At 39.6% G+C, this 144179-nt stretch overlaps 4 protein-coding genes, 3 long non-coding RNA genes, 1 other non-coding gene and 1 pseudogene across 14 annotated transcripts; 4 read left to right on the top strand and 5 right to left on the bottom strand.

Annotated features, from left to right (window-relative positions):
• The first annotated feature begins 11794 nt into the window (after positions 1 to 11794).
• LOC147380116 (cell division cycle-associated protein 7 pseudogene) lies at positions 11795 to 12229 on the top strand (annotated as a pseudogene).
• Positions 12230 to 27581: 15352 nt separating this feature from the next.
• On the top strand, positions 27582 to 28785 carry LOC147380115 (olfactory receptor 5K1). The gene has a single exon (XM_086414337.1). The coding sequence runs from the start codon at positions 27613 to 27615 to the stop codon at positions 28579 to 28581; it is 969 nt and encodes a 322-aa protein (XP_086270463.1). The 5' UTR covers positions 27582 to 27612; the 3' UTR covers positions 28582 to 28785.
• A 27646-nt stretch (positions 28786 to 56431) lies between these two features.
• Positions 56432 to 63776, bottom strand: CLDND1 (claudin domain containing 1). Of its 5 annotated transcripts, none has more exons than XM_086410736.1 (6): positions 63638 to 63714; positions 62464 to 62514; positions 61927 to 62236; positions 59469 to 59579; positions 57949 to 58086; positions 56432 to 57828 (listed from the first exon to the last, which is right to left on the bottom strand). In XM_086410736.1, the coding sequence occupies exons 3-6, from the start codon at positions 62216 to 62218 to the stop codon at positions 57608 to 57610; spliced, it is 762 nt and encodes a 253-aa protein (XP_086266862.1). In that variant the 5' UTR covers positions 62219 to 62236; positions 62464 to 62514; positions 63638 to 63714; the 3' UTR covers positions 56432 to 57607. The 5 variants fall into 5 exon arrangements, with proteins under 5 accessions (XP_086266862.1, XP_086266881.1, XP_086266895.1 ...); XM_086410755.1 differs by having other exon boundaries at positions 62464 to 62507; XM_086410769.1 differs by lacking the exon at positions 62464 to 62514 and having other exon boundaries at positions 61927 to 62231; positions 63638 to 63776.
• A 2105-nt stretch (positions 63777 to 65881) lies between these two features.
• LOC147380113 (uncharacterized) lies at positions 65882 to 66952 on the top strand. The gene is made up of 2 exons (XR_015167168.1): positions 65882 to 66083; positions 66473 to 66952. It is a non-coding gene; the product is annotated as an uncharacterized LOC147380113 (long non-coding RNA).
• Positions 66573 to 76743, bottom strand: LOC147380111 (uncharacterized). The gene is made up of 2 exons (XR_015167183.1): positions 76647 to 76743; positions 66573 to 66713 (listed from the first exon to the last, which is right to left on the bottom strand). It is a non-coding gene; the product is annotated as an uncharacterized LOC147380111 (long non-coding RNA).
• On the top strand, positions 72919 to 74367 carry GPR15 (G protein-coupled receptor 15). Its single transcript, XM_086410729.1, has one exon. The coding sequence runs from the start codon at positions 72998 to 73000 to the stop codon at positions 74084 to 74086; it is 1089 nt and encodes a 362-aa protein (XP_086266855.1). The 5' UTR covers positions 72919 to 72997; the 3' UTR covers positions 74087 to 74367.
• Positions 76744 to 86549: 9806 nt separating the features above from the next.
• LOC147380110 (U1 spliceosomal RNA) lies at positions 86550 to 86712 on the bottom strand. The gene has a single exon (XR_015135475.1). It is a non-coding gene; the product is annotated as a U1 spliceosomal RNA (small nuclear RNA).
• A 12212-nt stretch (positions 86713 to 98924) lies between these two features.
• LOC147380109 (uncharacterized) lies at positions 98925 to 109427 on the bottom strand. 2 transcript variants are annotated; one of them, XR_015134604.1, is made up of 3 exons: positions 109009 to 109427; positions 101671 to 102238; positions 98925 to 101013 (listed from the first exon to the last, which is right to left on the bottom strand). It is a non-coding gene; the product is annotated as an uncharacterized LOC147380109 (long non-coding RNA). The 2 variants fall into 2 exon arrangements; XR_015134600.1 differs by having other exon boundaries at positions 102012 to 102238.
• Positions 109428 to 120230: 10803 nt separating this feature from the next.
• On the bottom strand, positions 120231 to 134843 carry CPOX (coproporphyrinogen oxidase). Of its 2 annotated transcripts, none has more exons than XM_086410718.1 (7): positions 134119 to 134843; positions 131680 to 131823; positions 130478 to 130588; positions 129727 to 129868; positions 127122 to 127340; positions 123187 to 123291; positions 120231 to 122262 (listed from the first exon to the last, which is right to left on the bottom strand). In XM_086410718.1, the coding sequence occupies exons 1-7, from the start codon at positions 134657 to 134659 to the stop codon at positions 122175 to 122177; spliced, it is 1350 nt and encodes a 449-aa protein (XP_086266844.1). In that variant the 5' UTR covers positions 134660 to 134843; the 3' UTR covers positions 120231 to 122174. The 2 variants fall into 2 exon arrangements, with proteins under 2 accessions (XP_086266844.1, XP_086266853.1); XM_086410727.1 differs by lacking the exon at positions 134119 to 134843 and adding an exon at positions 132052 to 132072.
• Positions 134844 to 144179: the final 9336 nt, after the last annotated feature.

Below are 144179 nucleotides of genomic sequence, written 5' to 3'. Positions count from 1 at the left end.
CGACTGCGGGCAGGAATCCCTCAGAAGAAATGGAGTGGCCATCATGGTCAACAAAAGGGTCCGAAATGCAGTACTTGGATGCAATCTCAAAAATGACAGAATGATCTCTGTTTGTTTCCAAGGCAAACCATTCAATATCACAGTAATCCAAGTCTACGCCCCAACCAGTAACGCTGAAGAAGCTGAAGTTGAACGGTTCTATGAAGACCTACAAACCTTTTAGAACTAACACCCAAAAGAAGATGTCCTTTTCATTATAGGGGACTGGAATGCAAAAGTAGGAAGTCAAGAAACACCTGAAGTAACAGGCAAATTTGGCCTTGGAATATGGAATGAAGCAGGGCAAAGACTAATAGAGTTTTGCCAAGAAAATGCACTGGTCATAACAAACACCCTCTTCCAACAACACAAGAGAAGACTCTACACATGGACATCACCAGATGGTCAACACCGAAATCAGATTGATTATATTCTTTGCAGCCAAAGATGGAGAAACTCTATACAGTCAGCAAAAACAAGACCAGGAGCTGACTGTGGCTCAGATCATGAACTCCTTATTGCCAAATTCAGACTTAAATTGAAGAAAGTAGGGAAAACCACTAGACCATTCAGGTATGACCTAAATCAAATCCCTTATGATTATACAGTGGAAGTGAGAAATAGATTTAAGGCCCTAGATCTGATAGATAGAGTGCCTGATGAGCTATGGAATAAGGTTCATGACATTGTACAGGAGACAGGGATCAAGACCATCCCCATGGAAAAGAAATGCAAAAAAGCAAAATGGCTGTCTGGGGAGCCATTTGCCTTACAAATAGCTGTGAAAAGAAGAGAAGCGAAAAGCAAAGGAGAAAAGGTAAGATATAAGCATCTGAATGCAGAGTTCCAAAGAATAGCAAGAAGAGATAAGAAAGCCTTCTTCAGCGATCAATGCAAAGAAATAGAGGAAAACAACAGAATGGGAAAGACTAGAGATCTCTTCAAGAAAATTAGAGATACCAAGGGAATATTTCATGCAAAGATGGGCTCGATAAAGGACAGAAATGGTATGGATCTAACAGAAGCAGAAGATATTAGGAAGAGGTGGCAAGAATACCCAGAAGAACTGTACAAAAAAGATCTTCATGATCCAGATAATCACGATAATATGATCACTCATCTAGAGTCAGACATCCTGGAATGTGAAGTCAAGTGGGCCTTAGAAAGCATCACTACTAACAAAGCTAGTGGAGGTGATGGAATTCCAGCGGCGCTATTTAAATTCCTGAAAGATGATGCTGTGAAAGTGCTGCACTCAATATGCCAGCAAATTTGGAAAACTCAGCAGTGGCCACAGGACTGGAAAAGGTCAGTTTTCATTCCAATCCTGAAGAAAGGCAATGCCAAAGAATGCTCAAACTACCACACAACTGCACTCATCTCACATGCTAGTAAAGTAATGCTCAAAATTCTCCAAGCCAGGCTTCAGCAATACGTGAACCGTAAACTTCCTGATGTTGGAGCTGGTGTTAGAAAAGGCAGAGGAACCAAAGATCAAATTGCCAACATCTGCTGGATCATGGAAAAAGCAAGAGAGTTCCAGAAAAACACCTATTTCTGCTGTATTGACTATGCCAAAGCCTTTGACTGTGTGGATCACAATAAACTGTGGGAAATTCTGAAACAGATGGGAATACCAGACCACCTGACCTGCCTCGAGAAATCTGTATGCAGGTCAGGAAGCAACAGTTAGAACTGGACATGGAACAACAGACTGGTTCCAAATAGGAAAAGAAGTACGTCAAGGCTGTATATTGTCACCCTGTTTATTTAACTTATATGCAGAGTACATCATGAGAAACGCTGGACTAGAAGAAACACAAGCTGGAATCAAGATTGCCAGGAGAAATATCAATCACCTCAGATATGCAGATGACACCACGCTTATGGCAGAAAGTGAAGAGGAACTCAAAATCCTCTTGATGAAAGTGAAAGTGGAGAGTGAAAAAGTTGGCTTAAAGCTCAACATTCAGAAAACGAAGATCATGTCATCCAGTCCCATCACTTCATGGGTAATAGATGGGGAAACAGTGGAAACAGTGTCAGATTTTATTTTGGGGGGCTCCAAAATCACTGCAGATGGTGACTGCAGCCATGAAAATAAAAGACGCTTACTCCTTGGAAGGAAAGTTATGACTAACCTAGATAGCATATTCAAAAGCAGAGACATTACTTTGGCCCAATTAGTCAAGGCTATGGTTTTTCCTGTGGTCATGTATGGATGTGAGAGTTGGACTGTGAAGAAGGCTGAGCACCGAAGAATTGATGCTTTTGAACTGTGGTGTTGGAGAAGACTCTTGAGAGTCCCTTGGCCTGCAAGGAGATCCAACCAGTCCATTCTGAAGGAGATCAGCCCTGGGACTTCTTTGGAAGGAATGATGCTGAAGCTGAAACTCCAGTACTTCGGCCACTCATGAGAAGAGTTGACTCATTGAAAAAGACTCTGATGCTGGGAGGGATTGGGTGCAGGAGGAGAAGGGGATGACAGAAGATGAGATGGCTGGATGGCATCACTGACTCAATGGACATGAGTCTGAGTGAACTCCGGGAGTTGGTGATGGACAGGGAGGCCTGCCGTGCTGCGATTCATGGGGTCCTGAAGAGTCAGACACGACTGAGCGACTGAACTGAACTGAAGTGAACTGAACTGATGTTTGATAGAATTGTCCTGTGAAGACATCTGGCCCTGGGCTTTTGTTTTTTGGGAGATTTTTTGATCACAGCTTCAATTTCAGTGCTTATAACTGGGTTGTTCATAATTTCTATTTCTTCCTGGTTCAGTCTTAGAAGATTGAACTTTTCTAAGAATCTGTCCGTTTCTTCCAGGTTATCGATTTTACTGCCATATAGTTGTTCATAATAGTCTCTTATAATGCTTTGTATTTCTTCATTATGTGTTGTAACATCACCTTTTTCATTTCTAATTTTGTTGATTTGATTCTTCTGTCTTTTTTTCTTGATGAGTCTGGCTAAAAGTCTGTCAATTCTGTTTTATCTTCTCAAAGAACCAGCTTTTAGTTTTGTTAATCTTTATTATTGTTTCTTTCATTTCTTATTCATTTATTTCTGCTCGGATCTTTATGATTTCTTTCCTTCGCCTAATTTTGGTTTTTTGTTGTTGTTGTTCTTCTTCTTCTTCTTCTTCTTTTTCTTTTTCCAGTTGTTTTAGGTGTAAAGTTAGGCTGTCCATTTGATGTTTTTGTTTCTTGAGGTAAAATTGTATTGCTATAAACGTCCCTCTTGGAACTACTTTTGCTGCATCCCATAGGCTTTGAGTTGTTGTGTTTTCGTTGTCATTTGTTTCTAGAAATTCTTTGATTTCCCTTTTGATTTCTTCAGTAACCCATTGGTTATTTAGAAACGTGGTGTTTAATTTCCATGTATTTGTGTTTTTTTCCTTGTAATTGATATCTGGTCTCATAGCATTGTGGTTGAAGAAGATTCTTGATATGACTTCAGTTTTCTTTGATTTGTGACCTAAGATGTTGTCTATCCTGGAGAATGTTCCATATGCACTTGAAGGTGTATTCTTCTGCATTTGGATGGAATGTCCTGAAGATAGCAATGAGATCCATCTCATCTAATGTATCATTTAAGACTTGTGTTTCCTTATTAATTTTCTGTTTTGATGATCTGTCGAAAATCCCATGGACGGAGGAGCCTGGTGGGCTGCAGTTCATGGGGTTGCTAAGAGTCGGACACGACTGAGAGACTTCACTTTCACTTTTCACTTTCATGCATTGGAGAAGGAAATGGCAACCCACTCCAATGTTCTTGCCTGGAGAATCCCAAGGAAGGGGGAGCCTGGTGGGCTGCCGTCTGTGGGGTCGCACAGAGTCGGACACGACTGAAGCGACTTAGCAGCAGCAGCCATTGATGTGAGTGGGGTGTTAAAGTCTCCTACTATTATTGTGTTATTGTCAATTTCTCCTTTTATATCTGTTAGTGTTTGTCTTATGTATTGGCGTGCTCCTATGTTGGGTGCATAGATATTACAATTGTTATGTCTTTCTCCTGGATTGATCCCTTGATCATTATGTAGTGTCCTTCCTTATCTCTTGTAATCTTCTTTATTTTAAGGTCTATTTTGTCTTATATGAGGATTGCTACTCCAGCTTTCTTTTGCTTTCCATTTGCATGGAATATATTTTTCCATCCTCTCACTTTCAGTCTATATGTGTCTTGAGATCTGAAGTGGGTTTCTTGTAGACAGCATATATATGTTGTTTTTGTATCCATTCAGCCAGTCTGTGTCTTTTGGTTGGAGCATTTAACCCATTTACATTTAAAGTAATTATTGATATATATGTTCCTATTGCCATTTTTTTGGAGAAGGCAATGGCGCCCCACTCCAGTACTCTTGCCTGGAAAATCCCATGGATGGAGGAGTCTGGTTGGCTGTAGTCCATGGGGTCGCTAAGATTCAGACACGACTGAAAGACTTCCCTTTCACTTTTCACTTTCATGCATTGGAGGAGGAAATGGCAACCCACTCCAGTGTTCTTGCCTGGAGAATCCCAGGGACGGCGGGGCCTGGTGGGCTGCCGTCTATGGGGTCGCACAGAGTCGGACACGACTGAAGCGACTTAGCAGCAGCAGCAGCAATTGCCATTTTTTAACTGTTTGGGGTTGATTTTGTAAATCTTTTTTTCTTCTCTTGTATTTCTTGACTATATAAGTCCATTTAACATTTGTTGTAAAGCTGGTTTGGTGGTACTGAATTCTCTTAACTTTTTCTTGTTTGAAAGCTTTTGATTTCTCCATCAATTTTGAATGAGTTTCTTGCCAAGTACAGTAATCTTGTTGTAGATTTTTCCCTTTCAGTACTTTAAATATATCCTTCCATTCCCTTCTGGCCTGCAGAGTTTCTGCTGAAGGATCAACTATTAAGCATATGGGGTTTCTCTTGTATGTTACTTGTTGCTCTCCCTTGCTGCTTTTAATATTCTTTCTTTGTGTTTAGTCTCTGTTAGTTTGATTAGTATGCGTTTTGGTGTGTTTCTCCTTGGGTTTATCCTGTATGGGACTCTTTGTGCCTCTTGGACATGAATGACTTGGACTTAAATGACTGTTTCCATTTCCATGTTGGGAAAATTTTCAACTTATAATCTCTTCAAAAATTTTCTCATACCCTTTCTTTATCTCTTCTTCTCTGGGACCTCTATTATTCAAATGTTGGTATGTTTGATATTGTCCCAGAGGTCTCTAAGACTATCCTCAGTTCTTTTCATTATTTTTACTTTATTCTGCTCTTCAGAAGTTATTTCCACCATTTTATCTTCCAGCTTAGTGATTCATTCTTCTGCTTCAGATATTCTGCTATTAATTCCCTCCAGAATATTTTTAATTTCAGTAATTGTGTTGTTTGTCTCTGCATGTTTATTCTTTAATTCTTCTAGGTCTTTGTTGGAGAAGGGAATGGCAACCCACTCCAGTGTACTTGCCTGGAGAATCCCAGGGATGGGGGAGCCTGGTGGGCTGCCATCTATAGGGTCACACAGAGTCGGACACAACTGAAGCGACTTTGCAGCAGCAGTTCTTTCTTAATTGATTCTTGCCTTTTCTCCATTTTGCTTTCAAGGTTTTTGATCATCTTTACTATCATTATTCTGAATTCTTTTTCAGGCAGTTTGCCTATTTCCTTTTCATTTATTTGGACTTCTGTGTTTCTAGTTTGTTTCTTCATTTGTGTAGTATTTCTCTACCTTTTCATTATTTTTTTTTAAATTACTGTGTTTGAGGTCTCCTTTTCCCAGGCTTCAAAGTTTAATTCTTTCTTCCTTTTGGTTTCTGCCCTCTAATTTTGGTCCAGTGGTTTGTGTAAGCTTCTTATAGGGTAAGACTCATGCTGAGTTTCTGTTTGTTGGTTGGTTTATTTTTCCTCTGATGCACAAGGCTGAGTGAGGTGGTAATCCTGTCTGCTGATGATTGGGTTTGTATTTTTGTTTTGTTTGTTGTTTAGATGAGGCATCCTGCACAGGGTGCTATTGGTGGTTTGCTGATACAAGATCTTGTATTACAGTGGTTTCGTTTGTATGAGTTCTCTCTATTTGATACCCCTAGGGTTAGTTCTCTGGTAGTCTAGGGTCTTGGATTCAGTGCTCCCACTCCAAGAGCTCAGAGCTTAATCCTGAGTTTTGCGTGGGTCTATACATTCTTTTCTGCTGGTCAGGTACTCCTGTCCACTCTCCAGTGCTGTTCTGCACACACTTCCGTGTCTGACTGTGTATTCCTGATGTATCCATGGAGAGAGATGTATTCCACATTCACCTACTCCTCCACCATCTTGTTCTCCATGTTTCTATTTTGAAAGAACTCTTAACTGGTTTTATCAAGCCCTCTTACATATTCATGAGACAAAATTTCCAAATTTTTCTATGGAACTAGCTCAAGTGTTATGGTACACTTTTGACCGCCTATTTGCTGCAAGTAACAACCTTCTCTGCACTTCTCAAGACCCACTCAATAAATACTCCATTTGGCAAAGAGTATCTCAGTATAGAGTATCTCAGTATATGTGGTCAGTTTTAGGAAAAAAGTAAATTTTAAATATTAATCAAGATTTGGAAAATAGTTTGATCAAAATTGATCTTATTGATCTCAAGTTTATGGTTCACTTGTGCAGAGCCTGAAGCATATGAGCTGAGAATCCTAGGATACAGTCCTGAGGCACTGTAGTAGAAGGAAATGACATAAGAGATGTTATAAAGGAAGAACCCATGGGACTCGATGGCAACTTAATCACAAGTTGAATATGGGCAGTGAGAGAAATCTGTATACGGGTCAGGAAGCAACAGTTAGAACTGGACATGGAACAACAGACTGGTTACAAATTGGGAAAGGAGTACATCAAAGTTGTTTATTGTCACCCTGCTTATTTAACTTATATGCAGAGTACATCATGAGAAACACTGGGCTGGATGAAGCACAAGCTGGAATCAAGATTGCTGGGAGAAATATCAATAACTTCAGATATACAAATGACACCACCCTTAAGGAAGAAAACAAAGAACTAAAGAGCCTCTTGATGAAAGTGAAAGAGGAGAGTGAAAAAGTTGGCTTAAAGCTCAACATTTATAAAATTAAGATCATGGCATCTGTTCCCATCACTTCATGGCAAATAGATGGGGAAACAATGGAAACAGTGAGAGACTTTGTTTTGGGGGCCTCCAAAATCACTGCAGATGGAGAATGCAGCCACGAAATTAAAAGACGCTTGCTCCTTGGAAGGAAAGTTATGACCAACCTAGACAGCATATTAAAAAGCAGTGATATTATCTTATCAGCAAAGGTCCATCTAGTCAAAGCTACGGTTTTTCCAGTAGTCATGTATGGATGTGAGAGTTGGACTATAAAGAAATCTGAGCGCTGAGAAATTGATGCTTTTGAACTGTGGTGTTCGAAGACTCTTGAGAGTCCCTTGGACTGCAAGGAGATCCAACCAGTCCATCCTAAAGGAAATCAGTCCTGAATGTTCATTGTAAGGACTGATGTTGAAGCTGAAATTCCAACACTTTGGCCACCTGATACAAAGAACTAACTCATTTGAAAAGACCCTGATACTGGGAAAGATTGAAGGTGGGAAGAGAAGGGGACAACAGAAGATGAGATAGTTGATGGTATCACCAACTCAATGGACATGAGTTTTAGTAAACTCTGGGAGTTGGTGATGGACAGAGTGGCCTGGTGTGCTGCAGTCCATGGTGTCATAAAGAGTCAGACACAACTGAGTGACTGAACTGAATTGAACTGAACTGAACTGAGGAGAATAGCAGTGACTTAGAGAATCCTGACGGTTTGAACCTGGGGGTGTATGATGTCTTACTGTTTCTCTTAGGATACACTTGAGAGTCTTGACCCTGGACCACAAGGACCTATGATATCTGACTCCTGATTCCCATTCTAGCTTCACTTACTATCACTATTCCTCTAATTTACTGTGGTACAAATGCTCTAGTTGCTCAGTTTTTGAAACCCACTAGGCTACCTCCCATCTCAAAGCTTCTAAATGCTGTCTATGGAATAAATGTCATTTGTCTCACTTCTTCCCCAATTATCTGGTTAATTCATATAATCTCAAGGCTTCAGCTTATGTGCTGTTTTCTCAGGGAATTTTTTCCCACTCCCATCCACAGATGAGGGTAAGAAGGTTGTTATATTCACTGATAGTTTTCTGTATTTGCTTAATGTGTCTCTCTACTACTGGATGATTAAGCTCTATGAGGCTCAGGACCATGTTTAACTTGCTCACTGCCTATTCCAAAGGACTAGCACAGTGAGTAGCATTAATAGATGACACTACTGATAAAGGCATGAAAAGATATTTGAGTGAACAAATGGAATCTACAACCCACAATATTGTTTCCCTCTCTTCTTCTTTGTTGTCTGGTTAACTCATACATTTCTAGTCTTCAGCTTATATGATGTTTTTTTCAGGTATGTTTTTCCTGACTAATCATACTATGAAAGCCTAGGGGGGTTAAGAGGAAATATTCCTTCTTAGTACAAGGCAATGGCACCCCACTCCAGTACTCTTGCCTGGAAAATCCCATGGACGGAGGAGCCTGGTAGGCTGCTGTCCATGGGGTCGCTAAGAGTCGGACACGACTGAGCGACTTCACTTTCACTTTTCACTTTCATGCATTGGAGGAGGAAATGGCAACCCACTCCAGTGTTCTTGCCTGGAGAATCCCAGGGACAGCGGGGCCTGGTGGGCTGCCATCTATGGGGTCGCACAGAGTCAGACATGACTGAAGCGACTTAGCAGCAGAAGCAGCAGTACAAGGTAATTCTCCTTTCAAGTGTGTCTAGTTTGACTGGATGATTAGAAATTATGGAAATATCCCACGGACATCAGTTAGGTGATTAGGACTGCAAATGGATATCTGGGAGCCAATTGCATCATCTGGCTTCCAGTCAAATGTCATTGATTTCTTTTTTTTTTTTTTTCTCTTCTGCATCTTTTTTTTTTTCTCTCTAATTTTATTTTATTTTTAAACTTTACATAATTGTATTAGTTTTGCCAAATATCAAAATGAATCCGCCACAGGTATACATGTGTTCCCCATCCCGAACCCTCCTCCCTCCTCCCTCCCCATACCATCCCTCTGGGTTGTCCCAGTGCACCAGCCCCAAGCATCCAGCATCATGCATCGAACCTGGACTGGCAACTCATTTCCTACATGATATTTTACATGTTTCATTGCCATTCTCCCAAATCTTCCCACCCTCTCCCTCTCCCACAGTGTCCATAAGACTGTTCTATACGTCAGTGTCTCTTTTGCTGTCTCGTACACCGGGTTATTGTTACCATCTTTCTAAATTCCATATATATGTGTTAGTATACTGTATTTATGTTTTTCCTTCTGGCTTACTTCACTCTGTATAATAGGCTCCAGTTTCATCCACCTCATTAGAACTGATTCAAATGTATTCTTTTTAATGGCTGAGTAATACTCCATTGTGTATGTTCAGAGATGGAACTTCAAAAATTGCTTATGATGAAATGGAAAATAACAGTTTTAAGAATGAGAGAAAGTTTAATCTTTCAAATGTTTTAGAGAGGTCAAAGAGAACAGAAGTCCAAGAAAGGTCACTGGACTTGAGGGAACAGGTCATTGGAGAATGTGGTTATTACAAAATAAAAGAAATGAAAAATCTAGGTTGCAGACAATTAAAGAGAGTTAATGGAAAAAGCAGATGTAGATGCTTTTAAAGAAGTTTGGTGCTAAAAATTGAGAGAAATGAGAAAGGAATTAAGAATTGACAGTGAGGTCAATTGGAGGTTTTCCAAAATAGGACCAAAAAAAAAAAAACCCAACACTTTTTATAGTGAAAAAAACTGAAGTCATTTGAATCTTTGGGCCACTAGTTTTATTTTAGAAATACTATCTCATTGGCTTATACTACGTTATTCTCTGATCCTTTCCCTCTTTTATCTCTGCTTCCTTTCTTTTTTCCTCCCTTTTCTCCCTACCCTTAGATGTGGACTAGCCAATAGGTAAGCCCTAAGCAGATTGTTATTGAGTACATGAACTATGTATAATTCAAATTACCATGTGCTGTAAGTACAAAGAAACACACCAGAATTTGAAGACTTAGTATAAAAAAATAATATAAAATATCTATTAATAATTTTGTATTGATTACATATTGAAATTATATTTTATAACTAGTTAGATATGTATTATTAAATTTATTTTTTTAAAACAAAATGTTTTATTATTAAAATAAAAAAACTTTGTATAAAAGCATAACAGATAAAAAGCTCTATTTACATGTATTGATTCAAGGTCCAATTATGCACCAAACACTGAATCGAACCGGCATAGCTACAGGCTGCAGATGCAAAGCAAAATGCACACACACACACTCTGAGTCTACCTCTACGAAAGGTTTGATTCATGCCAAAACAGGGCCAGGGAGAGACAACACACAACTCTGCCCAGAAACTAAACTGGCAGAGATGGCAAGTTTGCAAACTGGTGACAGTCACCCTTCTCCAAAAAAGGCACTTCTCAGTTATAAAAGTGCTTCAAACCTGAACATGAATCCTCTATGCCTGGCTTATAATTTCTTCAAGAAAGCAAAAACTGCAAAGGATTGTAGCTGAGTTTAAGTATCAATTGTCCATGCAAAATAACCAAGAATTTATTTGAAACACCTGATGTTATGAACTGAAATAAACTTGGCAAACTCAATTATCCTGAGGTTTTATTCCATGAATTCAAAGATTGGCCTACTCCTGAAGCCTCCCCATCTCAATTTCCTAGGATGGCTTTTCTACAATGATTTCAAGCTTAGTACTGTCCTCGAACCTTCATATTGTGACTGTGTGGGCCAGATGCACATGGCAGAGGAAATACAAGTAAAATACATGAAATATTATCCTCAGAAGCCTCCACAGTCATATGCTCTACTTGCCAACAATCACCTAATTTTTCCACACGGTCTTACAACTTTTGTGCCATGATTCTGTTAAAAAGGTTGACAAACACTATATCAGACCCAGTGTTTACATGTGAGCAAGTTACAGGGATAGTCTCTGAAATTGGATAGAGGTAGTTAATACTACTACTGTGTTTCTAAGTGCTTGGTTTTATGCATGGATTCCAGGGCTATTTTCAACGCCAATTAAATCCAACATGCTTTCATAAAACTTCGTTCACAAAGGATTCCCAAACTAAATGATGGAGGAGAATCACTGGAAATAAGAGGACAGCATGGGGCAAGGGGTGGGCAGAAAAGCAAAGGAGAAACTTCAGGAGGCAGAGTACAGCTGGCACTACACTTCTGTGATGCCCAGACACACGCGCGCATTTAATGGGAACAACTTGATTTGCCTCTAAGACAGACCGAGCCTCAGAATTCTTAACCTGGGTTTCAATCACATGACAAAACTGAAGACTTTAACAAGGAAGATTTGCGAAGTGGAAGGCAGGTAGTGAATCTTCCAATTATTATCCTTGCATTTCAAACTCCTGTTTTAGACTTTTCAAGTAAGCATGCACATTCCCAAAGCCATGGTACTTGGCTAAGTACACGAGCACCCCAGTCGCACACCGCCCATCTTGCTGCCGACAGAAGCTGCAGTTGCAGATCCCGCGACACGGTGGGCAGTGCCAGTTTGGGTCAAGCAGAGCATCCTTGACTTCTTCACCATAACGGTTTCGAAGGCAGGGACCACAGAATTGGCCTCGAACACCCCAGCACTCTGGGTTTTAAATATAAAGCAAATATAAAGCAAAACAAAGCAATGCTTGCAAAACTCATGTCAGAATTAGAAAGCTTCCCTGGCTCCTTCCCTGGAAGGCGTTCCCTGCCGGGCCCCAGTTCACGTCCAAAGACCCCCAGGAGGCGCACATTTCCAGGTGTTGCCTGCAGGAGAAACCCTGAGCAGAGAGCTCGTCCACTCACAAGGTCTAGGTCCCAGGTCCTAGGGTCACTCAGGGCCCTGCCCACAGAGGAGGAGGAGGAGGAAGAGGAAGAGGAAGACAAGTACATGTTGGTGAGGAAGAGGAAGTCCATGGTCGGCTACATGAATGAAGATGACATGCCCCGAAGTCGCCCGGGACCCATGACCCTTCCCCATGTTGTTCGCCCGGTGGACGAAATCACGGAGGAAGAGTTGGAGAACATCTGCAACAACTCCCGAGAGAAGATCTATAACCGTTCATTGGGGTATTATTAAATTTAAATTCGTAGGTTTCTTTTTACTATTTTTAATGTAGTTACCAAAAAACTCTCTGTTACATATGTAACTTTTGTTATATTTCTATTGGACAGCATTGCTCTAGGCTTTCTTACCTGTATCCTCTCTCTAGACTTCAGAAACCACCTCTAGACAATTGACTCATAAATATACATCTTCACATAAATGTATATTCAGACTTCTGTGAAGCTCAAATCCTTGTATTCAATTGCCAATCAAACCACAAGTTCCAAATATCAAAAAATGGGCCAAAGAACTAAACAGACATTTCTCCAAAGAAGACATACAGATGGCTAACAAACACATGAAAAGATGCTCAACATCACTCATTATCAGAGAAATGCAAATTAAAACCACTATGAGGTACCATTACATGCCAGTCAGAATGGCTGCTATCCAAAAGTCTACAAGCAATAAATGCTGGAGAGGGTGTGGAGAAAAGGGAACCCTCTTACACTGTTTGTGGGAATGCAAACTAGTACAGCCATTATGGAGAACAGTGTGGAGACTCCTTAAAAAACTGGAAATAGAACTGCCTTATGCTGGGCATACACACCGAGGAAACCAGAATTCAAAGAGACGTATGTACCCCAATGTTCATTGCAGCACTGTTTATAATAGCCAGGACATGGAAGCAACCTAGATGTCCATCAGCAGATGAATGGATAAGAAAGCTCTGGTACATATACAGAATGGAATATTACTCGGCCATTAAAAAGAATACATTTGAATAAGTTCTAATGAGGTGGATGAAACTGGAGCCTATTATACAGAATGAAGTAAGCCAGAAAGAAAAACACCAATGCAGTATACTAATGCATATACATGGAATTTAGAAAGATGGTAACAATAACCCTGTATGTGAGACAGCAAAAGAGATACAGATGTATAGAACAGTCTTTTGGACTCTGTGGAAGAGCGTGAGGAGGGGATGATTTGGGAGAATGGCATTGAAACATGTATATTATCATACATGAAACTAATTGCCAGTCCAGGTTCGATGCAGGATACAGGATGCTTAGGGCTGGTGCACTGGGAAGACCCAGAGGGATGGTACAGGGAAGGAGTGGGGGGCGGGGGGCGCTGTTCAGGATGGGGAACACGTGTACACCTGTGGCAGATTCATGTTGATGTATGGCAAAACCAATACAATATTTAAAGTAATTAGCCTCCAATAAAAACAAATAAATTTAAAAAAAAAAAAAAAAAAAAAACTTAGCTCCTGCTCTCTTTCCCCAAATCAGATCCTCTTCCAGTGTTTTTGGCTTACTTCATTCTGTACAATAGGCTCCAGTTTCATCCACCTCATTAGAACTTATTCAAATGTATTCTTCTTAATGGCCGAGTAATATTCCATTCTGTATATGTACCAGAGCTTTCTTATCCATTCATCTGCTGATGGACATCTAGGTTGCTTCCATGTCCTGGCTATTATAAACAGTGCTGCAATGAACATTGGGGTACACGTGTCTCTTTCCCTTCTGGTTTCCTCAGTGTGTATGCCCAGCAGTGGGATTGCTGGGTCATAAGGCAGTTCTATTTCCAGTTTTTTAAGGAGTCTCCACACTGTTCTCCATAATGGCTGTACTAGTTTGCATTCCCACAAACAGTGTAAGAGGGTTCCCTTTTCTCCACACCCTCTCCAGCATTTATTGCTTGTAGACTTCTGGATAGCAGCCATTCTGACTGGCATGAAATGGTACCTCATAGTGGTTTTGATTTTCATTTCACTTACAATGAGTAATGTTGAGAATCTTTTCATGTGTTTGTTAGCCATCTGTATGTCTTCTTTGGAGAAATGTCTATTTAGTTATTTGACCCATTTTTTGATTGAGTCATTTATTTTTCTGGAATTGAGCTGCGGGAGTTTCTTGTATATTTTTGTGATTAATTCTTTGTCAGTTGCTTCATTTGCTATTATTTTCTCCCATTCTGAAGGCTGTCTTTTCAGCTTGCTTATAGTTTCCTTTGTTATGCAGAGCTTTTAATTTTAATTAGGTCCTGTTTTTTTTTATTTTTGCTTTTATTTCCAATATTCTGGGAGGTGGGTCGTAGAGAATCCTGCTGTGATTTATGTTGGAGAGTGTTTTGCCTATGTTCCCCTCTAAGAGTTTTATATTTTCTGGTCTTACGTTTAGATCTTTAATCCATTTTGAGTTTATTTTTGTGTATGGTGTTAGAAAGTGTTCTAGTTTCATTCTTTTACAAGTGGTTGACCAGTTTTTCCAGCACCATTTGTTAAAGAGATTGTCTTTTCTCCATTGTATATTCTTGCCTCCTTTGTCAAAGATAAGGTGTCCATAGGTGTGTGGATTTATCTCTGGGCTTTCTATTTTGTTCCACTGATCTATATTTCTGTCTTTGTGCCAATACCATACTGTCTTGATGACTGTGGCTTTGTAGTAGAGCCCGAAGTCAGGCAGGTTGATTCCATTCTTTTTTCTTAAGATTGCTTTGGCTATTTGAGGTTTTTTGTATTTCCATACAAATTGTGAAATTATTTGTTCTAGCTCTGTGAAAAATACCGTTGGTAACTTGATAGGGATTGCATTGAATCTATAGATTGCTTTGGGTCGTATACTCATTTTCACTATATTGATTCTTCCGATCCATGAACATGGTATATTTCTCCATCTATTAGTGTCCTCTTTGATTTCTTTCACCAGTGTTTTATAGTTTTCTATATATAGGTCTTTTGTATCTTTAGGTAGATATATTCCTAAGTATTTTATTCTTTTCATTGCAATGGTGAATGGAATTGTTTCCTTAATTTCTCTATTTTCTCATTATTAGTGTATAAGAATGCAAGGGATTTTTGTGTGTTGATTTTATATCCTCCAACTTTAGTATATTCATTGATTAGCTCTAGTAATTTTCTGGTGGTCTTTAGGGTTTTATATGTAGAGGATCATGTCATCTGCAAACAGTGAGAGTTTTACTTCTTATTTTCCAATCTGTATTCCTTTTATTTCTTTTTCTGCTCTGATTGCTGTGGCCAAAACTTCCAAAACTATGTTGAATAGTAGTGGTGAGAGTGGGCACCCTTGTCTTTTTCCTGACTTTAGGGGAAATGCTTTCAGTTTTTCACCATTGAGGATAATGTTTGTTGTGGGTTTGTCATATATAGCTTTTATTATGTTGAGGTATGTTCCTTCTATTCCTGCTTTCTGAAGGGTTTTTATCATAAATGGGTGTTGAATTTTCTCAAAGGCTTTCTCTGCATGTATTGAGATAATCATATGGCTTTTATTTTTTAATTTGTTAGTGTGGTGTATTACATTGATTGATTTGTGGATTTTGAAGAATCCTTGCATTCCTGTCCACCCTCCCTTTAAACCATTTTCTCCAGAACTCTCTCTGCCTCATTGAATTTCTTTAGTACCTTGAAATTGTCATGTTTCCTCCAGAAATAGGGCCTTTGTAAGTCATTCTCACAACTTAACTATTCCATCCTTCTCTGGCAAATTCTGTTTAACCTCCAAATTTCAGTTCAGTCATCACTTTCTCAGGAAATCTTTCTGTTATCTCCCCTCATTCCCATTCCCACCTCAAGTAATAATGACAGTCTTGGTGGTAGTGATAGCATTTAGTATTATTATTTATTAAACACATATGCATTAGGCTCCCTTCTGGTGTTTCACAAATAATTCACTAAGTCTTCTAATCTACTTTTTTTAGTCTCCATTGAGGAAATTGACACATGGAGAGGTTAAGGAACTTTTCCACAACCAACTGTAAAGTGGCATAGCCAAGATTCAAATTAGGTCTTGTTTTCAGAACCCACAGGGTTAACTACTACATTATATAGTCTTTTCAGACTAGGCTAAACCCCTCTATTGTAAGTCTTATATCTCTAATAACCTTGCTTTCATAATAGTGAAGTTGTAACTATAAATTCATTTGTGTGAATATTTGGTTAATGTCTCCTGCAACTTCCTCCCAGCTCTATAAGGGAACAGGAATCAGATACCACGTCTGCTTTTGTCTACTGCTTGACTTCAGTGCCCAGTATTGTGGCTGACATAAAGTAGACATACAATATATGTGAATAAAATGATACAAAATAAATGTATGTATATCTGAAAAAAAGAAAGGAAGACAGGAGAAGGAAAGAGGAAAGGAGGGAGGGAGAAAGAAAAAGAAAGCAAGTTCCATGTTTCCAACTGTGGGTGTCTCCGTTGAGCACAGCACAGCCTACCACTGTCTATTTCTTTATCTGTTCTAAGAAGTCTTCTGACTGTGATGAGAACAAATTCAGGGATCCTGTCTTGTATACTGAATGACTTTAGAATTCCTCCTGAGTAATTACTTGATTATGTGTAGCTGAGTCATTCAATCTTCATTTCAGTCAGAGGATGTCAAAATCGGACCAAGCACTGAGTAATCCACCTATAACATAGTTGTGAAAGCCAAGTTCTCAAAAACACCCTACACTCCAGCCAGACTGGGGACTGCTTTCCATTTCTCTAACACTTCATGAGCTTTCATATCTCTGACACTTGACTTAGCATTCCTTTTCCAACATTTTGTGCTGAGAAAATATCCATGTATCTTTCAAGAAAGTAAAGAAAGTGAAAGTAAAGTCTCTCAGTCATGTCAGACTCTTTGCGACTCCATGGTCTGTAGCCTACCAGGCTTCTCGGTCCATGGGATTCTCCAGGCAAGAATATCTTCCAAGGCCAGGTCAAGTGTCCTTTCCTGGATAATTTATAATAAGACATCAAGGTAAGAGAAACCCAAGTAAGACGGTAGGTGTTGCAAGAGGGCATCAGAGGGCAGACACACTGAAACCATACTCACAGAAAACTAGTCAATCTAATCACACTAGGACCACAGCCTTGTCTAACTCAATGAAACTAAGCCATGCCCATGGGACAACCCAAGATGGGCGGATCATGGTGGAGAGATCTGACAGAATGTGGTCCACTGGAGAAGGGAATGGAAAACCACTTCAGTATTCTTGCCTTGAGAACCCCATGAACAGTATGAAAACGCAAAATGATAGGATACTGAAAGAGGAACTCCGCAGGTCAATAGGGGCCCAATATGCTACTGGACATCAGTGGAGAAATAACTCCAGAAAGAATGAAGGGATGGAGCCAAAGCAAAAACAACACTCAGTTGTGGATGTGACTGGTGATAAAAGCAAGGTCTGATGCTATAAAGAGCAATATTGCATAGGAACCTGGAATGTTAGGTCCATGAATCAAGGCAAATTGGAAGTGGTCAAACAAGAGATGGCAAGAGTGAATGCCAACATTCTAGGAATCAGTGAACTGAAATGGACTGGAGTGGGTGAATTTAACTCAGATGACCATTGTATCTACTACTGCGGGCAGGAATCCCTCAGAAGAAATGGAGTGGCCATCATGGTCAACAAAAGGGTCCGAAATGCAGTACTTGGATGCAATCTCAAAAATGACAGAATGATCTCTGTTCGTTTCCAAGGCAAACCATTCAATATCACAGTAATCCAAGTCTATGCCCCAACCAGTAACACTGAAGAAGCTGAAGTTGAATGGTTCTATGAAGACCTACAAGACCTTTTAGAACTAACACCCAAAAAAGATGTCCTTTTCATTATAGGGGACTGGAATGCATAAGTAGGAAGTCAAGAAACACGTGAAGTAACAGGCAAATTTGGCCTTGGATTACGGAATGAAGCAGGGCAAAGACTAATAGAGTTTTGCCAAGAAAACACACTGGTCATAACAAACACCCTCTTGCAACAACATAAGAGAAGACTCTATACATGGACATCACCAGATGGTCAACACCGATTTCAGATAGATTATATTCTTTGCAGCCAAAGATGGAGAAGCTCTATACAGTCAACAAAAACAAGACCAGGAGCTGACTGTGGCTCAGATCATGAACTCCTTATTGCCAAATTCAGACTTAAATTGAAGAAAGTAGGGAAAACCACTAGACCATTCAGGTATGACCTAAATCAAATCCCTTATGATTATACAGTGGAAGTGAGAAATAGATTTAAGGGCCTAGATCTGATAGATAGAGTGCCTGATGAACTATGGAATGAGGTTCGTGACATTGTACAGGAGAAAGGGATCAAGACCATCCCCATGGAAAAGAAATGCAAAAAAGCAAAATGGCTGTCTGGGGAGCCATTTGCCTTACAAATAGCTGTGAAAAGAAGAGAAGCGAAAAGCAAAGGAGAAAAGGTAAGATATAAGCATCTGAATGCAGAGTTCCAAAGAATAGCAAGAAGAGATAAGAAAGCCTTCTTCAGCGATCAATGCAAAGAAATAGAGGAAAACAACAGAATGGGAAAGACTAGAGATCTCTTCAAGAAAATTAGAGATACCAAGGGAATATTTCATGCAAAGATGGGCTCGATAAAGGACAGAAATGGTATGGATCTAACAGAAGCAGAAGATATTAAGAAGAGGTGGCAAGAATACACAGAACTGTACAAAAAAAATCTTCACAAGCCAGATAATCACGAGGATGTGATCACTCACCTAGAGCCAGACATCCTGGAATGTGAAGTCAAGTGGGCCTTAGAAAGCATCACTACGAACAAAGCTAGTGGAGGTGATAGAATTCCAGTTGAGCTATTTAAATTCCTGAAAGATGATGCTGTGAAAGTACTGCACTCAATATGCCAGCAAATTTGGAAAACTCAGCAGTGGCCACAGGACTGGAAAAGGTCAGTTTTCATTCCAATCCTGAAGAAAGGCAATGCCAAAGAATGCTCAAACTACTGCACAATTGCACTCATCTCACATGCTAGTAAAGTAATGCTCAAAATTCTCCAAACCAGGCTTCAGCAATATGTGAACCGTGAACTTCCTGATGTTCAAGCTGGTGTTAGAAAAGGCAGAGGAACCAGAGATCAAATTGCCAACATCCGCTGGATCCGGGAAAAAGCAAGAGAGTTCCAGAAAAACATCTATTTCTGCTTTATTGACTATGCCAAAGCCTTTGACTGTGTGGATCACAATAAACTGTGGGAAATTCTGAAAGAGCTGGAAATACCAGACCACCTGATCTGCCTCTTGAGAAATTTGTATGCAGGTCAGGAAGCAACAGTTAGAACTGGACATGGAACAACAGACTGGTTCCAAATTGGAAAAGGAGTTGGTCAAGGCTGTATATTGTCACCCTGCTTATTTAACTTATATGCAGAGTACATCATGAGAAACGCTGGACTGGAAGAAGCACAAGCTGGAATCAAGATTGCCGGGAGAAATATCAATCACCTCAGATATGCAGATGACACCATCCTTATGGCAGAAAGTGAAGAGGAACTCAAAAGCCTCTTGATGAAAGTGAAAGAGGAGAGTGAAAAAATTGGCTTAAAGCTCAACATTCAGAAAACGAAGATCATGGCATCTGGTCCCATCACTTCATGGGAAATAGATGCGGAAACAGTGGAAACAGTGTCAGACTTTATTTTGGGGGGCTCCAAAATCACTGCAGATGGTGACTGCAGCCATGAAAATAAAAGACGCTTACTCCTTGGAAGGAAAGTTATGACTAACCCAGATAGCATATTCAAAAGCAGAGACATTATTTTGCCAACAATGGTCCGTCTAGTCAAGGCTATGGTTTTTCCTGTGGTCATGTATGGATGTGAGAGTTGGACTGTGAAGAGGGCTGAGCGCCAAAGAATTGATGCTTTTGAACTGTGGTGTTGGAGAAGACTCTTGAGAGTCCCTTGGACTGCAAGGAGATCCAACCTGTCCATTCTGAAGGAGATCAGCCCTGGGATTTCTTTGGAAGGAACGATGCTAAAGCTGAAACTCCAGTACTTTGGCCACCTCATGCGAAGAGTTGATTCATTGGAAAAGACCCTGATGCTGGGAGGAATTGGGGGCAGGAGGAGAAGGGGACGACAGAGGATGAGATGGCTGGATGGCATCACTGACTCGATGGACATTAGTCTCAGTGAACTCCAAGAGTTGGTGATGGACAGGGAGGCCTGGCGTGCTGCGATTCATGGGGTTGCAAAGAGTCAGACACGACTAGTGACTGAACTGAACTGAACTGAGTTGTTTTTTGTTGTGTGCCCTATATGTGTGTAAGTATAGTTCTAATTGAGATGTTGGTCGTAATTGTGGGATATTTTAATATGACTCCTCTGTTATGGATATGGCTCTGTTCATGTGGTTTAGATTGGAAGCTTCCCTCAAGGGTTGGGAATTCTTAGTGGCAATCTCAAGCAAAAGAGCTAAGTCCTCAGACAAAACAACATAAGGGGAGCTCCTGCCCACTCTCCTGTCTCTCACTTTCTTAGAAATAGCTCTCATGGAGTTGAGCCATGCCTAAACTTCCGGACAACTGGGAAGAAACAGCATCTGCCCATGAAGGGTAGGATTGGAGATTGGTAAGGAGGCCTTGCCATAGGAAACCAAAAGGACAAGATGACTGACTCACCTGTATAAACCAGATTATCAAGATCAGCAGCATTCAGACATTTTGAATGCCCTGAATGAGTCATGATATGCATCACAATTATTCTGTTTCTAATAATAAGCTTCATGGAAAATAGATGGGAAAACAATTGAAACAGTGAGACACTTTATTTTCTTGGGCTCAAAAATCATTGCAGATGGTGACTGCAGCCATGAAATTAAAAGACACTTGCTCCTTGGAAGAAAAGCTATGACAAACTGAGACAGCATATTAAAAAGCAGAGACATTACTTTGTCAACATAGGTCCATCTAGTCAAGGCTATGGTTTTTCCAGTTGTCATGTATGGATGTGAGAGTTGGACTATAAAGAAAGCTGAGCACTAAAGAATTGATGCTTTTGAACTGTGATGTTGGACAAGACTCTTGAGAGTCCCTTGGACTGCAAGGAAATCCCACCAGTTCATCCTAAAGGAAATCAGTCCTGAGTATTCATTGGAAGGACTGATGCTGAAGCTGAAACTTCAATACTTTGGCCACCTGATGCAAAGAACTGACTTATTGGAAACGACCCTGATGCTGGGAAAGATTGAAGGTGGGAGGAGAAGGGGATGACAGAGGATGAGATGGTTGGATGGCATCACCGACTCAATGGACGTGAGTTTGAGTAAACTTTGGGAGTTGGTGATGGACAGAGAGGCCTGGTGTGCTGCAGTCCATGGGGTCGCAAAGAGTCAGACACAACTGAGTGACTGAATTGAACTGAACTGAATAATAAGCTATCATACTTTAATATGGTTTTATACATATAATATATACACATACACATGAACTAAAAAGGATTCCATATTATTTCAGTAACACTTTCCTCATTTCTTTACAATATAGTACCTTGAGTGGAAGAAATACAGAGAGATCATAGCTAGCCAGTGGGCAATTATTCATTACCTGACAAAGCCCATAGGCGCATATCACTCAGTCAACATCATCTGCCAACTTGCTTTCTCAGTGGGGAAAACGTTTGAGAATTACTCCTCTTGTTGCATATTGCTACATTTTGTTTCCCAGAGTGTGTTTAAGTCTGATGGGCCAGAGTGATTGAGAGAGCAATGCTTTTTTGTGGTCACCATGGTCTTGGCAGCAATAGTGACTACTTCCCCAGGGCTGAGAATCTGGGAATTCTCATGAGAATTTGTGAGAATCTCATGAAAATTCAGATACATGAGAATCTGGGAAAAGGTTTGGAGGATGAATTTTGCCCCTCCCACATGGGAACTGGCACTCTACTGCCAAACTAGAATGTTATTCTATTATGAAAAAGACAGATTTCTTCCAGGAAGCTTTTTCAACACCCTGAGACAAATTAATTTGCTCCCATCTGTTCTCCCATAGTTCCAAACATATGATTATACTATAGATTCTACCACCTTGCATTCTAAGTATTTGTTTACATCACTGCCTCCTTAGTACATTGAGGAGTTGCTGTAAACAAGGGTTGAATCTTACACAGCTTTGAATTACTATTGCTTATTCACTGTGCTTAGCATTGGAATAAGCATAATAAGCACTGTTAGCTCTTTGCTTTCTTTTATTTCTTGGCTGTGTCACACTGATCTTATTTCCCTGACCAGGGCCAGGCTGGGGACCTCAGCAGTGAAAGCTCAGAGTCTTAAACTCTGGACCACCAGGGAATTCCCCAACTGTCAACTCTTGAACAAGGGGCCAAATATGACCAGAAGAACAAATCAATATTCATCACATTAAATCTGGGGTCCTTTTTTGTTGTCTTGGGTTTTCATTGTGTTTTGTTTTTTTAAATAACAATCTTAAAGGCATCTTTAGTTCACAGCTTTAATCTTATCATGATACCTAGGGGCACCCAAACAATTATTTGTTAATTTATGCCGTGTCAACATGGAAAATATCACACACAGAATAAAGAAATGAATCATACACAGAATTGTTTTTCTGAAACTCAGCTTTGATAGAGTCAGTCCCTTGACAAATTTATTCAGATCCTACTAAATAGCATTCAAGCTCTTTGATTTGGCATTCTGACCTCATCTTTTTTAGGATGCTTCCTGTAATTTCTCCATCACTGTATTCTATTCCCACCAGGCATTTTGGATATTAGATAATCTGGCCTAATCTAAGCCAGAGAGTACCAGAAGACTGGAGTGGATTGCTATTCCCTTCTCTAGAGGTTCTTTCCAACCCAGAGTCCAAATCCATGTCCCCTGTGTCTCCTGCTTGGCGGGCCAATTCTTCACCACTAAGCCACCTTAAAGTAAGTCATTTGTACAGTCCATTTAAGCCACCTTAAAAAGAGGTGGGAAAGGTGCTACTTTAAGACCTCTGCTCACACAATCTTTCCTCTCAGTCAATAAACCCTGTTTCAGTTCCCACTTCTTTTATGAAGCCTTTCCTGAACAAGCCAGAGGGAATTTTTTCTTCCCACCTACAACTTTATATTCATATTGGTAACAAGGGTAAATTAAAATCAAACATGGCCTTTAATATTTGCTTAGAAATGGGCATTTGCCCTACTCCTTAGGTCTCAAAGGATACAAGTAATTATTCCAATTTAGTATTCTTGTAAAGTTTAGGAAATTAAATCTCTCAGGCGAAACTCTGATGTCAATGCCAAGTAAATCCCTCTAGAATTATTTAAAATATTTGAGCCATTCTCTACCAACGACATAAATATTATTGTTGATTTGTTGGTAGAAATGTTCTAAACAATCAAGAAGATATAATTTTATTTCTGGGTCTACTTTAAGAACCATCATCAGGCAACCAAATAGCCTTTCTTAAGCTCTTATTGGGGAAATCCAGGTGAGAAAATGCTTAATTTGGGGGTAGAAATATTAATCTCCAGAAACATTTATTTAAGTTCTTTAAGGTTTTCTCCTTACAATTTTTATTTGAAAATGTTTAAAGCTCCTTGAAGTCTTTTGTCTACCCTAAAGGTCCACTGTATAAGAAATGGATGAATGACTATAATTTATCTGCATCATTTCTGAATTTAAAAGAAGCCTAAATTTACCCAAAAACAAATAAGTAAAAACATACTTTTCTAGTAATTACAGAAAACATTAGCAACATTTTTGGAACTTCTTTTAAAAGGGTTTGCCATAACTTACAACTCAACAGGAAAAATGTAACATTAGCCTCTACAAGGAAATGGTGTTTAAAATTTTTGTGTCAGACATTCCTTACGTATTAAATAAACAATATAAGGAAGGAATATATATTTAAATCATGCTCTTAAACCCCTGATATAATTTTAAGGAGCTTTTCAGTTTATCTTTTAATTTTTAGAGAAATAAAATATCAATGGATTTTAAAATATCATTTCTGTCTGATTAATTATCATCAACTGGGGAAAATGAAGGAAGCTGATGTTATGTACTTCAAGTTGGCAAGTATAAGCCATTTAATGAACTTATTCAAATTATATAGATTTAAAGTTTTTGGTTTTTTAGACTTCAAGTTATCAAGAGTAAGGCATTTAATGAAAAAATATTAATTCAAATTATATAGATTTCAAATATCCATTTCTAATATTGTTTCTAAAGGAATCAGTCACAAATAGTCTGAATTTAAAAGTTAGTAAACAGTTTCAGGAAGCCAAAAGAAGAGATCTTCTCTCTAAAATATACAGTATATTTATGGTTAATGACTATTCAGCAAATTATCAATGTGCAAATGTCCAGGAGAGTCTACTAATCTTCTAAGAGAGTAGACATCACAGAGCAGGCATTTAGTAAGTAACAAATCTATGAATTGACTAAAACAAATGAAGGTAGATTGAAATAAAGCATTCACCAATAGATTAGCACTGTTAGGCTATAAGGAAAAATATGAGGGATAGATAATTGAAGTTTCAAGACACACTGAAATTTAATAAATACGAGGATTATAGAATCTCAGAATATTGTGAAAACATTTGATGTTAGCAGAACTTGACACTGAAGCGTTAGTGCTTTAATAAAGGTAAGTGGTTTCAGGAATGCATTACCACAAGACATGAATATATTCCTAAATGATCTGAAATGTGTGTAAGACTGTTGGCAAATTCTTATTTAAACCATGAATTTTATTATCATTGGAATGGAGCAGACACTTCCTCAACACATTCATTGTGATTTAGCCACTACAGAATTATAAAGTGCAGAAAACATTAGTTGGATTCCCAATAATTATTATGGGGCTATCAAGTTTTAAAACATAGATTTAAGAGCATGTCATTTTAAAAGTAATATTTATTGTAGAGAATTTGAAATAGAAGGAAAAAACAGACAAAAAAGATCTATAATTTCCACTGCACAGGGAAAGCTAGTGTGAAAATTTTTATGTGTTTTTGCCTGCCCTTTTCATTCATCTGTGAGTATTTATTTGGAAAACTAGAATTATTATATGCACAAAACTTTGTATTCTGTTTTTCACATAATGTTTTATTATGTCTGTTTTATCATTACTTTAAATATTCTAAATAAACATTGTTTTAAAGTATTGCACAATATACCATTGTATGGATGATTCACATTAACTTAATTATACTGACCAAATGTTTACAATTAGAATTCTTCACTATTATAAATAATGCTCTGGTGGGCATAATTATATATAAATCTCTGTGTGAGGTTCTAAATATTTCTTTCTTCTAGATTCATGATTACTGGTCACAGATCTGAACATTAGTTTCTTTCACCTATAAACAAATTATTTTCCAATAATTGCACCAGTTTATACTTTTGCCAGAAATACAGTTCAGATCAGATCAGATCAGATCAGTCGCTCAGTCGTGTCCGACTCTTTGCGACCCAATGAATCGCAGCATGCCAGGCCTCCCTGTCCATCACCAACTCCCGGAGTCCACTGAGACGCACGTCCATCGAGTCAGTGATGCCATCCAGCCATCTCATCCTCTGTTGTCCCCTTCTCCTCCTGCCCCCAATCCCTCCCAGCATCAGAGTCTCTTCCAATGAGTCAACTCTTTGCATGAGATGGCCAAAGTACTGGAGTTTCAGCTTTAGCATCATTCCTTTCAAAGAAATCCCAGGGCTGATCTCCTTTAGAATAGACTGGTTGGATCTCCTTGCAGTCCAAGGGACACTCAAGAGTCTTCTCCAACACTACAGTTCAAAAGCATCAATTCTTTAGGTTCCCATTTTACTGTACTTTAAACAACACTATATATAGTATCATTTTTAAAATATGGTTATTTTGATAGGCAAAATAAGTATCCCCTTGTAATTATTTCAGATTATGTTTTTCTGATTAGTCGAACATTTTCAGTTTGTTAAAAATTTTATTTCTTTTGATATTTTTATGTTTCTGTCTTTTATCTATTTTCTAGTGATTATTCCTATTAATTGGGCTTCCCTTGTGGCTCAACTTGTAAAGAATCTGCCTGCAGTGCAGGAGACCTGGGTTCAATCCCTGGGTTGGGAAGATCCCCTGGAGAAGGGAAAGGCTACCCACTCCAGTATTCTAGCCTGGAGAAATCCATGGACTGTAGAGTCCATGGAATCGCAAAGAGTCGGACACGTCTGAGCAACTTTCACTCACTTCACATTCCTATTGACTGATAGAAGCTCTTTATGAAATAAAACAATAGAAATGGTATCCTATTTATTGAAACAATTTCCTAGTTTGTGTCTGACATTGATGTTATTCGTGATATTTTTCACAGATAGCTATATAATTGAATTTATCAATTTCTAACCCTTAGGAATGCTTCAGTTTTTTTGATAGCATTTAAATTTCTTTACATTTTAATATGCACATGGACACAGGAGCAACTTTATACTGTATGCTTAAATGATATTTTAAATACCACAAAGACCAGGAAAATAGTTTTAAAAAACATTTTATAATAGAAAAAAATATATATAACATAAAACTTATCATTTTAACTATATTTAAGTATCTATAGTTCAGTGGCACTAAATTTATATTGTTGTGCATCTATCATCACCATCCAACTCCAGAACATTTCATCTACCCAAACTGAAACTCTGTACCCATTAAACAATAATTCCCCATAGCTTCCCTACCCAGACAACCTTTAATTCCTATAAGTAGCATCACACAATATTTGTCTGTTTGTGCCTAGCTTATTTCACTTGGTGAAATGTTATCAAATTTCATTCATGTGTTAACATGTATCAGAATTTCATTCCTTTTTAAGGCTGAATAATATTCCACTTTTTGTCTATACCACATTTTGTTATCCATTCATCCAGCAGTGGACAGTTGGGTTGTTTGCACCTGTGGCTATCCTGAATAAAATTCTATGAACATGAGAGTACAAAAATAGTCTTTCAAACAACAGTGTTAGTCTATGCAGATACAGTCACTGAAATAGTTTGAGAACACTGACAGTAACTGAAAGTGGTGTAAAAGTGTTAGTCACTCAGTCATGTCCAACTCTTTGGGACCCCATGGATTGTATGTAGCCTGCCAGGATCCTCTGTCTATGAAGTTCTCCAGACAATAATACTGGAGTAGGTAGCCATTCCCTTGTCCAGGGGATCTTCCCGACCCAAGGATGGAACCCAGGTCTTCCACATTGAGGACTGATTCTTTACCAGCTGAGCCACCAGGGAAGCCCATTTGATACCTATTGGTGACACCTAAATTACTCACCTTTACCTAAACCACACAGAGAAAACTTTTGCACTGAATCTTCCTCTCAAAACCTCAAAAGCCATCTCTGTCCATCTAACTTGACATTTTTCTTGAAAATATGCTGGGAAAATGTTAAATAACTAGCTTAAAAGGTAACAGCTCTGGGAGATTGATACTCCCCCAGATAAGCGTATGCATCCAAAAGCACATAACTTGTCAAAGTGTTGTGGAAGAAGCTCCTTGCCCTTTTGGACCTGAGAGCTCAAGAGTTGAATTGAGCATACTATAGATTACTACCTCATTTCTCCACAACTTTTTTTTTTTTTTTCCCCTCAACAGAGGAGTCAGGAATGGCTAAAGAAAATCATACCATAAAAAGTGAGTTTATCCTCACAGGATTTACAGATCACCCAGAACTGAAGACTCTTCTGTTTGTTGTGTTTCTTACCGTCTTTCTGATCACCATAGTGGGCAACCTTGGCCTGTTGATACTGATTTCAAAAGAGCATCGTCTTCACACACCGATGTATATCTTTCTGGGAAACCTTGCTCTTGTGGATTCTTGCTGTGCCTGTGCTGTGACTCCTAAGATGTTAAGGAACTTCTTTTCTAAAAACAGAATGATTTCCTTCTATGAATGCATTGCACAATTTTATTTTCTTTGCACCGTTGAGACTGCAGATTGCTTTCTCCTGGCAGCAATGGCTTATGATCGCTATGTGGCCATCTGCAAACCACTGCAGTACCACACCATGATGTCAAAGAAACTCTGCATTCAGATGACCACAGGGGCCTACATAGCTGGAAACCTGCATTCCATGATTCATGTAGGTCTTCTATTTAGGTTAAATTTCTGTGGATCAAATCACATCAACCACTTTTACTGTGATATTCTTCCTTTATACAGGCTCTCCTGTGTTGACCCTTATGTCAATGAACTGGTACTATTTATCTTTTCAGGTTCAGTTCAAGTCTTCACAATAGGTAGTGTCTTAATATCTTATATCTACATTCTGTTAAGTATTTTCAAAATGAAATCCAAAAATGGGAGGGTTAAAGCTTTTTCTACCTGTGCATCCCACTTTTTGTCAGTTTCATTATTCTATGGATCTCTTTTTTTCATGTACATTAGACCAAATTTGCTTGAAGAAGGGGATAAAGATATACCAGCTGCTATTTTGTTTACGGAAGTCGTTCCTTTACTTAATCCTTTTATTTATAGCCTAAGAAATAAGGAAGTAATAACTATCTTGAGAAAAATTCTGAAGAAAGAAAAATCTCAAAAAAGTTTAAAACAAATGATGTCTACTATACATTAATTGTTTAAATGCAGAAAAAAATTCCAAGTAAAATTTAGTTCAGTTCAGTTCAGTTGCTTGGTTGTGTCTGACTCTTTTTGACCCCATGAACCATAGCATGCCAGGCATCACCAACTCCTGGAGTTCACCCAAACTCATGTGCATTGAGTTGGTGATACCCTCCAACCATCTGTCATCCCCTTCTCCTGCTGCCCTAAATCTTTCCCAGCATCAGAGTATTTTCCAATGCGTCAGCTCTTCACATCAGGTGGAAAAAGTATTGAAGTTTAAGCTTCAACATCAGTCCTTCCAATGAACACCCAGGACTGATCTCCTTTAGGATGGACTGATTGGATCTCCTTGCAGTCCAAGGCACTCTCAAGAGTCTTCTCCAACACCACAGTTCAAAAGCATAAATTCTTCAGCGCTCAGTTTCTTTACAGTCGAACTCTCACATCCATACATGACCACTGGAAAAACCATAGCCTTGATTAGATGGAACATTGCTGACAAAGTAATGTCTCTGCTTTTGAATATGCTATCTAGGTTGGTCATAACTTTCCTTCCAAGGAGTAAGCATCTTTTAATTTCATGGCTGCAATCACCATCTGCAGTGATTTTGGAGCCCTAAAAAATAAAGTCAACCACTGTTTCCACTGTTTCCCCATCTATTTGCAGTGAAGTGATGGGACCAGATGCCATGATCTTCATTTTCTGAATGTTGAGCTTTAAGCCAACTTTTTCTCTCTCCTCTTTCACTTTCATCAAGAGGCTCTTTAGTTCTTCTTCACTTTCTGCCATAAGGGTGGTGTCATCTGCATATCTGAGGTGATTGATATTTCTCCTGGCAATCTTGATTCCAGCTTGTGCTTCCTCCAAGCCAGCGTTTCTCATGATGTACTCTGCATATAAGTTATATCAGCAGGGTGACAATACACAGCCTTGACGTACTCCTTTTCCTATTTGGAATCAGTCTGTTGTTCCATGTCCAGTTCTAACTGTTGCTTCCTGACCTGCATACAGGTTTCTCAAAAGGCAGGTCAGGGGGTCTGGTATTCCCATCTATTTAAGAATTTTCCACAGTTAATGTGATCCACACAGTCAAAGGCTTTGGCATAGTCAATAAAGCAGAAATAGATGTTTTTTTCTGGAACTCCCTTGCTTTTTCAATGATCCAGTGATGTTGGCAATTTGATCTCTGGTTCCGCTGCCTTTTCTAAAACAAGCTTCAACATCTGGAAGTTCACGGTTCATGTATTGCTGAAGCCTGGCTTGGAGAATTTTGAGCATTACTTTACTAGCATGTGAGATGAGTGCAATTGTGCGGTAGTTTGAGCATTCTTTGGCATTGCCTTTCTTCAGGATTGGAATGAAAACTGACCTTTTCCAGTCCTGTGGCCACTGCTGAGTTTTCCAAATTTGCTGGCATATTGACTGCAGCACTTTCACAGCATCATCTTTTAGGATTTGAAATAGCTCAACTGGAATTCCATCACCTCCACTAGCTTTGTTCGTAGTGATGCTTCCTAAGGCCACTTGACTTCACATTCCAGGATGTCTGGCTCTAGGTGAGTGATCACACTATCGTGATTATCTGGGTCATGAAAATCTTTTTTGTACAGTTCTTCTGTGTATTCTTGCCATTTCTTAATATCTTCTGCTTCTGTCATGTCCCTACTATTTCTGTCCTTTATTGAGCCCATCTTTGCATGAAATGTTCCCTTAGTATCTCTAATTTTCTTGAAGAGATCTCTGCTGCTGCTGCTGTTGCTGCTGCTGCTAAGTCGCTTTAGTTGTGTCCGACTCTGTGCGACCCCATAGACGGCAGCCCACCAGGCTCCTCTGTCCCTGGGATTCTCCAGGCAAGAATACTGGAGTGGGTTGCCATTTCCTTCTCCAATGCATGAAAGTGAAAAGTGAAAGTGAAGTCACTCAGTCGTGCCCGACTCTTAGTGACCCCATGGACTGCAGCCTACCAGACTCCTCTGTTCATGGGATTTGCCAGGCAAGAGTACTGGAGTGGGGTGCCATGATCTCTAGTCTTTCCCATTCTATTGTTTTCCTCTATTTCTTTGCACTGATCACCAAAGAAGGCTTTCTTATCTCTCCTTGCTATTCTTTAGAACTCTGCATTCAGATGCTTATATCTTTCCTTTTCTCTTTTGCTTTTCACTTTTCTTCTTTTCATAGCTATTTGTAAAGCCTCCTCAGACAGCCATTTTGCCTTTTTGCATTTCTTTTTCTTGGGGATGGTTTTGATCCCTGTCTCCCGTACAACGTCATGAACCTCCATCCATAGTTCATCACGTACTCTGTCAGATCTAGTCCCTTAAATCTATTTCTCAATTCCACTGTATAATTATATGGGATTTGATTTAGGTCATACCTGAATGTTCTAGTGGTTTTCCCTACTTTCTTCAATTTAAGTCTGAATTTGGCGATAAGGAGTTCATGATCTGAGCCACAGTCAGCTGCTGGTCTTGCTTTTTGCTGACTGTATAGAGCTTCTCCATCTTTGGCTGCAAAGAATATAATCAATCTAATTTCATGTTGGCCATCTGGTGATGTTCATGTGTAGTCTTCTCTTGTGTTGTTGGAAGAGGGTGTTTGCTATGACCAGTGCCTTCTCTTAGCAAATCTCTATTAGCCTTTGCCCTGCTTCATTCTATACTCCAAGGCCAAATTTGCCTGTTACTCCAGGTGTTTCTTGACTTCCTACTTTTGCATTCCAGTCCCCTATAATGAAAAGGATATCTTTTTTGGGTGTTAGTTCTAAAAGGTCTTGTAGGTCTTCATAGAACCATTCAGCCTCTTCAGTGTTACTGGTCAAGGCATAGACTTGGATTACGTTGATATTGAATGGTTTGCCTTGAAAACGAACAGAGATCATTCTGTCATTTTTGAGATTGCATCCAAGTACCACATTTTGGATTCTTTTGTTGACTATGATGGCTACTCCATTTCTTCTAAGGGATTCCTACCCACAGTAGTAGATATCTGAGTTAGTCATCTGAGTTAAATTCACCCATTCCAGTCCATCTTAGTTCGCTGATTCCTAGAATGTTGACATTCACTCTTGCCATCTCCTGTTTGACCGCTTCCAATTTGCCTTGATTCATGGACCTAACATTCCTGGTTCCTATGCAATATTGCTCTTTATAGCATTGGACTTTGCTTCTATCACCAGTCACATCCACAACTGAGTGTTGTTTTTGCTTTGGCTCCATCCCTTCATTCTTTCTGGAGTTATTTCTCCACTGATCTCCAGTAGCATGTTGGGCACCTACTGACCTGGGGAGTTCATCTTTCAGTGTCCTATCTTTTTGCCTTTTCATACTGTTCAAGTGAAATTACACAGAGAAAATGTACAAATTTCATGTAAAATATTAAAATATATCATAATACAATCAACTTACACAGAAATATGTAAGGTAGGAATGTCTTAATTCAAAATGACAAAACCCCAAAACCAAATTTTGAATTAATTCAAGAAATAACACAAGACTTCCCTGGTGGTCCAGTGGTTAGGACTTCACCTTTCAATGGAAGGTGTGTGGGTTCAATTCCTGGTTGTAGAACTAAGATTCCATATGCCTTGCAGCCAAAACAAACAAACAAACAAAACAGAAAACAGAATCAGTATTGTAACAAATTCAATAAAGACCTTAAAAAATGGCCCACATCAAAAAAATCTTAAAAAAAAAAAAATAACACATACATTTCCAAGATCATGGATTGTTTTAGCATGAGGGATTATCACCAAGCAAAAGAAAAACAGCAATTATATCACAATAAAACTGAAAAAAAAGTTCTTAAACTGTCAGACAAAAGTAAGAATAAAAACAAAATTAGCAGTTACAAATATAAAGGGTAGTTCTATTAAACCTTAATAGCAAGTGTACATTAATAATTTGGCATGTGAACACTCCAGTTAAGCTAAAAGGGTTTAAGGGCATGTGAATCTTCAACCCATGAAATCACTTACAACAATTTGTGACAAAGTTGAGGTGAGTGAATTTTGTGGAATCACTTTTAATAGCACATTGTAGTTAGAATAGAGTTAGTTAGGAAATAAAGGTGTGATATAAAAGTGAATACTAAATTTCCAAGTTGACTTTCCTATCAACTTGTGTAATGAAAGATGGAATGTCAATTTTCAAGAGTAGTTATCTTCACAGACATTTATTTACCCCCATATAAATATGCATAATAATGCTATCACATAAAGTTCCAGGCAAAACCTCATTTAGGATTTGAAGAGTGTGTTGCCAGTGAGTTAGGCTAAATTTCTCTATCCACCTTCCTGAGAGATGAGGAAGGGGTTCAACAATGAGGACACTTACTACACTATATGGAAATATGAAGAAAAGTATGCTTCTTGAACTGTGGCTAGGGCTTATCTGAAACTATTTTTTTCTTTTCCTGCTGTAAAACCTGAAGTTCTAGAAGGTAGGTAGAACTGCATGAACTTCATATGACATAATGAAAGAATTTCTTTCCAGTTATTTATTCAACATAGATCTACAGAGAAGCACTATCTATGCAGAAGCACTGCTTTAGGTGCTGGGATAACTAGCTACCAAAATACCAGGTTTTCCATTTTTTTAAATAACAGAACATTTCCGTAACTTTAATGACTAACTTCTTCCAAGAAGGACTCTTATCAAGTAAAAGAAATCCCCCCTTCCACCTTTTCTCCTGACGCTCTGAGGTCACATCTAAATTACAGGTCAGGTTGTAGCTATGGCCCAGCCTAGCTAGCCACCCAAGACTGACTTCACATGGAAAATCAACATGTTGAGTGTATTTAGAGAAAGTGGCAGGCATGCAAGTACAATATTTCTAATTCTCTAACTCATGAATACAAAACTATAACTACTTAGTTTATATTTGTAATTTCCATAAAAATCTAATTCAGCTCATCCCATGTAAGCAAAGATTTCAAGATTGAAAATGGAGACATTTCAAGATTTCCTTTGTTGTTTCAATCTTCCTACCCATTTTTAGCCCCTGCAAAATTGCTCTGAAGTTGGCATTGCTTGCTGATGCAGATCTGTTTTATCAGTGAGCCAATTCACTACCTGGTTTCAAATACTGGTTCATAACTGATGTGATGAAGCATCAGGGAGGCAGAACATATGCCTATAGTCCATTCACCTCTATAAATCATACTAAATGTTAGAACTTTACGTCTTCAGATTAATATCATAAATCTCAGGTTGTATTTTTAATCTGTTAAAACGGGACTATATTTGGACTATGTATAAGGGAGAAATAATGTGTTTTATTAGACAATTGTTCCTACTCCAGAGAAAATAAAAGACCTCATGGCAACCTTAAATGTTCCTGAGTCCTATATGTCTTTCAGAAATTTAAAATTAGTGTTGTAAATTATTTCTATTAATTTGAAGTTTTCATTAATTTTTTACTAAAATACAGTTTTAACTAAATAAAGACATGACTATCTCATTTCTTTTCCAAAGAGGGTAAACTTGTTAATGGGGTTAGGCTCATTTATTACTTAAAAAAATGTTTAGGAACTTCCCTGGTGGTCCAGTGGTTAAGACACTGCACTTCCACCACTGGATTGCAGGTTTGATCCCTGGTTGGGGAACTAGGATCCCTTCTGTGCATGGCATGATCAAAACAAAAATTTTAAGATATTTGTAGTATACACTGGGTATATAAGGTAGGAGAGGAAGTATGCTGTGATACAAAAACAACATAAATATACAATATAGCATAGCATAGTAACTTTATTCAAAAATATTTCATGTGTAAATACTTACTAGGTACAGTCTTAACTTAGTTTAATCTCCTATAGCTCACAAGTACAAAGGTTATATTTTGCTACAACATTTACATTGTACTGTTTCAGCAAAAATTCACTAATATTCTATGGATCTTGTAGTTAATAGATAAATAATTTGCAAAACTTCAGAAAATTGAATTATAAAGATAATTTTTAAATTTATGTAACATAACTATACTTAAAGGTAAAATCAAAATTTAAAGAAATTAAAGAAATTTAAAATATATGTAACAATCTTCTTTATGACTCTATAACGACCAGACAATATGTTTTAAAAGATTTCTTATAGAACTACTTAGTGGTTAACTCTTCAAATCCTTAAAAACCAAATATCTCTTGGACATTAAAAGGATAATAAAGGAATATTATGAATAATTCTATGCCCATAAATTTGATAACCTAGATGAAATGGACCAATTCCTTGAAAGATACAATCTGTCAAAACTCATACAAAAAGAAATAGACAATCTGAATGAGTTTATATCTATTACAGAAGTTGAATCAATAATTAATTAACCTTCCAAAACAAAAAGCACCAGGCCCAGAGAGGTTCAATTAATACTTTCTACAAAACATTTAAGGAAGAAATTGTACCAATTTCCTACAATTTCTTTCCAAACATTGTGGGCAGTGGGAATATTTTCTAACTCATTCTATGAAGCCAATATCACTCTAAAACCAAAACCAGACAAAGACAATACAAGAAAACTATAGATTAATATTTCTCATAAACATAGATGAAAAATTTTCAGCAAAATATTAGCAAAGTGAATTTAACAATATATTAACAGTTATACACCATGACCAAGTGGAATTTATTTCAGGTATGCAAGGCTGGTTCAATATTTTAAAAAGCAATTAATGTAGTTTATTACATCAGCTGGTTAAAGAATAAAAATTACATAATCACCTTAATAGATGCATAAAGAGTATTTGATAAAATTCAACATCCACTCATGATAGAAATTCTCAGTAAACTAAAAGTGGGGAAAGATGTCCTCAACTCAATAAATAATATCTACATAAAATTATAGTTAACATCAAACTTATGGTGAGAAACTTGAAACTTTCCCACTTAGATCAGAAGCAAAGCAAGCAAAAACACCGTAGCTTTTCAACATTGTACTGGAATGCTAGCTAATGCAATGAAACAGGAAAAGGAAATACAAAAGGATCTTGAAAATTTTAAATTACAATGGCAGAAATTTTTAAAAGCCAATTTGAGTTAAAAGATTAAGCTGACCTAATATTTTAGAAAGTAGAAAAAAAGGATTGAAGACTAAAGTAAAAAGATAAGGAGTTTATATAATAGGAATTGTCATCATCTTATCAAATAATAGGAAAAAATAAATACTACTTGGGAAATATTTACATATTAATAAATACAAGAAGAATACACAGGATGATTGTGAAGTGAAATGATGAGACAAAAGAAAACAAGGATTAAAACCAGACTAAAGTGACAGAGAGCTACAGAGAAGTGTTCAATTTAAATATTTAATGTTCCTATTGGCCATTTTGGAGAAGGCAAAGGCACCCCAGTCCAGTACTCTTGCCCGGAAAATCCCATGGACGGAGGAGCCTGGTAGGCTGCAGTCCATGGGGTCGTGAAGAGTCAGACATGCCTGAGCGACTTCACTTTCACTTTTCACTTTCATGCATTGGAGAAGGAAACGGCAACCCACTCCAGTGTTCTTGCCTGGAGAATCCCAGGGATGGGGGAGCCTGGTGGGCGCCGTCTATGGGGTCGTATAGAGTCAGACACGACTGAAGTGACTTAGCAGCAGCAGCATTGGCCATTTTGATGTCATCTTTGGAAAAAAATACCTATTTAGTTCTTCAGGGTGTTTTAAAATCAGATTGTTTTTTGTTTCATGAGTTTTTCATATATTTTAGATACTAACCCTTTACTAGATATATAGTTTGCAAAAATGTTCTCTCATTGTGTAGGTTGTCTTTTCATTTTGCTAATTGTTTCTCTTGTGTGAGGAAGCTTTTGAAAAGACACTCAACATCACTGATCATCAGGGAAATGCAAATCGAAACCATAGCGATGGTATTGCCTCACATCTGTTGGAGTCTTATCATCAAGAACACAAAAGACAACAGGCGCCGGCATGGATGGTATTGAAAAGGCAACTCTTTCACACTGGTGGTGGAAATGCAAACTGGTCCAACCACTGTGCAAAACACATGGAAGTTTCTCAAAAAACTAAAAATAGATTTACTAATCCAGCAATTCCACTTCTGCATATATATCCAAAGGGAATGAAAACAGGATTTTAATGAAATAGCTACACTACAATGTAATGTTTATTACAGCTTTATTCACAATAGCCAACAAATGGAAACAACCAGTGCTCATCAATAGATGAATGAGTAAAGAGCGATGTGTTACATACACACAATGGATTATTTGATCCTAACAAAAAAGATTGTCATTTGCAACAATATGGATTGACCTTGAACACATTGGGCTTCCTTGGTAGCTCAGATGGTAAAGCGTCTGCCTGCAATGCGGGAGACCTGGGTTCGATCCCTGGGATGGGAAGATACCCTGGAGAAGGAAATGGCAATCCACTCCAGTACTCTTACCTGGAAAATCCCATGGACAGAGGAGCCTTGTAGGCTACAGTCCATGGGGTCGCAAATAGTCGGACACGACTGAGCAACTTCACTTGAATACATTACGCTGAGGTAAGTCAGACAAAGAAAGAGAAATACTGTATGTTATCACTTATACATAGAATCCAAAAAAGGCAATCCTGTAAAAAGAGTAAAATGATGGTTACCAGGGGATTAGTATGGGGAGGGCACAGTGGTAGTGCTTAAGGCTACAAACTTGCAACAGTTAGGGATCTAATGCACATAGAGACCTATGCACGATATAATGAATATAGACAATAACATTGTACTATAATTATGGAATGTGATAAATAACAATAGCAATCACATCACAATATATAAATATTGAAGTACACACTGTTATACAAAGTTACATGTCAAATTTATTCAATAAAAATTTTTAAATAATTAAACTTCTAGAAAATAATTTTGTGTCAAAACAGTAAGAAAAAAGGCCTTATTAACTAAAGGAGAATTTTTTTTAATAAGAGAAAAGTGATATCATAATGTATTACATGGCATAGATATCAGCAACAAATACATATTCAAAATAATAAAAATAATGACTACTGATTTAACCAAAGTGGTGATTTAACTGTACTGAGAGGGTAAAGGGAATGAAAGAGTATTCTCTGAGGAGGGCTGTGGTATAGTGACAGAGCTATTATCTTCCTCTGCAGAAACATCTATAAGAAACTATAAAAAGCAGTATAAGCGTATCACATAGAAATACAAAAATGAGTCTAGAAAAAATTTAGGAGAGTTGAAACTGGTTGAGGGTTGGGGAGGGCAAAATTAGGGTTAAGGTATAGATGCTATTTTTTTTATTATAAAGGCTTTTATTATAAACCTTTATTATAAGGCTATTTTAAATTATCTGATATTTGAAATGCTGCAAATTATTTTGATAAAAATAAAAGAAGAATTTTAAAACATTGGTAACATTATTTTAAACTTGAGTCTTTTGCTCCTTTCCACGTCCAATATTTATGATAGAAAATTAAATTAGCATTTTTGAAGAAAGGTATGTTCCAAACATTTGAAATTCCAAGCTTTTTTTGGTCTCTGTGTCCCTCAGAAATTTGCAGCAACATGGATGGAACTAGAGGAAGAGAAGTAAGTCAGAGAAAGAAAGACAAATACCATGTGGTATCACTTACACATGGAATCTAAAATATGACACAAATGAACTTACTTACGAAGCAAAAGCAGATTCACAGATACAGAGCACAGTCTTGTGGTTGCCAAAGAAGGCGTGTGGGGGAGGCATGGATTGGGAGTTTGGGGTTAGGAATGTAAACTATTACATACAGAATGGATAAACAGGATCCTACTGTATAGCATAGAAATTGTATCCAATATCCTGTGATAAAGCATTATGGAAAAGAATGGATATGTATAATGGAATCATTATGCTCTACAGCAGAAATGAACACAATACTGTAAATCAGCTTTACTTCAATAAAATAAATTTTTAAAAAATTAACAGAAACTCCTTGGGAAAAGTATATTATTACAAAAAGTGGCAAGAGAATTTGCATCATAAATGCCAAGGGAGGACCTAAAGGAAAGGTACATATTAAATGCTGCATATACAGAATGAAAGAATTTTTGGCCAAAGGTAAAAAATGAGTCTTTAGGCATCCAATTAGGGTAAGACTTTGAAAACTGCTGGGGCAGGCCTAGACAAGAAGCAGAACTGGCCTGATGCAGCCACAGATTCTGAGATATTTGCAACTTTGGGGTATGCTGGGCTCCTGTGGGGATAAAACTTCTTTACCATCTAACCACGACTTACAGTCCAATTACTTATTGCTGCATGATCCCAAAACTTGATGACTTAAAACAACAACAATCACTATATTATATCTCCCATGGTTTGGGGTTGACTGTGCTCACCCAGGCAAGTTCTTATTTAGTATTTATCATGCGGTTGTAGTCAAACGGTGGCTGGGGCTACAGTCATCTCAAAAGCTTCTTCAGTTGTATGACTGGCCGTTGATGCTAGCTGTCAGATGGGATCTAAGCCAACACGTGGCCTCTCCTTGTGATCAGTGTTAAGGGTTGAATTTTTGGCAATAGGATCCTTACAGATGTAATCAAGTTAAAATGAGGTCATTAGGATGAGCCCTAAACCTATATGACTAGTGTCCTTTAGAAAAAGGGGACACAGAGACAGATATGCAGAGGGAAGACAGTGCAGAGGGACAGGAGAATGCCTTACGAAGGTGAATTGGAGTGATGTACCTAAGTCAAGGAACAACAAGGAGCGCTAACAAACCGCCAGAAGACGGGAGGAGGCAGCGAATGATTCTTTTCATAGGTTGCAGAGGGAGTGTGGCCCTGCCAACACCTTAATTTCAAACTTCTAGCCTCCAGATCTGTGTGATGACACAATTCTGCTGTTTTAAGCCACCTTTCTGTGGTACTTTGTTATGGCAGTGCTAGAAAACAATACACTTGGGTTTCCTGACAGCATGGCTACTGGGTTCCAAGAATATACCAAGAAAGCAGGGCAGGAGTGCATGACATTTTGAAGGCCCAGCTTGGGAAGTCACATAAAAGCAATCTTTGAGACAATCACTACATTTTACTCATTTAAGGAAAGGGGACAGAGTGTCAATGCCACTCTATAAGATGTTCTTGTGGAATGAGATATACTGTGTTGGCCTTCACAATTTATACAGTTTACAAGAGCTTCCCTCACAGCTCAGTTGGTAAAGAATCTGCCTGCAATGCAGGAGACCTGGGTTTGATTCCTGGGTTGGGAAGATCCCCTGGAGAAGGAAATGGCAACCCACTCCAGTATTCTTGCCTGGAGAATCCCATGGACAGAGAGCCTGGCAGGTTATAGTCCATGGGGTCGCAAAGAGTCAGACGTGACTTAGTGACTAAACCACCACCACCACCACAAGAGTTGAGGAAGAGTTGAGAAGGATATCAACGGCTAGTTTGAAGGGAAAACATTAAGGACTGCTTAGTCACTTATTCTTTGTAAAATTTGTTCTTCCCTGGATAAAGAGGACTCTTGTGAAACAAAAAACAAAGCAGGGAACACCAAAGGAATTCAGCTTTTCAGATATGGAGCTTCTCAGATGTCCTTTAACTCCCATGGTCCCAATAAGTCAAAATACTACAAGAGAGGTACAGTTATCATCACTCGTGACAAGAAAATGAAGCCCAGTATGGCTGAGTCACTTGCTCAGGGTCCCATAGTAGAATTTGTGTTCTGAATCCCAGGCTAACTGCAAAACCTGCATCTCACCTATCATGTAAGAAGTCACATGAAAGATCTGATGAAGATGTCTGATGAAAGATCATCCTGAGGGCTGCACTGAATAGTTCAACCCATGCAGTGCCGAACAGCATGGTACTTTTCATTTACTCTCCAAGATTTAAAAATCAGGAGAATATTTATGAAAGCAAAATGTAACTTTGAAAAACTGGGAGATCTGGCAATAATTATTTCTTTTTATGCCACCTGCCTTGTCTCTTTGAACATCTGAACACGTAACTTACATTACAAAATACTGCTTTTCATCATACTTCATTATTTCAATTTTGCAGTGAAAACATTCACCAACTTGCTACTATAAACTATAAAATATATTGATTTGAACAATTTCTCACTGTCTTAGTTCACCTTTTATAGTGAAAATGTTAAAAGGAAAAAAATGAGCAAAAATGCCCAGAAGGGGTAATTTATTAGCTAATATATAGTTATATATAGTGGGTTTTTTTAAAGCAAAATAACCAACAATAAACAAGTTAAATATATTAATTCCATTTTTAAAAAGAAAATCTTACACAGTAGATGACTGCTAAGCTGTAAGTCCTTTTTTAAAAAAAGAGTTTTATTGGGCAGGATTTTAGGTATGAACTTGATAGAAATATGATGGGACAATAGTCAACATAATTCATTTTAAGCAAGTGTATGTTATCCTTTTATTAAATATGAACATACTGTTTCACTTAAATTATTTTCATGCTTTTTAAATAATTTTACGTGTTGTTTTTGCTGGTGAATCTGTATCAATCCCAAGGAACTAAAGAAACAAAACTAGTTAATCCTGTTTAATGTGTTAACAAGAAAGTAAATTCTATTTTACAAAAGAAAGAAAGCCAAATGTTTATGTGGGGAAGAGTGTATTATCAAATTAGTATGCTAATTTTGGAGATATGAGTCACTGCATGCTAATATGACTTACAGATATAGTTTGAAAGATTTTCTTTAGAAGATAAAGATAGAAGAATATGTATGTCATATAGAAAATTTGAAATAAAAATCCAAACCTTTTTATTAAGAGAAAAAATTACTGGGAGTTTTTTAAACTATGATTTCATGGAGAGATATGCATCTGTGTGAAACTAGTTCTTCACAAAACCAGAGATGGAAAATGAAAGGTAACACACCCTGAGACACTGATGGGCATCTGAGGGCATCTAAGCACGGGTACTTATGTCATCTACAAAGGTGGAAGTGAAGTGAAGTCGCTCAGTCGTGTCTGACTCTTCGGGACCCCATGGACTGTAGCCTACCAGGCTCCTCCGTCCATGGGATTTTCCATGCAAGAACACTGGAGTGGGTTGTCATTTCCTTCTCCAGGGGAACTTCTCGACCCAGGGATTAAACCTGGGTCTCCTGCATTGCTGGCAGATGCTTTACCCTCTAAGCCACCAGGGAAGCCCCAACAAAGGGGGAAGCTGGAGCTATATTTGGCATGTTTGCAATAAATCTGGAGATGATTATAATAAATCTTTAATAAATTAATACAATAAATTATTATAATAAATCCATAACAAGTAGACTAAAAGAGTTGCTTGACGTTATCACAGTTAGGGACGACAGGACAAATTGGTTTATCCATCTCTGGATAAAGATTAGCTGAATAGAGATTAGCTCTATGAGTAGGCAAAGAAATGTAATTTGAGGGGCTCTAAACAATTCTCCTAGTCAAAATATTTCTTCATCTCCATAGCAACGACATATTCCACCATTAGAATGTTGAGACAAACATGGTGAATAGATTTTATCTTTCCTGACAAGTGAGCAAGTAAGAGCATGACTGAATGATTAGGGATGCTGTTCAGGGATTCAAAAATTAAATGTGTTATTCTCCCCTAGTTTAGAGGCAGCCCGTGTTCCACATGACTTCCATGAAAGTAGGGGTGCAATCTGCATCCCCAGGGCCTACCTCAATGCCTAGCACCAGCTGAGGTGCTCAAACAGTATATGAAGAAAGGCAGGAAGGAAGGGAGAAAGACAAGAAGCAAAAACTTAGGATTAAGGCCTTGAAAGTCCAGGTGTTAAAATGGAAATAACGTCCTCAGAAAGTGTGACTCATTTTCTCAGTAGCATAAAATCAACTCAATCTCTATTTTACCAGCTATTCAGCAGGAAACAGCCCAGAGCGGAGGAATGAGGCACAATTCTAGGAAGCGGTCAGTCCCACACACCAAGGCAAGACCGTGCCCTAGGTATGATACCTGGAAGACTGGGGCAGCCTGAGGATGCCAGGCTGCACGGGAAGAATCAGAGCTGGATGTGGCAGGGAGCAGGGCCCTGAATGCAGTTATCTTAGCTCTGTGCTGGCTGAACACAGAATGTGACTACCCAAAGAGCACATCACCTGAGCACTCTCTTAAGAATCTCACGCTGTCACAAGAAAAAACATAAGGCTGAAATTTATCATGACAAGAAGTCTTGCAGGGCCAAGTTATGAGCACCAACGAAATGATGTTTTTTGCATAATTTCCTCAGCAACCTGAAGGCTGTTACACTCTCCACTGTCTCCTCTTCATCTCTTCCTGTAAAGTGTGTCCTCTCTCTTCCTGTCATCATCAGGAAGGCATGCACTGAGTTTAACATTCTCTTAGTGTGGGAAATCATATAGAGCGACACACAGTGAAAAGAAATACACAGGTGCAATCTCTGCTCCTCACAAATTTACCTAATGAAGGACATTAAAATGGAGAAGGAAATGGCAACCCACTCCAGTATTCTTGCCTGGAGAATCCCATGGACAGAGGAGCCTGGTGGGCTACAGACCTTGGGGTCACAAGAGTCCAGCACAACTTAGCGACTAAGCCAGCCAGGACATTAAAAAAGAAAAGAAAATGGTATAAGCTATTTACAGTATATAAATTGAATAAAATTAACTAATGTGCATGAGTGCTGTGCTAAGTTGTTTCAGTCGTGTCCGACCCTGTGCAACCCCATGGCATGTAGCCTGCCAGGCTTCTCTAGTCACGGGATTCTCCAGACAAGAATACTGGAGTGGGTTGCCATGCCCTCCTCCAGGGGAATCTTCCCAACCCAAGCATTGAACCCCATGTCTCTTACATCTCCTGCATTAACAGGTGGGATATTTACCACTAGTGCCACCTGGGAAGCCCATAATTAACTCATATTAATTGGCTAATGTAATTGACTAATATTAAACTAAATAGTTTAATAATAGACTTTCTAAATAGATTTTCCCGGTGGCTCAAATGGTAATGCATCTGCCTACAATGTGGGAGACCCAGGTTCGATCCCTGGGTTGGGAAGGGTCCTCTGGAGAAGGAAATGGCAACTCCAGTACGCCTGCCTGGAAAATCCCATGGATGGAGGAGCCCATTAGGCTACATACAGTCCATGGGGTCGCAAAGAGTCGGACATGACTGAGAGACTTCACTTTAAACTAAATAGGACTTCATTCTTCATAATACTTTTCCCTCTCAATTTTTTCTTCTATTTAACTAAACATATTTAAATATGTAGCCCCTACTTAGACAGAACTAATTTTTGAAATAGATTTATTACTCTCTTCCTGAGGAAATACTCACTAAGAAAATAAGTCTTATTTGAGGACTGATGAGAGGAAACGAGTCTCAAAATTTAATAATTATGTGTCCTTCTATGTACTCACATCTGAAAAAATGAGTATTGTGGTTAACCAGACTTACAAGCTTAGTTCAAATATTTCAATAAAGATAAGACATTTATTTATTGATTCACGCATCATTCAATAAATATTTGTTAAGCATTTTATTATATACTAGACACTGTGCCAAGCACTGTGTACTATGAGTTAAGTCAAACAAGACTTCTGCTCTCTTAGGTTTTAAGTAATCCAAGGAAGGAAAATGTTAAACAAAATTATTACTGTTTAATAATGCTTAAGAGGATTTAAATGTAATGTATTTTATTACTTCAGTCTCGTTTTATCAGAAGCTCCATGTTCCCTATTGAGATGTTAGACCCCTGAGCAGGATCTGCAGGGGGCAGTCTAAAAACAGATTCTTGTAGCATTTAGCTCATCAGTCCCGTCAAAGATCTGTAAATGCCCTGGGGAGTCATCAGAGTATGGAGAAATAGGAAACAGACATCTCTGGGGAGCTAAGCTGAAGGCTCTGGGCTTTCCCCCGTCCCACCCACTGTGGTAAGGAGGGGCTTGCCTCCCCCTCACTCTGCTTAGTCCCTTAAGAAGGGACACGTGCCCCCTGGAGCTTGAGGAACCTATGGAAGAATATCCGATCCACCTTTGAAAAGTTAAAAGCTGTAAGGACTTGGCTAGATGAGGCTGGGCGAAGCCGTGAAAAGTCAGGTTGAGTTGGGAGAGACCTGCATTTCCACTGTCCAGGTATCCATTAGCCGTTCCTGTTACCTGAGGACTGAATGTCTTTCCCCACAGACGGAGCTGACCTGTGGTCCCAATAAAGGAGAGCTCCTAAACAACCTGAGAGCACCAGGACCCCAACAGGGAGGAACCAGCCTGCCAGGAAGCCAGGCACTGAAGGGAGAGCGGTGAACAAGACAGCTGAAGGAGAGACACTGACTTCTCACGCTAAAGGAACCACACTAGAAAAGTCTGTGGAGGGCGGCGTCTGAGAAACTCCCCACAGCGGCCCTTAAAAGAGAAAGAGCAGCCCTGTGTGTGGGCCTCCATAGCCCCAAGGTCAGAGGACACCTGAGGCAGCCATACAAAACTGTACTTATTCCTAGTCTACTCTTCCCACGGTTTGACCACAGAGGAGTGACTGAGGAGGAAAAGTGACTGAGGGCAGAGAGAAGAGGCCGGTCAAGTCTCCTCCCAGCCAGAGGCAAGACTAAACCAGCAGAGCACGGAGTTTCAACTCAGAATGGTGTTTTAGTTTTAATATTTCACGGATTAGACTGATTATCAGACTGGACTGAACTTTTTTGGGTTGCTGTCAAAAAGAACTACTTTATTAATTATTTGTATGTGCTCAGGTGCTTAATTAATTGTGTCCGACTCTTTGCGGCCCCATGGACTGCTGCAACACACCAGGCTCCTCTGTCCAGGCAAGAATACTTGGATTCTCCAGGCAAGAATACTGGAGTGGGTTGCCATTTCCTATTCCAAGGGATCGAACCCATGTCTCTTGCGTCTCCCACATTGGCAGGTGGATTCTTTACCACTAGTGTCATCTGGTAACCCAAAAACCTACCCTAGACTTAATTGATGTGTGGGAAGAATGGATCGGTGGAGCTTAAACAGAGCGATGATAAATAGTCACTCTCAAACTTGGACTTTACTGCCTCCCACATTGAAGAAATTCAGAGCGCTGTGAAAACATAAGAGAGAGGATTAGCCCATGATAGATGGTCAGGAAAAACTTCGCTGAAGAAATAAATATCAAGTAAATTTTGATTAGAAAAACAAATAAGAATTCTTCTAACCAAGGCAACAAAAAATTTTAAACATTTTCTAGTACAGCAAGGAGCAAGTGTCTTTTGGTTTCGTGGTTGCAGTCACCATCCATAGCTAATAATGGTTACCATTTACTGAAAGTTTCAGATGTGCTAAACACCATGCTAAGTGCTTTACATGTGTTATCTTACTTAAGCCTCACAACAAACATGAAAAGTGAACCCACTGAGACGTAAGAAGTGCTATAACTTTCCCAAAATTTCTCAAGCAGTAAAAAGAAGAACTGAGGTTATGAGCAAATGTCTAAATCCAAAGCACATGGTTTAGATGTGAAAGTCATGAGTTAACTAGAGAGTAGCTCTGCTAGGGGCTTCCCTGGTGGCTCAGAAGTAAAGAATCTGCCTGCAATGCAGGAGACTTGGGTTTCATCCCTGGGTCTGGAAGATCTCCTGGAAAAGAAAATGGCATCCCATTCCAGTATTCTTGCCTGGGAAATCCCAGGGACAGAGGAGCCTGGTGGGCTATAGTACACGGGGTCACAAAAGAGTCCAACATAACTTAGCAACTAAACAACAAGCTCTGCTTGTTTATCTAGAAGGTTCTCCAGTACCTGGGGTGGGGAATTCCTACCCACCTTCTGTGGTGGAAGGAGAGAGAGATCACAGCACCTTCTACTCAAAGACTCAAGGCCTTTCCCTCCCCTTCCTGCTTCCAGGCATCTTCTTACTGCAAATGGGAAGGGAGGGGCACCCCTGCCGTGGAGGTTGGTTTATAGTTATGATAATGAAATTGGATTCTGCTGCCCCTAAATTCGTCCTGGAAGAAATATTAATCCCAAGTGTTTGAACCCTTTCTAGTTGTTATTTAGATAATTTCCTATCGTTCGTATCTTTGAATGTGCCTTTAGGTCTTGAGCAAGAAAAATGCCACTCTGCAACTTATTTTAAGTGTTCATGAAAAACACTCATGACTGGCCCTATGGTGTGTGTCCCTGAAATCCACTGCCACCCTCAGTACTTAAAATGAACCGTCCAAACCAAATTGCATTGCATGTGGTAGCAGTTCATTTCAGGAGCCAGAGGACAAGCCACAGGAACCCAAGTTCCTCCTGTTCTCTCAAAGGACCTGGATCCACTTTAAACGAGATAAAGTCAGATTTTTTTGAGGCAGCTAATCTTAAACTGGCACCCCACTCCAGTACTCTTGCCTGGAAAATCCCATGGATGGAGGAGCCTGGTAGGCTGCAGTCCATGGGGTCGCTAAGAGTCGGGCACGACGGAGCGACTTCACTTTCACTTTTCACTTTCATGCATTGGAGAAGGAAATGGCAACCCACTCCAGTATTCTTGCCTGGAGAATCCCAGGGACAGAGGAGCCTGGTGGGCTGCCGTCTATGGGGTCGCACAGAGTCAGACACGACTGAAATGACTTAGCAGCAATCTTAAACCAACAACTGATGTTTAGCAAAATCATTGAAAGACAAAAAAAAAAAACAAAAACCCTCAGTGGTGCAGTCTTATTTGGGAAAAAGCATAAAAACACAACTTTTTAGAAATTCTTCCATTTTGAGATGCAAGAATGGTCTATAATGAAGTGCTGTGTTTTGAAATAACCTTAACTGGAAACCAGACTTGCCCTGATAACGTAGCCCCGGCCCTCATCCCTGCTGGCATGCAGCCACAGGACAAGCCATGACAGCTCCACTCCTGCCCAGACTGGAGCCTAACCCCACAGGCCGAGCAGAGGCTGCCTCCTCCCCGTGGGCGGCCTTGTTTCCAAACAAAACCTCATAGTGTCTGAGCTCTTATGCTTTGGGAGCTATGTACCTGCTTATTAATATTTAACCTGCACAACTGTCTATTCTCATCTTTCATCCTCAAGCATTTCTGGCTTGTGTAGAGGTTAACATCAGTCTCATATCTCTGTACTTTCTGGTTCTAATCAAAAGAGAAGGAATGCAGTGAACTGACAAGCAGACAAGGATCAAAGTATTCATTTTCTCTATGGAGGCCTAACACCCTATGGGCTTCCCAGGTAGCTCAGCTGGTAAAGAATCCACCTGCAATGCGGGAGACACTGGTTTGATTCTTGGGTCCAGAAGATCCCCTGGAGAAGGGATAGGCTACCCACTCTAGTACTCTTGGGCTTCTCTGGTGGCTCAGATGATAAGGAATCCACCTGCAATGCGGGAGACCTTGGTTCGATCCCTGGGGTGGAAGATCCCCTGGAGGAAGACATAGCAACCCACTCAAGTATTCTTGCCTGGAGCATCCCCATGGACAGAGAAGCCTGGCGGGCTATAGTCCATGGGATCGAAAACTGTTGGACACAACTGAGCAACTTAGTACAGGACAGCACAATCACCCTACAGTACTTCTACTGGGGGTGGGAGTGGGGTGTGGGGGTGGGGTGGAGGGTTGTAGGTGGGGGTGGTGAAAGTACTCAATTAAAGAAACTAATTTAGAATGAAGCCAAAAGAAATGAGGCTACCTGTTAACTCCAGCCAAATCTGAACCTTAGGACCTGGACTGGAGGTCCTGGAGGTCTGAACTGGAGTGTCTTGGGCCAGCAGGCAAACCCTTTGTACATCCTTAAGCAGCAGTGGTATGATGGATGGGGGCCCATCTCAAAGAGCCCGGTTATCAGCAGAAGAGAGTGCCTGAAAGCACAGGAAAGAAATAGCTTCTAGAAGGCAGGCACCATGCCAGGTCTGTTTACAGAGCCTGTAAACACTGTCTCCTTTTAAGAATCTGCCAAGCAGAGAATCTGATATCTTGCTTTTAAATATGGCTTTCAAACACAGTTTTCAAACATAGCTACTCACTGGAATCACTTGGTAAGGTTTAAAAAAAATTATAGTGACCTGGCCACATCCCAGATCAACTGAATCAGAACCTCTAGAGAACAAATCTCTATTTTCTAAAGTTCTCCAGGCAATTCCAATATGCAGCCTAGGCTGAGAACCACTCCCTGGGTTGGCCAGGTCATTACTGGCAAACCCATCCAATCAATGCAGCCAGTCGTAAGCATTTTTGAGTGACTTATTTATGCTGAGAAATTTACGTAATCCTCATTACAACTCTAGGAGGTAGGTCTGATAATCATAGCATTTCACAGATGGGACAAGTGGGACTTGGAAAGGCTAAGTGACAGACCTGGGATGACATTTTAGTATATTGAATCCTGAGCTGGATAGGATTCCCTGACAGCTCAGCAGTAAAGAATCCATCTGCAAGGCAGGAGTTCCAGGTTCGAACCCTGGGTCGGGAAGATCCCTGGGAGAAAGAAATGTCAACCAATCTAGTATTCTTGCCTGAGGAATCCCAGGGACAGAGGAGCCTGGAGGGCTACAGCCCACAGGGTCACAACAGTCAGACTTGGTGCCTAAACCACCAGCACTCCTAAGCTGGATATTTAAACATCATATACTTTGTTGCTATCATGCTTCCAGCAATCACTCCAATCAGAGAATACATTTTTTGTTTGTTTTTCTTTTGTAGAGAGAAGTATGCAAGTGTTGGAGAAATCGAAAGGGTTTGTTCTAATATGCTCTCCATAAAGAGAACAAAGTTGAAGAGGAAGAGTACAGGTTTCCAAAAACTAACATTTGTAGAGATTTGAAAAACATGTGTTATGGGGCAATAAATAAACAGCCAGCAACAAAGGTCAAATGGCAATTTTTAAAAACAGAATCAGCTTAATAGTTTCAAGCAGCCCTCCATGGCATATTGAGACTAAGAAAACTGGATGGCATAGTTCTGCTGTGGACATAAGAGAAAGAACCATGAAGGTGCCATGAGAGATTATGCGAACAAGAGACTCAAAGCTGCTTGTGTATATCACAATGACAATACAAGCTGATCAGAGATAAACAAGAACAGAGGCAGGAAGACTGGGAGAGGCTGAAACACTGTAGAAGTGAGATAAAGTTCACATCTGAGACACTGAGTCTGAGGATGGAAGGTGATACAGCACCCCAAAACTCAAATATTTTAAAAGGTGAAGATGAGAGGGTAACAGGCAGGAAGGCCAGGGGTCTCCAAACGGAGGAAATAGCCTGCAAGTGTCTGACATTTTTATCTCTCTTAAGCAGCAGGAGGAAACAAACTAGTGATATTTTTTTCCTTCTCTATACAAATTTAAAAGGAGGTATCTCTTAAAATACTGTGTTGCCATAATGACACCTGGTTTCACCTGAAGTTAACTATTCTCAAACCTTGAAATAAACAATGCATTTTTCTTATGGAAATGTTTGCCTTAAGCTATGCTAATGTGCTATGATTTACCCCAAATTTTGTCTTCAAGTCAGTTCCAGCTCATGCCTCAGAACCCACTTGACAAACCAGTGTTATACTCAGATATTGTTCCCCTAATCTATGTAAATAAAACTATTTGTATGGTTTTATTTTCTACAAGATTCAAGTTAATCATTTTATGGCCCAGGATGAACCATTTGGTGCCAATATTATCCCAAAACACATCTTATGGGTAAGAGGCCTGGTGCCATTCTGAGTTTTAAGACATTCCTTTATTAACAGACTGCTAATGACTATATAACATCCAGCTGAAGACTAGCAGGGGGTTACTCTTTCTGTCCCCTTCTGATGTCTATGTCAGAAGCTTTCTCTATCTCCTTTATACTTTAATAAAACTTTATTACACATGAGGTCTGAGTGATCAAGCCTCGTCTCTGGCCCCAGATTAAATTCTTCTCCTCCGGGGGCCAAGAATCCTGGCGTCTTTTTTCATTCAACAACAATCTTTCATCTTGGGGGCTCGTCCGAGATCCTTCAGGACAAGGTAAGGATGCTTGGAGCTCTAGTTCTTTGTTCTCTTAGCGAACACATTTTCTGCTGTGCTTTACTAACCCTATGGTGTGCTTGTGTGAATAAATGACATGCCCTGCGCTAAACAAGTGAAGAGCCCTGCTCTGCGGTTGCACGGTGATCTCATACGGCTGATGACAAAAACCTGTTGGGGATTTACACTGACCTGCCAATCCCAAGAGGCACCCAATGTCTCCTTCGGGAACCGACCAGAAATGGGCAAAGTGTGTAGACCAAACTCTCCTTTCTTGGTCAAGCTTTTTGGTCTCTGACCATTTCATAACTCCTTGGAAATTAGAAGTACTAACCTAATCTATCGGACCATAGACTTTCAAGGGACTTGTGATCTATACTGTTACTGTGTACTGTGGCTTAGGTCCCAAACGGATTGGCAATCAGAAAAGTGCCTAGCCTCACTAGGAATCAAAAGTTCAAAAGCTAGATAGAGCTCTACTCCAAAAACATCTCTGAGGTTAAGGGTTACTCAGATTGGGACTGCAATGGTTTTTTCCTTTGGTAACGCTGGCTCTTAGTGGACCAGAGGAGGCTCTTATACTGGTGTGGTGATGCTTGGAAGGAACATCTCAGTTTTATGTTCGTATCAGTCTTATTGTGGTCAGGAATATACTCAGGGTCATGCACAGGTACTCAGGTGACGAATGTTTCCCCCAGAGGTCTTAACTTGGGAGGCCTTCAGGAAGGTTACTCTGATTGCACCCCGGGTGGCATCAGAGGCAAGCAAGGTTAATGGTGAAGAGCTGGACTTTAGGTAGGGATGCTATCAGATCTACCCCTGGTACATCCCCACCCCATCTTGGTGGTAGAACCGGGAGGGACAAGGATGGTGCCTGCGTCGGTAAGGGACAGACTAAGTCCGACCAGGAAAGAAAAGCTTTTGGTGTAGTCTGTCTACACCCCCATCTAGAGCAGGGAGGGACGCCTCCGGTAGAAAGATGGCACTGGTCGCTTTTTTTCTGTCTTATAGAAGAGAGCTAACAATTCTAGCCTCACTCCTTTGAACTGTATCTTGAAAAACTGGGATAGATTTGATCCCCAGGACTTAAAGAAGACACACCTGGTCTTCCTATGTGATACTGCATGGCCACGGTATCCACTGGAGGACAGCGAATGGTGGCCAGTTGGAGGGTCTCTTAAGTATAATACTGTTCTACAATTAGACCGGTTCTGTAAGGAACAAGGGAAAAGTTATCTTAAAGGATAGATTTCTCACTCAGTCGGCTCCAGATATCCACCATAAGCTATTAAAACGGGTGTATGGACCAAATCAGCCTTTAGATACTCTGTTACAACCGGCTCAGACAGCCTATTATGGTAGGGACTATGAGAAAAAGAAAGAAAGGCAGAAAAAGACAAAGAAAAAGGAGGAAGCCTTGGCAATGGCTATGAAAAACAGCCTGAAAAAGATGCCCAGAGGGACCCAGGTGAAAAGAGATGGGCTTGCTATTACTGTGGAAAGGAGGGACACCTCAAGCGAGATTGCCCTTAGGCATCTAAGCCTCCCCGGCTCCATGTCCAGTCTGCAAGGGACCACACTGCAGGAGAGACTGCACCCAGAGGCGCAGGTCTCCGGGGTCAGACTCTCAAAACAATCAGGACTGAAGGCGCCGGGGGGGTCCCCACACAAGCTCCCATCCTAATTACACCTGAGGAACCCCAGGTATTAATAATTGTGGGGGGCCAATCTGTCAATTTCCTTTTAGATACTGGAGCAACTTACTTTGTGCTTACTGAAGCCCCTGGCCCACTTTCTTCCCTATCTGCTTCCGTAATGGGACTGTCTGGACGAGCCAAGAGGTATTATTTCAGTTATTCTTTATCTTGCAACTGGGATTCTGTGCTATTTTCACATGAGTTTTTGATCGTGCAAGAATCTCCCTCACCACTTTTGGGAAGGGATATACTGAGCAAGGTCCATGCCTGTGTTTTCATAAATATGGAGCCCTCCCTTTCTCTCCCTTTAGTTGAACAAAATGTAAATCCTAGAGTATAGGCTGATGGAAAATCTGTGGGTCGAGCACAAAATGCTATTCCTGTAGTTGTTAAGCTCTAAGACCTGCAAGTATTTCCACATAAGAAACAGTATCCACTAAAACCTGAGGTTAAGGAACAGTTAAAACACATCATCGAAAATTTAAAGGAGCAGGGACTATTAATTTCCTCAAACAGTCCCAGCAACACTCCTATTTTGGGTATAAAGAAATCAAATGGCAAATGGAGACTAGTTCAATGAGGCTGTATTTCCTTTACACCCCATGGTGCCTAATCCTTATACTCTATTGTCTGGAATTCCTGAATGAGCCAAATATTTCTCAGTAATTGATTTAAAAGATGCCTTCTATTCAGTGCCTTTGGTGGAGCAAAGTCAATTTCTATTTGCCTTTGAAGACCCTACACAGCCAGCTTCTCCGTTAACTTGGACAGTTTTGCCCCGGGGATTTCGTGACAGTCCTCACTTATTTTGACAAAGTTTGTCATGGGATCTACAAAACTTTAATAGCTCTAAAGCGGTGGTGTTACAACATGTAGATGATATTTTGCTCTGTGCTGAGACAGAGGAAGCTTGTTCACAAGCCTCAAAAGGTTTCTTAAACTTTCTGGCAGACTGCGGTTACAAGGCATCAAGAGAAAAGGCTCAGCTTTGTCAACAATCAGTTAAGTATCTGGGCCTAATCATATCAGAAAGGGACTAGGGCCATTGGCCCTGAGAGAATTAAACCTATACTAAATCAAAGACAAAAGAGAATTCTCTCCTTAGTTCATATTTTTAAAACGCTGCAAAGATAGAAAATAATATAAATTGGATCTTACAAGTTTGCTGAAAGTGTGCAAACGTTAATGTCAATGCTTTAATTTTGCTAACAGAAATTTTAACACTAAAAAGGATTTGAATGACTCTTCTTGAAGAGAGCAAATAATTATTCTAATTCTTTATGCAACTTAGAATTTTCACATAATTTGAACTAAGGGAAAAATAAATCTCTTTACAACAGTGTGTTGGAACACCTGATGAGCAAAAGAAAAAGAATTCCTATACATAACTGTGTTTTCTTGTTTTATTTCTCTTTTCAAAGTATGAATCATCACTCCTTTATGAGAAGAGGGCTGAAAGGAGGACAAGAGACTCCACCTACGTGTGCCAGGACAGAGGTGAGCGGAGTTTGTGAAATAATAATTTTCATCTTCAGAACTGTACCCATTACCTACTCCTTTAGCTGTTGGGAAACTTTTCAAAGTGTTGCAGCTGGCAAAATCAGCTTAAGACAACAGGTTGTTTTCATTTCTGGTGAAAGCTTGTTGTTCCATCACTCAGTTGTCCGATTCTTCGTGAACCCATGGACTGTAGCCTGCCAGGCTCCTCTGTTCAAGGAATTTTCCAGGCAAGAATACCAGAGTGGGTTGCCATTTCCTTCTCCAGGGGATCTTCCCAACCTAGGGACTGAATCCATGTCTGTTACACTGGCAGGCAGATTCTTTACCGCTGAGCCACCAGGGAAGCCCCTTCATGAGGGTTAAATTTTAAAATGCCCTCACATTATTTTACAGTAATTGAAAATGATTGGATCTATATTATATATGTTTCAACAGTGCTAGCCTGCAATTTAGCGATATCTCTGGGATAAAGAAAAACAAACTCTATTTATTTGGTGTATAGTCATCTCTTTCTCACTGGGGTCACCAATCAGTTCACCTGTGACTTAACTCCATCCATCCTCCCTGTGCAACCCCCAGCCCCATACACACACACACACACAACACACACACACACACACACACACACAACTAATACTTAGGTCTGGTAAAACTTGAACACATTACAGTTAAATTCTCAAGACCTTAATGTATCATGACCTATACAGTAGGCACACAATGTTAATTGAACAAATAACTTCTGCCCTTTTTATTGCATCAACTTTTAACTGTGTTGTCTATCCTTAAAAATTTTTCTAAAATGAGTTTTTGCTCTGAAGGATATAGAAGACATTATTCATATCATGAAATGAGGTTAGGAACCATAAAATTAAGATCTTAAAACATGTTTCTTAATTCTTAAGTTGCCATAAAACTCACATTCTGAAAAATCTGAAAATTATTTTGCTTGGGGGTTGCTTTCAAAGATTAGCTGAAGAGATTAATAGCACATTCTTTGGAGAAGGCAATGGCACCCCACTCCAGTATTCTTGCCTGGAAAATCCCACGGACGGAGGAGCCTGGTAGGCTGAAGTCCATGGGGTCCCTAAGAGTTGGACAGGACTGAGCAACTTCACTTTCACTTTTCACTCTAGTGCACTGGAGAAGGAAATGGCAACCCACTCCAGTGTTCTTGCCTGGAGAACCCCAGAGACAGGGGAGCCTGGTGGGCTGCCATCTACGGGGTCGCACAGAGTCGGACACGACTGAAGCGACTTAGCAGCAGCAGCATCACATTCTTTGCGACTGATTTTATGTATTAGTTTAATCAAAAACGGTTAAATATCAGTAATTTCCTATAGTTCCACCTGATTAGAATCATCAGATAGCTGCTGCTGCTGCTGCAGCTGCTAAGTCGCTTCAGTCGTGTCCGACCGTGTGACCCCATAGACGGCAGCCCACCAGGCTCCTCTGTCCCTGGGATTCTCCAGGCAAGAATACTGGCGTGGGTTGCTATTTCCTTCTCCAATGCATGCATGCATGCTAAGACACTTCAGTCATGCCCAACTCTGTGCAACCCTATGGACAGCAGCCCACCAGGCTCCTCTGTCCCTGGGATTCTCCAGGCAAGAATACTGGAGTGGGTTGCTATTTCCTTCTCCAATGCATGCATGCATGCTAAGACACTTCAGTCATGCCCAACTCTGTGCAACCCTATGGACAGCAGCCCTCAGGCTCCTCTGTCCACAGGATTCTCTAGGCAAGAATACTGGAGTGGGTTGCCATTTCCTTCTCATTAGATAGCTGAAAACCTGTAATATTTATACATCAAGTGAAACAATCCAAGCCTTTGTATTCCAAAGAAAAAAGCCTTCGAAGGAGAGAATGACCTTAGCTACTCTGAAATACACTAAAACTACAACACATATTCAGTACCGGGGTTTATTAAGGAAGGAATCTACTGGTGAGGCTCAGGAGTTGGGTTCTGACTGAGCTTCCTCAGTGCACGTGAAAGATGGGTATTAGAGTAGCAGTTAGGTAACTCTGGGGTAACAAGAAGCAAAGATATTGTTTAAAACAAAAATCAAAAAATGTCATGTTGGTCATTAATTTAAAAATCCCATTCCCCAAAGAACGTTATGCTTGTTCACCTAGCTTTTGTACCATCCACAAAACGTGCTGAAAGGCAGTGAAACTTCAAGAGTTAGGAAGAGGCAGAAAACTGAGTAATCAGCCATTTCACAGGCAATAATCTACTGAAGAGTAACATTGGATTTAAGTCTGAAGCTAACTTAATTATTTTATATAGAACATAAACATCCACAGCCATTAAATGACTTTACGAAAACTAGCCATGTTGGGGCTTCCCTGGTGTCCAGTGGAAGTCCACTGGCTGACTTCAAGCAGCCAATCCACGGGGGAAGGGGTTCGATCCCTAGCAGGGGAACTAAGACCCCACGTGCCATGTGGCACTGCCAAAAGATAAAAAACAGGAACAAAAAACTAGCCACGTTAGCAATGATACATAATATTATCATAATACATGATAAGTATCATAATACATGATACTTTGAAAACAGGTCTTAAAACTGAAACATTAAAAAATTGTCTCATTTTCTAGTGGGGGTATCCCACATTTTCTAGAAGAAAAAAAAGAGACCCAAACAATAGACATAAAGACAGGCCTTCAGAGCAACAATGCACTTCCCTCAGAAAATCACAGTAATCCTCATTCAGAATCCTGTAGTGCTTTTTATCCTAAGGTACTGAAATTTAATCAACTCAGACACTATACACAACTCTGAGTCTCTTCTCATTTTTTATTTTTTAAAAAAGACAGATTTAGGATTTCGTAAGAAATTACTGTTACATTTTTTTTTTAATCTGTCAAGTACTACAGTAATGGAATAAATAAATAAGATTTTTTTTAAGTTCAATGTTTATAGACATATTTATAAAAAAATGACTGAATTAGAAGACATTAAATAATGCTGACACACCAGGAGGGGTTTAGGCAAGGAAAGGCACATCATTCCACCACAAGAGATAAAGACCAGTCGGAAGTTAATGACCAGCCAAAGCTTTAGGTCTTGTGGTAGTTTTCCTAGCTCTGGAGGGTCATTACGGTGGATCCTTCTTTATGGTACTTAGCTGAAATAAACAGCAGTTGGAAAATTTTACTTGGTGACCTCAATGTATCATTTAAAAGAAAGCACTCTTGTAATATGTCTGGTGTGTGAGGAGGGAAGGAACAAAAATCCAAAAAGGTTTGCTGATACTGGAAATCCTATTGACATATTAAAGATTTTTTTAAAAAAGGTAAAATAAGGTTAATCGTGTTGACTGGCTGAAATGGAATTTTTGTAGTTAACAAAGTTAAAATTCCACGTAAACACTCCCTTTCTTTTAAACAGACAGTGTACAGATAAAAAAACTGCAGTATTTCACTTCAGATGAAACTATATGCCAATATTTAGGGAAAAGGATCTTAGATGATTTCCTTATTTTAGATAGCCTAAGTCCTTGAAGACAGCACTATATCTCTGGCTGACAGCTGTCTACAATAGCAAAGCGAATATAAGTTTTGACAATGATAAGAGGTTTCCCAAAGAAACTGTAAACAGATACAGTTACATTACTGAAAAGTCTAATAGACGTTAGCAGAACTTGCTATGGGTCAACCTCCTACTACCAATTTTCCTCACAAATTTGTGCCAAGACTCTACCCATTTTTCTCTGTCTGGATTCTGAACCTAGATTAGTTTGACTAAAAGATGGAATCGCCCAGGTTCCATTTAAATTTTAGTTGTGTTGAGAAACAACTGTCTGCATGAATAAATAAAATGGGTTTTCAGGATAAAATGGTATATCCACACAAAAAAAGTTAAATTAAAAACAATTCAGGGGGAGGTAACGGACAATATTAATATAAAAAAAAAATCATAAAAATGGCAACTGTAAAGCAGGCAGCTTCCCACTCATGCCACACGATATGCCTTCATTAAGGTGTACTCTTTCCGGTTGGTATGAGCAGCCCAGATGAAGAGAGCAGAAGCCATGAACTGTAAGGGAGCTGACACGCAAGCCAGGCAGAAGGACCATCCGAATTCACCAGACACGTTCTCAGGCAGCTCCAGTTTCTGGTGGAGTAGTTCAATTCCAGCAACGTAACAACTCACTGAGCCCAGTGTACACAGACCTTGGAGGAAAATTTAGGAGAAAAAAAACAACATAGCTAGATAAGAGCACGATAAAAGGCAGTGACATGTGATCCCTAAGGCGACAAAGAGGTAAAACTAAGTTTGAAGAACAGACCCACCTGCAAGGAGATGGAGAATGCCTGTGGCGATGGTGGGATACAAGCTTCGGCAGATACAAGCACAAAGTCCAATCAAAGCCCCAAAGCACATCAAACCTAGACTAACAAAAGGTAAAAGGAACTGGCAACGCCAAAGATCTGATTTCAAAGGAGAGAGAGAGACAGAAATGAAATGTTACCATTTCAGTTTTCTCACAATGGCAATTTCTTTCATATTCTATTAGAACTTTTCTCAAAAAGGTGAGAATGGGGTACTTTGATATTGAGGCTTTTTTCCTAAAGCACATTGTTCAAAACAGTGCTAACTTTCTTCTGACAAAAGCAAAAAGACACTAATAGTTAACTATTACTGAGGGCTTCCTATGTATCAGGCACTGTTCTATACATGCTTTGTGTATTAAACCTCCCAACACCCCTATGAAGAAGGTACTATTACCTCCATTTTATAAATGAGGAAACTGAAAGAAGATAACTTGTACAAGGTAACACAGTAAGTGGAAGAACCAGACTGGAAGCAAAACCTTCTGGTTCTACATACATACTTAAGTCCTTATAGGATCTCAAGGCAGGAATAACAAGTAAATGAATAGTGATTATAAAAGACCTGTTAAAAGAATATACACAAAGCACAAAGCAGAGGATCTAGTATATACCAGGCACTCAAAAAATGGCAGTTTTAATTATCATAAAGTCCCTCAACAACATTGGGAAAAAAGCTGATGACTTTCCAAAGCACCCCGTTACCTTTTCAAACTATGTTAATTATTATCAATGTAGGAACATCAACTCTGAATCAAATTTTACCTTTTAGGGCTAGTTTTACTTTCTGGCACTACATCAACGTCTTTTTTCTAACTTCCCTTTAAACTCTGTTAGTAACAAACTTCCTATGCATTGACAATGCAAAATTGAATACTTGCCATTTATTCAACATCCCCTCTCATGAAACGGTCATTCTTCAGGGCAGGTTCCAGTAACTCTAATAGCCTAGAGACTAGGTCCAAATCTGAAGATAGTATTTCCCAGGCAGCCTGACCATCAAGGAACAGAATGCTCTTAATAAGCACTTTCATTTTTGACATCTACACTTTTGATACCACCACCTAAGACTAGATCAATAGTTTTGGGAGGCCTGACACTTAAGTTGACTCATGTAAAGCTTGCAGTCAACTTTTTTCACATATCCCTAGCTGAACACAGAAAAAATGAAGTGTTTAACTTAAATATAGACATTTATATTTATTCCTATAAATTTCCTCTTTAAACAGGCCTATTAATAACATCTTTTTGTGAGTATAGATTCTGTCACCCAGTGTATTAGCTGCTCAACTTCATATCTGCAATTTGTTAAGTACATATCTAACTTCTAAAATATATTATCAAGAGGACAGAGTTTGTTGGGATAACATTAAAGATCTTATTTCAAGTTGACACAATGTACAATGTCATCTTGTTCCAAAATCAGAGTTCAACAAAAGACATATAAAGTTATTTTCCTTTTTTCCCAACAAAGTACTCACAGGTCCGAAGCAGATCAATCCCACTATTGTGGTTTCCAGGCTCAACAAATTTCTCCATGAACTGCTCATTTAGTGTGAAACTCATGCATTTTGTGACCATATCAAATGACTCTGTAATAAGAAAAATGATTGCTTGTTGCATTTTTGCTTGTTTTACTTTTAAACATTTAACAAAAATCTGTAATTATTCTCTGAAATAAAAGGTGATGTGGAAAAATGTTCTCAGGAGAGCACCCTCTTTGGCCCTGAGTGACACACAGGACGGACTAATGCCCAAGAGACCAACAGTTCTCAGCCGCAGGTGTGACATAGGTACAGGAAGGCAAAAAAAAAAAAAAAGGAGTAAAATGAATGAGAATAGACAGTAAGATGACTATGAAGGAGGAGGGGACAAAGAATAAAATAGAAACTTTGATCCTTCTTCCCCAAACCTATTCCATCAGTCTTGTTCCCCATCTCAGGTAAACAATAATTTCATCCTTCTCATTCCTCAGACCAGAAACTTCATAGAGTCATTCTTGCCCATAAGCATTTCATCAGGAAATCCCACAGGCTCTACCTTCAACATTTATCTAGGATCAGGCACTGCGCTCAGTACTACCACCCTGATCTGAGGCGTAACCATCTTTCACATGAACTGGTTCAACAGCCTCTTAAGTCTCCTGGCTTCCGTCTTGCCCAGCCACCTGTCTGTTTTCAACACATCTGCCTAGGTGACCAGATTATCTTTGCTCTGCACAAAGCCCCACAATGGCTCCATCACACTCAGAGTAATATCCAAAGTCCTCATCACACCTACAGAATCCTGCCTGATTTGCCCTACTCCCACTCCCAGAATACATCTCTGACAGTCTACCCAACTCTCCCCAGCCCCCTCCCTTCCAGCCTAGGGAATTCCATGCTGGTTCTTGAGTATTTCAGGCATGCTCCCACCACAGGGCCCTTAGAGTTGTTCCGTCCATTCTAAATGAGTCTCATTTCCACAATTACCCACAGGGTCAACTCCTTCACCTTTATCAAGTCTTTACTCAAGTGGTGTTTTCCTGCTGCAGCCTATCCTGCCTTTACTATTGAAGAACATAACTTATATGCCCACCAACATCCCCTTCCCTATGTACTTTCAAATCCCCTTTATTTTACTCTATTTTTCATAGCACATCACCTTCTACTACATAATTATTTATTCTGTTGATACTGTTATACCTATTTGTTGTTTATTGCCAGTCAGCTCTTATTAGAATGTTAGCTCCCCAGGACTAGGGATTTTTGTTTTTTTCCTAACGTACACCTAGCTCCTAGGCCCTGAACATGAAAGTGTGCAATAAATATTTGTTGACTGAATAATAAATGATTGCTAAGATTAAAGTATCAAGTGTTCCTATGCTCTCATAAATAGAACTGAACATTTTAAATAAAATTCAACCAACTTTCACTCTTTCCGATCACTTTCTTTTTTGTATAAAATCACACTATGATCCTTCTGATGTACAGTATTTTGAGCCTGTTGTGCTGTGATTTGAATACAATGCTCCCCACCAACAGGCCAACAGAACTAGTCATAAATGGAAACAAATTTATAAAGCTGTTACTTGCAAAGAACTCTAAAGCTTCCATCTTAACAACTAGAAATTAAAAATTTTCAATGCTAAGAATGCTTACAAAATAAACCTGAGAGGTATTTCTTAATTTTTTTTTATTCTCATAATGCATATTTTTAACCTAAAAACTCCATCAAGATTGTTGTAAACAGGTCTTAAACAAGGAGATTTAAACACAGAGTTGGCCAAATTAAATCCTCAAGATTTAGAGGGCAAATGATAATATCTACTAAAACACAACTACATATAAATGACTATTAATTCATATGTGTTGACTTGATTTTGGATACTAGTACTTTTAACAATTACCAAGTATTTAAAATCTTCCAAAGTACTTTACTAATTATTTTCTCATGACATGTGTGAGATTAATACAACTATTTCAATGTGTGGTTAAATAAATACAAAGATTTAAAATGGCTTTCTCCAAGATAAGGACAGTTACTCATTCAACCAATATTAATGAGTACAATGGTAATTAATTAATGGAAACTGAGGAGAGAAGGTGATAGGGAAAAAGAAATACATAAGATTTATTTCTTTGGGAAGAGAAAGAACCCACAGACATTCTTGTACATAACTGGCCATCATCGTATCACTTTCTCTATTATTGAGTAGCCACTGCAGAAGATGCAAGAGATGTGAGCTCAATTCCTGGGTAGCGAAGAACACCTAGAGTAGGAAATGGGAACCCCCTCCAGTATTCTTGCCCAGAAAATACTATGGAGAGAGGAGCATGGCGGGCTACAGTCCACGGGGTCACAAAGAGTCGCCCACAATGCAGTGTGTGCGCGTGCACGCGCACACACACGCAAACACACACACACAAAGGAGACAAAAAGTTAAAATAAGACAAATACCTGTCCTTTCTGGCGGGCTATACCAGTACGTGTTTTGGGGTATAGTGATACACCGTCTCCACAATCCCACTGTGCCATTATATCGGAAAAGTGCATCACTGTAAGTCTTTTCATCTGCCTCATCACTAGCAAAGTCATTCCAGATGCTTTTGTTCAAATCGCTGGAATTTTCTTGAACTGGACTCCGATACTCATACCAGAAGTCTGTGCCAATTGAGGCTGCCATGTAGATGGTAGAAATGAGGCTAAGTACACAAGCAATTACAAACGCTGTAGCAAAACGGTTATCCATTCTGGCATTCAGACTGCTCTGTTTAGAAGTTGAAAGAGAAGAAAAGTTAGACTTCAAGGACAAGTACAGATTTTGAAAGGAATTACGTCAAAATCACCCTTTACCCTATTCCCCATCCCATGGCTCTTTAAAGTAATGTATAATCATTAATGAATTAAAAAAAAAAAAAAAGAAGCAAGCATGTTTTAAATTAAGTTCAAAACAAAACTCATTATCATGAAAGTACTTATTGAATGCTCACATACCCAGGATGCTACGGAGACAGAAGTCTTGTTCTCTAGTCTATCACCTGCACACTAAAACAGACAACACTGAAATGGACATACACATTACAGATACAAACAGCAGACATGCCCAAAGTCAGCAATGTACCTTGCATACATTTTTAATGACAGACTGCAGAGCATTAAGTGTTCTGGGTCTGAGTGTGAAAAAGGCATAGGAAAAGGAAGCAGAGGAAATCGGCTCCTCCCAGTTTCCTCTGAACAGGGAAATCTTTTAAAACAAGGTAAAGAAAGAGTAAGGAACTATTTAGAAGACAGCTGAAAATGTCTGTTAGCCCAGAGAGAAAGGTTGTTTCAGGCGCACGGAGGAGCAAAGAGAATAATAATATGCAGTAATGCTAGATACCAATCTGCCCCTAATCCATTAAAGCTAAGCCAAGCTCCCTTCCGCTGTCAAAGTCTTCACTCCTTCCTACCTACTCGCCCCGTTCCTTATACTTTTGAACCTTCTTATCTGCAAACTAAAAGATCCTCAGCCGGAAGGAAAACTCTGAATTAGGCAAATATTAACACTCCAAAGGCGTGGACTGGGCTGAATGGCAATAGTACATGGCCGCAACACAATGACTCAAGGCGGATCAAGCTGAGTCAAATACTGCAAATATATACCATGAACCGCGCCAAACACCTTAAAAAGGAGCTCGAAAACAAGCTCGCAAACTGGGGTTGCTGAGTTTGGAAAATGGCAAGTGACTCAGGAGAGATCAGAGCAATCACAATCGTTAACGATGATAACTCCAGAAGTTGGGTTTGTATTTTTATTTTTTTAATTCTTTTTCATCCTGATGCTCTCAAATGACCTTAAAAGGTCCCGAGCACCAGGAGCGGCGGTTCTCCCAGGCCGGACGCCTGGAGCTGTCACCTCGCGGGTCGCACCCTGGGGCTGGGGGTGGTCGAGACGAGCCGGCGGGCTCTGGGGCGGGGCAGCCCTGAGCGGTCCCCGGCCAGGGGGCCCAGATACCCGAGAAGGCCCCTCCCCGGAACAATCAGCCAAGGGAAAAGCCCGGCGATAACCCCCCACTCAGGACCCACACGGTCCGGGCCGCGCCCAGGGAGGGGGCCCCCTCTTCAAACTGCTGGAAACCTCGAACGACTACACGACCCCCGCCCAGCGACGTCGGCCCCGCTCACTCACCGCCCATCCTCCTGCTCCGCCAGCTTCGCCCTCAAGCTCAAACCACAGCACCCTACTCTCTCCGCGCCTCCTCTGACGCACTTCCCTGCAGAGCCCGCCCCCTCCATAACTCCCGCGCCTCCGCCTCCGCCTCCACCCCGGGCCGGGCCTGGCCCCGGAGCCGAGGGGACTTGTGGGAGTTGTAGGAGGGACAGAGGAAAAGCTGCGGGGGGCGGCAGACGGCATTCCTGGCGCTGGGCGCGGCGCATTGTGGGAGATGTAGTTCAGCTTCCGAGGTGCGCAGAAGGGAGGTCTGAGCCGATTGTTTCTTATATTTTACTACGAAGGTCCACCGAGTAAGGCGAGGTGTTTCGGGTCACTACGGATCATTAATTGTGACTAATGTGACTCAGATTTTTCCAGTTGTGCTTTCCCTACCACCACCCTAATTGTGAAACAACAATGCGATTATCCTTTTAAAATATTAACCCAATAATTTTAAAACTCTCCTACAGGCTCATTCCCATTGCACCAGGTAGTCTTTCTGGTTTTATGGCTTAAGTTTAGACTAAGAAGGATGTAACCTGACAGAGTCCCTTGGACTGCAAGGAGATCCATCCAACCAGTCAATCCTAAAGGAAATCAATCCTGAATATTCTTTGGAAGGACTGATGCTGAGCTTGAATCTCCAATACTTTAGCCACCTGATGTGAAGAACTGACTCATTTCCAAAGACCCTGATGCTGGGAAATATTGAAGGCGGGAGGAAAAGGGGAAGACAGAGGATAAGATGGTTGGATGGCATCACCGACTCAATGGACATGAGGTTAGTAAACTCAGGGAGTTGGTGCAATGGCACCCCACTCCAGTACTCTTGCCTGGAAAATCCCATGGACGGAGCAGCCTGGTAGGCTGCTGTCTGTGGGGTCACACAGAGTCGGACACTACTGAAGTGACTTAGCAGCAGCAGCAGCAGCAGCAGGGAATTGGTGATGGACAGGGAGGCCTGACATGCTGCAGTCCATGGGGGTCACAAAGAGTCTGACATAACTGAGAGACTGAACTGAACTGAACCTGACAGAAGGCATCCAAATAGAATGTAATGACATTCTTCAGGTTTCACATGATTTTTGGCTGCTTTCTCTTAAAGGCAAATGATGTTTTCTCTTTATTGTAGTAAAGCTTCCTTTTTAAATAAATTGGTTAAAATATTAATACTAAGTATCTCAGATATGTCAAAAAAGTGAATACTTTTTAAATTTAGTATGAAAAAGACTGAATTTTGGAGAACATTGCATTATGTGGATAAGGTCATGAATGACCTCAGAGATTGCAGGTGACTTTACCACAAGGGGCAGCAGAGGATGAGGTGTTTGGTTGGCATCATCTGCTCAGTGGACATGAATTTGAGCAAACTGGGGGAGATAGTGAAAAACAGGGAAGCCTGATGCTGAAGTCCATTGAGTCCAAAGAGTTGGACACAACTTAAGCGACTGAACAACAAGAAGTAGGGCACAGAGGCAACGAAAGGATTCTAAGCCTTCAAGTACTGCATAGAAATCCACAAACAAGAAACAGCGACGTCTCTTTAGTGACCCATGTGCACCCAAGAATGTGCTCTGAGAACAGCAAATGTCAGATTTCTCAACAGATACCTACAGAGACTGGACTTGCCAGGTGGCTCAATGGTAAAGAATCTGCATGCAATGCAGGAAATGTAGGTTCAATCCCTGGGTTGGGAACATACCCTAGAGAAGGAAATGGCAATCCATTCCAGTATTCATACCTGGGAAACCTCATGGACAGAGGAGCCTGACAAGCTACAGACCATGGAGTCTCAAAAGAGTCAGACTCAGCCTATGTACCAAACAACAACCTACAGAAACAGCCAACTCAAGGACCAGCAGGACTCTCAAACACTTCCTCATCCCCCAAATCCCTTTGAATTTGGCCACAGCACAGGGAAAAGGTAGGAGCCCCAATCTGATACTAAATTTCTACCACCCTGATAGACTGAAGGTGTATCATTTGTTTTTCTATTTTTAGCCTTATTTCTTTTGCCAGAATTGGTGAACTGATATTCACATCCAGTACATAATTAAAATAAGGTAATAGCCAAATATAATATTCAAAATTACCGGATTTTCATGTAGGATATCGGATCAAAGGAGAAGTTTGTTAGAGGTACCAACTAGAGAAAATGGTGGAGGTGCTCAGGCAAATTGTTAATGCATAATAAAACTCCTCAATGCATTTTTTCACCAGGAAATGTTTTCATCCACTGGCTTCATTAGAAATTCCCTACCTTCTTTCTCCAGTGAAATGGAACTATCTCTCTAGAGAAGTTACATGGTAAATAAAACCAGGTCAAAGAGAAGTTTGAAAAAGGAAAAGGAAGACACTGCCTCAGTTCACAAACAAGGAAACTGAGCCCAGGGAACAACTGACTTCAAGCTTGAATACTGGGGTGAGCTGACTAGTTTTGTGACATTAGAGAATTTACTTAATCTCTTTAAGTCTCAGTTTATTTTTATCTAAATTATGATGTTGACAATAGCACCTATTCCATGTGATCATTGTGAGAATTAAATGAGAAAATACATATAAAATACCCAGTCTAGAGCCTGGGGCATACTAGACAATTGCTAAACTATTAGTATTTGCAAATATTTGTTCAACACCTATAATCTTTGAATAGGGGGCAATATAAACACCTCTTTAAAGCTCTCAGTTCCCCTGGAGGCCGGAAGTAAGCCGTTTGTGTTGGTCCCTGCTCACTTCAGAAGGTTTAGCAACACTGTTTGTTGTTGTTTGTTGTTTAGTTGCTCAGTCGTGTCTGACTCTTTGTGACCCTAGCCCACCAGCTCCTGTGTCCATGGGATTTCCCAGGCAAGACCATTTCCAACCTCTGGACCAACTTCCAAATGGCTAAGAAGGATGCCAGGACCAGATTTTAGGCATCCTCGCTCAGCTTCACTCAGGAGATTCCCAGGCTGGGCTCATGGCATATGAAAGTCCTCATGATTCAGGAGATGGATGTATCTGGAGAGACCTTCAAAGGAGGATGACGCTTTCATCTATCAAATCTGCAGAATGCCTAGAAAACACAACACATTTCAGTCAGCAGTTTAGCATGGACCTGGGAGTGTCTGCACACTTGAGGTTGTGACCTTCCTGCCCACTCAGCCCAGAGGACTTGAACCACTCCATCACACCCAGTACCACCAAGCACACAACCATGTTTCTGGCCTATCTTTACATCTTGGGGTTTCTGTCTTCTATCTGTGCTTGCTGCTCATGTGAATAAGCAAAATAAATACTTAATAAATTCATGCAGTTAAATTTGTTTTCATTTCATACTGCACTGTTTGGGAAACGGTAGCTTGCCTGATGTATTTTCACATAAAGATGATTTAGTGCAACCAAGTACAGATTATGAAATTTATATTTAAAAGCAAAGTTGGGCTAGTCCTCTGGCTTAATTTGTTAAGGATGGTTCTAGTTTCAGCAAGAAAATATTGTAATTACACTCTACTTTAAATAAACCAAAAATCTAGTTATGTAGATATTATAACTTGTTTTTATTATGTGCTTACAAAAACAACTCTTTATGTGAGAATTCCCTCCAATACAAAACTCCCTAATACACTTAAATATTACTTTTAATTGTACTTTTTTAAGGAATTAAAAACTATATTAAGCAAAATATACATTCCTTATATTTTTCTCATATAGTTTTGTCCTGATTGTTTTCATTATGAACTTTGGAGTGCAGAAAGAAGGAAAATAGAAAAATATCAAGTTCTGGGCTCTAATCAATAATGATCCTCAAACAGATGTATCAATCTTTGAATTTCTTTGTACCAATTCACTATAGAACAATGCAAAGTTAATCAAGGACAAGGCAAATAAAAAGTGTGTCCAAAATAGCTCTTTCCTTTTAGTAATTCCTGTCAGATGTTACACAGAAGAACAAAACAAACTATAGCTGTTCAGATATCCATGTTTCTGAAGGACAGAGAATGGACCATGTGTAAATGAGAAGTTTAATTTGTCCTTTATTTTAAAATCATCAATGTGAATCTTTGGTAGATAACCTCTTTCTGGGCCCCAGTGTCCTCATTAGTTAAATGGTTGTACTAGATGATCACTAATGTCACTTAAAGCTGTATAATTTTATGAATCATAATTCTGCTAGAAGAAAATGGTTGCTATAGGTCCACAGAAGTGCAGTTTCACTGGAAAATGCATGTATTCTATACCTCCAGCTAAAGTAAAATACAAGACAGAGAGAGTGGGAAATGTAGATGGACAAAGAAAAAGGATGAAAGCTGCATGCATGCTGATTAGAAAAGATACAGCAGTTCAGACCTTTGCTATTTCAACAAAATCAGTAATGATGGAAAATGGAAGCTGTTGGAGAAGTTTGTGAAAAATACTTATTCATCGCAGATGATTCAAAACTCAAGCTAATTCAGTCAAGTTCTACAAACACTTATCGACCACCAATTGTATGCCAGAAAATATGCTTGGTACCAGAGACACCAGTGTAAATAAATACAGTTTTTGCTGTACACAGCCTAAACCCAGATTAAATCAACAATTATGAAGAAGCCTGAAGTGTAGGTACCTAGAATACTAAGGTACTACTGTTTAGGTAAATATGAGATACCAAGAGAGAAAAAAATCCAACAAATGAAGTTGGGGATAATAGCAAATAGGTGCCACTTAATTTGCACTAAATATTGCACTAAACTCTCCTGTCAGAATAAAAATAAATAAATAACTCAGTATAAACAGAGATTTTAAACTGGACTATTTAAATGGTCATACATGTTATGATACTCAAATAAGAAATGGACAAGCAAGTGTTTCTAACAAATGAATATACAATCACTTTATCTGATAAGATTTATCAAAAACAAATAGTTTGCTTCATGATCTTTGCCATTTACCCTGGGACAAATCAGTACAGCATATATGAAGAGATTTCTTTCTACTGGACCATCTGCTACGTAATCTAGTGAATCCTAACTAATATGGGGGTCAGAATGGTTGATAGAGAAGAAACAGAAGTAATATATCACAGTGCCAGTTGGGGTGGCTGTATTCACACAAAACCTCCAATCCACCCATGAAGCAGAGGCTGTAAGTCACAGGTATGGCTGAATGATGATAGTAGATCCACTCGGGCAGATGCCTCAGTGACAAAAACTTACTCTCTCTCCATTTTTAACATTTAAGTAAGTTCTGAACATATCTCAGGAATTAGGACACAGAGTAAGGGAGGGTTTAGAAGTCTAAATTAATTCCTAAAAATTTCTGAGATCCAGGCCAGAAGACTTCTAAGAAGTTCAAACTAAGAGGTGATTTTTAAACTTTTTAAAAAAATTAGCCAAAATAATAACAAACATAATGTATAAAGATGGTTAAGATCTGTGAATTACAACAGTGGCCCTAAACTTTAGTATATTTAAGAATCACTGCTGCTGCTGTTGCTAAGTTGCTTCAGTCATGTCCAACTCTGTGCGACCCCATAGATGGCAGCGCACCAGGCTCCCCCATCCCTCGGATTCTCCAGGCAAGAACACTGGAGTGGGTTACCATTTCCTTCTCCAATGCAGGAAAGTGAAAAGAGAAAGTGAAGTCGCTCAGTCATGTCCGACTCTTCACAACCCCATGGACTGTTGCCTACCAGGCTCCTCTGTCCATGGGATTTTCCAGGCAAGAGCACTGGAGTGGGGTGCCATTGCCTTCTCCGAGCCACTCCTAATGACTCTGATTCAATAGCTCTGGGACCAGGTTTAGAAAGCTACAGTTTAGTAGGTATCCCAGGGGACTCTGACATGAGTAATGTGGTCTAGCATCCACAAATTCAAAACAATGACTTTAAGGGGCCAAAAAAAAGACTACAGTTGGATAACTACTATAACCTTGAGGTAGCGGAATGATATCAGATGGTCTCTGCCTTTAAGTTGCTCATGATCAGCTCTGGAGGTCAGACACCAAAAAACTTACCATGTGAGATGAGGTAATAAGTAGTTTACAAGTAGCATTGTGAAAGGTCTTAGAACATACAAAGGTGTAGGCAATAATCTCTGTTATCAGAAAGGATGAGGGAGGGAGTATTTCTTTTCTGGAAAAATAATTCTTAAGAAGTGACATGTGTGCTGTAATTCAGTTACTGATATTTATAGCTTACTCTTTTTTATTTCTGGTCATCGCCTGTTCATACTGCCTTTTCATATGCTTATGGTGTCCAGTGTTGTTTTTGAGTTTTGGTCTATTTGGTTTCTTCATGTTTATTTCAAAGGGCGTTCAAGGTTAAAAATGATCATCATTCAGAACTTATTTAGAACTATGACCTCCCCTACTCTATCTAGTCAGCTTTTATCGTGGGTTCTGTCTTATAACAGCTTTATACTCTTTGAGTTATTAAAAGACCAGTACTATGCTGTTTGGGCTTCCCTGGTGGCTCAGCAGTAAAGAATTTGCCTGTACTGCCGGAGCTGCAGGAGACTCAGTTAGATCTCTCTGAGTCTGGAAGATCCCCTGGATGAGGGCATGGCAACCCAATCCAGTATTTTTGTCTGGAGAATCCCATGGACAGAGGAACCTGACAGAGGAGTCCTTAGGGTCACAGTTGGACATGACTGAAGCAACTTAGCATGCACGCTCACAGTATGCAATTTGTTCCCTTTTTTGGCTCAAAACAATTTTCTAACTCAAGTTCCAAGATACTGTTGATCTGTGGTGAGTATTCTCATACTGTAGCATTCTACCACTAATTACCATAATCCAAAGTGACTATATGATAAAGCAAATCATTTTGCCTACAGGTGCTTCAAAGTTTACTGAGGAAGTCAGACTTATTTGAGATAATTGACATCAGCAGGCCAACAAATTTGGAATGCTGAAAGAAAATTTAAGGCCTGAAGAATAAATGTACAGTTAAATGTGATCCTCTGGAGTATGAGCCTAAACTCTTTTCCATTGTTATAATTGTATGCAGAATTCCTGAGATATATCTAAAATTTGTTTAATATTTTAGGCCTACCATCAACATTATCTCTAAATAGCAGAACTTCTGGCTGAAGAATGTGAAATTCTAATAGTACAATTAACGTACATTTACAAGTAAACTTTAAAATATATATATATATAAAATTGCTTCTTTAATGCAAACACACACACACACAGTGTTTAAATACTTGAATATTTTACGTTTACCTCATCAATCCTTGTCAAGTAAACATTGTCCTACTTCAAACTCACAGACTGAGTTATTCTATTAAATATTTAAGGCTTGCCCAGTGGGAAAGATTTCTATCCCAGAAATGTCAAAAAGTTAATTAGCTATATCTCCTCTGCAGCCTATACTTAGGGAAGGATATGGCCTCCCACACTCCCTCAGGGACAACACAGAGCAGCCTAGGACACAAAAGAAAACAGACTGAGGCCCATAAATCAACTCCCTAGTGACTTTCTGGAGCTGCCCCAGATCAGGGGAGCCCTCCCCCTTCCCTGACCCAGACTACAGGCCTGAGACTGAATAGAATATGGCAATAGAACATGGCAGGAGGGAACCCAGCAGGCAGGATCGTTCTCTACAATGTGTTAATTAATTGTGGAAGAAACAAAAATTCAGTGGAAAGGACTTCGAATGTTTAGCAATTATATTTTCTTCTACGCAATAGTAATATCAACCCAAAACTGTAATTTTGAGGGTGACATGAGATGGAGGGACAGTGAGAAGGACACAAGAGTGTGAGGGAGCCTTGAGCTACTTCAGCCAGTAAAGAATTTAAACAGGAGTCAACTTCAGAATTTGTCGTGTTTTACTATGGTCTTCCTAAACAAAAGGGAACAGGTGAGAGAAAAATATGATAGAATCCTTCTGCTACTAGGCTGTCCCTCAAGTGTTTTGAATGAACCTCAAATCTTCCTTTTGTAGTGCTTTCCTTTTATACTGGCCACTGTATCGTAGTGTCAACTAATATATGGTTGTCTGTTGCCAAGTCAGTCATTCCAAAAGGGAAGTTCACTGATGTGTGGAGGCACTTATTGAAAAGTCAGAGTTCAGAAGCTAAAAAATCAGTCCTATCAAAGTGAAGTGTAAAAAAGAGTAGATCAGAGGGAATCTAGAGACCGGTGGAGGATAGTTATTTGAGGGTTCATAAGGAGAATTCCTTCAAGGATATTATTCAAGGATATTAATGCTAACAAAAGGAAACCACGTTTGTTGAATTACAGTAACAGAAAACAATGGAAAAATAGCAGTTTGTGCCTTCCAAACCTGTGTTTGTAAGCTACATAAATAACAACAGTGCCTGCAATTAAACCCCAATGAATTCATCCTTGCTAAATTATACTGGATCAAAGTAACATTTCCAAAACACCTACTAGGTGCAAGGTACTATGCTAATTGCAGTGAAAAACATTTTAAATAATAATAAAAATACAAGACGTGGTCCCAGCATTTTGGGTATTTTTTAAAACTTACTGAACAAGACAGGATCTGTTATGCATGAACTGAAAGAGCCAAATAAATGAGAAGAAATTAATTGGAATCATGTTTGCCATAGATGCAGACTGGTATGATTTGGGAAAATTTCAGTTTACTCTCCATGCAATGGAAGACTATTGAAAAGTCTTCATATTCCACCAATGATATGATTGAAAAGAGTACCTTGAGCATCACTACCTTAAAATTCTAAAAGTAAAACAGGATCTCGTATGTGAAACAGGAGGCTAGATCAAAAGGGTTCTCAATGTTAGAAAAGCAAAGATGTCTTTAAATTTAAGTAGGTAGGAGAAAAAAAGTTAATTCATCTCCTAACTTTTGAATTTAAAGAAATAAATTGAATACTTTGAAGAAAAAAGCCAAAGAGCACCTCAGTTTTCTGTGTGTGTATGTGTGCGTGTTAGTCGCTCACTCGTGCCTGGCTCTTGGCCGACCCCATGGGCTGTAGCCCACCAGGCTCCTCTGCCCATGGAATTCTCCAGGCAAGAGAATCCCTGGAGTGGTTGCCACGCGCTCCTCCAGGAGATATTCCTAACCCAGGTATTGAACCTGGGTCTTCTCCACTGCAGGCAGATTCTTCACCATCTGAGCCACCTCCTGGGCAAATGCAAATAAAGAAAACCATAACCACAACCACCCAACACCTATCAGGGTGGTGTTCCTTGTGGGCCCTTTCTGAGGATTGGTAGAAACTGTGTTTTTTAATCTCTGTTTTTATGCTTGTCCCAAGATCTTTTAAGGAAGGGGGTGGGGCAGGGGGAAGAGGCAGACGCTGTATAAAAGAAGCTGCCTTGAGAATATTCTAAAACACATACAAAAACTTCCTAGGTTAGGAAACTTACCAGATTTGGCAGCTGATGGACCCAGTGATGGACCCAGAAGCAACCACGGTTTATTTGGAATATCTCTTTGTTACGAGTCACAATCCTGATATTGAAGAGACCCACTCCCATGTTCCTTATACATCAGTCTTCCTTCCGGTCTTCTACACAGCTGTGTTCCTGATTGGAGTGTCTGGGAACCTCATTCTCATGAGTGCACTGCATTTCAAACGGGGCAGCCGAAGACTGATTGACATCTTTATCATCAACCTGGCTGCCTCCGACTTCATCTTCGTCATCACTTTGCCTCTCTGGGTGGATAAAGAAGCATCTCTGGGACTGTGGAGGACAGGCTCTTTCCTATGCAAAGGAAGCTCCTACGTGATCTCAGTCAACATGCACTGCAATGTCTTCTTGCTCACCTGTATGAGTGTGGACCGCTACCTGGCCATCGTGTGTCCAGCCGTATCCAGGAAAGTCAGGAGGAGAGACTGTGCCTATGCAGTCTGTGCCAGTGTCTGGTTTGTCTCCTGCCTCCTCGGGTTGCCTACCCTTCTGTCCAGGGAGCTTACCCTGATTGATGGTAAACCATACTGTGCAGAGGAGAGGGCCACTCCCGTCAAACTGACTTGGGCCCTGGTGGCCTTAATTTTTACATTTTTTGCCCCTTTGGTGAGCATTGTGTCCTGCTACTGTTGCATCACAAGGAAGCTGTGTGTCCATTACCAGCAGTCGGGAAAGCATAACAAAAAGCTGAGGAAATCCATAAAGATCATCTTTATCGTTGTGGCAGCCTTTGTTCTCTCCTGGCTGCCCTTCAATACTTTCAAACTCCTGGCTATTGTCTCTGGATTGCAGCAAGAACTCTACCTGTCCTCAGCTTTTCTCCAGCGGGGGATGGAGGTGTGCGGGCCCCTGGCATTTGCCAACAGCTGCGTCAACCCCTTCATTTACTATATCTTTGATGGCTACATCCGTCGGGCCATCGTGCGCTGCTTGTGCCCTTGCCTGAAGAACTATGACTTCGGGAGCAGCACTGAGACATCAGACCTCACGAAGGCTCTCTCCAACTTTATTCACGCAGAGGATTTTGCCAGAAAGAGGAAGAGGTCTGTGTCACTCTGAAAAGGACAGTGACATTTCAAGCTCTGTTGATGGGATTGAAGGGTTCATTTGTGCCCACGACAAAGAAAGAAGAAAAGTATTGCTAATAGTATTCATATTGCTTATGAATACAAAGAAGTGTTAATTTTTAAAGAGACATCTAGAAAGTCTCGGTGTTCATGGATATAATTAGGTTATATGCTGTTTTTTTGTTTTTTTTTTTTTGGTTTGAGCTGAATAGCCTTATTTGACCCTTGCCAGTCAAGTTCACTGGGCAAAATACAACTCTTCTAAGTCTTGAACTCTGAGATAAGGCTCTTGCTTGGACCAGTTCCTTTCTTCATGGGTGTTAATGCACATTCCAGCCTTTTCCTCTCTCAGGAAACTTGATCCACACCACCCTTCATACTGGGCTCCAGAGTGGACTGCATGTAAAGGATTCCACCCAGTTGTAACTGGTGAGAAATATGGTGACAATGCAGATAGTAAAAAACTGTAATATACCTGTGCTCAGTAATTACTTGTTCCTGAGTAATGAAGTCAGGTTCTGGCCTTAATCTTTGATCACGCTTAATTTGGTGATTCCATACCACCTTCCAACCTTATCTTTCACCCTATACCATTCACAGTGACTTTGGGCTGGTGAAACCTCATGGGGAAAAAATCATTCTGTATTGTGTTTATGATTTAGGACTTACTTTACCACTTGGTCTTAAAGAATATTTTGACATAGAATAAGCTTTGACTTTTGTTTTCCTTATAAGATATATTGGTTAAAATGTATCTCATTATAATGGTATAATAACTACTTTTCAATGAGGTTTTACTGTGCTCTTGTTTTCCTTTTAGCCTTTATAAATTAGGATATGATTTTGTTTTAATTACATGTTTTTAATTACCTAGTTATCTAGTTATCAAATAAAAATGTTACTACTACTATAATTGGAGGTCATCTAATGCTTAGCTACACCCTCATGCAGATTATCATTTTGTATTTTAATTAAAATGTTAATGCTGCACATTCCCTAGAGCATCATTTGCTTGGTGTATGTAATTTCACAATTTGATCTGATAATACAGGAAGACAGGATGCTCAGTATTCAGGTGAAGGGAAAAATCTGTAACAAAAATGTTACTGATATTTTATATGTAGTTTTTTGAAACTCAAAAACCTTCGAGAACTCGCTCAACTGATAAATATTTACTGAGCCAATTCATACCTATATTCCTTTCAAAACTTTGAAGTTAAAATGTAATTAGCAGCAACCACAAAAGACTTTGCAGCGGCAAGCCTACTATTGTAAATACCTTTTGATTCAAGATAAAGTAGTTTTTTTACCTCCACTGTTGACACAAATGAATTACTATTTTAGTTTTAAATGTTAGGTTTGAAAATCAGAGAAAGCTTCAAATCTTTTCAGAGACGACATAATTCAGGATCATCCTATGTACCTTAATATTAAGAGAAATCTCAAATATTGGGCATCTTCTTATAGTCTGTCTAGAAGTTTGGGTTTGATAAATTGGTTAATTTATTAATTTCTCTTAAACTTTTATTAAATAAAAATATAATTTCATTATAAAAGTGTTCATCTATGTTGTATTAATTGCTATTAACATATCAATTAACACTGATACCCTAACAGTGTTTTAACAAATTATCATAGATATAGAAATAAAAAGACTGTAAATCATAAGAAATAAATTTTCTTGGAAAACTTCAAAAGTGAATTAAATAATTAAATTATTAATTAAAATTAATTAATTAATTTAATTAAAAATTAAATAAGTAAATAGATTGCCAAGCGTTAAGTAAAAACAAAATACAAGATATTTACTTTTCAGAAACAAATCAACAAAAGCACTGTAACTAATCAATGCCTTTGAGAAATGCTACCTTTAGAAAACAGCCCAGTCAATCAGCTGCAGTATTTGTTAGGAAATGAAAAAACCTGGGTTACTTGGTTTAACTTCACCTTTAATGTTGGGACATTGAACAAATCATTTTAATCTTTCATATCTAAATGTCATGGGTAATATCCATGCCCATAGTATCCTTAAGTTTAAGACTAATAAATACAAGTAAAAAGTTCCTTAAATATTAAAAAGTTATGTAAAATGATTGTTTCTATCATTAATTATTGAATGTTACATAAAAATTTCCAAACTAGATTATTAAATGACTCTTAATCATTTTCATTTAACAAATATTAGAGTTTATCTTACTTCTGTATCATCCCTTTTATTTTTCCATTTTAACACTGAAGAAAATATACTGTTGTACTTTTAAATATTTTAAGTGGATATGCTGTGTGCCTTATAAAAATCTTAGCATATTTTATATTCATAAGGTACCAGTGATGGAAGGAATATAGGCATAATTCTACAGATAGCATAACTGATAGAAAACATTATAAATGTAATTAATATGTCACTATGAAAACTTACCACAGAAAAGCTCTCCATTAAAGCCTGGATAAGAAGTTGTCTGATAACTTATAATTAATTTAAAAATTAAGGCACACACAGTCACAAACACACATTTAGTCCATTTGGGCCATATAGAAAGATGAAAACTAACCTGACATTCCTGGGAGTCCCACAGTTCGTCCTCTCTAACAAGTCAAGATTACCCCAGAGTGAGAACAACACTAAGTAAGAACAGTCTTGAAGGAAGCTATGTGCGTGACTGAAAGGGGACATAAGTTACTAGGGGTCACAAGTTAATTTTTAAATAGACGCAGAAATACACAGTATGATGGGAAGCTGAGTAAAAGAAATCTTCCTCTGATTCATCTCAACTCCTCAAATCATTCTCTATCCCCCCAAGAGATATCAGAAGTGAGAAATGACTTATCAAATGTGCATGCCACAGAGAAAAGTGAGCCTCAGTTTTCCTGCACAGCTCATTCACAAAAGTCAAACAATAATAAAAGAATTACAAATTTGTTTCTCAAAGAGCCCCTGATGGAGCCTGCTATCAAGATGATGCCTCCACCATGAGAGAGAGCAGTGCCATCCAGAGGAAAAGCAGAAGGATAATTCTAACTTGTAAACGGTACTGGATTCAACTGCTTTCCACAGAGCTTGTAGGTTGGATTATCCCTTGCAAATGCCTGTTCTTATTTTCCGTTCTTTTCTTTGAGTCAACATTCTTTGCTTTTATCGATTCTGTGAGTAAGCAGTTACGACTAGACTTTACATGTCAGTAGACAGAGAAAAACTACTCCAGCTCTGACTTTTAATTGCAGATGAGTGCCTCTTGTCTCTTATCTTTGTCAGTTTCTTAACAGAACTACATTAGCAAAATGTATCTGATAAGTGGAAATTTCATCCTCAGATTGATTAAACTTCAACATTTAAACAAACCTTTAAATATCCAATGTGTCAAACTATTAGCAAAGTGAAAGTTCTTATGACAAGTTGAAATACCATAGTATATAAACTCAACTGAAATGTTCATTTATTAATCTAAAAGTGGAAGGAGATATTCTGTTACTTGACAAGCATTATTAACCTAAAAAGTTCTTGGTTTATGTATGTGAGTACCAAATTTCTAAGATTCAATGGCACTTTAAAATTACAGTGGGACCTTTTCTGAGTTGGGCACATATAACTAAGTTGAATTGTCATTGTTTTAGGCAAGTGGCCCATTTGAAGGATTCATATGATACAGTGTTCGTATTATTTTTGTAATGCTCTGCAGACCGAGTAAAGATATCATTGCAGGAGGATTCTTTACCAGCTGAGCCACAAGAGAAGCCCAAGAATACTGGAGTGGGTAGCCTATCCCTTCTCCAGTGGATCTTCCCGACCCAGGGTCTCCATTGCAGGAGGATTCTTTACCAACTGAGCTATCAGTGAAGCCCTAAGATATCATCAATCTGACATTATTCAGTGATTTTTTTTCTTTTCTAATTAAGAGATTTAATAATTAGCTAGTTTACTATCACTTCCATATTAACAAGAGTTAGGCTTCCTCTATGAGTACTTCATATTTGTCAATATTGGTGGAAAATTTAGCATTTTTATCTGCTAGCCTCTATCAACAGAGTCGGACATGACTGATGCAACTTAGCATGCATGCATGCATGCATTGGAGAAGGAAATGGCAACCCACTCCAGTGTTCTTGCCTGGAGAATCCCAGGGACGGGGGAGCCTGGTGGGCTGCCGTCTATGGGGTCGCACAGAGTCAGACATGACTGAGGTGACTTAGCAGCAGCAGCCTCTATCAATTATGATTAGAAAGATTTTATTTCCTTATTACTATTAGTTTAAATGAAATATAAAAGGTACTTTTTGCTAGAATACTTTGTATTTGCAGAAGTTATAGATATTCTTGTGATGTTCTTAGATCAAATAAAATTTTTTCATCAATAATTGTGTGAGTAAAGACTTTTAAATTTTTTTTAAAAAGTTTCTGTGGCAGAGTCTTTAGCAGACAATTCTGCTTTTTTTCCATATAGACAGTGTGTAAGAACTGTCTGTTGTAAAATGCTCACAAATTCTTAAATCTGAAAATTCCAGTATAGCATATAAAATACTCCATACAAATTTTGTAAAGTTTAACCTCTTCAGAGATACTGTATGATGTGTAGAAAATAAAGCAAAATTGAGATCTCAATTCTAAGTATTTAGCCTAAACTGCTAATTAAGTCATTACTCATCCCATCATAGGTCAGTGGTTTAATTTTATACTTTTATGCCTAGACCAGTGGAGTTTCTTGGAAAATAGTCAATATCTCAAACATCAAAGTGTGAGTGTAACGTGTCTATTGTACACAATGCATTATGACAGCCAGAAATTTGTTAATCTAACTGATGGGTTCCTCATTATAATTTATGGATTCTGAAGCAGGCGTACTGCAGTCACCCACTCACAAAACCTCTCTCTCTCCCCTCCCCTCAACCCCACATCTCCATCTCTCTCTCTGTCTTTCTCTGTCTCACACACACACATGCAAACACACAAACACATGATGTACAAATACAGCTGATAAATACCCACTGACTTCTGTTGCTAATATTCAGTCTAAAGTACTTGATAGAATGCAAGAAAGGGAAAAATAAGGCAAAGAAAAAATATAGTAAACATAAAATACAAAAGAAAATGTCATATATAAAAAATAAACATATCAACTAATACAATAAAATAACATAATATTATATTGTAATAAGACAATTGATATTGTAATAATACAATAAAAACACAAATGAATTAAAATTTCCTGTTAAAATTGAACCAGTAGCTCATTCTCACAGTCATCTAATATATATGTGGCACTACTAGACTCTGTAGAATGTAAAGAGATAGAGGTAAAATTTACTTCCTCATGGAGTTTACAAGCCTCTAGTTATCTTTTAAATCAAAGAATGGAGTATTACCATCCAACAAGAACTTGATATATGCAGAGAAAATGACAAGTCAAATCACTTTATATAATCTTTTCCAATGTTTAGGGAAAAACCAGTATTTGTCCATACACAAGTTTCTTCATGCAACTGCCATTTTGATATGGTTATTTCCTAAATATCATCCATATTTTCTTAAAGAAAGTGCATCCCCATCACTGGCATCCCCCAATGAAGATACTTTTACTGATCTTAAAGATTTTTAGGTGTAAAAGATTATTTTAAACATAAGAACACCTCTGGTTTCAATTTATTTTCAAACAAATTTAAAAAGTTATGTAAAGTAGATAAATCTACTCTAACCTTGCCCAAAGACCGTGATTTAATGAGATGCCCTCTCTCTTAACCCTCTGTTTAGACCAAAAACAAAACTGACAACTCAGGTGGAGAAGTGGTAAATGAGAAACGAAACTTCCCCCGTGGTTTCATGTTTAAAGCAAAAAAAAAAACAGATTCAGAGGAGCTGAAGGTAGATGGAAATGGCAACTCTATTTCTAGTGAAAAAGATGTTCATGCAATGCAGATCTGACTTGTATGCATTAATAAAAATAGTTTAAATTAGTAAAGAATTGAAAAATGAAGTCAATGCAGAACTGCAGAACTTACACAGACTTTAGGATTTTAAATTACAGTAGTTTCACTTAGATAATTCAAAGTACTGCCAGTAAACTTATGAAAATATTTAGCATGATAATCAAAGATGACCAAATTAAAATTAAAAAAATAATTTTACCTATTAAGTTAGCAAATATTTAAACATTAAATACTGAAGCTTACCAGAATTAAAGGTGTGGAGTGTGGGCAAGACTTCTTGGGCTATTGATTGAGTATAACTTGATTAAGATTTCTACAGGATTTAGAAAATCTATGAAAAGAAATTTCACTTCTAGGATTTTACCACGCAATGTAATTATGGCAACATGCAAAGATATAGATTCATGCATTTTTATTGCAGCACTGTTTGCAAAAGAGACTGGTACATATTAAGAGCTTGATAAATAATAGTTGATAAATAACTCCATCTTAGATTACAGATGAAGAAAACAGAATTCAAAGAAATCAAGTTTCACATAATTCTTAAGGAACTGAATAAAAAATGAAACCTGATTTCAGTCAAACTGAAGCCTATGCAATTTCAAAGCTCATGCTTTTTCCACGATGCCATATTTTTTTCCTCTGATTCCCTTACTCTTTAATAGACTCTGTTAACAACCTTCACTTGTTTATTATTTTTTCCAATGCAAATCTCTCAAATCACCAAACCCTTTGTCTGTTCTTGACTAACATTGCCTGAGGGAGAAGGAAGTTCATTTTACTGAAAGTTTGTGTGGTTTTTTTTTTTTTCAAAAGAAAAACATTTTCTTGTAACAAGTTTCCCATGATCTCTTAATTATGATATTTCAGAAACAGCATCTTCCATCCAACAGTCACTAAAAATCCTTATCTAGAAAAACAGATACAGGCTGCATGTAAGAAATGGACAATTATCTATTTTACTCCCCCTCCCACCCAACCCCACACAAAAGGATAGTAGCATTATGACAGAGGTTTTCACAGGAAAACACTTTTTTTAAGCGTGAATAGGTACTAAGTAAGAATCATAGTTTCATTTTCTTTATCCTTCAAATGTTTCTAGTCCCAGATTTCTGAGAATATACCCATAGCAAGAGTCTGAGTGAACTCCAGGAGTTGGTGATGGACAGGGAGGCCTGGTGTGCTGCGATTCATGGGGTCGCAGAGTCGGACACGACTGAGCGACTGATCTGATCTGATCTGATCTGACCCATAGCAAGAAAAAAAGTAAATCTAATGCCAAAGCTCACGCTATAGACAGTGTGGGCAATGCAGCCTAACCTGGTCCAGAAATTGAAGTTTCACCCTTCTTTCTTATTAAGTGCTATTCATTATGCCAAGAAGCTGCCCTGATCCGTGTGCAGAATACATTCAGTAGCCAGTGCTCCTGTCTTTCAGGAACTTTGTTTACACTTTTCAGAAGGCACATTTATATAAATGGCTTCCTGATTTCAGTAGGGACTCTCCAATGTAGCTTTGAGAAACACAGAAGTTTCTCAGATTAGGAACATTATTGTTGTTGTTCAGTCACTAAGTCATGTCTGACTCTTTGCAACCCCATGAACTGTAGCATGCCAGTCTTCTTGGTCCTTCACTCTCTCCCAGAGTTTGTTCAAACTCATGTCCATTGAATAGGTGATGTCATCCAACCATCTCATCTTCTGTCACCCCCTTCTCCTCCTGCCCTCAATCTTCCCAGCATCAGGGTCTTTTCCAATGAGTCAGCTCTTCACATCAGGAGGCCAAAGTATTAGAGCTTTAGCTTCAGCATCAATCCTTTCAGTGAATATTCAGGGCTGGTTTCCTTTAGGATTAACTGGTTTTATCTCCTTGCTGTCCAAGGGACTCTCAAGAGTTTTCTCCAGCACCACAATTCGAAAGCATCAATTCTTCAGTGCTCAGCCTTCTTATAAACACTGTAAACTTACAAACATTATAAACTACCCCAAACATAAGGTAAAAACTTGATTTAAATTTACAATAAATAAGAAATAATATTTACCATGCAGCATTTTTAGGAAGGGGAATTAAGAATGTTACAAAGTAAAATGATAATAAGGTTAATAATTACTGGCCCACAATTAAGGAAAAATAAAATATGATTTTTAAGCATAAGAGAGCATGGTACTCAAGTATTAAACCTGCTATTTATTTTTAACACAAAGAATAATTACTTCAGCTTGCTTTATTTAGGGAATATATTAAAATGTTAATAATGGTTTTTTTATATAGTAGAACCAAGGACAGATTCACTTTTAATTTTAATTTATTTTTCTTTACATTTTATGAATATTCTATATTTCCTATAATGAATATGTATTTTCTTTTTTAAACTTTAAAATAAAAGATGCTGGAATAAATGGTCACATGTGGCATAAAATACACATTAATATTTTGGTACAACTTTGTGTCTTCCTCTACAGTCAAAAATAGGGATTTTTTAAATGTCATGTTCAATTTTAAATTCCTTATTCGTAACTTTGGGATGATTTGACTCTGGACAAAGTCTTACCAAATTAAAGCTCAGCCAAGTCGCATTTGTTCTCATATCAAACGCAGCAAGTAATTATTTGGGTCAAAGATTCCAATTTCCTTTCCTAAATTGACTTGCCCATTAAGTTAAATGTCAGCCTAGTTTGAGTACATAGGTGCAGTTTTTACATTATTTTTTGCGTATTTTAACTTTTTGATTAAGTGTAAATTAGAACTGGTTCAACAGAATGATAGTTGACTATAGGTCTTGCCAATTAATTTCAAATGCTCTCTTTCAGAACATTTGCAAATAATATGATATTTCTGGAAAAAGTGAAAATATTTCCAAGTGAAAACTTTCTGAAATACAAGTAATGAACTTTTTATTTGAGCAGTCATACGAGAATGAATGGTGACTTTAGCATTTTTCTACTTCACTCGGATTTACCTACAAAGTATTGTAGCATCGTTGACATCTGAATATTGTTTACTAAGCTCTCAAGGAAGGAGAACCACTGGCCTAACATCAATTTTCCATTGTAACAGTACAGCTCTATTACCAAGAAAAATGCACAGGGAAGATGACTCATAATAAATATCTACAACTCCCAACGATCTATAAAGTGCTTCACATGTATTAACACACTTAATTTAATCCACGCCACCCTCCTCCCTTCCCCTCTTTTCTCATAGCAGTCAGACCCTCCATCTCAGTCCAAAGGTCTCTCCCTACCTTCTCTAGCTCCATCTCCAATATATCTCTTGCCTATTCTTGTCTTGAGGTCTGCTTCTCTGCAAACTAGAGCTAACATAGGAAGAAAACTTCTTTTTTCTTCTGAGAGAATAAAATTTTCTGAAGGTTCAAGAATTCTTTGGGGAAGTGCTTTCCTTACTGACATGTCAAAATAGAGCATGCTATACAATGGAATAACAAGCATTTTATGCATTTTCATACTTCATATACAAAATCATACATAAAGCAGAGAATTATAAAAGTGTGCCTCTGATAAGTATCTTGATTATCTGGCTTAAGGAAAGTCCTCAATGACACCTTAAGTAATAGGTAATAATTCTTAGTGCTATAATGATAAGTAATATTGTGGCTATTATTGGAGTTTTCTTGCACCTTTCTCCCACTTCCCTGGAAAATTCAAAAGAAGAATGCCTTAAAATAATGGCATAACTACAAGAGTATAATGTAATATAGTTGGAAACATAAGGGCTTTAAAATCAGAAAATTTGAGTTAGAAACCATAACAACAGACCACTAGTAACATCGATATGAACTTGGACAAGCTATTGACATTCTCTGCCTCAAGTTTTTACCTGTTAAATGAGGATAACACTGTTTTCCATGGAGTTGTTGAGATAGGTCACACAAATAAAGTCTATTTTGTTTTTATATTATTTATTGATCCTATATGCAGGAACATAAAAATATATATTTTAACAAATTTTAATTTTTAGTAATTTAATTATGAGGACTTAAAATGTATCAAGTTGTTGAAGTGTATATAAATGTCATGTAACATTATATATTAGTCATAGTATATACATACCTAAACAGGTAGACCCAAAAAATCAGCATCCTCATTCACAGCTAGTAAATTTATTTTAGCTCTTGGGCAACAAATTTTATCAACTATGTTTGAGAACTATTTTTATTCAAAGCATTATAATATATTTATTATTTAGTTCTCGCTAGTGCTATAACAGAAAATATCTTTAAAGCAAGAAGAGGATCAGACATAGATGTCTTTCCTTAGAAGTCTCTGTAAGTAAGGTTTTTCAGCTGGGTTAATTAACACAGTTGTATATGTATATCTATAACTCTATCAGAAATTATATATAAAGAGGGAAGGAGGAACTTAAGGATTTACGAAGCCACGGTTTTGCTCTGAAGATAGAAGAAAGTGCTAGCTACAGGCAAGAAGTTCCCTCTGTGAAAGTCAAAGCCTTTCTTGGCTTTGACATTTTTGATGAGTTAAAGTGCAGAAAAACCTACAAATGTAGATCTGCAAATGTTTAAAGTACTTCATCAAACAAAGATCAAAATATCACATATATTTTATTTATGTCTCTATGTACAGAAAATAAGAAATATAGTATTCTTCCCACTTGCCTATAATTGTGGTGCTTAACAACATTGCCCTCTGGGAGAAACAACTCTGTTTTGGGGCAGGGGGTGTGATTGGCAGAGGGACAAGTAAGGGAGTGGAAGATAGGGAACAGCATCATCATTGTTGCTGATTTTCCATTTATTTTAGCAAAAAGTTCCTCCTCTGTGGTTTTTTATATCTAAGATGACTAGCCAGCTGAGAATGTACAGTGTTGGGAAGGCTTCTCAGGGAGAGTTAGAACAGACAGGTGGAGCCTAGGAGAAAAATTCACCTTCTCCAACTGCACTTCTGCTGCTGCTGCTGCCAAGTCGCTTCAGTCATGTCCGATTCTGTGCGACCCCATAGACGGCAGCCCACCAGGCTCCTCTGTCCATGGGATTCTCCAGGCAAGAACACTGGAGTGGGTTGCCATTTCCTCCTCCAATGCATGAAAGTGAAAACTCAAAGTGAAGTCGCTCAGTCGTGTTCGACTCTTAGCGACCCCATGGGCTGCAACCTACCAGGCTCCTCCGTCCATGGGATTTTCCAGGCAAGAATACTGGAGTGGGGTGCCATTGCCTTCTCCAGCTCTACCCTATAAAGACACTGACCCAGTGGGAGAGGGGAATGACCTCAGAGTCATTAACCCCTCTATATCCTCCACCATTGGATAAGCCTGCCATGATTGGCTTACTTCAGCCACTGAACCATCTTCACATGAATGCATGACTTCCATCTTCAATTTTTCTTTAATCATTTCTGTTTTTGTGCTGCTCCACTTTCCGTTAAAGTAAAAACAGCACTAACTTTTTAACTAAATCAAAGATGCTTTAAATTCTATGAAGGCTTTACAATTTGCAAAAGTTTCACACACATGATTTCATATAATCCCATAATAATGTTTGTTTGTTTGTTTTCTCCTACCCTATGTTGCCACTCCCCTTTCCCTCTCCCCATTGGTAACCACTGGTTTGTTCTTTCTCTGGGTGAATCTGCTTCTTTTGTTTTATTCACTAGTTTGTTATATTTTTTAGATCCACATATGTGATACATTCAGAGAAGGCAATGCCACCCCACTCCAGTACTCTTGCCTGGAAAATCCCATGGATGGAGGACCCTGGTGGGCCGCAGTCCATGGGGTTGCTAAGAGTTGGATACGACTGAGCGACTTCACTTTCATGCATTGGAGAAGGAAATGGCAATCCACTCCAGTGTTCTTGCCTGGAGAATCCCAGGGACGGGGGAGCCTGGTGGGCTGCCATGGGGTCGCACAGAGTCGGACAGACTGAAGAGACTTAGCAGCGTGTGATACATTGTACTTTTCTTTGTCTGACATATTTCACCTAGTGTAATGCCCTCCACTTCCATCCACGTAGCTTCAATTGGCAAAATTTCATTCTTTTCTATGGCTGAATAATATTGTATCACGTGTGTGTGTATTCAATTGTATGTATGTATATATATACATACAATTGAATCTTCTTTAATCCATTCATCTGTCGATGGACATTGTTTCCATACCTTGGCAATTGTAAACAATCCTGTTAAGAACATTGGGTTGCATGATCTTTTCGAATTAGTGTTTCTGTGTTTTTCAGATATGTACCCAGGAGTGGAATTGCTGGGTCATATGGTAGTTCTATTTTTAATTTTTTGAGAAACCTCCATTATGGTTTCCATAGTGGCTACACCAATTTACATTCCCCCCAACAGTGTACAAGTGTTTCCTTTTCTCCACATCCTTGACAACATTTGTCATTTGTCTTCATTTTGTTAATAGCCAGTCTGACAGATGTGCAGTGACAGCTCACTGTGATTTTGACTTGCACTTCCCTGATGATTAGCAATCTTTTCAAGTGCCTGTTGGCCATCTGCATTCCCTCTTTGGAAAAATATACATCCACTTCTTCTGCCCATTTTTTCCCCTTCGGGGAAAGTGTAAATGCAGTCCCCTCTACCACAAGTTATGCAGCCGAGTTTCCCATGTTTGGAGAAATCAGAGGGGTCAGCACACCCAGAGTGCAATGGGTAAGTCTCACCTGGGGCAAACCATATTCGTGATCATGGTAACTCCCCTGCCAGGTAAGTATCCCATTTTTCAATTTTTTTAAAAAATTTCTTTTTGTATGAGCTATTTATATGCATTTAATATTAACCCCTTATTTGTCATATCATTTGCAAAAATTTTCTCCCATAACCCCTCCTATTAAGTAGATGGTCTTTCTGTTTTGTTAATGGTCTCCTTTGCTGTGCAAAATCTTTGAATCTTAATTAGGTCCTATTTGTTTATTTTTGCTTTTATTTCCTTTGCTTTAGGAGAAGGATTCAAAAAACGTATTGCTGTGATTTATGTCAAAGACATAAATCTGCCTATGTTTTCCTCAAGGAGTCTTAACATGTTAAAAAAAATGAGTTTTTAATATGATAAATGATTGTTTTTCCCCCTTGCTTTACTATAAAACACAGAGTGAGACACAATAAGAGAATCCTCATGGCCTTTAGAAGTAATGTATTCAAAATTTTCAATGTAAAAATCTAGTTAAATTCAGATCCAAATTGTTAGATTTATTGTGCCAAATTTCAAATGGAAATGTGGTTCTCTGCATTTTAAAATGTATAACAACTGTTTATAATATTCTGTATAATACAGACATATCACTATGTGCATGACAGAGTTAAAGGCTTATTTATGCAATTTTTATAGAATACAACATAAACATTTCTGTCAAAAGGACTTGTAAAATCATCTACCTCAACCCACTCATTTTTCAAATGAAGAAACTAAGTGTAGAGTCTTATTCAGAAGCAAAAGTCCTTTGTGTTATTTTAAAAAATCATTAAGCTGATACACATGGGTACTATTATAAATGTTGTTAAGATAGTGATACATTTCTGTTGCTGGTGGTAAGTAGCCACCCCTGAGTACTCTAAGTGCTCACCTCTCCTGGCCTTCGGTCATCTTTCCTAGGAGCTCCTGGGCCCTTCAACATCAACCAACTAAAGGGTTAGCCCTGTGTAAGCAGGAGGCCCGTGGGAGACAGGTTCCTCCTGAAGTGGTGCCCATGAAGATGCAGGCTGTTAAACAGTTGTGAGCATCACCCCTGCCTGCAGTCAATGACAGAAACTTAAAATTCCCAGCTGCATCGGACACCTGTCAATTGAGCCAGTGTCCATTCCGATGCTTTACCCCCACCCTCAGGCAGTCATCTGCTCCTTCCCACCCAGCTCATGTGTTTTGGTAAAAGCTGAACCTACTCTCAGGCCCATAGAAAAGCCTTAATAGACTTCAGCTCCTCGGTTCCTTCCACACCTAGGCCACAGCCACCACAGGGTGAGCATGTGACCAGTTAACTAGGCAGTTCAGAGTGTCGGGTCAGCATTGCTATCTCCCCAGCTGGGCTGCATGGAAACTTGCAACCACCTTAATAACAGCAGGGGGGCCAGTCAGAATAAAATTAACGTGGTTAACAGTTAAGAGACAAGACAGAAAAACAAAGCAACACAAAACAAAATTTTAAAACTGAGTTTTTACTGGCATGGCTGAGCTGCTAGTTCAATGAACGTAGGTCCTCCCTACATCTGGACTTTCCAGTCACCTGAACTTTACTCTGTTGGTTGTTTTCTCTTGTTGTTTAAGCCCATTTGAGTTGAGTTTTATTTCAAACCTCAAAAGACCTCAAAGTTCCTCCAGCAGTTTTGCGAGAATTCTACAGTACAGCACTTAAGTTAAATATATCACAAAGTTATAAAACAAAACAGAATTTCCCAAAATGTGTTCCAAAGAACATGAACTGTAAGAGAAGTTAATAGTTATTATGGTCCTAGAGAGGAACAGCTCAATAAAGTCAACTAAAATAGACCTGGATCATCTCACAAAGAAGATTTGTGGTGTACTCAAAATATAACTTTTATTTTTTATTCTTACCTAATCTTTTTCAAATGTATTCATTATAGTAATTGCCCCTTGCCTGAAGACCTTGGGAGATTTATTGACTTTTCTACTTATTTTTGGGGGAAGACTTTTACATCTCAAATCACAACATTAATTCAGAAAACAAAATAACTTTGTTCTTTTCTTCTCACCATTCACTTAATAGCCAGCTCTTTGGGGAAAGTTGGGGTGGGGTAAGTGCCAGATTTAATAGATTAAAATATGAGATGCCTAGTAATATTTGAAATTCAGACAAATGACATATATTTTTTAATATAAACATGTCCCAAATATTGCATGGGATATACTTATATTTATAATTAAAAGTGTTCGTTGTATACCTGAAATTCAAATTTAACTGAAGATCTTGATTTTTTTCTAGGAATGGTAAGTAAAAGCAAGGAGAAAAGGCAAGGGGAGTTATAGTTCTTTGCTGAATGACTATGTTCTTTGGGCATGGGGGATGGTGAAGGTGACTCATATGAGCCAACATTCATGTTCTTTAAATGTTTCTTCGTAGGGGAACCTCCCCAGCATCAATACTCAAGACTTGAGTGATACTCCTCATTCCCTCAGGATGTCTACGTCCCCTAGTCCATCAGCTGGGAGATATAGATTTGTCCGCATCAGATATAGATTTGTCCCCATACATCTTTGGCCCTACACAGCCTGGCCTCCAAAGTGGCAAAGCACTTGAAACAGTGTCTGACACAGAATATGTGCTCAGTAAACATCAACTGTTATTAATAGTAGGAGTATCAGCATTAGTAGCAGTATAAGCAGTAGTACTGGGGTTGCCTAGGTGACAATTTAAAAATGGCAAACTGAGTTTTGATTACACTGAGACGTGTCATTTTGCAAATTCATGTGTTTCTGATTTTACTGGTCTAAAAAAGTAAATGTTTCCATACATTTGAGTATGGCTTAGTGAATCAAAATGCCTGTAGAGTCCTTAAATAATACTATAATTTTCGTATCCTCTTGTATTGAGTTGACCAAAAAGTTCATCTTGGTCTTTCCATAACATCTTACAAAAAACTGAAATCAAACTTTTTGGCCAACCCAATATTTTAGCCATGTAAAACCTTTTTTGAAATGTAGACATTTTCACATAGTTAGAAGATATATAATTAGAAATTATTTTGTATCTTTTATTTTTAAATAAAGTGAGATAAAGTGTTAGTCACTCAGTCATGTCCAACTCTTTGTGAACCCATGGACTATAGCCCACCAGGCTCTTCTGACTATGGGTTTCTCCAGGCAAGAATACAGGAGTGGGTAACCATTCCTTTCTCCAGGGGAATCTTCTCTACCCAAGGATTAAACCCAGGTCTCCCTCATTGCAGGCAGATACTTTACCATCTGAGTCACCAGGAAAGCCCCATCCTCTTTTAAAGACAGGAGGGTGCTTAATCCAAAAGAAACAAATATTATTAGTAACTTTGGATAAAAATATAATCATTACAAAACACAACATTGTCTATCTTCTAACCAAATTTCCAAAAAAGTGCACTTTTGTCTTGTGATTTTTCAACTTTTGCAGCTCTGCCTGAAGCCACAATCTTATGACTTGGATCACAAGATAAGCATCCCGCTGTCATTAATTTTTAAGCAATGTCTCAGTTTCACATGCAACCCAGAAAGGGCAGAAAGAAAAACAGCAAGCCCCACCAGCATGTGCCTCAAGATCACTCATTTTAAACACACAGTTGTATCCTAATTTGCCATAAGCAGCACGCCAAGGAAAGGTGGGCTCTAGATGAGCTGGTGAAAAATCCCCATCAGAACGATTGGGTCTGAGTAGTTCAGCAATCTTGAGAAGCAATTCCATTCAACTTCAACAGACTATTTTGTCACGGTATGAGCTGTGTCCCCCTCAAAAAAGATGTGTTGCCGTCTTAACCCCCAGCACCTTAGAATGTGACCTTATTTAAAGAGAAGGTCTTTATAATCAAATTAAAATAGGGCAATTAGGGTAGGCTTTATTCCAGTACGACTGATGTCGGTATAAAGGGGGGAAATTTGGACACAGACCCAGAGGGCTTTCCCAGTGGCACAGCAGGAAAGAGCCTACCTGCAATGCAGAAGATGCAGGAGATACAGGCTTGAGCTCTGGTTCAGGAAGATCCCCTGGAGGAGGGCATGGCAACCCACTCCAGTATTCTTGCCTAAAGAATCCCATGGACAGAGGAACCTGGCGGGCTACAGTCCATGAGAACACAAAGAGTCGGACACAACTGAAGTGACTGAGCATGCAGATGGACTATGATGTGAAGTGACTCAAAGAGAAAATGGTCATCTACAAGCCAAGGAATGCCAGAAGCTAGGAGAGAAACCCCCAAACAGACACTTTCCTAGACCCTTCGGAAGGACCATGGCCCTGCTGACACCTTGCTTTCAAACTTCAGGTCTCCAGATCTATGAAACCACAATTTTCTGTTTCTCTAAGCCACCCAGTACTTTGTCATGCTAGACCTAGGAAACTAATACAGTGTATGAAAGTATGTCCTTCCAAACATCCAAATTACTAAAAGTAGCTGTTCTATACTTTTTTCTGCCAGCTTTTGATAGCTCATCAAATCTCAGGTTCTGCCCTTTGAAGTTAGTAGAAATGTATACACAAAAGAACCCTACAAAATGATGATACAAGGGAGATAAAATGAAAGAATGCCATTTCAGTATTTCTAATTTTTATTCAAATGGTTAAGAAAAGTATCTCTTTTACTGAAGGGGGTCACATGCATATTCTGCCTCTGAGATTGCTGGATTAAAAAAAAAGTACTCTTCACTCTTTATTTATTTGGGGGCAGGTAGGGTATTACTTTCCCAAGCAGGGAAACCTGTGCCCCATGCAGTGGAAGCATAGAGTCATAACCACTGGACCACCAGGGAAGTCCCCAGACTGCCACATTTAAAAGTAAAATATTAGTGTTAGAGACCAGGTATATTACATTAAGAATAAATTTTAATTATAATGAATAATCCTGGGATCCAAGGATTGACAGCAATTCTTGAACATTTATTGGCTCCACTCAGAGGATTATTTCCAGTAACTAACAGGTCAGAGCTTAAGTCCAGCTCAGCCTTGCACACACGGCCTCTGAGTTCCCCTGGAGCCCTCATTTACTGGGCGTGACTAAAGCAAAGCAGGGGAGGAAGTGAACAGCTTTCTTAAGCTCCCTGCCTCATGCATAACCCTGACTATTTGCTGAAAACATCCACACTATTGGAAAAAATAGCAAGAAGTTTTGTTGGCTGGATTGTGGTAGGATTCCTGGAAAAGCACAGTCCTCAAAGCTTACCTGAGAAAATTCTCACAGGAGTTAAAACAGTTTCCCTGTTTTGTGTTTTTCTCTTCTCCCTATTTATTCTGCAAAACTCCCCATGGAGGCCTTTGTCCCTCAGACCTCTAATCTGAATAGCATCACCTGTTAAGCCCAAAGTGTCTGGACAGAGAAATTAGACCAGGGAAAACAGGACTTCAGGTTTCTAAGACTGGGATAACCACAAGCTGTGGTGGGGCTTTGCACGAGCCCCTTCCGCATTGGCTACAGAAACCTCAGATTCTTATGTGTGAAATGAGGAAGTTGTACTACATGGCTTCAAATAACTCTTACAACTTAAAAACCCTTTGACTTTGATTCTTTTTGTTTTAATCTTTATAGACATATAGTTGATTTAGCTTCCATGGTGCCTCAGACTGTGGAGTCAGTCTGCAATGCAGGAGACCTGAGTTCAATCTTTGGGTTGGGAAGATCCTCTGGAGAAAGGAATGGCTACCCAGTCCAGGATTTTTCCTGGAGAATCCCACGGACAGAGAAGCCTGGCGGGCTATAGCCCACGAGGCTGGGAAGAGTCGGACACAACTGAGCGACTAAGCACACACACACACATAGTTGACTTACAACGTTGTGTTAGTTTCTGCTGTACAGCTAAGTGAATCAGTTATACATATACATGTATGAATCTTTTTAAGTTTCTTTTCCTATATAAGTCATTACAGAGTACTGAGTGGAGTTCCCTGTGCTGTACAACAGATAACATATGATATCACTTATATGGATATCTAAAAATGGAATCCAAAAAGTGGAATCTAAACAAATGATACAAATGAACTTATTTACAAAACAGAAATAGAGTCACAGATGTAAAAAACAAACTTGTGGTTATCAGAGGGCAAAAGGGGGAAGGAATAAATTGGGAAATTGGGAAATTGGGATTGACATATACACACTACTATATATAAAATAGATAACTAAATAAGGTCAGACAAATATCCTATGACTTTTATTCTAAACTCACAAGGGAGCAGGGCGTGGGTGCTACAATGATGCAATGACCTCACAACTTAGGCTAATTTTAAGAAGAAAAGGAAGAACCCTGACCGAAGAGACGGTGATGTTACCAAAGGAAAGTTAGAGGGGTTTGTGATAGATTCCCAAGGAAAGTGCTACAGTATTAAATGATCCTACCTGGAAATAGAGAAGTAAGACTTCCAGCTGCAGCAGACCAAGCCATTCCCAGGGAGTGGGTCCCACTGGGCCAGCAGGAATCATCACATGTTGGGTGATCCACCAGTGAACTCTCTCTCTGTCTCTGTCTCTCCCTGTCTTTCCCAGATTGCTCTTACTTACAAAACTCTCACCTCACACTGAGAATGACTCATATTCTTTCATGAGCTCAAGTAATATATCAGGATTCCAGGAGGAAAAAGATGGTAACTTCAAATTAAGATAATTTAAGAGGGGCTTAATAAAGAAAGATCACAAGGTGTAGGGCAGTAGCCTGGGATTGGTAACAACAGAGCTTATCCATTCAGTTCAGTTCAATCGCTCAGTCATGTCCAACTCTTTGCAATCCCATGGAGGATAGCACACCAGGCTTCCCTGTCCATCACCAACTCCTGAAACTTGCTCAAATTCATGTTCATCGAGTCAGTGATGCAATGCAAATTTTTTGGTGTGGGATAGGTATAAGTATGAGAAGTGGACGACAGAGGATGAGATGGCTGGATGGCATCACTGACTCAATGGACATGATTTTGGGTAGACTCCAGGAGTTGGTGATGGACAGGGAGACCTGGCGTGCTGTGATTCATGGGGTCACAAAGCATTGGACACGACCGAGCGACTGAACTGAACTGAAGTATAAGTATCTAACACGATTCCTTAACCCCAGAACGCCCCATTGTTCCTCCACCAGAGATGGAAGAGTTGGTAAAAAATAAAAAGTTCTAAAAGTTTGCTACTTGTTATTCTTTGTAATTAAATACATGAAAGACTGGTTTTTCTTTGGATACACTCTGTGTTTATATTAATACTTAACCCGTGACCAAACGTCTAGACTTAAAACTGGGGGGTGAGGACTTCCCTGGTTGTCCGGTGGTTAAGAATTCGCCTGCCAACCCAGGGGAAACAGGTTCAATCCCTGCTCTGGGAAGATCCCACAAGCCACAGGGCAACTAAGCCCATACGACACAATTACTGAGCCCAGGCACCCTAGAAGCCATGCTCCACAGTGAGAAGCCCATGCTCTGCCACTAAGAGTAGCCCCTGCTCACTGCAACTAGAGAAAGCCCGCATGCAGCGGTGAAGACCCAATACAGCCAAAAATTTGAAAAAGCAAAAACAAAAAACTGGGGAAATTCACTCTAGAATTCATTCTCTCACAAATGCCCAGCATTGCTTCAGGAGGCCACCAGGGTCAAACTTCTACAGTCTTACCACAGGTCTTCTCTAATCTGAGAATCTTTCACTGTGTCCTGCTTTATCTGGTATGCTTATCTTAAAACCCCAGTTGGATCAATTCTTAGTTGTATTTCTACCCAAAAGAATAGCAAAATTACTCGATATCTAACCTAGGATAGCAAAACGCTTCCATTCTTCACTCTCATATACGCTCAACTGATGTGACTAATCGACCGTTTCTCATTCCTGGAAACTGTAAAATATGGTACTGAGTGTCTCTGTCAACAAATTCTGCTTCTGTTTCCTCCCTTAGGAAACAGAATTTTCAAAGTGATATGAATATGTTCTATAAAAGCCTTGTTAAGACCTATTGCAATAAACCATTACCATATAATAATAGCTCACTCCCTGTAATCACCTTCTGCCAGCTTACTTATATATCATGCTTCTCTTTCTCCTCTGCTTCTCTTAATCTTGTAACATCCCTGGTGTTAAGGACTAGTCACAACTAATTAACATTTATCCTTCAGATAGTGTATGCTGTAATCACTGTGGTAATCAGTGTGTTTTCTTACGGGAACGCTGTTTATAAACAAAGGCAGAATTCTTCCACTTCTGACTGAAAAGGGCCAACTGAGGCAGGGAGAACATCGCCTAGGGGGATATAGCACTCCTCTGTGTCTTACGCTTTGTTGTTGCTCAGTCCTACTCTTTGCAACCCCACGGACTGCAGCATGCCAGGCTCCTCTGTTCAAGACCAATCAAATCAAATCCTGGAATACCAAAGCTGGGGCTGGGGGTGGGGGTGGGGGTGGGGTGGCCGGGAACCTTTCTTGATGTTAAAAAGAGGTAATTTTTAAGATAATAAGAGACAGTTAAAACAAAGAACTTGTCATGTACAATTGGTAACATAAACTAAGATTAGCTCCAAAGGAGCATAGATAACTACGTGCTGGTTGACTTCATGCTTATTCATTTATTCAGCAAATATTAAGTACTCCCAAGCCAAATATTTGCCAGGCACTGTTATCAGCATTGTTTACAGGCTCTTCCTAAACTTCAGAAGTTGTCTGGAGGGCAATCACCAGGTCATTGCACACATTAACCCTGAATCAGTCTGAATCAGATGGGTGGATCATAGATTTGCCATAACTTAATAACATTAGGAGAAGGCAATGGCACCCCACTCCAGTACTCTTGCCTGGAAAATCCCATGGATGGAGGAGCCTGGTAGGCTGCAGTCCATGGGGTCGCTAAGAGTCGGACACGACTGAGCGACTTCTTTCGCTTTTCACTTTCATGTTAGCAGCAATAAATTGATTTCTTCAATTACATAAGCATAATGCATCTAATACAAACCTTTTGATCTGAGTTATTACAAAGAATGTATAAATAGACAAAAATAAATACTCAGACTGAAGTCCTACTTCTTTACCTGACTAAAATTCCATTTTTTTTTAAAGGCAAATGCTTTGGAAAAATACATAGTTGGCTTTGTCTATGCTCTGTGCTGGGCTAAACCAGTTCCTCTAATATCAAAGCTTCCTTTTCCACCAACTTGATCCACTGTCCTGTTGCCCAAAGTTCTTGTCCCCACAACTTCACTTTACCCAGTCTGATGACAAGACACTGAACTCCTGCAAACAAGAAAGAATGCTTGTGGGATACTATAAGTGACTAAATAATTTCAAAATGCTATTGGTTTGTTTTCTTTCTAGAGTATACATAAACAGTAATGAAATTTCAAAGGAACTAAAATCCTTCTCCCATTCACTACATAAGTTAACACCTCCTTTTCATACAAGTGATCATGTACAAAGCTGTTCAAAAAAGTAGTTTAGATATGAGTTTCATTTAGAATTTCTCAGCTGCATATTTTGTCTTTCACCTATTATTTGACAATTATTTTAATATATACACCATTCCCAGTACTTAAAACAAGAAATTATGATTTTTTAAAAAACATAGTTAGAAAAACAACAGAGGATAAACCGGTGGGTGAAGAAAAAGTCATTGAAACAGAATTTATCTCAAGAAGAAAAGGAAACCAACAATGCAGCATTAGCAAAAATGTCTTTCTAGAATTATACTTGTTGATGAGGAAATGACTGAAAATCAGGAGAATAAACATGCCTGCCTTCTTCTACTATTCCAAATACCTTCTCTTATACATAATTATGCAGAATCTTACCTTAAAGAGGAAGATCACAGGCTACTATATCACTGCTTTTTTGTTCAAACTAAAAATCATATCTTTGTGTTTTTGTTTTTTTTTTTTAAGTTAAGTGAAATTCAGAAAGACAGATACAAGGCAAAGAGAGAGAGCAAAGAAGCCAGATTCCTGCCTGTATGTCTGAAAGAAGGATTTCTGAAAGGTTTTATTTTATTTTATTTTTTTGAAACCTTTTCAGCTCTAGCTAAAGCTGAAGCTAGCCTGAGCATCGCGTGCCATTCTTGAAGGGTCCTTGGGGCTGACTCATTTGTTTTATCATTTCTTGTGAAAACGAGAGGTGGCAACTATCACTGGAGAGCAAAGGGTGACTTGGTGACTGATCTCTTTACCAAACTGAGGGAAGCAATCACACGCGAGGTTCAGAAGCTCCCCACTCCCTGAGAAACCCAGCAGCTTGGTAGAAAGGAAGTAAATTCTATACAAGCAGACAGGTGGTAACTGAGAATACAAACATGAAGAAAAGAAGAATAAATATCTTTTTCAGAAATATATACTGCAGTAACAATCAGAATTATTCTACTTCTCATTTATACCCTATGCTCTTAACTGTAAATAGTGCAATTTAAAATAGAATGGATCGTTGCTCTGTGTTTTAAAACTTTGCTCCCTTTCTAAATGCATCACTTCACTTTTAACTGTCCTTAGAACCTTCATAGTTTACTTCCTCTAAAATAGGTGCACTTTTAATAGAACGGTGGGGGCAAAAGCCACAAACCCACCCATAGGACCAAGGAGTGAGCAATGGGAACAATGAGCAGGGGAAGATAAAAAGTAGTAAATGCCCTAAAAGAAGTCACGGGAAAGTCAGGGATTCTTCTTTCCAGAGTCAATGGGGCTTGACTTCTGATTGAGCTGAACTTCAGGAATAGACAGTAATGTCTTCTCTCATGGATTTGGGAAGGAAATTCTTGTTGTTCTTTAGATGCTAAGTCATGTCTGACTCTTCAGCCCTATGGACTGTAGCCCACCATGGGATTTCCCAGGCAAGAATGCTGGAGGGAGTTGCCATTTCCTTCTCCAGGCAATCTTCCTGACCCAGGGATTGAACCCACATCTCCTGCATTGGCAGGTGGGTTCTTTACCACTGAGCCACCAGGGAAGGGGAAGCCCTGGAAAAGAAATGACCAAAACATTTGTGGAATACTTCTTGGGATAGGAGTAAGGACAGACAGACACTTTACAGACATATATTTTTAATCTTTAAAATATCCTGGGGAAGTAAATATTATCTCAATTTTAAGATGATAAAGTTCAGATGCATAGTTAATGGAAAAGGAGAGAAAAACAGGTAGACTGACTCCCATTGTCAATCTGCAGACTAAATGTTTCAAAAGCACATCTGCTTTCTTTGTGACTAATAACCAACATATTTTTATTAATTCAATTACTGAAGCATGTCCTCCTATAGTAACTGAATTTATCTTCATTAAAGCACCGATAGGATGTTCTCTCAGGTGAGAAAAACGAGTCTCAGGGTGTTCTCAAGATCACTCATCCTGGAAATTATAGTGCCAAAATCAGAGCATAAATCCTGTGCCCTCAATTCTTCTGCTTTTTCAATCTTTCCCTTTGCCTTTCATCTCTGCTCCCCTCCTCTCCTTATGATTCATGAGAGGGCTGTGATGTTCTTAAACTCTCACATCCACTTGCAGCCAGAATTGAAGCTTCAGCCCATCAATTTTACAGCTTGTCTCCCTGTTGAAAGCCAAGGGTCCTTACGAGAGACAGCACTTTAATCTTTCATCCATCATTTGCACTTTAGTATGACAAAGGGATATCAGTTTGTCTTTAATAGACTTATTTCTTAGGGTATTTTCAGGTTCACAGCAAAATTGAATGGAAGGTCCAGAGATTTCCCATGTACCCCGTCCCCCACCCATGTTATGTTTTCAACATCCCCTACTAGAGTGGAACATTCGTTACAATTGATGAACATAAATTAACACATTGTTATCACCCCAAACCACAGTATACATTAGAGTTCACCCTTGGTGCTATATATTTTGTAGGTCTGGACAAACGTATAATGACATATATCCACCATTATAGTATCCTCCAGTGAGGTTTCACTGCCCTAAAAATCCTCTGTTCTCTGCCTATTCCCCTTCCTTCACCCTAGCCTTTGGCAACCACTGATCTTTATACTGTGAAATTAGTTTTTGATGGGAGGGGGGAATGAAAACTAAAACAAATGAACAATCAAACACAGAAGACAAGAGCATTTAGACTCAAGGTACACGGGTTGATGTGAGTGGGGAAACTGAAGACCTAGACAGAAACTCAAGCAACTTTATAAGTAAGTTAGACACACCTTTCGCTACCCCACCCATCCTCACATCTTGCTGAAGACTCAGCTCAGTGGATTTGAAACAGTTTTAACAGTGAAAACCTATGTTGAAATAAAAGCTTATATTTTTATACATAATATAATAAGAATGTAAATGATATATGTTAGCGTGCACATTCAGCAATTTTAATGAAAGTTATAGTCTTACATGCCCCCCAACATCTACCTCAGCTGACAGCATCCAGTCTATTTTTAAAATTTCGATTTAGTTTAATGGTATTGAGATTAAAATCCAATTCATAGTAACAAATATTTGCAAATGGTTCTTTAAAGGAATTCACACTGCAGTCTAGGACTACATCCATTAAACTGAATCAGAAGTTTGGAACAGCTCTAACAACTTGTTTGCATTTTTTAGTATAAACATAAAAGTCTAAGACACGCCTAAAAATGTACAGTCAGTATTAACAGCATTTATGTCAAAATATTATCAAAATATGACCAAGTTCTGTGTTCAGTTGCTTTTATCCAATTGTATTGCATTGCACGGGGGACCCTGGTGGGCTGCCGTCTGTGGTGTCGCACAGAGTCGGACACGACTGAAGTGACTTAGCAGTAGCAGCATGCTAGTCCTTAAGGAAAGAATTCACCAAAAAGCATTCATGAGTTTTTCCGGGAACATGATCACTTAAGTATTATTATGGTGTAGTCTTAGTTGTGCATAGTCACAGGCTTAAATTTTTAAATGACTAGTACAAAGCTATAAACCTTTCTAAGCCAAGGGTACATCTGTAAGAACTACATATGAACAGAGCCAGGGAAAACTCTGGGAAAGAAGACTATTTACAAGAGCTAGCCTTGCCAAGTATTAAAAAATACGATAAACCTCTAGTAATTAAACTGTGTGGTGGAACAGATAATCAATGAAAGAGGCCACAGGGTATAGACATAGACCCAAATACATATAGAAGACATGAATATGATCAACTTGAACCCTTCAGTATAGAAAAAAATGAATTTGACACATGGTGGGGAAGTTACATGGGAGCAGGGTGGAAAGCTGGATTTCCCACATTCCTTATGTCAAAATTCATTTCTGGTGCAGGGATGCACTGGAACTGGCATACAGCCAGCTGACAAGAGGCAACTGTGCACATCTTTTTCTAACTCTGTGTTAAGTAAATTTATATAGATAGCTTGTAACTGATCATGGTGGGGTGTTTACACTTCAGAAATTGGCAAATATTACAAATCAGGGCTTTTCTTTTTGTTTCTTGAGATTCAATTTTCCAGTCACCAGTTCTGGGAGGTTAAAAAAAAAAAAGTAAGATATGAACCAGAAGATAATGTGAGTATTTTTCTCTTAATAATTTTAAAAATGGCAGAGAAAACTTTTTACAAAAATCCAAAATACAGTTTACTACAAAAAGTAACACCTTCTACTCTGAAAAACTTCTGTAAGTAATACCAAAGTTAAAATGTCAAAATGGGTGAAAATATGTACACAGATAAAACAGGGCTAATTTTCTTAATATACAAAGAGTGCTAACAAATTAATAGGGAAAAGAGTAATTCAATGTAAAGATGATTGAAAGACATCAATTGACAGTTAACAGAAATATAAAACTGTTCAATAAATACATGAAAAAACTGCTCAACCTCACGCCTAACTAAAAAATCCAAATTGAAAAAAAATTTTAAACCTATACAATGGCCAAAATTTAGTGTGGGTTGTGATGATGAGGGTAGATACGGGGAAGCTTATTCATTCACTGTGAGACATGATTAAATTAAATTTTATATTGTTAAGTGAAATTTAAAATTCACATTTGTTTTAATTTAATAATTCTACTTCTAGGAATTGGTCTTAAAGACTTTCATAGACTCACAAAAGTAAGAGAGGGATGATTGTTATGACTGTTTGGATAAAAGTTATGTATCACAGCCTAAGAAATTACCCTGAAACTTAAAAGCTTAACATCATAACAAACATTTATTTCATGCAGTGTCTGTGTGTCAGGAGCTGGAGAGCAGCTTAGCTGGGTGGGTATCTCACAAGGTTGTAGTCATGGTATAAGTGGAGGCTGCCGTCATCTGCAGATTGACTGGGGCTGGAAGATCCAGTTCCAATGTGACTCACATTCATGGCTGACAAGTTGTAGGAGACCTTAGTCCATCACCCCAAAGACCTCTCAGTAGGACTGTTGCAGTGTCCCCAGCACAGGACAGCTGGCTTCCATCAGAGTGACCGATCTGGAAAAGAGCAAGCAGAAGCCACAGTGCTTCATAGGATCTAGTCCTGGAAGTCACACCTGACCACTTCCACAATATCCTAGTTACACAGGTCAACCCAATTCAGTTAGGGAACTGTATACAAGATGGCACAAAGACCAGGAAGAAAGGTCATTGGAGGCCATCTTGTGAGGCTAGTTTACACCATTTGGACTAACAAGAGAAAAAAATTAAAAAGAATCTCAATATTCATTAATAAAATACTGGTTAAGATTTTAACTTAATAAAATGTTATAGAATCATTGAAAAGAAGGAAACACCCTATCTCTGCTGTGATGGAAAAATGCCCAAAATATAAAGTATGTAAAGCACATATCTATACTTTTATAATAAGATTCCCTTGATATTCTTATAAAAATAGGCATGTATGTACAATTACATACATAGGAGCATGAAATATCTGCAACAGTTTACAAGGAGAGCTATCAGTGGGCAGTGGAACTGGGTGATAGTGGTTAGGCATATATAGCTTTTTATTGTATGCTCTGAACTTATAATAGAAATGCTTGAAAAAAATCTTACTGTGCACATATATCACATTTATAATTTTTAAAACTAGTTAACAATATACTTCACAGATATTACAGGACAGACAGCCAAAGGGGGACATTATTTTACCCAAGCTTAGGCAGACTTCCTTCAGATTCTAGCTCCTGCTTGGAAGAGCTGAGTAGATAAGCAGGGCAAACATAAGATGGTTTACTGAGCTGAGGACTGAGTACTGCCAGTCTTCCAAGTCTTCCAGTCTCCAGCCTCTGCAAAGCTGGATTAACAGGAGACAGGAACTGTCCCCAAAGTAGAAATGTGTTCTGTGGTGGATGGCTTCCTATCTGAGGCCACAGGGGCCTTTGGAGCGTCTGGCAGCTGAGATGTGCAGAAATGTAGGGTTTGCAGTAGGCAGCTGTGACACAGGGTCACACCACCCCGGAACACCTCTTAACACCTTGATGTTAGCAAACCTTGGCTCCAGTGGATTTCCAAAGTATCTGCTACCCGCTGGGGCATGTGAACACCTGTCCTGGAATATTTTCAGCTGCTGGAAGTTGAGTGATACTCCTGCTGGATTATCTTGAATGGGTTGAAGCCCAGGAAAGCCCACGCTCAGTTTATTATAAGGCCAAGTTTGGGCTTTGAAGCCTGGAAGACGTCCTCCACTGGGTTGAGAAAGAAGATAGCTGAGAATTGTCTACAACAACATGAGAAAAATGGAGTCACAGGGTTTTAAGGGAGCCTCCTAAAAGCTTATATCAAATGCCAATAATACAATGATAATAATTATTAAAGGTGCATCTGACATTTGTGTGGTGGTTGGGGTGGGGGGGTGTTAGTCGCTCAGTCATGTCTGACTCTTTGCAACTCCATGGACTGTAGCCTGCCAGTCCCCTCTGTCCATGAAATTCTCCAGACAAGAATACTGGCATGGGTTGCTATTCCCTTCTCCAGATCAGACATTTATTAAGTGGTTATTGTTCACTTACTAGTCATATCCATTTTCCAAGTTAAAAAGCTGAGAACTGGAGAGGCTAAGCAAACCTCCCAAAGATATTATGCACCCTTTTTTTGAATTTCGGTTTGACAAATAAGGTGTATAACATACTTGGGAAAGTTAGTTAGCCTCTCCAGTTCTCAACGTTTTAACTTGGAAAATGGATGTGATTAGTAAGGGAATAATACTGATTAGTAAGTCAGCCAACAGCTGATTCATTGGTTAAAGTCCCTGATGCTGGGAAAGATTGAGGGCAGAAGGAGAAGAGGGCACCAGAGGATGAGATGGCTGGATGGCATCACCGATGCAATGGACATGAACTTGGGAAAACTTTGGGCGATGGTGAGGGACAGGAAGGCCTGACGTTCTGCAGTCCGTGGGGTCACAGAGAGTTGGATACAACTGGGTGACTGAACAACAACAAAGCAAACTTCCCAAGGATATTATGCACTTTTTTTTTTTTAATTTTGGTTTGGCAAATAATTCAAAAATGTACTTAAAAAAAAAAAAAACATGGAATCAAACATTTTAAGAATTCATGAAGCACTTCTGCCCAAGGAAATAGAAGAATGTTGCTAGTTAACCCATGACTGGAAACCATCAGTGGAATTCACAGAAGGGGAGATTTCTGTTCAGTATAAAGCATAAGCTTATTCAGAATTAAACTAGACTTAATTAAATAGATTAATTTTCTTGAGAGGTAGTAGGCTCTCCATCACTGGGAATGTTTAAGCAGAATCACAGTTACTACCTGTTAGGTATAATACAGAGAAATGTGAGCAGCATACCATTGGCTTCTATTTCAAATCTAAGTTTCAATGTTCCTATGAGAATAAAGGCTTCACTTTGTTATGCTTTGGGTTGAATTGAATTGAAGCTTCTAATTGCACAAGGCTGGATAGAGTATATTTCTTGAGATTGAGAGTACAAACATTTAAGTACTTATTATATGCATGGCATTGTTTAAAGTGCTTTACATAGATTAACACAGGTAATCTTTCATAACACCCTAGTGAGGTACATGTTATGTACACAAGATTTACCTAAAGATTCTAACCTCAAATTCTGGGTACCAAGTCCATGCTCTTCAGCACTCCGCAATGTTTATGCTCTGTGTAGTGAGATTGTTGCAATTACAAGACCCTTCAGGTAGAGAAGGTTTAGCTAAGACACTGCAGATAAATGAATAAACAGACACAGGAAGTGGTTTGTTGCATAATAGGGAGTTTCTATCCATGTTTCTATAGTTACACCACCAAACCACAGACTGATACCAAGAAAAAAAATCAGTGCGAGAAAACCCTCGATATCATTAACATTCCTTGATTCTGAACTCAGCACAGATCAGCTTAATCTAAAATTTTTAGTTTAGTATGGGAAAAGAAAAATAAGGAGAAAACAATGAAAATAGCATTAGTAGAACATAAGTTTCCTACCTTTTGTTTCTTTATTTTTTCCATAACAATAGGATTTCTTTTCATAGAGCAACATCCATAAGACATTTACTGTCCCTTATTGAATGCAAATCACGGTGAGTTGCTGGTGGTACCGGCAATGAGAGGCAAGGTCTTGACTGACATCTCTGAGCTTCCAACAACTCAGTAGTTCAGTTCAGCCTCAAAACCAGACCTCTGGAGGCCTGAGGTCGGCAGAACCAGAACACTTGGCTCTGGGGTGTTGAGCAAATACTTCATTCACCCTTCAGTTTTTCTAACATATGTAATAGAAATAATAGTACCTCTCCCAGAGGATCCTTTCAAATATTGAATAAGTTAACTTGTGTAATTTTAGAACTCTGCCTGGCACATAGGCACATAGAAAATCCTCAATTAGCGTTAGCTATTAATATTAGCTGGTGTGAGGGGAAATGGAACATTTAAGTGTAAATCTAAACTTGCAAAGAGATGTTATGTTACTGAGTGGCATGTGAGAATCAGATGAGAGTTACAGATACTAAATACACCTGGGTTCAAAGTGGAGTGAGATGGTTACCGGTGGGAGTGGTAGGGGCCACTGGGGCAGACTCTCAAGGCGAGGAGAGGAGAGCCAAGAAACGGATTCTTTTGCCCACTTTTGATGTGGCATACTTTCAAATTCTGTCACAAGTAAAATTTTCTCAGCTAATCTAAGGTGGTCTATGATATAACACTTGACCACAAAGAAAAAAAAAATAGAAGAGAATTAAAAAGTTAAACAATAGGTGGGAAACAATGATACACAAAAGAATTAAAATGCACTAAGAAATAACATGTTATTTCCTTCCCAAATAAAATATATGTACATATAAAAATATGTGCTTAATATTGATATTTTGATATACATGTTAATAAATACCTATCACTGAATAGTTTTTCACTCTTCCAGCTAAATTACTCCATCAGATTACTCAAGTTTCTTAGCTTTAAAAATAATTATTATTTTTGATGTTGACCTGACAAACTGAAAAGCAATTGACTGAGGCATCTGTCTGTATAATCTAAACATATGCACATCTATATTTTTTACTGGGAGGGGAGTAAGTAACCTGCAAATGACTAAACTCTTCTTCCTGACTCATCTCATCTACTCTTCTTTTAAAATGATAACTAATCATTTACTTTGTTTTCTTTTTATGAACTATCTGACTTGTTTTAATGTCTTCAGTACACCTTAACAGATTTACTAAATACGTACTGTCTGGATGCACTCGACAGTTTACAGAACTCTTTCCCATGTACTCTATCAGTTACCTCTCACAGTAATTTTGAGAGGAACACGTTACTCATTCGGTTTTACAGATGTGGTAACTAGAGTAGAGTCTATGTGACTTTCCCTGGATCCCACAGCTTTGACTGGTCTGAGATCTGGGCTCAGGTGGTATGCGAATATTAGCAAAAGTTTCAGAAATGATTGTTATGCCTTGAAGAGTCCTCGTCAGTTGACTGGTTAAAAAAAGAAAAGGGGAGAACAGTACAGACTTATATTTGAGTCTCTGTCTATAAATTTTTTGTGTTGTTGTCTTTTTTTTTTTTTGCTTTCCCTATTGAAAGTTATTTTGCCTCACAAGCTTCTGAAGCCTGCCAGAATTAGCAACTAATTCCTGCAACTCCTGATTATGGTCTGGTCTCTATTCTTCAGGTGAGTAAGAAGGGGAATCAAGCAGAGACAAACTGGACTGCTGGGCCCTTGGAAATCTTCCCAGGAATTGTCCTATTGTTTATCCTTATAGCTTTATCCTCATATCCTTTATAGCTTCCCTTGTGGCTCAGCTGGTAAAGAATCTGCTTGCAATGTGGGAGACCTGGGTTTGATCCCTGGGTTAGGAAGATCCCCTGGAGAAGGGAAAGACTACCCACTCCAATATTCTGGCCTGGAGAATTCCATGAACTGTATAGTCCATGGGATTGCAAAGAGTCGGACACGACTGAGTGACTTTCACTTCACTTTTTATCCTCATTAGGGATGAAAGTAAATTGTTAAAGCTGCAGGCCTGTGTATTGGCATCATTGGCCCCAGAAAATGTGGCCAAGGCTGGCAAAGCTGCTTCCTACTGTACAACTCTTTAGCATAAGTGGTGGCTCATGACAATAGACTTGCAACAATGTAAGGAGTTTTTACAAAGAGCTGGGCACCAGGGTTGTTGGAGGAGAGATTAGCAGGAAGCCCAAGATAACTTAGGAGCCTATTCATAAGCAATTTTTGGCCACCAGAAAGAATGTTCACCCAATTCTGGAAATAGGACCTCATGGCCTGATGAACTATGGACTTCTGAGTCTCATGAGTGGAAGGAGTAAGAAGAGTGGATGAAGAGAAACTTCATGGTTTAGGGGGAAATGGGAGAGGAAAAGTAACCCCTTAAAAAGGCAAGTGGATGGTAAAGGCAAGGAAGGAGAAGATTTCAGTGGTATGATAGTTAATTTTATGTATCAACTTGGCAGGGCCATGGTGCCCAGTCATGTAGTCAAATATTATTCTAGATGTTTCCATAAGTGTGTTTTTCAAATGAGACTAACATTTAAATGAGTGGAGCTTGAGTAAAGCAGATTGCTCTCCATAATGTGGGTAGGCCACTTCCAATCAGCTGAAAGCCTAAACAGAACAAAAGCCTAACCTTCCTGAGCAAGAGGAAATTCTGCCAGCAAATGGCCTTCGTTGTTCTTTATTTATTTAGTTTCACCAGGTCTCAGTTAAGGCATGTGGGATCTAGTTCCCTGACCAGTGATAGAACCAGGGCCTCCTGCACTGGGAGCATGGAGTCTTAGCCACAGGACCACCAGGGAAGTCTTGGCTTTCATTTGACTTGAACTACAGCACTGTCTCTTCCCTGGGTCTGCAGGCTGATGGCATTAAAACTTAAACTGCTTAGATTTGTCAGCCTCCATAATGCCATTATGGAGCCTATTCATTAAGTTTCTTAAGAGATAAAAGATATGTATCTCCTAGGCAATGGCACCCCACTCCAGTACTCTTGCATGGAAAATCCCATGGATGGAGGAGCCTGGTAGGCTGTAGTCCATGGGGTTGCTAAGAGTTGGACATGACTGAGCAACTTCAATTTCACTTTTCACTTTCATTCATTGGAGAAGGAAATGGCAACCCACTCCAGTGTTCTTGCCTGGAGAATCCCAGGGACGGGGGAGCCTGGTGGGCTGCCGTCTATAGGGTCGCACAGAGTCAGACATGACTGAAGCAACTTATCAGCAGTAGCAGCAGCATAGGTTCAGTTTCTCTGGAGAGCCCTCATACAGGTGGGTTATAGTCCTCAGCCTACAAGGAGGGGATTTAAAACTGGTGAACAAAAACCAGGGATTGTGCACCAAGCCAGGTGTGACTCTAATTGGCAAGTATTTCTATACTGATCTCACCTTTGGCTTCTTAATTTTCCAACATTAGTTTTTCCTTGCCAACTTTTCTTACTTTTAATTGAATACATCCTATTATACTTCATATGTTATTATAAATCCCCTTCATTCCTTTTTAGGATGTTAGAAGTATAGATAAGTTAATAGATCCTCATCATTTGAAACCATGATTTAAGGTTAGATTTAGATTACTACCTATAAGGAAGAAAGGAGTACATCAAGACTGTATATTCTCACCCTGCTTATTTAACTTATATGCAGAGTAATCATGAGAAATGCTGGGTTTGATAAAGCACAAGCTGGAATCAAGATTGCCAGGAGAAATATCAATAACCTCAGATATGCAGATGATACCACCCTTATGGCAGAAAGTGAAGAAGAACTAAAGAGCCTCTTGATGAAAGTGAAAGAAGACAGTGAAAAAGTTGGCTTAAAGATTAACATTCAGAAAACTAAGATCATGGCATCCGGTGCCACCACTTCATGGCAAATAGATGGTGAAAAAGTGGAAACAATGACAGACTTTATTTTGGGGGGCTCCAAAATCACTGCAGATGGTGATTGCAGCCATGAAATTAAAAGACACTTACTCCTTGGAAGGAGTATTATTAGATAGCATATTAAAAAGCAGAGACATTACTTTGCCAACAAAGGTCCGTCTAGTCAAAGCTATGGTTTTTCCAGTAGTCAAGGATGGATGTAAGAGTTGGACTATAAAGAAAGCTGAGCGCTGAAGAATTGATGATTTTGAACTGTGGTGTTGGGGAAGACTCTTGAGAATCCCTTGGTTGAAGATCCAACCAGTCCATCCTAAAGGAAATCAGTCCTGAATATTCACTGGAAGGACTGATGTTGAAGCTGAAACTCCAATACTTTAGCCAGCTGATGCGAAGAGCTGACTCATTGGAAAAGACCCTGATACTGGGAAAGACTGAAGGTGGGAGGAGAAGGGGACGACAGAGGATGAGATGGTTGGATGGCATCACCGACTCAACTGACAGAAGTTTGAGTAAACTCCAGGAGTTGGTAATGGACAGGGAGGCCTGGCGTGCTGCAGTTCATGTGGTCTCAAAGAGTCAGACACGACTGAACAACTGAATTGAACTGAACTAACTGAAGAACAAAATGATGAGGAGATACAGAATTCCAAGTGCATGTGCAAAGGAAAGTATTTTGGTAAAAGAACAGAAAGAACTGAAATTAATTGAGAGGATAAACATCAAACCACAGATATGGAAGCAAGAACCAAAAACTCTATATTAAAAAAAAAAGATGAGTAACAAAAGGGAAATGAGTTGTTAGTAGGCCTACCTAAATTTTTATAAAAATTATATAATTAAAAATATTTTCTGGTGTGAGAAAAATTAAAGGGTTCAAGGATATGATACAAGCAATGAAAACATTGCTATGTTGTCTTCATACATATGCTTTTCAAAATGTGTATGCTTCTTATTCTAAAATATTTTTCTAAATTAAAAAAATGCAGATAAAATTTCATGCTATGTCAATAAGAGGACTTTAGGGCTTTTCTGACTATCTGTGATTACAGAAAGACACTAGAAATCACAAGGAACAAACAACAGTGAACTCAGAATGTCATACCACAAAAGAAGAGTAGGAATCACCCACCTGCCCACGCGAGGATCTGGCCTGGGTGAAACATTGAGAGTAAGCCCACATTCAGGAAGAAGCATTCCCCATCTAACAACTCATCTTTCCCTAAATAGAAAACATCTTTCAGTCTGATTTCCTTGCTCTCCTGTGGTGCATCTCACACCGATCCAACCATGAATTAATAACATTATAGCGGCAGCACACAGATTGTTTGATCAACAGTCCAGGGAGGAGGCCAGATTACTTGTTCCAAGTCCCACGCTGGCTCATTACTTCCACTGAATTTCCTCTAATCTGGAGGGGATCAAGGAGGAGCAGTCAGGAGTCATGAGCTTTTCATTAGGTAACTTTCCTTTCATTTCCATTTCATATTCTACTGATTGCCAAGGAAACCATGTTGAGGTTTTCAGCCACTGGTAGCAAGTCCTTCAAGTTGTCACTAAAACATAATTTGAAGAAAACAAAGTAGATCTATAAAAACGGAAATGTTTATTATTTTTTTTAGGTTTCTTTCTTTACAAATACAACTCTGCTCAAGTTCCTCTATAACTCATGAGATGCTTCTGTGGTTAAGCCAGAGGGCTGCTATGTTTAAAAAATACAACCCCAGAAACAGTGGTCAAGTTGTTAGATGGCCACTGATTTCAATATAACTTCTAATCTCCCAAGCAGAACCTTTAAAGAAGTCACACATCTGGGACATTGTCTAGCACCCACCCTTTGAAATGCCTTCCCTATATACATTGATATGTATGAAATCTGTGATTTTTTATTTTATGACAAATAGTTTTACTTATTAGTATAGACAGAAAAGACACTTTAGTACCACACTGAAAGTTCTATGGATCTTGAGTATTAGAACCTGTTAAATAATTCTTTCCTAGCATATCTGACTCTTAAACTAGTTAGAAGATTCCGTGCATTTAATGAATCTTAACATGAAGTTAAAAACAGGAAGAGGTCTTTAAAACACTGATAAGGTAATGGTAACTCACGATAAAAAAAATCAATACCAAGGAAACCAGAATTGAAAGAGACACATGTACCCCAATGTTCATTGCACCACTGTTTACAATAGCCAGGACATGGAAGCAATCTAGATGTCCATCGGCAGACAAACGTATAAGAAAGCTGTGGTACATATACACAATGGAATATTCAGTTCAGTTCAGTTCAGTCGCTCAGTCATGTCCAACTCTTTGTGACCCCATGAATCGCAGCATGCCAAACCTCCCTGTCCATCACCATCTCCTGGAGTTCACTCAAACTCATGTCCATAGAGTCAGTGATGCCATCCAGCCATCTCATCCTCTGTTGTCCCTTTCTCCTCCTGCCCCCAATCCCTCCCAGCATCAGAGTCTTTTCCAATGAGTCAACTCTTTGCATGAGGTGGCCAAAGTACTGGAGTTTCAGCTTTAGCATCATTCCTTCCAAAGAACACCCAGAACTGATCTCCTTTAGAATGTACTGGTTGGATCTCCTTGCAGTCCAAGGGACTCTCAAGAGTCTTCTCCAACACCACAGTTCAAAAGCATCAATTATTCAGCGCTCAGCTTTCTTCACAGTCCAACTCTCATATCCATACATGACTGCTGGGAAAACCATAGCCTTGACTAGATGGACCTTCCTTGGCAAAGTAATGTCTCTGCTTTTGAATATGGAATATTACTCAGCTATTAAAAAGAATGCATTTGAATCAGTTCTAATGAGGTAGATGAAACTAGAGCCTATTATACAGAGTGAAGTACATTAGAAAGAAAAACACCAATACGGTATATTAACGCATATATATGGAATTTAGAAAGATGGTAATGATGACCCTATATGCGAGACAGCAAAAGAGACACAGATGTGAAGAACAGTCTTTTGGACTCTGTGGGAGAAGGCAAGGGTGGGATGATTTGAGAAAATAGCACTGAAACATGTATATTATCATATGTGAAATAGATCACCAGTCCGTGATACAGGATACAGGGTGCTTGGGGCTGGTGCACTGGGATGACCCAGAGGGATGGGATGGGGAGGGAGGTGGGAGGGAGGGTCAAGATGGGGAACACATGTAAACCCATGGCTGATTCATGTGAATGTATGGCAAAAACCACCACAATATTGTAAAGTAATTAGCCTCCAATTAAAATAAATTTTTAAAAAAGACAAAAAATTTTAATAAAATAAATCTTCTCAAACTTCAAAAAAAAAAAAGAAACAACTATATGATGGAAAAGTATACAGAATGATAAGGGTTTTGAGATCTTAAATAAAATGTGAGATCTTAAAAAAATTCACGGCCTTTACTTTTAAATTAATCTGATAAATGTTAGCAGTTAAAAAATCAAATAGGATGGGGAACACATGTATACCTGTGGCAGATTCATGTTGATATATGGCAAAACCAATACAATATTGTAAAGTTAAAAAATAAAATAAATTTTAAAAAATCAAATAGGAATAAAGGTTTATAATGAAATGTAGCAATTCTCTGTCCCCTGGTCATCTATCCGTAGTCCTGATCTACAAAAGCAACTTGTTTTAAAACTTTTAGATCTATCTTCTGTTAACTTCTATATTATTAAATGATCAGCTCAATCTCTTTTCTGAGAATATTAATTAGAGATGTCTGTTTTCTCTGCTTCTCTCTCTTATATTTGGAAGTTTTCCTCAAATATCTGATGATCTATGATCTTAAAAAGGCAACAAAAATTGGACTGAAAACGCGAGATGTCGGGGGTTATGAGGGTGCAGGATAAGAAAATAGTTGTGCATGGTGAAAATGCCAAAGATCCCTCCTAGGGGTAAAGCTTTTTTTTTTTTTGTCTAGAACTATTCTATGAAATTGTTTTCTAGAAAAGAGCTCTTGAATTTCCTGCCCAGCTGTAGGTGAAATTCCCTTGAGGGAAAAGTCCTCAGTCAGGAGGTCACTTTTCAAGAAAACCCCTATTGTGGTGCCAGCCTGTCCTGTATTTTTGAAGATTTTAAATAACAGAGGGAAGTGTTTAAGATATAAAGTTAAGGGGGGAAATTAGTATGCAAAATTGTATATACAGTATGACTTTACTAAATTCAAATTTACATGAGGCAGCTAGAAAGAACTACACCAAAATAGTAAGTGGTTATGGTTATAGTTATTTCTGAACAGTGGTACAAAATGTGACGATTATTTCCTTTTGATACAGCTGTTTTCCAAAATTTCCATAAAGTATTGACACTGATTTAAATATTAGGGAAAAATACTTGATTTTTAAAGAAACACATATCAGGATGCCAAAAGGAAAACTCACAGAAGTAGATACATGCTGGTATCAAAGTAAAAGAATCTTTCTGCCCTAGCTTAAAGGGTATAATTAAACGTTTACTGTTTTTTAATATTTAGAAAATATGAAGATATTAAGGAAAATCCCCCTGGTATACTGAAATGGCTGCTTGCATACAAGAATCCAGCTAAGAAATAGCACACTGCTAATTTTGAAGCTCTTGGAAGCTTTGCCTCAGTCCTTTTCCCCACTCACCAGAAATGTATTTGTCCTTGGCTTTTCCTTAGTTTTTTCACCTAAATGCAGTTTATGGCCTAGCTTTGCATCTTCTGAATTTTATACAAATGGAATCAAACTGCATGTTTTATTCTACAGGTTGCTTTTTTCACCTCATATTATGTTTGTGAGTTTTATGGATAATCCTAGTTTATATTTTTATTCCAATGAACATCTCTACTACAATATCTTTATTTAACATCTACAGTCTCCATTTCTTTTAGACAGTATCCATTAGTCCCTCTAAAACTGATGAGACATTAGCATACTTTCATTTCCTCCCTGGTGACTCCAGCCTGGGGTAAGAAAACAAACTTTATTGTTATCTTTTTCTTCCTTTGATTTATCAAGATATTCTGCTTTCTGAATTCTCCAACTTCATTTTTAGTCCTTTAAAAGGACAAAAATGTACACTATTTTTACCAGAAATCTTTGAAATTTTGATGTCATTAATTTTAATACTCCCCCAATATCTTTATTTGTGAATATATGCATTAATGTACTAATTTATTATGGACAAATAATTACATTACACATAAAAATAGAACTTTTGAAGAGAGGGTGTTTTCTTATTTTTCCTCACAGAACTATCACACGTCCACCCCTCACTCCCTCCCCCGAGCATAGACACCCTCTCGATTCAGATGAGTGGTGCTCCATCTTTTCAGGATTATGCATCCTTTTGAGTCAAGTTAACATCAGGAACTCAAAGAAAAAGGCACACATTTTCTCATGATTTCAGGCAACTCACACTTCAGAAATTCTGTAGGAACTCAAGATGAAGACCCTGCTTTAGACATTCAAAATTATTCGGATTATAGACATTGCCAACTTTAGAATCTCTTTGTCTTTAAGAGAAGTGAAACAGGGTGGAGCCATTTGATAAGACAGAAACATCATAGTGGAATTAACTATGCTTGATTAAATGTGTGATAACTCCTTTAGATAGTCTCTCCGACTATACCACAGTTCAGCGAAGGAGAGATCTGCATTCTCTTTCATCTCCTCCCTTTTCCTGCCTCCCTCTCCTCTTTTGCTGTCTTGTTCTATGTCTCTCTCATCACCCTGCTCCCTTTCTCTTCAATTTCTCAACACCCACCAGCAAAACAAAAACAAAACTCAACACAGGGTTAGATGTTCTTGAGCAAACGGGCTCCACCTACTGGTTCCTTCAGGAATTTCATGTGAGTGAAAGTCGCTCAGTCATGGCCGCGACCCCTCAGACTATACAGTCCATGGAATTCTCCAGGCCAGAATACTAGAGTGGGAAGCCTTTTCCCTTCTCCAGGGGATCTTCCCAACCCAGGGATCGAGCCCAGGTCTCCAGCATTGCAGGCGGATTCTTTACCAAGTGAACTATCAGGGACACGCTAAAGAATTTCATATTTAAACACAAACTTGAGAAACTGGGCTTCCCTGGTGGTTCAGATGGTAAAGAACCCACCTGCAATGAAGGAGACCTGAGTTCGATCCCTGAGTCAGAAAGATCCCCTGTAGAAAGGAATGACTACCCACTCCAGTACTCTTGCTTGGAGAATTCCATGGACAGAGGAGCCTGGTGGGCTACAGTCCATGGGGTCACAAACAGTTGGACTGGACAGACATAGAACAGACTGGTTCCAAATAGGAAAAGGAGTACATCAAGGCTGTATACTGTCACTCTGCTTATTTAACTTATATGCAGAGAGAAGGAAATGGCAACCCACTCCAGTGTTCTTGCCTGGAGAATCCCAGGGACGGTTGAGACTGGTGGGCTGCCGTCTATGGGGTCGCACAGACTCAGACACGACTGAAGCAACTTAGCAGCAGCAGCAGCAGAGTACATCATGAGAAACACTGGGCTGGAAGAAGCACAAGCTGGAATCAAGATTGCCAAGAAAAATATCAATAAGCTCAGATATGTAGATGACACCACCCTTATGGCAGAAAGTGAAGAGGAACTAAAAAGCCTCTTGAGGAAAGTGAAAGAGGAGAGTGAAAAAGTTGGCTTAAAGCTCAACATTCAGAAAACGAAGATCATGGCATCTGGTCCCATCACTTCATGGGAAATAGATGGGGAAACAGTGGAAACAGTGTCAGACTTTATTTTTGGGGGCTCCAAAATCACTGCAGATAGTGATTGCAGCCATAAAATTAAAAGACGCTTACTCCTTGGAAGGAAAGTTATGACCAACCTAGATAGCATATTCAAAAGCAAAGACATTACTTTGCCAACAAAGGTCCGTCTAGTCAAGACTATGGTTTTTCCAGTAGTCATGTATGGATGTGAAGAGTTGGACTGTGAAGAAAGCTGAGCACTTAAGAATTGATGCTTTTGAACTGTGGTGTTGGAGAAGACTCTTGAGAGTCCCTTGGACTGCAAGGAGATCCAACCAGTCCATTCTGAAGGAGATCAGCCTGGGATATCTTTGGAAGGAATGATGCTAAAGCTGAAACTCCAGTACTTTGGCTACCTCATGTGAAGAGTTGACTCATTGGAAAAGACTCTGATGCTGGGAGGGATTGGGGGCAGGAGGAGAAGGGGACGACAGAGGATGAGATGGCTGGATGGCATCACCGACGCAATGGACTTGAGTTTGAGTGAACTCCGGGAGTTGGTGATGGACAGGGAGGCCTGGAGTGCTGCGATTCATGAGGTCGCAAAGAGTCGGACACGACTGAGTGAACTGTGCAACTAACTACACTGAGAAACTAAAGACACTATCCAATATACGGCAATGAAAATAATTTTATTACCTAACATATTTTAGTACCTGAGAAAACCTTGGTAATTTATAGACTAAGATCATTTCTAAAAATCTGAACTTAATTCCTAAGTTATCAAACATGTTTATTGTAGCATGTATTATTTTAATATAGTCTATGTAGAAACATAGTAACATTCTAACCCTTAATTACAATCACACCTAACTTGTCCTTTTTGATTCCCTTCCTCCCTATTCCATTTGTTCAGGGAGCTACTCTCAGGACCCTTTGTTGACACCTTTCTCCCTGCTCATTTCTCTGCCCCCAGTTCAGTCTTTGACTCTTTCTTATTACATTACACTTGCTTCTCCAGATGGCTCACCTATTTTTTCAATTAAGACCTTCACACAAACAATTGGTAAATATATATTTCTAGACTTAACTTCTCTCTCTTGAGCTTTAGACTCACATCTCCAAATACAGGTGTAGGTGCCTTGCAGGCATGCCAAGCTCACCAAATTCACTCTTCTCATTTTTTAAATGACACTCAATCTGTTCTCTGGAGAAGGGAATGACTACCCACTCCAGTATTCTTGCTTGGAGAATTCCATGGTCAGAGGAGCCCGGTGGGCTACAGTCCATCAGGTTGCAAAGAGTCGGGCACGGCTGAATGACTCAGCACACAACGTCTTCTAGTTATCCACTGCTGTTTAACACGCCACCTCAAATGTAGTGACATAAAGCAGCAACCATGCTCTTCTGCTCAGATTCTGAGAATCAGGAATTCTGTCCGAGGGAGCACAGAAAACAAAGCTAGGTGGAGCTGAGCAGACCACCTTTTGCTATTACAAGAGAGATACCATATCTTCCTCACTTCATCAAATAAGAGGGAGGTGAAGATGAAAAGGAAGTGTGTGTTGTTTCCTTGAGATATATTCACAGTATTTTAAAGCCATCCTCTTGTTTAATAGCCTAAGATCAAGTACACACTAAAGAATTAAAAGTTACTCAGCATAAGTTAGTAAGTTAATTTGTATTCATACTATGGACAATGTAACCTACATTTCTGTGAACAAGGAAGTTTTGGCCATAAAGCTATCAACCTCTGCAGCCACCCCCAACAGTACATCCTGAAGGGAACTCAGGATGGAAAAAAACCAAATACTGGCGTTAGTTAAGATGTATGTCAACGGAATAATTTCAGTGAGCCCAGACTCTTGCATCTCCTCATACATAGAAAAGCACTAAAATCACTACCTTAAGATATCTGGGATTTTTTGTGATTACAGTAATCTATGGATGTTTGACTACTTTTTTTTCCAGCAAAAACTCCCCTATATCCTGGCTGCCCCCTTTCCTCTTTGTAACTATTTCTCAGAGCTATCTAAGAGGTTGCCATCCTGGGCTATAAAATGTTCAGTAAGGTCACCAAATAAAACATGACTCTCAACTTTTACTTGTGTACTTTTTTCAGTTGACAATATTAAATATTGAGAATATCTACCAAATTATTTTTCACAGTTAAACTACAACTTGAACTAAAAGAATGGATAAATTGGGTCAAAATTTTGCATATTATACTCATGGTTAGAAAGATGTCAAGCAGCAAGCATGGAGTATTCTAAAAGCCTCAGGATGCCTCATCAAATCAAAAAACAGAAGCACATTTTATCATACGTAAGCATAAGATAAGGGCTTCCCAAGTGGTGCTAGTGCTAAAGAACCCACCTGCCAATGCAGGAGACATAAGAGACATGGGTTCAATCCCTGGGTTGGGAAGATCCCCTAGAGGAGGACATGGCAAACCACTCCGGTACTCTTGCCTGTGGACAGAGCCTGGCAGACTGCAGCCCATAAGGTTGAACAGAATCAGACACAACTGAAGTGGCTTAGTATGCACACACACATGCAAGCACAGATGAACAACTAGGAAGACTTTTACTCTAAAAATCCATTATTCACTTGCTGTTAAATAACAGAGACTTCAACTCAGTTCGGTTCAGTCGCTCAGTCGTGTCCGACTCTTTGTGACCCCATGAATTGCAGCACGCCAGGCCTCCCTGTCCATCACCAACTCCCAGAGTTCACTCAGACTCACGTCCATCGAGTCAGTGATGCCATCCAGCCATCTCATCCTCTGTCGTCCCTTTCTCCTCCTGCCCCCAATCCCTCCCAGCATCAGAGTCTTTTCCAATGAGTCGACTCTTTGCATGAAGTGGCCAAAGTACTGGAGTTTCAGCTTTAGCATCATTCCCTCCAAAGAAATCCCAGGGCTGATCTCCTTCAGAATGGACTGGTTGGATCTCCTTGCAGTCCAAGGGACTCTCAAGAGTCTTCTCCAACACCACAGTTCAAAAGCATCAATTCTCAACTAATACAACTTAATTGTGAACTTTAGTTTGGAACCTCCCTAACCATCTCATAAGAAAATACATTCATGACAGAGTTGATGCAGCAACTCTTACATGACCACAAAGTCAACTTGCATTCCTAAGTGACTGAATTTGTGTCAACTGATTGAAACTATGGTGGATTAGAGTATGTCAAGTGTTACATTCAAACATGTTTTGAAATGTGAACAGGAATTAGTAAGTGAAGGATACTTTAAAATACTAATATGTTTAACTTCTAGAATCAAAATCAAGTGTGCCGATTAGAAGATGGGAACAGTTTAATCACCTTGCTCTGCCAGTGGATGTGGGGTGTGTGTAGAGTAAAACCACCTATAGAAACAGGTCTGAGAGGTTTACTTTGTGCGACCCATGCCAGTTTCAGGTCATAACACAAAGATAATCAGTAATTGTAGATTGTAAATGTCTAAGCTTCACTAACTTGAATATGCTAATTTAAGTCTATTATGAAAGTAGAATTTATATGTTTATTTGGAAAGAAGCAACTTTCTATAAATGTGGGATTTCGAATACATAGTTAATATTTGACAGGAACAATACAAACACTCTTGAAAACAATTTCTAAATGGGTTCTTAAAAGATGTATACTGGGAACTTCTGTCTTCACAGACCAGGAATGAGACAGTTCTAAAGGAAGCCAAAATTCCTAGGTAGGTTAAGTCCAGGGTCTCAAGGAGGAGAGAGGGGTCTGAGGCGCTCAAGGAGAAAAGGACAAACTTTTTTTCTACATTGCTTTGTCTTAGTTAATATAACAATGTATCTTGCTCAAGGATGTTTCTCCGTAACAAGAACCTTCTGACTAATCTTATTCTTAAAACTTGTATACTGTGGGAGCCCACCTGGTGAGACCTTTCTGTTGTCAACTCTAAGCTTGTTAATTTAAGATGCATGTTGGGGGAGTGGGTCTGATAAAAGTATATAAGGCCTTGCTAAGACTAGAGAGTGGGGCATTCTCTGTTCCCCTTCTGATGTCTATGTCAGAAGCTCTCTCTGCCCTTCTTTACATTTTTATAAAACTGCTACACAAAAGCTCTTGAGTGATCAAGGCTGGTCCCTGGTCCCAAAGCTAAAACTTCTTCAGAGATCATGAATCCAACCTCATTCACCGTAAGCTATCAATGCCACAGTATAATGTTGTAAAACAATGCTGAAAGGAAAAGGTTGACACGTCATTCCAAAGGTAGATGTTATAAATGAGGATGCTCTGCTGTGTGACCCCATGGATAGACTCATCTTAAATATTTTGAAATAAGTATAGTGTACACTGAATGACTATACGAATACAGACTGTGATGACTAAACTGTGCTGAAGGAGACAGAGACTCCAAACAGAGATAGCAGCAGCCTGAGCACAGGTCGGATAGTAGAAACTTATGAAATGCTCAGAAAAACGTGGGGTGGTGACATGAGTCTGAGAATGCCACACAGGGGAGGGTGGAAACAGAAGTTAAGGCTGACAGATCTGGGAAAAGATGGTGGATGGCTTTCACTATCAGACTGAGCTTAGAAACTTCTCTGTAGGAGAAGGAAGGCTGCTCAGTACATTTGAGGGCACAATTATGGGGTTCAGTGAAGTATTATAGGGAGAGGATGGAGGTCAGAGTGACCAAGGGCAGGTGGTAGATTGCAAACATTCAGGTGAGAGGGAAGGTGGGACCAAAGCAGTGATAGCAGTGGACAGAGGTGGGGAAAGAAACACTTCAAAGGGGGACGCAACAGGATTTGACTAGGGCAATGAGGGAGGGGTGCCAAATCTATTCTGTGGTTTTGAGAATCACACAATTGCACAAATCTATTCTGTGATTTTGAGAATCACACAATTGCACACCTCCCACTGAGAGCTGGGGTACAGTTCCTGCCCCTGTGGATCAGGAGTCATTCTTAGTGACTCACTGGTAACTAAAAGAAGGTGAAGCGACGCTGCACAGCCTCTGGGCTGAGATCAGAAGACACCGCCTCTGCCTTGCTGGGCGGAACGTGTGCTCTGAGCCACCTGCAGACACTAGATCCACCATGGGAGCTGAGCCTATCCTCTGAGTCAGCCTAACCAGGCACAGACGTGAGTAAAACAAACCCGAACACGATTCCAGCCGTGATGAACTGTAACAGCAAATGACTCGTGGAAGGATAAAGCATTTAAAAAAAAAAAAAAGATTATTTGGTCTTCTAATCTGACACTCTTTAGCATGCAGAAGTTTTTATCTCATTAATTACTCAGTTGAACAGGTGGGTAAGCAGAATACAGTCATAAAGTAGAGGTTAGAAATTTGCTCCAAAGCATTTATATCCCTCCCCCAAATTTCTACCCTTTATGACCATCAATATAACGTGTGAGACAGCAGCAGTTAGGTGTCCAAGGCATTTAGAGGTGTACCCTGGGCCTCCAGCAGGCTCTATCAATACACATTTGAAAAAAAAATTCACTTTGAATAACCGCAGAATGATTTTCCAATACTTATGCAATTCTGCTACTTTTTCCCCTATAGTCTCATCTGTAAGAAAAAGACAAGATTACCGAAGAGTATAAAAAAACTGACATGTACCCAAAATTTATGAAATTTATATTAGTCCAATGCCCAGAGCCCAATAACCCCAAACACAAGGTTGGCAGATCTATATGATAGGGACTTTTTATTGTAAAAGGCAAACCAAAGTATACTGAACATTTGCTCCTATATGCCTAATAATATTTTTTTTCATTTGTCTGACTTTGTTGAATTATAAGTCATAAACAAAATAAAATTCCATGATTTTAAGTGTCCAGCTCAATGAGCTCTGATAAATGTATACAGTCTGGTATCAGTGCCACAATCAATACACCGAATATCTGCATCACTTCAAAACATTCTTCTGTTCCCTTTCACAGTGAATTTCCCTACCCAGCCCCTGGCAGTCACTGATATGCTTTCTCTTGTTAAAGAGTTTTGACTTTTCTAGGTTTTCATATAATGCAGTCATACAGTGAGTGTGTTCTTTTGTGTCTGGTTCCTTTTACTTAGCATAACCATTTTCTGATATTCACCCATGTTGCTGCATTTATCAGTAGACGTTTCCTGTCATTGTTGAGTAGTATTTTAACATAAGGATATCTTATAACCTGGTTATCCATTTACCTGCTGACGGGCATTTGTGTTATTTCCAAATGGCTATTGAGAATAAACCTGCTATGAAAACTCAAGTACAAAACTTACATTTTTCTTGGCTAAAATATTTAGGAATGAGGAATTATGGTTTTAGTACTAAAAAATATTCATCTTTCCTAAATCAACTATCCTAGAAAAAATGAAAAATACAAACCTTCCTTAGTTATACTTCATAACAAAATTTATCAGCATACTTGTGGGAAGAGAACTGAAGAAGTCACACATCTTCAAGCTCTGAAGAGTCACACGCAACCATACATTCAACATATTCCAAAATAATGCTCAATAACGTGTAGGGAGATACCATTCCTTATAAACTACAATATATTATGAATAAAATACATTCATATTATTATTTGAAAAAAGAAGTCTCAGAAACTCTGTTGTGATTTTCTCTTAGGAGCAAAGTTAAGACTTGCAGAATCTCTAATTTAAAAAGAGGGTGATTTCAATTCATCCATCTTCTAAGAAATATGTTTATAAAATGCCTACATGCTTCTTACATTAGTTGTCTGCTCTAATTAGAGAAGGAAAATGTTTCTCACTTCCTAAATGAGAAACATTCCCTAAATTCACAAATCCCCCAGATTGTCCTTAGTCTAAATCTCTGTATAGAAGTGTCTGGAATAGAAGTGTGCAAATATCAGAATTCAAGGATATAAGCTTTCATGCTGAAAAGTGCATAGACTTTCAACATGGACAAAAATCAAAACTGCCACTTAGATATTTCTTGTTTAAATAACAGTGATGTTACTTTACAGTTAACTGTAGGTAATCACTGAATTGTAACACATGCAGAAATTAAGAAAATTTCCAGTGTTTCTAAATATCTATCATTATAAAAATGAATATTTTACCAAATTATGGTTTCTAAAGATATAAAGATTATGATCTAAGAAACTTCAGCAATGACAAAGTAAAATTTTTACCTTCGTTTCCAGCAGCTTTCTAAAATTACCATTCTAAATCTTATTGAATTAATGAAAATAAAATTTACCCCAAAACAGATTTTTGTGGCAGAAACTAAATCTTTAAAAAATACATGAAGTAAAAGTAACATGAGAAGTTTCCTGAAACAAATTATAATAGTTAGATCCCCTTAACCAATTCTTGGAAATACAATGTCCTTGTTTGTAAACTTGTCATATAAAATGATTCTAAAGTACAAATGAGTTTTTACATCAACCAGTTGACAAGGTGCCACCTCACCACCCACCAACAGCATCTGGCGGAAGCTTCCAGTGCTTAACACACATTTCACCACCTGTCAAGGAGGCAGACTCCAGGGTAGACAAAGAAGACTTGAGCTCTAAAACACAGGTAACTACGTGCCACACCGTGGGGGTGGTGTCGGCCAGTGGATCAGGAAGTGCACTGAGTGTCCCCCAGGCCCCAGGAAGGCTGCTCTGTCTGCATCAAGGCACCCAGTCCCTCGGGTGGCGCAAAACTTCCAGAATTTCAGCTTCTTTAGAGTTCTCTGAGGGTGAATGCATGTACTCCCATCTATGAAGGTTCAAAACAGAAGCAAACACATGTAATAACAATAAAAAATAAATAACAACATACACACCTCTTTATCTAAACTAAATAAAATTCTAAGGGTAATAAAAAGTCCTCTAACTCTTTGTCTTCACTAAGCTTTCAAAAAATATTTGCTGCTAAAGAAATAAAGTTTCTTAATAATTCTTGGAGCATAGTCTAGCTAATATTAATACTCCAGAGCCAAAACACACTTTTATTACAATCTAGGGTTTTGTGAAGTATAGAACCTCAGATGATCCATGGGCAAACTTTTTTTTTAGCTTAGTACTTTTTCTTTTATTTTAATGTGTTCATTTCTATTCATGACAAAAATGTTGGTTTGCCTTTAATCTTCTCTCTGAAAAATATGAGTATAAAATTTAAGTAAATAATATGTCAGATTATATACAAATATATAAACAATGGTGAAAATGGCTAAACTGTAGTATGAACTCTGGTAAACACTAGTTTAGACCAGGGGCTGGCAAACTTTGGGCTTCACTGATGGCAAGAGACACGGATTCAATTCCTGGATCAGGAAGATCCCCTGAAGAAGGAAATGGCAACCTACTCCAGTATTCTTGCCTGGGAAATCCCATGGACTGAGGAGCCTGGCAGGCTACAGTCTATGGGGTCGCAGAGTCAGACACGACTTAGCAACTAAAACAACTAGCAAACTTTCCCTGAAAAGGGTTGAATAATAAATATCTTGGGCTCTTGGGGTCATATACATATTGCAGGCTGTTGCCTATTCCTTTTTTGCCTGTGATTTTCTTATAAAGACAGCAAAGTCAAAACCAAGGAAGTCTTTAGGAAAGCTATTTGTGGTATCAATGTTCATGCTTTGTAGGGGTCAGAGGACTGGGGGGGTGGGGAGTAACTATCATTCTCATGAGTTATGCTTACCGGGCAGTGAGAGGTAAAGACATCAAGATGCTTTCAATCCTGGATCCCGGAGTGAAGAGGCCAAACTTTGTACCCCGATCGTACAGCAGGTTAAATTCTACATACCTGAGATGAAGACATCAAAAAAGATTAAGAGCTGGTGAGTATAGTCTTATACTTCATGGGGGGTTGATGGGTTGGGAAGGTGTGTGGGGGTTGGTGGGCATCTTCCCACCAGCCCCACCCCATCAGCTGTAACTGGCACAGGAAACACCAGTCTCATCAGCTGACTTTTCTCCATCCGGACAGGCGTAAAGAAAAGGGTATTCTACCCAGCAAACAAGAGGATATAGATTCAGCCCCAGCACACAGCAGTTACAAAACAATAAGGTTATGTTTTCCAATAAATAAACAGAATGAACACAAAGCTTAGAACTTGAAGGCACAAAAACAAGAAAAGCAAATGGCACCCTTTATCAGGATAGAGCAGCTCTCTCTGGGTCTCCCATACAGTCTGAGATGTTTGAGTCAAAGACTTCATTCTACTGCTAATAACTCACATGAACTAAGACAGTGTAAAGTTCTTGTAACTGAAAAGCCAAGAACAGTTAACAGAACTCTATCATCTATAGTTACTAACATATCCCAGATATTTCCTTTCCTTAAAGTAGTTAATAGCATTAATAAGCAGTCATATAATTCTGTCTTTGCAGATTGATGACAAAAGTCATAATGACAGGTAGTAGTGATTTGAGTTGCAGTGCTTAGCTTTATTTTCTTAGAAAAATATCCTTAACATCAACTAAAACCTGGTTCAGGATATAAGTCTTCCATTAACAGACACAGAGTCATATCTAAACTCTGTCTAGCTTAAAAATCTGTGATTTCCTTTAACATCAAAAGATTCTTTATAAAAGGGTCTTTTGTCTCCAACTTCTTAGAGATATTTCAAAAAGATCATTTCTACTAGCCAAAAGAATTGAAAATGACTCATAAAGCCAAAAATTTCAACAAACAGTTCCCCCTTCAAATCATTTCTCAACTCCTTCAAAAACTACTCTCTTGGTCCAAACTTCCCTCAGATATTATTATCATTAATGCACTGGTTACTGTAATTTAATCACAACTAAAATATATATATATATATTCTCTAGATTCCGACAGTGCTTCAATTTTTAGAAAGCACCCTTCACTGTGGAAACTTGCCAATGGCTCTGAGAAAACTTAATAAGTTACATTCATGGATCCCTTTCTACTTCTCATCATTTATCAACGACTAAGTTTTGTGCACTAATAACTAATACCTTCTTTAGTCTGTTTCAAAAGATAACTTAAGTGAATCTTCTTAACTTCTTCCTAAGACCACAGGAAAAAAAAACATCAGTCTCTCAACTCCCTTTCTCACCCCTGATGTTATCTTTCTGAACCGTGATATTTAAGGGATGGCTGTGATTCTCTATTTGTACTGATGTCTTGTTCAGAGACCCCTGTAAGGAGCTCCCAAATGAGCCTCTTGTGCTCATGAGCGAATCCTTGTGCTGCTTTCCTGTATGAGTGAACAGGAAATGTTCCTTCAACATTCACTCAACAGGAATGTTCCTTCCTGTGTATTAGCCTGACTTTCACCAGGTTTTGCTTAGATCTGATCTTTCCGATCCTTTCCATACATTTATCCACTCCGAGATATCTGTAAACTATGAACCTCAGCCATTCCCTTTAATATAACTGATATCTACCTTGTATCCTGTTTCCCTGTCCCAAAATACAACAAAACAAGTTACAGATGTTTAGTTTCTCTGAAAAAGAAACTAGAAAAGAACCTTCCAAGACTGGAGGTTCAAGGTGTGGGGAGAGAACAGAAGTAACTGAGGGCAGGCACGTGTGTTCAATCGTACCTGACACTTCGCGACCCCATGGACTGTAGCCTGCCAGACTTCTCTGTCCATGGGATTTCCCAGGCAAGAATAATGGAGTGGGTTTCCATTTCCTCCTCCAGGGGATCTTCCCGACCTAGGGACCCAACCCGCCTCTCCTGCATTGGCAGGCAGGTTCATTACCAGTGTACCACCACAAGACTAAATGAGATTGCCAAAGAGGCTGTAAAGTCAAAAGATAAGCAGCCTGACCACCACAGGGGAAAGTTGTATTTGGGGGCGACAGGAAGTGGGGAAAAGTAATATAGATAATGGGTTATGAATGCCACGTAAGAAAGTGACGTCAGGGCTCAAAACCACAAAAAAAGAGCTGGGGTTATCTTAAGTCCCAGAATTGACTGCCATTTTAAGGCCCAGAGATAAGGACAGTAGAAGGGGCCTCTCTTTGAAAGTATCGTCACCCACCACACCACAGAAAATTAGCCTAACACCCCTGCCAAATTTCTGAATTCTGCCAAATTCAAAAAACACGACATGCAATGATACACACAAATGGAACTCTCAAAATACGCTGTCAATTAATAACAATAATAAACAGAATAAGACATTATTCCTATGTCCAAAAAGTTTTAAAGGCTTCACCTCATAAGTAGTCACAAACCCTGCTGGCTTTGCATAAGAAATCTCACGTAAAACTAGAACACTGCACTTTCCACAGAGTTTGGTTTATTTATCTATTAATTTTTAGTTTCTCTTTTTTTGTTGTTTTACGTTTTCATTTCTTCCAGAGTTTTAATTTACCCTCTTGGGATGGTCTTCCCTACTAAACTGTGAACATCTCTGCCCAGCGTGGGCCCTAGCCATGGGGGCATACGATAAATGTCAAGAGAAAGGGAAGGAGGAGTAAGGGTGTATTTGGGAAACCATAGGACCAAAAAACACACCCGTCCTAAAAAAAAAATGCCCCTGTTTAATAAATGTCTGACGAGAACACAATGAAATTCTCATTTTCCCGAGTTTTATACACAGGGAGCAGGCAGGCACAGGCAGTTCTAAGAAAGAGTAAACAACAAACATTTATCTTAAGACTTGGAACAGTATCTAAGTGAACGTTTTCAGGGCATTAGCCGTATCTCCTTAAGTTCCCAAAGCTTCATATGCTCAGGACAGAATTAATATAAATGAGAAAATCCATTTTTGTAGGCATGGACCAGTAGAACACATGCGATTAAGATGGTAATGAGAAACAGTGGCTAATCTGCAGCAGATCCACAATCACACCCCAGCTGAAGATGCCCTCACGTGGGTCATCCAACTGAGCTCACCAACTCAGCGCACAAAGCAGGGTGGCCAAAGTGAGCACCGTGGCTGGAAACACTAACTGCTTAACCATTCACATGGAAGAAGGTCTGCAAGTTTTGAAGGCACAATGACCTGGTTCCACATCTGGGATCTTTGATTTACCAGCTGTGTAAACTTGGGCAAGGGACTTACTTCACTAAGTTTTATCATCTGTAAAATGATGATAGTTATACCAATTCCACAGGTTTGTGATGAAAATTAGATGCAAACGGCCTAATGTACTGGCCAGCACATATGAACAGTTCCATAACAAACAAATATCATTACAGTTCCCTAACTAACAATTTCTAAAACAATCATTTTCATTATAATGACTTCCATGAAAACCTGAAGTTAAACAAAAAAAGGTATGATTCAGAATTTACAAAGCAGCAAAAACATTAAATGATTCTCCTACCTTGGCAGAAGGTTGGAAGGTATTGTTTGAAGACAAACTAAAAGAAATCAGCCGAATTAAATTCAACAAGTACTTACTATAAGCCTAATATGAGTCTCTAATGTACAGACAGATTAAACAAACTTTGCTCTTTTTATAACACTATTTGACAGTGTTTTTTTACTTCACTTTGTTATTTATCTAGTTATGAAAAGAAATCAGGGTGAGCATTAACACAGCTCTGACAAAGTACTGCCCAAGATGACCATCAGCCACTGTTATTACAGTTGCTCCGCTGCACCCTCCCACCTCTTATGACATGAGAGGGTTCATCGCTCACTCACCGTCCTCTTCGGAGCTGCTGCCACAACTTCTCCTGGGAAGTGAAGGAGTCATTACAGTGCTTCTTCACAAGGGGGACGTAAGAAGGAATGATCGCCTGGGTACAGCTCTGCACAAAGCGAAACACCTCCTCCTTGGATGGAGAGTCGAGGTCATCAAAAAAGATACCCCCGATACCCCTCCGCTCCCCACGATGGGCTATAAAAAAGTAATCGTCACACCTGGAAAACACAGCAAGACCACAGAAGGAAAAAGAGACGTGTGTGAAAATCAGTGTGAGCATTTCAGCTTATAGCACCATCCCTGACTAATGCCAGCACAGTGCCCTTTCTTTTCGTCCACATCTGAAATGAAACTAGACTTTTAGACAGATTTCCTGCAGTTATTACCAATGTAGAAAACACTTACACTTTTACCTACAAATCAAGTAGGCAAGTGAATACATATCTATCTAACGTGGCATTGTAAGACCTTTACTGAAAAGAAAAACAGAGTCCGCTCTTAATACTCGTATTTCTTAAAACAAGTGATGCTGCTGCCCTCGGAAGCATTGCTGCTTTTGCAGGAGGCAGGAACGCTTCACCAACAATGACACCAACCAAGTCCATGACCAGGTGCTAACCCCTAAGCTCTCTGAATCAGTTCTCTGAATTCAGTTCTTAGAGGTAATCAGTAAATTACCTCTAAGGTCTCTCTCAGCAATAAAACGTGATGACTCTACAGTATGCGTGACTCAGGGGAGGGTTGGTGGAAGGAAATGTTCAGAGAATAAGAGTCCTCAGAACGTTAAAGGTTGCCCTTCTGAACCAGCACATGAGACTATCACTTTGTTCTCCAGTCTTCCCCACCTGTGCCTACTAGAGCAGATTTCCTAAGTCACTTCCTAATTGCTAAATCTGTGGTACAGCTGACTTCGTGGAAATAGTTAACTTCTTTCCATTATCTCGATATAAAAGGGTTTGTAAACAGAAAAAATTGTACAAACAAAAACTAAAAACTACTGAAAGGTTATCGTGAAAATAGCCCTAATAGTTTAAAATTTTTTAAAAGGTCGGCGGGGGGGGAGGGGCAGAAGATACATATCCCTAGAACTGAGGCACTGGTATAATTCACCTTGACTGCAACTTCTTGACTTTTTTCCACACATACATTTTATTAACAGAGTTAAAGAACAGCCAGAGCAAGGCTGTAAAGCCAGCTTTAATGAAATCATATTATTTCCACATCTCTATTCATGGGATTATGAAATTAAGAGATTTAACTAAATACACTAAAAACTTTTTAACTAGCCTGTATCTGAGATATTTTCTTAATACGACTCAGATAAAGTTCTTCAGTAACAGGGATAAAAGCAAACCCCAAAAAAAAGAGAATATCCCATTCTCCTGCTGGAAGGAAGCTAATATGTAACAAAAACACAATTCTTACACCTCTGTGTCCATGGCTGTGCAGTGTTCAGTGGCAATGTCAAATCAAAAAGAGGTTATGTAAATATCTTATCTTTTCTGAAGATTTTAAAACGAACTCCATATTCTTACATAAATAACAGCAAGATTCTACAAATATTAACACTAAAAACAAAGCAAAAAACAACCCACCCCAAACCCTTTCTGTTCCTCCTTTTTCTAGAATGGCATTTAGTTCTAAGCAGTGATGAGTACTTTATTCTTATTCCAGATAACTTATGCAGAGATTCCATTTCATATCTATCAAATACCCTGGGTAACTCTTTTATCATTAAGAGTTTCTTTCACAAAGCTTCCAATCCCAGTGTTCTCCTTGTCCCAAATCTCCAGTACATTTGCACCTCCCCTAATAGTTCTCCAACTTTTCCCATGCTCAAACACATTTCTATGGCAACAACGAGATGATAATCCTCATGTGGGGCGAGAATTTAATACAGTAAGTCCCTTATACAAACCTTCAAGCTGCAAATTTTCAAAGATTCTACAGTTGTGCATGCCCAATCTTCTAAGTTAGTTCCCATGTCTGGTGTACACTGTCACACGCATGCATTCTCTGCAAGTACATGTGCTTCTGTGCACTTTACTGTACAGTACTACACAGTGTTCAGTATCCTTATTTCAAGCCCAGGATGCTCAGAAGCAAGCACAAAAACGGCAGTCTGTAGCTGGTACTATGCTGTACTTTTCAAGTTACTGTACTGTAAGATTAAAAATGTTTTATTTCCTGTCTATTTATGTATTATTTGTGTGAAAAACATTATAAATCTATTCCAGTACAATCCTATATGACCGACTATATTACCTGGGTACCTAGGCTAACTCTGTTGGACTTATGAACAAACTGGACTTATGAACGCCCTCTCGGAATGGAACTTGTTTATTTGTAGGGGACTTACTGTATCCCAACTTAGGATTAAAAGCCTCTGATTCTCAGGCATAGATCACCTTCAAGTTTATATACTAATCATCTGGTTTAACATTAAAACCATGTAAAACTGGTATCTCACTTCTGCTGGGCAAAGAAAACAGTTCAACCTTCATAAGCTGCAAAAAGTATGTAGTGACACAGTAGTGCCTTCAGCAGCTACAGAAGGAATGGTAAACATGTAGGGATCATGAATAGTTCAATAACTTTACCTACCACTTTTTAAATTTGGGATAGAGATCTGGACCATGCTGGTCACATGCCTCCTTGAGAGTCCTGTGAAAATGGACCGCATCCTCTTGGTTCAGGTATGTTGGGGTAAGGTCACATCCACCACCAAACCACCACAGGGTGTTACCTACGAAATCAAGACACGTGATTCAAGTGGATGCTGCTCTAAAGGAAAAGTTAGGCACATTGCTTTAAGTGCCATCACCTGCAGAGGCACGCACAGCAGCGGCAGGCGCTGCTCAAGAGCTTGGACAGGGTAATAGCCCAACTAATGGCACACAGAGGCTGGAACTATATTTACATCACGAGGCATGATCAACTGTACCCCGTCTTAAAGCCACTGATAATGCACTGGGACTGGCAAAGCTACGTATGTGGAAAATAACTTCCAAAAGCAAGTTCTCAATGGCAACTTAACAGGGCCCGTGAGGTTTCCCTTTGTTCATAATAAACTGCTATCTGCAAAGACCCCTATGTGCACTTTTGGTTCAGGTGCATTACACCATTCCTTGTGTTGGAGGAAATATGGGGACATCAGAGTCCAGCCAATACTCCTTTCACTTTTCACGTCTAGTGTATACAATCCATCGCACCTGCCAAGGAATAAGCCTTCACGTGCCTCCTGAAACAATTAAGACTGTACTTAATTTTTCTTAACTTTAGATGTTATGCCTAGTAACCTGTTTTAAAATACTCATTTTGCACAATAATACTTTTCACAGCTTGAGACGCTTACCGTCCGCTTCTTCCACCTCGAAGTATCTGTAGTTGAAATGGATAGTAGGAGTATGAGGATTCTTGGGGTGAATGACAGAGCTCACGCCCATAGCAGAAAACGGCAATTTACCTGGAAAGGAATACAGAGAACTGCACTTGAACACCTGGCTTGATACAAATTAACTCCGACATGGTTTCTGAATCAATTTTCAAAGGCCGCTTTTTAATTTATCTCTTAAAACATAATTTTAAAAAAATAATTGTAAGGAATCCCCAGGTGGTCCAGAGCTTAGGACTCCTCGCTCTGACTGCCGAAAGCCTGCAGTTCAATCCCTGGTCAGGGAACTAAGATCCCACACACCTCAAGGTCAAAAAACGAACACAGACAGACAACTGTTAACATTTTAGCACATGTGCCTATGTGCAAATGTGTGTGTGTGTATATATATACCTACATGTTTGTGTGTATGCTTAGTTGCTCAGTCATGTCTGACTCTTTGCAACCCCATGGACTGTTGCCCACAAGGTTCTTCTGTCAATGGAATTCCTTAAGCAAGAATACTGGAGTGGGTTGTCATTAAAAAAGAGTAACTGTGAACTGGCTCATCTGGTATACGCACCTGAATGGAATTTTACAGAATCAATGTTAATTTTACAAATAAAACTTATAGAGAGAAAAGGTTTGCAGGAACTATTAAAGGCTGCTGAGATTGTCTGCATATTAAAAAGCAGAGACATTACTTTGCCAACAAAGGTTTGTCTCATCAAGGCTATGGTTTTTCCAGTAGTCATATATGAATGTGAGAGTTGGACTATAAAGAAAGCTGAGCACCGAAGAATTGATGCTTTTGAACTGTGGTGTTGGAGAAGACTCTTGAGAGTCCCTTGGACTGCAAGGAGATCCTAAAGATCAGTCCTGAGTGTTCACTGGAAGGACTGATGTTGAAGATGAAACTCCAATACTCTGACAACCTAATGCAAAGAGCTGACTCATTTGAAAAGACCCTGATACTGGGAAAGATTGAAGGCAGGAGAAGAAGGGGACGACAGATGGTTGGATGGCATCACTGACTCAATGGAGATGAGTTTAAGATGAGTTTGAGTAGACTCCAGGAGTTGGTGATGGACAGGGAGGCCTGGTGTGCTGTGGTCCATGGGGTCGTGAACAGTCGGACATGACTCAGCGACTGGACTGAACTGAACCGAGATTGTCTGATTTACCATCTTTTGTCTTCAGTAGTTTTCCTCTGCTTCTCATTTGTTTTGCTGCTTCCTCAGAAAGATTTCCATGAACGACAGAAATGCTAACCCCAGCCTTTTCAAAAACATGCCCGTCTTGAAGTACACAGCTGATGCCACCACCTCCTGTGAAGAGAAATGTAAAATGAGGAGAGAAGGTAAGAGTATGTGCAAAGCTGAAAACTACTGCTGCAAGAAGAAAGTGGGATTAGGAGTTATCTTCCTTCTCTACTTTCCAAATCGTCCATAGTATCAGTATATTATAATTGTTAAGTACAATAAAATGAGATAACCAGCTTAGCACTATGATATTTTCTATTGACTATTAGCAAATATTTTAACTCTTCACATCACCATTTCTTCTACGTCATTGTTTGTTGTTGTTTAGTTGCTAAGTCCTGTCTGACTCTCTGCAACCCCATGGACTGTAGCTCGCCAGGCTTCTCTGTTCATGGGACTTTCCAGGCAAGAATAGTGGAGTGGGTTGCCATTCCCTTTTCTAGGGGATTTTCCCAACCCAGGCTTGGAACCCATATCTCCTGCATTAGCAGGTAGATTCTTTACCACTGAGCCACCTGGGAAGCCCCTACATCCTTACATCATCCTCTAAATTACTGAAATAGTTTCCCTTTAAATAAGACCAATCAGAATGGCATCTATTTGTTATGGGATGTGAGAAAACTAAGATTAAAAACTGGAATGAATATATTTGAAGAATGTTCTATTACTACCAAATTTAAGAGTTCCATATTGTTTCAATTGTTTTTCTCTCAAGTGTGCTGTTTGCCTTTTCATTTTGTTTAGAGGTAATTAAAAAACAGTAGATATTTGAATGCTTAAGGGATTCGGAGGCTTAAACTGAGTGAGATACATATTAACATTTAGGTGTATGACCTTTAAGGCTTCTCAGGTGGTGCTAGTGGTAAAGAACCCGCCTGCCAATGCAGCAAACGTAAGAGAAACAGTTCGATCCCTTTGTGGGGAAGATCCCCTGGAGAAGGAAATGGCAATCCACTCCAATATTCTTGCCTGGAGAATTCCTTGGACAGAGGAGTCTGGGGGGCTACAGCCCCTGGGGTTGCAAAGAGTCAGTATGAGCTTTACTCCCAGTAGCTGGTATGTTTGTTTTTTAGGACACTAGAATTAATTGTTTCCTGAAGTTTCATGTTTGGCTTGTTTTATTTCTAAGAATTTTTAGAGCTGGATGGGATCCAGTACAATCCTTGTATATTTCAAATGAGAAAACTGAGGCCCAGAAAGCAAAACACCATCTCCAGAAACACACAACTAGCAAATGGCCCAAACAATTTGTCTAAGTGCTTTCTAAGCATCAAACAGTATCTGCAGCAGTTCATATATAGTCATGGTATTTTATCGTTACAATACCCTCATATAAAATTTCATTTCATAGATGAGGAAACAGAGGCACAAAAAGTAACTTTCGAAGGTCACACAGCCAGTCTAGGTTGTCTCCTGAATCAACAGTCTTCACTTATAAACATTACAAGATAGGGAATTTCCTGGCAGTCCAGTGGTTAGGACTCTGAACTGTAACTGCTGAGGGCCAAGGTTCAGTCCCTGGTCAAGGAACTAAGGTCCCACAAGCCACGAGGCAAGGCCAGGAAAAAAAAAAAGAAGGCTTACAAAAAAAAAGCTACAAGATGGAAAACACTAAGAAAACCAGATTTAGTTTCATTTAAAATAAATGTGTCAATATCACAATCCAAAACCAGCTGATAAGAAGTTGCTGTAGTATTTCCAGGTAAGAAGGATCAAAAATCCTTTAAGTTTATAACCAAGATACAGGGTTTCACCGTATAGGTAATAACATGAATATATGACTCTATAAGAACTGGGCTTTAATACTTCAGTATTCTGCCAACTGAGGTAAAGATTCTTCTAGCAGGAAATATAACGGGTGCACTTGGCTGAACTGCTAGCCATTTCTTGCGAAACCTGGGTAAAAGACACAATGACACAACACCCTCAGCAGGAGGAGTCTAGCTGACAGTAAGGAAAAGGCTTTCTCTTTCCATCTCCAGAGAAGGAGAATGGGTAAACGAACCCGGAGAAAGAGATAAAATGTAGAGACAAATCTATGCTGAATTACAACCTTGGGCATCCTTGCCTGTGGGTTAAAACTGATCTTAAGACTTCTTTGAGAAGTGCCATATAAAATTGCAGATTTTTGAAATGTCCAGTACTAGAGTGACAGCAGGTTTGGGTCCACACCTGCAAGCTGAGGGCTGATGACCCTGTCAATGTCAACCGTTTTAAAGGTGAACCTTTTTAACCTGGCAGCCGCTATGTAGGTACCCCTTCCTTACTCCCATTCCTTATTCTGAGTCATTTTCTCCCCGCAAACTAAAACCCGACCTCTTTTCCCCATCTCCACCCCCCACTAGGGGCCGACCTCCTCACCTTCCTTCCTCTCCCACCGGTCCACAGAGAAGCGGGCGCCCCCGTCCACCTGTGCCAGCGCCTGGCACACCTGGGCCTGGGTCTCCAGTATCAGCAGCTCCATCTTGGTCTTCATGTCGTCCGGCCTCCTCCGCAGCTCGCGCAGGTCGGTCACCGGCGGGGCCATGAAGCAGCGGCAGCGGCGGGCCAGCTCATCGTCCTCCTCCTCGGGCCTGCCGAGAGATGCGCTCTGCGCCCCGGAGCTCTTGCGCACCATCTCGGCCCGCTCCACGTGCCCGAAGGCGACGGCGGCCAGTCCCACCAGCCCCGCGAGCCCCGCGGCTAGCCGAGTTCTCAGCCGGGAGCCGCCTCCCACGGGGGGTCCGTACCCCAGCCCGCGGCTCTGCTCGCCGCAAGCGGTACCAGGCGGGCGGCACAGGCGTCCGGCTGCGCAGCGCGGGGACCAAGCGCGCAGCTCCCCGTAGGCGCGCAGCTCCCCGCAAGCGCCCCGCACCGCGCGCCAGCAGGGACCCGCGCTCAACCAGCGCAGATTCATGGCCATGCTCTCGCGCTGTCACCCTGAGCAGTGCCCGCCTCCCGCAGGCCGGCCCCTGAATCCCCCAAGATCCCCAGTGGCAAGTGGCGCCGGTACTGGGACCCTTTGCTGGAGAAGAGATACTACCGGGTCGATCCCCCGCGGCGGCGGAGGCGGCGGCGGCGGGCGGGAAGTGAGGAATGCCGGGATCTGTAGTCCCGGCTCCTATCGCCGCCTGCAGGGGCGCGCCTGCGAGATAAAAGAATCCAGCGTCCCCAGAAGGGCGGATCCCATGGGAGGAGAGCTGGGGTGCTGGGTAGGAGAGGGCAGGGAAAGCGAAGGCAGAGATAAAACAGGCCCTCTTATCACATACAACCTCTGTCGGTTCAACCAATCACAAGGAGAAGGCAAAATATGGCTGGCCGAGCCAAGGGCTAAGCAGAGTAGAAATATGGCCAGAGACCCCTGCCCCAACTTTTATTTTTAAATCGAGTTGCAAATCCTGACTCTTGTGTTTCCCTTTGTTCCCAATTCTAGTCCTCTAAGGCTTCTAGAGCTTGGACGATTGTGGGGGGAGCCTGGGAAACTCCTTACCGATGAACTAGTTTTTTTGTTTTTGTTTTGTTTTACAATATTGTATTGGTTTGCCATACATCAACATGAATCCACCATGGGTGTACACGTGTTCCCAATCCTGAACCCCCCTCCCACCTCCCTCCCCATACCATCCCTCTGAGTCATCCCAGTGCACCAGCTCCAAGCATCCTGTATCCTGCATCAAACCTGGACTGGTGATTGGTTTCTTATATGATATTATACATGTTTCAATGCCATTTTCTCAAATCATCCCACCCTCTCCCTCAGAGTCCAAAAGACTGTTCTATACATCTGTGTCTCTTTTGCTGTCTTGCATACAAGGTTATCATTACCATCTTTCTAAATTCCGTATATACGTGTTAGTATACTGTATTGGTGTTTTTCTTTCTGGCTTATTTTACTCTGTATAATCAGCTCCAGTTTCGATGAACTAGTTTTTAAAGGGAGTAAGAAAAGCTATAATTGGGCCCATAGGAGAATTCTGAGAAAAGAATTTCTGGAGTCAACTACATAGCACAGGCCTAGCATTAAAATCTTCCCAGGCCTTGCCTATACAGTGCCCACTCAATTATTTTAGGAATAAGAAAAGCAAAGTATTGTACTGTTGACGGAATTTGTAATTTCCTCCGGTTCTGTCGCCTCACAACAAAAATTTGAAGCAGCCGATAGACCAGCTTTACAGCCCATGGACAGATCAGTGCAACAGCCCTGGGTTGGACTAGTGTTACAGCTCTGTTTTGCAGCTGAGTTTTATTTAGAAAGTAAAGGAAAATGCATCCTCAAGCCTTGAGGGCATGCCGACTCAGAAGACCTGAAGAGAGGCCCCCAGCCCAATTTTGGCTCCTCTTTTTAGGCCAGGAGTGCTGTTTTACCTGAGGTCCTCACTCTGGTCCTCTGACCTTCCTTTGTTTTATTTTCATGGGTTTTTCCCTTCCTTGTCTTTTAGCCACCACCATTCTGGACTCCTTTTTCCTATTCTAACTACCTAATAGAACTAAACTGCATAAAACTCATGACCTGGTGTGTTTGAGTGATCAAGGAATGGAGATTTAAAAAATACTTTTCATACAGTTGTAGGATGCTGCCAAATATTTTTCATGCTTCGAATAACTCCTGTTAACTAGGCAGGACATTCACCTACCCCCTCAACACACACACACACACACACACTCTCTCTCTCTCTCTCTCTCTCTCTCTCTTTAGAAAAACAAGGAAAGAAGCTAAAAGATTTGATAGATTATTTTTGTTCCCGTATCCATGTCACAGTTCCATTATGTCTGGAAGTGTAAGAAGGAGGAACTTCCCTGGCAGTCCAGTGGTTAGAGGCCGCCCTTTCACTGCTGTGGGCCCCAGTTGGATCGCAGGGGGGAAACTAAGGTCCTGCAGCCAGGCCATAAAGCCAAAAGAAAAAGAAAATGTAAGAAGGACTATTATGGGCGAATTTGTCCCTTAAATCTCCAAGATGATTTTAATTTCTAGTAGTAGATAATTAAGCCATTGGTGGTGGTTTCTACGTTTTTTCTTTGTGGCTAGATGCAGCAATGGAACTTCCATGGCTACAGGTTAAACTAGTTGTTCAAGGCAGATATTTTATCATCCACAGATAACTACATCCAGTGGCTCTCATACAGAGAACATTCTTGGCTGGATGGGTGTGCTTGACTTCCTAGCAGATTCAATGAGTGTTAAATGCCTGGATTAAGAAGTGAATAAACCACATTAGGGAAAGTTTTAGCCACAGTATAACTTGCTGGGAGGCTGAGTTGGCAAAGGAAAAGAAAGATAACTATCGCTGTATAACGTGACCCACTGCAGGGAACATGGGGGCTGAGTGAGCACCAGGAGGGGACCAAGTCCAACCTGGAAGCCTGGTAGGTCTTTTGGCAGAAGAGGCACCAAAGCTGAAGAACCTTAAGGCGGTTTGGCCCTCAGCAGGGACAGGGAGAGTCTGGGGGGCTTGGGTGAGGATAAAGAAATGTTGTTGCCAAAGTCTACTTAGTTGCTTAGTCCTGTCCAACTCTTTGTGACCCCATGGACTGTAGCCCGCCAGGCTCCTCTGTCCATTGGGTTTTCCCGGCCAGAATACTGGAGTGGGTTGCAATTTTCTTCTCCAGGGGATCTTCCCAACCCAGGGATGGAACCTGTGTCTCCTGCATTTGCAGGCAGATTCTTTACCACTGAGCCACCAGGGAAGCCCAAAAGAAATGTTAGTTGGTTATTAACACTTCTTGTGGAGAAGGTAATGGCACCCCACTCCAATACTCTTGCTGGGAAAATCCCATGGACGGAGGAGCCTGGTAGGCTGCAGTCCATGCAGTCGCTAAGAGTTGGACACGACTGAGCGACTTCACTTTCACTTTTCACTTTCATACATTGGAGAAGAAAATGCCAACCCACTCCAGTGTTCTTGCCTGGAGAATCCCAAGGACAAGAGAGCCTGGTGGGCTGCTGTCTATGGGGTCACACAGAGTCCGACATGACTGAAGCGACTTAGCAGCAGCTACCCTTCTTCAGTGGTCTAGACCATTGGAAAGAATACAAACTTTCAGTTATAAAATAAGCCCTGGGGCTGTAAGCTACAGCATGATGACTATAGTTAACAATGCTGCTGCTACTGCTAAGTCGCTTCAGTCATGTCCAACTCTGTGCGACCCCAGAGACAGCAGCCCTCCAGGCTCCCCCGTCCCAGGGGTTCTCCAGGCAAGAACACTGGAGTGGGTTGCCATTTCCTTCTCCAATGTATGAAAGTGAAAAGTGAAAGTGAAGTCTCTCAGTCGTGTCCAACTCTTAGCGACCCCATGGACTGCAGCCTACCAGGCTCCTCCATCCATGGGATTTGCCAGGCAAGGGTACTTGAGTGGGTTGCCATTGCCTTCTCCGACAGTTAACAATTCTATATTGTATATTTGAAAGTTGCTAAAGGAATAGGTCTTAAAAGATCTTATCACAAGAAAAAAATGTTAACTCCGTATGGTGATAGATGTTAACTAGCTTATTGCAACCATCATTCTGCAATAGATACATGTTTATAAAATCATTATGTTGTACACCTAAAATTAATTTAATATTATAGGTCAATTATACCTTAATTTAAAAAAAAAAAAAAAAAAAAAAAAAAACAGAAAAAGAACTGTCACTCAAGAAAGGGTTTATTTGCCTTTTTCAGATGCCTGTGATGGAATTTGACTGAGCCTGGTTGTGATGAATGAAATTCATTAATAAAAAGGAAACTCTCTGGCCCATAAGTGCCTTAATTCTGGGAATACCCATAAAGTTAGTAAAAGATAAGCAGGCACAGGCTATTTTGAACATTTGTTCAGGCAGATAGGCTGGTCTTGAGCCCAACTGTCTGCTAGTTTCCAGATTTCCACCCCTCTTCATCCTTAGCTTTTCTAGGCCCGGGGCCTCCTCATTTCTTCTTCTGGTTCCCAGTACCTTCCCTACCCTCACCTTGTTATGCTATGTGCTGGGAGCCAGCGTGAGGAACTCCGCCCGTGGCAAAGGTCATGAGGAAGGAGGCTAAGCATATGCAAAGGCGGGATCTAGCCTCAGGAGTCCCCCTGGATATTCTCAAGCATCTACCCCCAAAACCAGAGTCTGCCTACTTTACTGTTATGTGTTCTCACCTCTGACTTTACGGGGGGCTGTCCCCCACCACCATCTCGCTCTCTCTGAAAAAGAGTTAACTTACAGCTCCAGTTTATAAAGTTCCTGGGCATAATAGGCGTGTTTAAATCCAAACCCCTGAGATGGCTCTCTAACTTGCCTGACAAGTTTACCTGGACTCCTACAGCTGTGCATACAATTGTTTACAGTTTCCCAGCCGCGACAGGCACGGGAAGCTTAAGATATTCAAATAGCTTAGAGCCTCTCGAAGAGTTAGAAACTGTCAGAATAAAACTAGTAGAAGATTTCATTGATGAGCCAATGCTTGCTGCCAAGTTTCCACATCCCCTGTATTGTATCCTTGAATGTGTATTAATTAATATAGTTGGTATGTAGAAAAAATAAGCAGTGGCCTTGGTGTTAGCAACTTTAGACCCTTAAGGTAATAAATTCTTTCCTTTGTTGTAAACCCACTGCACCTCTGCCCTATGGGAATGCAACTTTATCTAACACCTTTGGAGGATGGTGCCAAACCTTAAAATAATTACTCTTAGAGAAAATAAGTCTTATGGTTGACAAACCTTTGTCAGAGTCATAAAATATTAATAGGCCTTCTGGCCAGAAGATGATGTAAATCACCTAAACCATTTGTATACAATAAGTTTGCAGGAAAAAAACCCTGGTTTTGATAAGGATCAAAGACTGCTGACTTTGCATGATTTCACACCCCCTATTATCCTCTATGTGTAACTTATAGTATAAAAGCCCCTGTTGAAAATAAAGCTACGGGCCTGCTCACTGAAGCTTGGTCTCCCCACGTCATTCTTTTTTTCACATTCTGGCTGAATACCCATCTGGAGCGTGGAGGTCCTCTGCGACCACTTATTTGCCTGGGCTTCTAAGACCCACTCGAGAAGGTGCCTAAGGTGGGGCACCTTCTGCTATTCAAGAGGGTGCCTGCAGCCTCCATGGTCAGAGCTAACCTGATGTCACAGGTTATATTGATTTTCCGCGTAAACCAAGTTATTCAGCCTCTTTTCTCCACTGAACTTTCCTCCTGAGCTATCCTCATTCTATTACTCTTTATATCTTTGATGAATATTTAAATAAATCTATTGCATCCAGTTCACTGAAGCCGTCTCCCCTTCGAACTCCCTGGATCAGCCAGGGCTGGACCCCGGCAGCTATGCTTGAAAAAGACCTTAACAGCCTGATCAGTGTGAATTTAAACCACAGTTCCTAGGGATTCAAATTGTCTCCAAGGAAGACGCTAGTATGTAAGTTTTATTTGTCAGTGTAGAGTAAAAGACAAGCCCTAATCAAGCAAGTTCAAGCATCAGAAAGTTGACAGGGATAAAATCTTGCAAGCTTACAGTAAGTAGTAAGACTCAAGGTGTAAGGTAGAGGTTCTCATCCTTTTCGAACCCAGTTGCCTGCACTGCTCTGTGTTCCATGTGACCCTACAGCCAAAAGATTCTGACTAGCCTTATTCCAGGTCACACAGTATAGGTACATTATCCGTTTTCAAATCCACATGCTTTCCAGAAACCTTATGGGCTTTCCCTCCTCTATGCCCTAAAGTTGTCAACTAAAAAACATTTCACAACCTAAATGTTAACAGTTATGTTTCATTTGATGATAATTTTTAGGAGGCAGCATCTCAAGTAATCCTGAGAGAACTGTTTTAAGGTGAGGGGTGGACGTGGGGAGTCAGGATATATAGAAAATTTGCAACAAAGGGCAGGTAGTCTGAAGTCAAAGGTTATTAACAATAAAGAAAACCAGATAGCTCAAGTTAAGGAATTTAGTGCTTTTTCTATGCATGAGAAGGTAGAAGAGCCTGGGCTCACTGAAATCATTCCTGTGATATGCACCTCACCTATCTGGGGCCAGTATCCTGTGTTTTCACAAACCTGAGTTCCCTCAGGGCTCACTAGCTCACTGCCCAGTGGTGGCTGCAATCTCTGATGATTGTGATAGCCTTTGTTTACTGATACGACAGGAAATATCCCATTTATCAAAGCGCTGTTGAACATAACTGACTTCAGGCCTGCCAATAGTACATGAGTCTGCCCTTTAATAGAGAGAATTAGAAGAGAGCCTGACATCCCTCTGGTAACTATCCTGCCTTCTAACAACACACACAGTCATAACTCCACTGTATTTACTAAATTGTACTATTTTTACCCATTCCCAAGTTTGGAGAGCCAAACTTAAGAAATTTATTATTCAAGTGACTCAGTTTGGTTACTTTCAGCTAGCTACAGAAAGTCAGGCTAATTGTTAGCAAAGTACTATATTGCAAAACAGATATGTTTGCCTTGGCTTACTTAGGCCAATTTATCAGAAATTCTAGTGGGAGTGGTTGTTGGTTTATAGGGCTTCTCAGATATTGCTAGTGGTAAAGACCCCACCTGCCAGTGCAGGAGACATAAGAGACTCGGGTTTTATCCCTGGGTCAGGAAGATCCCCCGGAAGAGGGCATGGCAACCCACTCCAGTATTCTTGCCTGGAGAATCCCATGGACAGAGGAACCTGGCGGGCTACAATCCATGTGGTTGCACAGAATCAGACATGACTAAAGCAGGTTAGTACACACAAACATGGGTTGATAGCAGTGAGATTATCAAAGAACTGGAATTTTTGAGATTGTTATTCTATTTTTGACTGAGAATTTGCATTCTAAACTTTTAGGTCTTTAGAGGCAAATATTTACATGAATCATTAAAATGATTTTTAAAGCTAAATATAAGCTAAATATCCAATTCAGTGTTGATGACTTGTTCTTTTTCTTTACTGAAATAATTTCAAAATTAGTTTTTCATAGAGGTATAGATACTACCAAGTATTCCAGAAAATTTTTATAAAATAAAGAAAACCATGGTGCCAGCCCCTTAAGTCTTTCAAGTTCCATCTTTAGCTCCTCTGTAATTCTTCCCTATAGTAATATGTATGTGATACGTGGAGTTGCAGCAACCATTTTGTGACCAAGATTAAGAAAGTCCCATGAGAAATATATTTCTTCTTCAATATTACAGAGTAGTAATATTGAAGGAGCCTGGCTCCTGATGACATTCTCGAGCAAATGCACCAGCCCTGGGCTGTCTACCTTTGTAGCTGTTGTTATACAGGAAAAAATAAATAAGGTACTAGTTGTCAGACTTTGTTTTACTTGCAGCTTAAGTCTTTCTAATACTTTAATTATTCCTCCTTTGCTCAGATGCTCACCCTGGAAGCAATCAACAATAGCTAAGGGTAGGAGATAGGATCATGTTAAGACACAGGGGACCTCCCTCTATAATTAGTGTTGGAGAGAATGAGTGGTGAGTGTGGGATGTCATTTCTAGAAAAGGGGAAATATGATAAGCAAATGATATTGTAAATGCCTACTTTAGAGAGAAGTTTTTGAAGATGATTCCAGCTATTGAGCCAATGTGGATCTAAAATTAACAAAAATATGAAATTCAGAAAGAGAAGAGATAGGAGGGAATCACTTTGATCCAGACAGTTATTGAAAGAGTTGTTTCCACCAGCTTGACTGAAGCTCTCCAGATGTTCATTTGTGTGGATGCAGGAGTTCCACTTCTTTCTACCCACCCCTTCACTATCCTATGTTCTTAACATCCATTCTAGGAGGCTTAAGAATATCATGGGTCAACTGAAAAGAGGGGGCAGGGGAGTCATTTTGGAAAACGTTAGGGAAAAAGCGTGATATATGCAAGTGTCCTTTCTGTTAGGCAGTCAAGGAACAATGGGCACTAGATTGCTATTGAGTAATCTTAATGAGCAGACAGAAATAAGAATAACAATAACATTGCTCCTGGGTACCTGCCCCCATGATGACTTCATGACACTTGCAACTGGTGGTTTTTGCATAAGAAATGAAAGCTGCTTCTTCCATTCATGTCGTGGAGAATTCATCTCAGGTGGTGGATGGACTAGAATACTGTCTTGGAAAAGGAGAGGGTAACAGGAAGGAAGGCTAGGGGCCTCCAGAGGAACTAGGCTGCAAGTGTCACATGATTTTTATCTCTCTCTTAAGTGGCAGGAGGGAAAAAGCTACAAGTGTCAGATTTTTTCCCCTTCTCTGTACAAATTTAAAAGGAGGTTTCTTTCAGAATTCTGTGTTGCCATGACGGTACCTAGTTCCACCTGAACTTAACTTTTCTCAAACCTTGAGCTAACCAATGTGTTTTTCTTATGGAAATATTCTTCTTAAGCTATGTTAATGAATTATGTATTTACCTTAAGTCTTATTGCCTAAGACTCAGAACCTATAGTGGCTCAACAACCCAGTGTGTTTTACCCATGGAAATGTTCCCCTAAGCTATGTTAATGAGCCTATGTATTTGCTTGGAAACCTGTCTTTCTTCAAGGTTCATGTCAATCGTTTTATGGCCCAGGATGACTCCCCTTGTGCCAGTGTTATCTCAATATGAATGTTGTGGGTGAGGGGCCTGGTGCCACTCTCTGAGTTTTGAGACATTTCCTTTCTCTAATTAGCAGCCTGCTGATAGGTATATAACTTCTTGCTAAAAACTAGCAATGGGGCACTCTTTCTGCCCTGTCTGATGTCTGTGTCACAAGCTTTCTCTCTTTTACACTTTAATAAAACTTTATTACACAAAAACTCTGAGTGATCAAGCCTTGTCACTGGCCCTGGATCGAATTCCTGTCCTCTGGAGGCCAAGAATCCAGGCATCTTTCTTGGCTCAGCAGCAATCTTTCAAAAAAATATACATTTAAAGCCTTTTAACGTAAACCCATAAACCCAAACATTTTAGTAAGTTTAGGAGTCAAGAATTAGTTTCCTTTGTTCTCTGCATCTATCTAGAGTGACCTTTTCTCCCCTATCTGTTTAGCTAGGGCCAGGAGTTGCTTCTAGAAGTGATGGGGTTGAATGAATGTAGAGGGAGAGAGAAGCACATTTGAAACAATTCCCTCATTACAGACACATTGAACTTAATATCCTGGTGGTCTGTGTAAACTGAAATGTGGGTCTAGAGAGGCATAAGGACTGAAAGGGTAGATTTATGAGATACCCATAGCTGAAATGATTAGAAGTTCACAGAATAACTTTGAAACAAAGGGATGAAGGGCTCAAAGTTAGAAGACAGGGCACCAGACACATTTAGGGACAAAAGAAACTAGAAGTCTTATGTCCCAGAAGCATGCAATGGGGAGCCAAGGAGGAAAGTGTGGCCAGTGGATAGAAAGTTGAATTTTCTGATTGGAGAGCTTAGTGCTGAGTACTGGATACTAGAAATTATGAAATCACTGGATGCCTTTGTGACAAGAGCTTCAGAAAACCAGAGGAGAGGGCAGGTAATTTAAAAGAATGCAT

This window comes from Bos grunniens, chromosome 1, assembly GCF_055505025.1.
Source record: "Bos grunniens cultivar Pamir isolate PY7600 chromosome 1, Bosgru_T2T1.0, whole genome shotgun sequence".
Lineage (NCBI taxonomy): Eukaryota > Metazoa > Chordata > Mammalia > Artiodactyla > Bovidae > Bos > Bos grunniens.
This window is presented reverse-complemented; position numbering and strand designations above follow the sequence as displayed.

Excerpts from the sequence above, each read along its gene's own strand:
- LOC147380115 (XM_086414337.1), top strand. The coding sequence starts at position 27,613 with ATGGCTAAAGAAAATCATACCATAAAAAGTGAGTTTATCCTCACAGGA.
- CLDND1 (XM_086410769.1), bottom strand. The coding sequence starts at position 63,744 with ATGGAGGGGGCGGGCTCTGCAGGGAAGTGCGTCAGAGGAGGCGCGGAG. Across the intron at positions 62,232-63,637 it reads GCGGAGCAGGAGGATGGGCG|TCTGAATGCCAGAATGGATA; the intron begins GTGAGTGAGCGG and ends TAAACAGAGCAG. Across the intron at positions 58,087-59,468 it reads GATTGATCTGCTTCGGACCT|ATCTTTGGCGTTGCCAGTTC; the intron begins GTGAGTACTTTG and ends CTTTGAAATCAG.
- GPR15 (XM_086410729.1), top strand. The coding sequence starts at position 72,998 with ATGGACCCAGTGATGGACCCAGAAGCAACCACGGTTTATTTGGAATAT.
- CPOX (XM_086410718.1), bottom strand. The coding sequence starts at position 134,659 with ATGGCCATGAATCTGCGCTGGTTGAGCGCGGGTCCCTGCTGGCGCGCG. Across the intron at positions 130,589-131,679 it reads ACTACTGAAGACAAAAGATG|GTAAATTGCCGTTTTCTGCT; the intron begins GTAAATCAGACA and ends ATTCCTTTCCAG. Across the intron at positions 123,292-127,121 it reads CAGCAGCTCCGAAGAGGACG|GTATGTAGAATTTAACCTGC; the intron begins GTGAGTGAGCGA and ends TCTTCATCTCAG.